The following is a 143709-nucleotide window of genomic DNA, read 5'->3' on the forward strand; positions in this document are numbered from 1 at the left end:
CTGGGCACACCTGTGCCAGGATCCCCAACAGCATTTTCTAGCTTTATTTTAAAAAACAAACAACAACAACAAACAAACAAGCAAATCCAGAATAACCACCAAAACCAAAGGCAAAAAATCTGAGTCCTTTTTTAAAGCATGACTTGCAGAGTACCAGTGTCTTAGTCTGCTCAGGCTGCTGTAACAGAACACCATAGACTAGGTGTCTTATAAACAATAGAAGTATTTCTCACAGTTCCGGAGACTGGGAAGTCCAAGATCAAGGTGCTGTCAGATTCAGTGTCTGGTAAGAGCCTACTTCCTAATTCATAGATGGCTATTTTCTCATTGTGGAAGAGACAATGGGGTCTCTTTTATAGAAGCACTAATCGCATTCATGAGGGCCCTCCACTTATGACCTAAGCACCTCCCAATAACCCTACCTCCAAATACCCAACACCCTCACATTAGAGATTAGGTTTCAATATATGAATTCTGGGGGAACAGAAACATTCAGTCTATAGAAACCAGTCTGCTTTTAAAGATTAGAAGCTTAGGAACTGTGTTCTTAGCCTCTGTCCCTGTTGTAAACCCAAGAGGGCGAGGCAGTAGAGGACCCTTATCCCAAGGCACCCACACCTTCATTTTGATTCTTGTTTTCTCAGTATCCAACCCTGCAGATGCTAGTAAGTTGAAGTGAATGAAAGGGAATCAGAGTTTCTGGCAGCTATTGTTTGATATATTTCAGGCATGATATCTAGCTAAATGAGGAGACACTTAGAAGGGACTATAAAGACCATGGTATTATAAAAATTTGGAAACAAGGTAGGACATTATATAAAACAAGGAGGGAGTGTTAGGCATGAAAAGCTGTGTATATTAGAGAATACATTTAGGTTTTGAGAGAGTTTCAGGAGAAAGTAAGGGGTTTCTTAAAGGGTTTTGCAAATCAGATTTCAAGCCATGAGCGGACAAGAACAGGGCAGAGTGAACTTCAAGAAAGAGGGTGTGAGGAATTCCCTGGTGGTCCAGGGATTAGTACTCAGTGTTTTCACAGCTGTGGCCCGGGTTCAATTCCCTGGTCGGGGAACTAAGATCCTGCAAGACTCCTGGCACGGCCAGAAGTAAATAAATAAATAAAAAGAAGGTGTAGTAAGATGAAGAGAAGAAGAGGCCAGGAAGGGCAGTAGATTCTGCATCTTCAAATTTTTTAAATTGGTCTTGATAGTGCATGGAGGCATAAATGCTTAAGGAAACTTTAAAGATGAAAGCAAGGATGGTGATTGCTTTGAGGTAGGATCAAGAAAGAAGGGAAACTTTATGCTTCCATTAAGGTTCCGACCTGGTAAAAGGTCAGTCTATGTGGAGAAATAAGACTGTATGGAATGGAAGGAAAGATTTGAGAGGTTAAGTTCATGGATTTGAAAAGACTCCAAATGGCTAGTGGTGTTTCGGATTAGTGTGTGTGTGTGTGTGTGTGTGTTTGGGGACAGGAGAAATGAGAATTAGGAAAGGTACTAGTTACTAGTCAGTAAACTAATTTTGAACGAAGAACAATAAAAGAAAAAAATTAAAAACAAAAAAGAAAAGTAAGAGATGTAAACACAATCTACCAGCTAATTCCAAAGGTTTAAGCAAAACAGAGAAAACAAAATCAACTGTCAAGAAAATAAACGTGTGGCACATCAAATTGAAAATACAGTAATAATGGAAAGGATTGAGCCCAACACTTGGAACTAAGAACATTAAGAATTGTCAGCCAGACAAGTGTGAATCAGTAGCAACCCTCAGAACATTGGAAAAGCAAGTAAACCTACCTCATTTATTCATCTGATTGAAGGGAGAGGAATTCTATGGACTGTAAAGCATTGCCAACATTTCTCTCAGAAAAGAATATCTCTCCTAATGTGAGAAACAAACAAACAAACAACTCCTAAATATTTGTCCCAATTATTCAACAAGAATTTATCAGGCAATATCATTATTATTTGCTGAGAAAGACAAAAAGGAAGCATTTGAACAGTACTTAATTTAAATAAGATAACATTCTCAAACTTAATTTTTTTATTGAATTATATTTGATTTACATTTTATGTAAGTTTCAGGTGTACAAGGTGATTCAAATATATCTATATATCTATGTACATACAGATATCTATCTTTTTCAGATTCTTTGCCATTATAAATTATTAAAAGACTCAAATTTTTTAAGCTGAGAAATCTGCAGTCAGTTTGTTTCCTCCATGAAGGTGGGAGAAGAAACTTAACAAACTATTTTAACAAAGAGAATCACACCTTTGGGACACATGGATGTGAATATAAATATTTCCAGGGCAAAGCATTGGCAAGGCAACTGTATTTGTAAATTAAAGGCATGGAGTTTTTGGGTGCACCTGATTTCTCAGTTCAACAAAGGAGAGAAGCGAGGGGGGTGGGGGGAAGGGCGGTAATCCCTGAGAGGCATTTTTACTTGTTCATGGACTCACCAAGGAAACTACAGGTAAAAGATGACCTTCCTCAAACAGCTTCCTGAAGTGTTTCTAAGTGAGGTGAAGAAAATTTGAAAAAGCCAGTACTACCCTCCAAAATGTGGCAGCCAGTGAGGGAAGGGAAAGTAAGGTGATAGGATGAGTAAGGAAAAGGGGAGAGCACCGACGCTGAGAACGGCGAAAAACCCCACCTGGAAGCTATCTATAATCAGGCGGCCAGCCACGAGGTTTCAACAAAAGCTCCCAAATGCCTACAATCATCGCTCTTGAGATGCGCCCTTCATTCCAGCAGTCACAAGTCGCTAAGAGATGGCAGAAAACAAAACAAAACGGACGGTAAGACCTGACCAAACCAAAAGAAAGGTCTTCCAGGGGCGGGCGAGCTCAACACAATGTAGAAGTTGGGCTGAGGGATTTTTATTAGGCACCGGGTCTGACCAAGTAGTTTAAGCACCGCCCCTTCCAGTTTGCTGAAAACGTGGGCGGGGCTTCGGGGCTGGAACCTCCCTGAAGAGACGCAGCTGGCGTGAGGGGTTCCCAACCAGGTCCGATATACCACTATATAAAACACCGCCTTTGCGAATTGGAGCATTGTATTTGATCGAATTGGTGAGATGTCTGGGCGCGGTAAGGGTGGGAAGGGCCTGGGGAAAGGAGGTGCCAAGCGCCACCGCAAGGTTCTTCGTGATAACATCCAGGGGATTACCAAGCCTGCTATCCGACGCCTAGCTCGGCGTGGCGGGGTGAAACGCATCTCCGGCCTCATCTATGAGGAAACCCGTGGGGTGCTGAAGGTGTTCCTGGAGAACGTGATCCGGGACGCTGTCACCTACACCGAGCATGCCAAGCGCAAGACTGTCACAGCTATGGACGTAGTCTACGCGCTCAAGCGCCAGGGACGCACTCTGTACGGCTTTGGCGGCTAGAGTTGTTCCAAGGCATCATAATGTCGCTTAAAGGCCCTTTTTAGGGCCACCCACGAAATCTATTAAAGAGCTGTAGGCATTAAGGCGCATTTGAAGTATTTTGGAGTAGTTGTGTTGGGTTGGTGGTTTGGGGGGGGGGCTGAAAGTTTGAAGTTTAAGTAACTTGCGTGTTGTCGCAGTCCCCAGACCCTCGTCAGCCTTTCCACCTGCAGTGGCAAATTCTCTGATAACTGCTGAGTTGCCAGTTTTTACAGAAGTTTAGTGTAAGCTGGGCTCATTTAACCTATGTCGACTGCGCTCGCACTCCCACGTCAAGGGCAAAGTAATGATACAGTATGACGAGTAATGCCTAAAATACTACTATATCTTTTTTGCAGAAAAAGTTGGCCGACCCTCGTTTTAATAAGCTGAGAGGTTCTTAAGCACGCTGAAGTTTGAGACCACTGGCATAGAACATGGCTGGATTTCGACTTTCAATGCCTCCATTTATCATAAGCTGGTTCCCTTTTATGTTATTCAGTAAACTATTTTTGTCAAGAACCCAATCATGACATCTTGTACTGTATTTAAAATAGTGCAAGGCACTTTGAGATTCTCTAGATAACACTTTAAGAATTTTGATGCATCCTGCAGTCTTAAAGCCAACAAGATATCTCCTCTGTATATTATCCTAATGACCGAAGTAGAAGCGGGAAAACGCTTCCTTTTCTTTGAGGAATAAGCCTAGAACCAATTCTGTGGGCGGGGAAGGACGGGACAGGCGAGGGAGGCATCAGTTTATTGTCCAATCAAGACGCGAGGGTCCCTATATATATTGGGACGACTGGTTCTCTTACTACTGTTAAAGTAATTCGCGCCGCTTATGCATGGCTCGCACTAAGCAGACCGCTCGCAAGTCCACTGGTGGCAAGGCGCCGCGCAAACAGCTGGCCACCAAGGCGGCCCGCAAGAGCGCGCCGGCCACGGGCGGTGTGAAGAAGCCGCACCGATACCGGCCCGGCACGGTGGCCCTGCGCGAGATCCGCCGCTACCAGAAGTCCACGGAGCTGCTGATCCGGAAGCTCCCGTTCCAGCGGTTGGTGCGCGAGATCGCGCAGGACTTCAAGACCGACCTGCGCTTCCAGAGCTCGGCCGTGATGGCGCTGCAGGAGGCGTGTGAGGCCTACCTGGTGGGGCTCTTCGAGGACACCAACCTGTGTGCCATCCACGCCAAGCGCGTCACCATCATGCCCAAGGACATCCAGCTCGCCCGCCGCATTCGGGGTGAAAGGGTTTAAAACTTACACCGCCTTCTATTAATATACCTCATCCGAAAAGGCTCTTTTCAGAGCCCCTCAACTGTCACCAAAAAGGAACTGTTCATTCTAGAGGATACGTTACCCCCAAAAGAAAAATGGCAGGAGGGTTTTGATGAAATATCTGTTGTGGGCTCAAATTGTTACTGTGCCACTTGAGTGCTGCATATTCGGAGATTAAGCTGCAGACGGAGGTTACTGTATTCTGTGCTAGTCAGCCTATTGAGCTGTTTCTGGGGAAGCGTACTTAAAGTGATAACAACCATTAAACCTTTGGCTACACGAAGCGACTGAAGAAAAACTGGCCCATACCTTGTGAAAGTTTATTGGTTTCTGTGGATAATTGTGTAACTGGCAAATGAAGGGTTTTTTTTGTTTGTTTGTTTTTTGTTTTTGCTAAGTACCCTAGCTCCTTGACTTCAGAAAATGCGCCTCTTGCCTTCCTGTTGCGGAAAGAAATGGTCGAGGTTCAAGCCTCACAGCTGCCAATTACTACTAGCTGTATAGTCTTTGCCAAATTACTCATCTTCTCTCTGGGACTCACCTAGAACAGCTGTAAAATGTAGCAGACGAATTAGTTTGTAGGGCATGCTTAGACTAGTTCCTGACACTTAAATGCTCAATGAATGTTAGCTCTTTTTATTTATTGTGCTCCTCTCCTGTAAAGCATGACTTCCCCCAACCTTCTCCCCCAATTTTCTGAAAGTTTTGTGATTGAAAAAGGGGGAAATACTTAGTTGGAACATTTTCTTGTTAAGATCTTTTCTTTAGATCTTTATTTGCATAGTCCTGAAAGAGGCAGGCCTGTAGCAACGCACCATGAACTGTGTCTGTGAGAAGGAATACAAAACAGCAAAAGAGCCAAATAGTAAGTATTTTAGGTTTTGCAGGCAACATATAGTCTGTCACAGTTTTTTTAAAATACAATTTAAAAATAGAAAAACTCAGTTCGACGGCCATACAAAAATAGGCCACTGTCTAGATTTGGCCATAGTAGGCTATAGTTTCAACTCCAGGAGCTCCTGAAGAGATGAAGTGTATTGGCCTACAGTTTTTCACAGGGGAGAATTGACTGTTGATTGCATGAGAGATCCTAATCATCACCCCATCCAGGCACAAAATCCTGTCCATGCCTCCCCCTCCCACCTCCCAATAAATAGCAAACTTCATCCTCCATTCCACTTCCTGGTCATTGCCTCAGTTCCCTTGGATGTTAATGTTTTCCTGAATTCTCTTAAACTTCTATAACCTCCAGTCCCTTAAGAGCCAGTCCACACTTATAGTCAGTGGCCAATTATTTCACTGGAAGATACAGGTCTATCTTCACTTAAACACACAAAAATATCCACAGTGATGTCCTACAAAAGAAGGTGTTTTGACCGTGTAATTTGTTAAATGTTGATGGAGGTAAGGACTTTGAGAGCATTGGGAAAAGCACCGTGAAAGAGGGACAAAGTCCCACGCCATCTAAACAGTTTGCGCTTTCGAGGGCTACTGGAAGACCTTGAATAATTTTTAGCAGGTTTCAGGGTTTTTTTCTAAAATACATTATCGGGGTTAAGCATTTTTCTTTGTTCTTATTTTATTGGATTCGCTTAGGAATTAAAGAAAGAAAGCATCTCAATCAAAAACAAACCAAATTTGTTTGAATGCAGGTCATTGGATCCTGTAGCCAAAGCAATTTCTATTCCTTCTGGAAGAAGTCACTTTGGCAACAGAACTTTTCCTAGCGGCAAAATCCCATTCTCTAAAGACAGTGGCACGTGGAAACTCCTTGGGAGGCAGAACCGGTTTTTAAAGTAAGATCTATATGGTTAATTTGGGGCTGTAGGCAACCAGCTGTCCTGCGCCTGTGTTACTTGCCGCAGTTTGAAACAAAGTTTATGGCAAAACCACGGAACCTAGTGTCTTTCCTCTTGCAAAAATCAAAGGCCGAACTTAGGGACAAAGCCTTTTAAAAAACGTTCACTTGGTACTTAGTAAAAATTTATTGCAACATGCAACTAACTAGCTCGATGCCTTACGCCCGATGCACACATATGAAAAGCTGAAGGGATTTTTAAAAATATCTTTCATTAATTGAGCGTGATTCATAAAAACACAAACAAGTATGTGAACATGGAGGCTGTTTTCCTCCTTTGGAGCTTCAAAGAGTCAAATTCTGTACCACTGTTTTTAGCATTTAATCAAATTTTGGGACTAACAAACACAATTTGGGAGTCCAACCACGAAAGCCGGCTGCCTGAGGGCGGTGGATCGGACGCTCCACCAATCACAGGGCAGCACCGGCTTATATAAGCCCCGGGCCCGAGCAAGGTAGCATTGCAAAACTTGCTGTTTGGGTTTTGAATCTCTCTTCTTCTAGCAGTTTCTCCCATCGCCATGTCGGAAACCGCTCCTGCTGAGACGGCTGCCCCGGCGCCGGTGGAGAAATCTCCTGCCAAGAAGAAGTCTACTAAGAAATCCGCGAGCGGTGGCGCGGCTAAGCGCAAGGCGACCGGGCCCCCAGTTTCCGAGCTGATCACAAAGGCTGTGGCTGCCTCCAAAGAGCGCAATGGCCTTTCTTTGGCAGCGCTCAAGAAGACGCTAGCAGCTGGCGGCTACGACGTGGAGAAGAACAACAGTCGAATCAAGCTGGGTCTCAAGAGCCTGGTGAGCAAGGGTACCCTTGTGCAGACCAAGGGCACGGGTGCTTCCGGCTCCTTTAAGCTCAATAGGAAGGCGCCCACCGGGGAAGCCAAGCCGAAGGCCAAGAAGGCGGGGGCTGCTAAAGCCAAAAAACCCGCGGGGGCCACCCCTAAGAAGCCCAAGAAGGCTGCGGGAGCGAAGAAGGCGGTGAAGAAAACTCCTAAGAAGGCGAAGAAGCCCGCAGCCGCTGGCGTCAAAAAGGTGGCCAAGAGTCCCAAGAAAACCAAAGCCGCGGCAAAGCCGAAGAAGGCTGCTAAGAGCCCCGCTAAGCCTAAGGCAGTGAAGCCAAAAGCGGCGAAACCCAAAGCTGCCAAGCCCAAGGCGGCAAAACCCAAAGCTGCAAAGGCAAAGAAGGCGGCTCCCAAAAAGAAGTAGAAAGTTGGCGCTTAAGAAGCAAACCCCAAAGGCTCTTTTCAGAGCCACCCAGAGATCTCTGAAAACAGCTGTGCACTGAGTAAGGTATATATTTTATTCTCGGCCGGTCGCCAAGAAAAATTGCCCTCTACTTCCACTAAATGTTTTCACCTTTCCTCCTGCTTGGAACTCAAAGCGAAAAACATGATATTCCTTTTAAAATACAACAAAGTTAGAAATTTGACCTGGATCCAGTAACCTGCAAAATTGTCCACAAACATCTTAAATGTGAGTTGCTGACCATTTTAAGATATTTTGGTTCCTGGGTGTTTCGCTACAAGGAACTTTTAAAAAGCCCGCGTCACGTTCAGATAGGTCAACTGTTTCTGTTCAAATGGTAGACGTTTTTATTCCGGTTTATGCCCCACCTAATTCACTGCACATTGTTTTAAGCTCAACAAAAGATTTCCTGGGCATCTATTTTAAATTTGATATTGCAGGAATCAAGTCACAGAGCTTAACTTTAGCACTGGCAGAGGCAGAGGTCGAGTAATTTTACATCTTGACACTGCACTTACTTCCTTACCAAAGCTCTTGATTTCTTCCTGACATTCCGAGGACATGACTAGGAGTCCGAAAAATGGCTCAAAGTTTGCTTGCCAAATTACTACATGAAGTAATTTCTTTTCCCCAGGCAATTATGACAATGGAATTAAGTGAAACTACTGTCCCAGCTCCTCCGCAGAAAAAGTAGGTGGCTCTGAAAAGAGCCTTTGGTTTCGAAGGCGTTGCTCTTGAGGCCTTACTTGCCCTTGGCCTTGTGGTGGCTCTCGGTCTTCTTGGGCAACAGCACGGCCTGGATGTTGGGCAGGACGCCGCCCTGAGCGATGGTGACTTTGCCTAGCAGCTTGTTGAGCTCCTCGTCGTTGCGGATGGCCAGCTGCAGGTGGCGCGGGATGATGCGCGTCTTCTTGTTGTCGCGGGCCGCGTTGCCCGCCAGCTCCAGGATCTCGGCCGTCAGGTACTCCAGCACTGCCGCCAGGTACACCGGCGCGCCGGCCCCGACCCGCTCGGCGTAGTTGCCCTTGCGGAGCAGGCGGTGCACTCGGCCCACGGGGAACTGGAGCCCGGCGCGAGAAGAGCGAGTCTTGGCCTTGGCACGAACTTTGCCTCCTTGCTTACCACGTCCAGACATAATGCAATATTTTAAAGCCTACACCAGCAGCAACTAAAGGGAAAGGAGAAAATCGCATATTTTATAGCTGCAGCTGGGCGCGAAAAAGAAGCTATTCCATTGGGTAAAGTAGTAATTCCGTTTTAAAAGAGACGTGTCGGTCCTTTAAATGCGCGTTCTGATTGGACAAGATTTTAATGACGTCATTACCAGTATTCGCCAATCAGACATAGAACTTTACTAAGTCTCATTTGAATATGCAGTTGTAAGTGAATCGGACTCGCCTCGCCCGTTGCTCACTCTTTGTTTCTCGAGGATTTTGTTAACGCCACTTCACCATGCCTGAGCTTGCTAAGTCCGCTCCTGCCCCGAAGAAAGGCTCCAAGAAGGCGGTGACCAAGGCTCAGAAGAAAGACGGCAAGAAGCGCAAGCGCAGCCGCAAGGAGAGCTACTCCGTGTACGTGTACAAAGTGCTGAAGCAGGTCCACCCGGACACCGGCATCTCGTCCAAGGCCATGGGTATCATGAACTCGTTCGTTAACGACATCTTCGAGCGCATTGCGGGCGAGGCGTCTCGCCTGGCTCATTACAACAAGCGCTCGACCATCACCTCCAGGGAGATCCAGACGGCCGTGCGCCTGCTGCTGCCCGGGGAGCTGGCCAAGCACGCCGTGTCTGAGGGCACCAAGGCTGTCACCAAGTACACCAGCTCCAAGTGAGCCACTGGCTGCAAAGCAGTTGATCAGGTTCCGTCATATCCAAAGGCTCTTTTCAGAGCCATCCACGCTTTCCAAAGAGAACTGGCACTTAGTTTAAACAGCTTTAGAGGTAGACAAAAGCAATATTAATCTGAAGCCTTTAGTAAATGCTGCTTAATTTGTGAAACAAATTATATTTTGGGTTTGTGGCATTTCAAATAAGATGATCTGATAACAAGTTGTACATGTTACAGCCATCACCCAAAACGAATTTTATTGTGCTTATTTCACTTACCGTCCAGCTCAGCTTTACTCTGAGGATCAATCTTTGAGTAAGTTAGTGGCTAGCGAATTTCAAATGCTCTTTTTTTTTTTTTTTTTTTGCGGTATGTGGGCCTCTCACTGTTGTGGCCTCTCCCGTTGCGGAGCACAGGCTCCGGACGCGCAGGCTCAGCGACCATGGCTCACGGGCCCAGCCGCTCCGCGGCATGTGGGATTCTCCCGGATCGGGGCACGAACCCGTGTCCCGTGCGTCGGCAGGCGGACTCTCAACCACTGCGCCACCAGGGAAGGGAAGGGAAGGGAAGGGAAGGGAGGCCCCCTCAAATGCTCTTTAACTGAACGTTTACTTATCTTACATCATTTTTCAGCAGTCGTACACTTGCCATTCCATGCCCTGACCCTCACCATGCTTTGTAAATATCACCCCAAAAAATGAATTAAAGGAAAACAAGCAGGTTGTGTCCCCTTTAGATTTTTCATGTAATTTGATCCTGCTGCATTCTTGAGTTTTAATGTGTCACCCCTTTTGGGAATGGCATTTCTGTTCACTATTATTTTTACATGGTCAAATTTTTTAATTGGGAAAAAGAATTTATAGAGTATCCGTTTCTTTTCTGAATCAGCTCCACATTTCATCTCACTCTGTTTTCTCTTTACCTTTTTTCCCCTTGTAATAAGGGAGAAACTCTAAATGAAAAGGCAGTCTTTGAGACCTGAAGGGTGGCATTTTTCTCCAAGGGGGAAGCGCAATCTCCCAGTGTTTAGGCCCGTATTTCAGAGCTAATTAGGCATTCTCAAGAATCAGTGTGGAAATATAAGTCCCAAGCATGCTACAGACTATCAGATATTAAGATAGTAAAAGCCAACATCTTTACTGTTTTTCTAGATATTATTCAATCTTTTCCCATTAAAGGACAGGAGGCCTTGGGCTTCTGGGAATAGAAAGCACAAAATTGGGGCTGAATTTATGAGCTCAGGAACAAAGGAGAGTTAAGCCAAAACTGTAGACAAAAGCCAGTGATTGCCTTCCCTGTAGCCTCAAAAAGTCACTAGAAACATGCAGAATATTTATGGAGTTTAATATTAGTTCATTTCTTTACTACATCAATTAACATTGAATATGAAATTAGAATTGTTATTGATGTAGTGAAGACATGACTAATATTAGGCCTAGAAAGATACAGTTATTTCCTGAAATGCACCATATAGCCGTTCTCCATTCTGCTTCTGTTAAGTCCCAGTTCCTCTACCATCTAAATCCTGTCTGTCCTGCAAAGCCAATCTCAAATCTAATCGCCTCTCTGATTATTCCAACTTGCATTGTTTTACCTTCTTGAAGTTTCTCCAGAGTTTTTTTCCTTTTTATTTCAACCTCTCCCACACACATACACCCTGTCTATATGCAAGCCGGGACCTCCCAGTCTTTCCTATATCTTTATGCCTTTATCTCCATTAGACCTAGGAAGTGTGATTTATTTCTAGAGTATTCTTTCAGTATTTAGCATTTTATTTTACAATATTTTTTTGAGGGGGGGTGGGCCGTGCCATGGCCTGTGGGATCTAGATATCCAACCACTACATTGGAAGCACAGAGTCTTAACCACTGGACCACCAGATAATTCCCTTATAATTCATTTTTAATCAACATTACCTGTGTCCACTGTTATGATTGGCCTATGGGACCTACACTTGAAATCAGGAGACCAATTCCTAAAACATTTGCCACTTATTTTAAGAGGCCAAGATTTTGGCTTCTCTGAAACACAGTTTCCCTATCAGTAAACTGGGCATAACAGCAATTCCTAGTCACATGACTATTGTGAGGATCAGTGAGGCTGCTTTGTGAATGTCTAAGAATTATTATGCACATATTTTGTATATATTAAAAAGGAATCTTATACATCTATTTGGCATTTGAAAGGCTTAAGGTCATCTTCATTTATCAAACTGAATCTCAAAGTTCAGCCCGTACAGTGTTTTCTAGTTCATTTTTTCTTTCAATAAATATTTGTTGAGCACATATTATGTCCCATAAACTCTTCTAGGTGCCAGAAATATATCAATCAATGAACTAAACAGAAAGGAAGTCATGCACACATAGAGTTTATTTTCTAATGTGGGAACAGACACGCACATAACAAAAACAACAACAAAAAAAGAGTGTCAGAAGATAATGAACATTAAACATTTGGGAGGAAAACAAAGCAGAAAAGAAGATAAAGAATGGTTTTGTATCTTCCATTTTAAATAACATAATCACAGACTGCTCATCAAGAAGGTGAAATTTTAACAAAGATGAAGAGACGAGGGAGTGGGGAAGATTCTTCTAGGCAGAAGGAAGCAGGAACAAGAGACCCCGAATGTATATGTGGGATAAGGGGGAAATACCCAGTGTTAGACAAGGGACAGCAGGTGGCCAATGTGACTGGGTCTGAGGTGGCAAAATAGCTGGAGGTGGGAAACGGTGCTGGGAACGGGGCCTTCCAGAATGTGTAGGACCGTATATGACAGTATAATGGCTTTGGATTTCATTCTTATGTTTCAAATTCTTAGTAGCTGCAGAAAGCTGTGGGTTTTGGGTGATCAGCTGCGACTCATTTTGACCCCTGATCCTGGACTTCAAAAGGACAATGGGCATGGTGCTCTGTGTGGAAGTGTCTTTACTTCTTTGCTGAAGCCTCTCAGAGAGGTTAGAGAGAAGGACTACCAGGCCAAGTCAGGGCATCAGGGACCCCGGAGAAGTACCAAACCCTTCCTTACAGATACAGGAACTCCAGGCCTTTTACTCCCAACAGTTACTTTTTGTTCCAGAATAGTCCTCTTCTCCAAAGCCTCCTGAACTGAGGAAATTCCTCTGGAAGAATCACTGATTTTGAATCTGTTTCCAGTTGGGGGTCACCAGGGACCACACAAACAAGAGCCACTGACAAATAAGGCTCTTTCAAACATCAAACCCATACCCATCATTTAATACATGTGTCCACTCCTGAATCTTAACCTTTCTCCAACTTCTTTAGTTTTTTCTGGCCTTATTTCCACCCTTGTCTCAAGCCAAGAGAGCAAAATCTCTCATATTTCTTCTCATGGTACATTATCCATGTAACTAGGTAATAATCAAAGGGCCACTCTCACTTTTACGTTCCTAGTTTCTCACTCCTCTTGTGTCCAGTGGTTCCCAATTTTAATCATGCATCAAACTTGCTGGTAGAACTTTGAAAAAATATATTACTTCAGAGCTTTGCCCCTAGAGATTCTGATTCAGTTTATCAGAGGAGGGGCCTGGACATCTGGGGTATTTGAAATTCCCCAGCTAATGCTGATGGCTATGAGGATTGAGAGGCACACTCTTCTGTACCAACTGTGGGAAGTAGCCTCTAAGATGGCACTCAGTGACCCCTACCTTCTAATACTGGTGCCCTTCCCACATTGCTCCAGCATTATGGTCAACAGGATATGACAGAAGTAATGGTATGTCACTTTCAAGATTCGATAAGAGACTTCCATCTTGATCACTCCCACTCTCTTGGATCACTTGACTTGTTCCAGAGGAAGGAAGCCAGTCCTTGTCTTGAGTAACCTTATAGAGATATCCACATGGTGAGGTACTGAGGCCTCCAGCCAACAGCATTATAAACAAGCTTTTCCTTGGACTTCAGAAGCTCCAGTCCCAGTCAAGTCTTTAGAATCTAAAGTTTAGATGACCTGATTGCAGCTTTGTGAGAGATCTTGAATCGGACTACCACCAAAGCTGCTCCCAGATTCCTGACCCTAAGAAACTCTATGAGGTAATAAATGTTTGCTGTTTTAAGCTGTTCAATTTTGGAATAATGTGTTACCCAACATATTTAGTTAATAAGATACCAACTGAAACCTTAATGATCCTTTCAAGGTCAAATCTTGTTATACCTCTTCCAAGAAACTTTCCCAGATCGCCACATTCCAGAATAATATTATTCCCTCCAAGTTCCTACAGCAGTTAATATTAAATACAGTTTGATGTAATAATAATAAATATTAATTATATTACATTTTATATATACAATTATATATAAGTAGTGTTATATTAATGCTATAATATATAATTTATATATTTATATAACTTATATAGATCTATAATTTATATAGAAGTATAAATATAACAATAGTGCCATTTTGCCATTTACTGGTTTATGACATTGCTTATTTTATTCAGTATTGTTCAAACTTCAGTTATTTGAGTTCCACTTTTATGATTTTTTTCTTTTTTCTGTATCAGGGTGCAATCTATACTATTGTTTACTTAATATTAAAAAAACAAAATTCTTTAGGGGAATTCCCTGGCAGTCCAGTGGTTAGGACTCTGCACTTGCACTGCTGTGGACCCAGGTTCGATCCCAGGTCGGGGAACTAAGATCCAAATTAATGCTTCCCCAGTTACTTAATCAGAAAGATTTAGAGAGAGTAGAAAAGAGAATGATATTTTCACTCTGTTTCAACATTTTAAACACCAAAGTCCACATACTACTTATGATAATTTTCCATGCCCCCAGTGATACCCAGTACAGACAGATCTGAGAAAATACTGGTTAATTAATGTACTATTTAATTGAGCCACTATTATATGTCTTACTCAGGAAATATAAAGCTATATGACCCAGGGAAGCTCACTTTGTGGTGGAACGTTTATTAAATTATACTTATTTTTATTTCTCATATTATTTAATAATTATTTTGTTGAAAGAAAAAAAATCTGTGTTAATGTGTTTTTCATAGTAACTTTTATTTGTGCACCTCACCTGGGTCCCAAGAACACACTTGGAAGCAGGGTACATCATCTCATAAAATCCTTCTAAGAAAACTGGGGCCTTATTATTATCTCCACTTTACAGGTAATCAGAAGAATCACAGTGTTAGGCTGCACCCTGTAGGCCTGCAAGTCCTGTAATTGCCCAGCCTCGAGACCAAAGAAAATGCCTGGAGACAGCAACAGAGACATCAATGGTTTATTGAACAGGGGATCTTACATGTCTGAAGCAAAGTTCTAGAGTGACTCCCCACTCCGTACCGACAGCAGACAGGACATGGCAGCAGTCTTCATGGTGGGGGTTGGGTGGGGGGTGTACCAGTGTACCAATTATAGGGGGAGCTGATGTCAGGTGGGCTCATCAGTTACCGCGGAAGCCAGCAGAGGAGGACATCCCTCACCGTCCCTTTGGTTAACAACCATCAAGGGGGCAGATATTTCCCTTTAATAACTCAGCATGCTAGAGCCGTTTTGTTCTAAGAATCAGAAAAATTTCTGGTTGGAGCAGGGGCAAGCACTTAAGCAGATACTGATAAGCTGTATGATTAAGAGGAAAGGTCAGTCCTGTGAGTAGGGTGAGGTGAAGCAGGGACTGTTCGATCAGGGGATGTACAGAGAGCAAGAGAACAGCCATCTTGTGTGCCCTGATCATACACACAGGCTCACTGAAGTAGTATCCAAGATAACCAGCTAACAAGCATTGGGCAGAACTTCAGTCACAAAAGGTTTTCCAGGGCCTATGTTCCTTCCACCTGTTTAGGCTGCTTTAGAGTAGGTTCTTTATTAATTCAGATGATCAGAATGACCTTCCTTTGGTGCTCTATTTGGTTTTGCTATTTTCAGCATTTTACTCCCGTTCATGTATTTCTCTTGCTTATCTCCAGTACATCTGGAAGTTCTTCATTTCGTTTGCTCTAATATTTTGTCATTTGAGGGATTATTGAATGTCAGAGTTTACGTCATGGTTCTTCACTCAAGGATCTGCCCTTAAGCAGTAAACTGTACGGCACTTACATCTTGCTTTTGGCATATAGGGGAAAAAAATCACAGTAGTTATTGGCTTTCATTTATTAAGTGTGTATTATCTTTGGATACTGTGCATTATCTAATTTATTTTTCCAATCTAATGAGGTAAGTGCTAGTGGTATCTTTGGTCTACAGCTAAAGAGACAGAGGATTGGGATTGTAACATTATAGTAACATATTGGCTGTTTTATTAGTTTGCTAAAGCTGTCATAATAAGGTACCTCAGTCTGGGTGGCTGAAAAAACAGAAATTTGTTTTCTCACTGTTCTGGAGTCTAGAAGTCTGAGATCAAGGTGCCAGCAGGGCTGTTTACTTCTGAGGGCTGTGAGGGAAGGATGGGTTCTAGGCCTCTCTCCTTAGCTTGTAGACGGCCATCTTTCCCCCTCTATCTTCACATGTGTTCCCTCTGTACTTGTCTATGTCCAAATCTCCTCTTCTTAAAAGGACACTAGTCATATTGGAGTAGGACTTACCCACTTTCCAAGGACCTCATTTTAATTTAATTACCTCTTTAAAGACTCTATCCCTAAATATGGTTACATTCTGAGGGTTTAGCGAGACGGGGGGAGGCGGATAAAATTCTCCCCATAATAGCTGCCTTCCTTTAAATAGAACAGCCAATAGAAATCAGGGGTGTATGACTACCTTCCCTGGACTAGGCCTAGTTTTGGTTCTTTGGAATGAGGAGGACAAAAGAAACTAAGAATAAGGATAGGTTAATATTTAAATGTCTACTTTAAAAATAACTACATTGTATCTACTGCAAATAATTAAACAGCATTCAGGTCTCATCCACAGTGATACTTTAGCCTTTCACTTGGGCAAACCTGGATTGCTGAGCCTCTGGGAGAATGAGTATAAAGGGTCTTCCCAGGGGGGGCTGCTGCTTCAGGGAGAGGTCTCTTCTTGTCTATTTCATTACTGCTTTCAAGGCAGAAATAATGGTCAGATAAGAGATATAACAACAACTCCATGTCTCACGTGGCGCAATTTCAGTGGGCAGGTTTCTCTCTGCTCCTTGGTGGCACATATTTCCAACAATTGAAATACAGTGTGTCTGTAAAGCATTGTGTGAGTATAAGTTGCAATTTTCAAACACTGTCTTCTGGAAAAGTTACAGACGGAGTTTAGTTTGTCTTAATTTCAGTACTATAACCAACAGGCAGACTTTGCTATACATGCTTGTTTCCCACAGGAAAGGCAAAAGTTGTTAATTGTACGATGATGATAGGGTAGAGCTATAGGACCCTCCAAAGAGAATTTGACCAGTATTCTCCAAGGAAAAAAAAAAAAAATTGACTTTTTTTTTCCTGTTCTTGGGAACAAGAGGGAGAAACTTTTTTTTTTTTCAAATAAAGAATGGCATCTTTTTCACTATTAAGACAGATATGAATGAGTCATCTCCATTTGTTTTGAAAGAATTTAGTTTGATGATAACAAAAGATTACAAAATCTATTATTTGTACACTGATGGCCACTACCATGAGGCTTATAAACTGATTCTGTCATTGATCCTCTAGCTATTTAGACAAAATACTCCCCTTCTCTGTGCATCAGTTTGTTCATCTAGAAAATAGGTATGGAATGAGAGTGGTCTTAAAGTTCTATTGCAGGCTATCATCTTCCTACATAGGATGGACTGAGGTCCAGGACACTGGAGCAGCAGGGCACGGTGAAGATTAATGGTATATATTCCTCTATATTTCTTAACTCCATCGTGGTTTGTGGTTTGTAGAGGTCTATGTTCCATGGTGTGGCCACTGTGAAAATTTAACACTAGGCTTGAAGTAAGCAATAGCTACAGTCTGATGTAGCCTAAGGAGATAAGCATCCCACCTTAAGAAGTCAGGATGTTGTTCAGGGATTTCCCTCCACCAAGATTTTGGTTCCAACAAAAATATATCAGAGGACTGTCAGGATGGCAGAAGCGGAGAATCCATAGTAGATGTCATTCTGAGTACTCTGATGAGGTTAATTGTTCTGATGACTTCAAAAGGATCCCTTCTCAAGCACGAAGTGATGGATGTAGCTCTGGAAAACAAGTCATAAGCGAAAGTTCAAGGAAAAAAAGATGTGACTGAAGAGATGGTAGCTTTGATAAAAATGTCCTTGACAGTGAGGTAAAGGTGTTTGAATGTTAAGCTCTTTGGTGTGGACACTGCAAAAAAATGGAGCCAGAATGAAATGTCTAAACTTCCAGAGATTTGACTCAAATATAACCTATACTTTTTAAGGTATATCCTATTACCATTTACTGATAAGGTATTGCAGTTAATCTCTGTGTGTTTAAATTTAGGGCTTCACAGACACTTCATAAAAGTTATTGATTTCTTCAAATTTATAAACCTGATTTCTTGAACCAACAATACAGTGTTTAGTCTCTTCCTCTAGTCCTGTGACTAGTATTTATTTACATTCAATTTACCATCTCACTTCTTTGATCATGAACAACTAACCCACTATGGCAACTGATGTGCTAACTTGAGCATCGTTAGCAAGAACTTGAGTTATCACTGGACCAGAGGGTATGCCTGCAGTGACCCATATCAATTTTACACAACTGCATTTTAAAGATTTTAAGGATTGGAAGTCCTAGAGTAATTTATGGGTTGACATTTAAAACAACATTTTAACAAATACTATACCTTGATCCCATGTCCAGTAATAATAGACTAGGCAACTCAGATAAACCCTGATGCTTAGAACAACTAGAAAACATCCGATTGAAGGGTCAGGCAGCTAGCAAGAAAATGAATTACAGAGCCAAGAATCAGGAAAAGAAGAAAGCCCAGGGTACTAGGCAGCTAGAAAATAAGAAAGGAAGAAAATCTCCATATACTATTGTGGAATGATCTTCAGGATATATATTTTAAAGGAAAAAAAACAGAAACAAAAAAAAACCCAAGGTAGAGAAAATTATGTGTAAGATGTTACTGTTTATCTAGTAGAGGGGTACTGGGACTTCCCTGGTGTCCTAGTGGTAAAGAATCTGCCTTCTAATGCAGAGGAAGCTGGTTCCATCCCTGGTCAAGGACCTAAAGATCCCACATGCCAAGGGGCAACTAAGCTGGCGCGCCACAACTACTGAGCTCGCACGCTTCAACTAGAGAGCCCGCGTGCCGCACACTACAGAGCCCACGTGCTCTGGAACCCGTGCCGCAACTACAGAGCCCACGCACCCTGGAGGCTGTGAGCCACAACTAGAGAGAGGAAACCTGCACACCACAACTAGAGAGAAGCCTGCACGCCGCAATGAAAGATCCCGCATGCCTCAGCGAAGATCCTGCATGCCACAACTAAAACCCAAGGCGGCCAAATAAATAAATAAATATTAAAAAAATATAATAAAGGGGAACTAAGAATACACAAATGTATGCTTATAATTAACAAACAAATAATGGGAAGTTAAATCACAACATTAAAAATTGTTACTTATAAGATGAGAGAGGCTATAGGCTAAAGGAGAAAGACCTCTTTGAGCATACCTTGATTTGACCTTGGAACTATGTTAAAATATTTTATGTAAGGATAAGGTTAAATTTTAAAAAGCCAAATCCCTAAACATAACAGCAAAATGAAGCAAATGGATCTGTGTATTCAGATGGTAGCATAAGTACACAGGAAATTATTTCCAACTAATTTGAAAAACAGTAAATCAAACAGTCCTAGTGTGACATAATTTATTAAGGCAGCAGTTCTCAAAGTTTTCGACCCATGCACGTTTTAAAAGTATTGAGGACCCAAAGAATTTGTGTTTCTGTAGGTTACTACTATTGATATTTACCTTATTAGAAGTTAAAACTGAAAGAATATTTGTTTTATTAATTCATTTAAAAATGACAATAAACCCTTTTCAACATACATATTTTATGAAGATAGTTATATTTTTCAAAATTAAAAAATTAGTAAGAAGATTAGCATTGTTCTATATTTTACAAGTATCTTTTAAATAAGTTTCAGGATAATTGTGAAAGTAATTTTAGCTTCACAGACCCATTAAAAGGATCTCGGGGACCCCCAGGGGTCCCCAGACCACATTTTGAGAATCACTGCCTTTAAGACAAAGAGAAAGCTAACATTTTATTTATTTATTTAGTAAGCACATTGTTGGTGGTAGTGTTGGGGATGGCTGTGGCAGAAGCTGGGACACAGGACAATTTGAGAATGCCTTGGGAATTAGTGTTTGGATTGATTTCCAACAATGGCAATCATTAAAATGCAATTTGCTCTCCTGAAATTTTATTGAACAAAGCATCAGCGAGTTTCTCAGGGAGCTCTTTTTTGAGACTTGATCCTACAGCATTGCAGGAGGTGGAGTTTCCCCTAATATAAGAACAACAGAACCTTAAGACTGTAAAGCCAGGCACTTTCTGGAGAAGAAGATGCTCGTCTCAGTGACATAGGGCACAAAGACTTTGGAAAAGATGAATAGTGCGACACACCAGGTAAACTTCTTATTCAGCTCATCATAGTATTTGTTCCAATTGCTTATTATCATGGATTCATGGCTTTTTATATGCTGAATGTATTCCAGTAAACAACTACAACTGTTCTGTTTGTTTAGTTTTAATTCTCAAGTTAGCACTATTTACACCGTGGGGATTCTTTCAGGCTTTCTTGGCACTCTCCTCATAACTGTCTTTACTGTTACTCCAAACATGGGAGCTCATCCTTGCTTTCAGTTAGCATGGTGTTCTAGACCCTTCAGAATTTCCTTTGTCTCAAAACTTGTAATCAGTTCCTCTTTAAGGAATTTAGTTTCTTGAATAGAGGTGGAAATCTCCATACCAGGGTTTATGTTAGACTGTTTTGCATGATGCACCTGGCTGCATCAGATGACTTTGAGAACACGATGATGACAGACTAAAAACCCTGTTTTTAAAGGCTAAGTGCCTGTTACTCTTTTCACAGAAAGTCCTTTATCTTGTCTCCAAATAAATTATTTTTTCAATCACTCACTTTTCTTCTTCAGCTGATAGCTTCACTCTTCTTTGCCATATAAAACATCACCTCACCAAGGTTCATTTACTAGAGTTTGGGCTGCCTATCTAAACAATGTGTTTAAAAAACAGTGCTATTAAAAATTTTATAAAACATACAATGGACTTTTATCCAGGTATATATTTCTAAGATACACATAATACATTAGTAAGTTTAATATTTCACTTTGAGCTTTTGGAAGAATTAATATAGTCCACAGCTCATAAACATGAGGATGCTCTTACTATGTTTTCTTTTTGCAATGCATTGTCCCAAATGATCCTCCCAGTCATTATCATCTGTACACCAGTTATTTTAAAAGAAAATGAAATTTTAATTTTTCCAACACTTTCCACTTTCTGATTATTCTATTAATTCCATTAAATATAATAAAAATATAATAGAAATTAAAACTTTATATACATGTATGCATGTATAAAGTGTATCCTGGCTAATGGAATCTATAGCTAAAAATCTCAAACGTTTGGCTCTATGCTCTCCATCTCACTGCTGTTCCGTACCAAGAGCCTAAGATAATCAGACACTAGACAGTCAGTGCTTTTATATTTTTTGTCACCCTCTTGGAGTAAGAGTGTTGGGAAAATTAAAATATAACATATTTTAGTAATGTGTGTATAAATAAAACATATTTTATGTGTATATTATATGTATATGCATAAATATATGTACATATACATACATGCACACACTCATATTATGGTATAATTATTTTAATTGCAGAAAGCATTGAATTTCAATTTCTTAAGATTTTTGGTCAAATACAGCTATTTGGCCAAATACAAATACATTAAAACATACAGAGTTATCTTAATATATCACTAGTTTATTTTCAAGATATCAGTTTAAAATGTTGGGGAAGAAGGAGTAAATTAAAACGAAGCTACAATCAAATTAATACAATCAAATTAATATCAAGAATTATTTTTTAGGGGCTTCCCTGGTGTCGCAGTGATTATCCGCCTGCCAATGCAGGGCACAGGGGGTCGAGCCCTGGTCCGGGAAGATCCCACACGCCGCGGAGCAACTAATTCCATGCACCACAACTACTGAGCCTGCGCTCTAGAGCCTGCGAGCCACAACTACTGAGCCCGCGTAACACAACTACTGAGGCCCGCGCGCCTAGAGCCATGCTCCGTAGCAGGAGAGGCCACCGCAGTGATAGGACGGTGCACCGCAGCAAGCTGTGGCCCACTCTGGCCGCAACTAGAGAAAGAACGCGCGCAGCAACAAAGACCCAAAACAGCCAAAAATAAATAAATACAATGAGCATCTGAGGTAGTATTTGTTCGTCTCATTCCACACATGAGGAAAATAAGGCAAAAAATAAAATTAAATTAACTTAGCAATGTTATGCACATAAAATTTCTTTAAAAAATTACTTTTTAAAAGTCCAATGTTACATTTATACAATGTCACATATCAAATTTGAGTGGGATATTTTTATACAATTCATATTCTCAAAACACTGTTCCACAGAACCAACTAGTAAAAGACACTGATATATTTGAGCAATATTTTAGGTGCAACTCCAGAGTCACATCACATATACATATTCCTAGTATTAAATGAGGTGTAACTTTATAGTTTTCTTTTTTTTTTCTTGGACATGTGCAAGGACTTTAGAAAGTTATCATCATTGAACATTTATCATTTTATGCATGAATGGGCCATGCCTACACTCTCAATTTTATATCCTGTATTATTTTCACAATTAAAGCAGACACGATATAAAAAGTCACTTTTAAGAATTAAAACATTAAAAAACCCCTAATTTATAAATGGATATTTTTCTTCATTCTAAGCACATGAGGAAATCCTCTGGGAAATATTTTGTCTCTATGTTTTATTATAACCTACATTAAAATGATTCTTTTTAATATGCCTAATATAAAGAGTCAGAAATTTGAAATTATAAATCACCTAGAAAAAATAATATAATACACTTTGCAAAGATGTAGGTCATACTTATTAATTCTGAATGTAAGCCCTTAAGCAAAGATTCAAAGTAGTTTCCCCATCGCAAGACTTCAGTCCTTAAGAGACTTTTCATGGCTAGTCACTCATTTGTCTTGGCATACTGCAAATTAAACATACTAGGTCACCTATGTATTTTCACATGCAATATGAACAAATGGTCATTTTTGCATCAAGTGGTCACTTTGTAGAATAACATACTTTTTTGGGGAAGCATTTCCATGCTGATTCCCTGTAAAGACTAAAATAGCTTTAAATATGCCATTCATTCCTAAGGGCCTAAAATGAAGAGATGGATTTTGGTTTCCCGAACTGAGGATAGGGGAACAGCTCTTCTCTATTTTTTAAAAATTTATTCCGATGAATAGAGAAAAGTAAATGCAAGTGACATGCAGAAAGAAAGAAAACATGGAGAGGATCCTCACAGTAAAGGCAGGAGTAGGACCTAATCCCTCCCATACAGAGGAATTTCACTCAGAGAAATTAGGGAGTGCAGAAAATGGCAGAGTTCTTCCAACAAAGCCGCGTGGCCCAGAAATCTCCCAATCGGGATAGACTCACGAGGGACACCGTTGGTAAACTTCAAACTGCGCGCCCAGCGTCTGGATTGGCTATCGATAAACGTGACACCTGGTTGATGTGTGCGATAATTTGAATTGGATTCTCACTTCTATTTGTTTTTCTTCTGCCTTTCTAAATTAATATTTGGCAAACCCAAACCCAGGGAAAGGGGAGGAGAGCCAGCACCCCTCCCCAAAGAAAACATAAGTGAATAAAACGATTTGTACCTTTCTTACTGTGTGCCAAGCAATTCATTAGTCAGGTATGTAAACGTTAAAATTAAAGATGGAGCGCTCAAGCCATTGTTAGCAAAATCTTTTGCCGGGTTCAAACTTAAAGGCGAGCGGATTTTCCTTTGGGACAAAGTGCATTTTGCCTTCTTCACTACGTTTGTCTGATAATGAACCTCACCCTTTTCGACATAAAAACATATAAAAATGTCTCGAGCATTGCTGCAGCACCACCTATATTGTAGTGGAAGTAATTTCTAACAAGATGAAAATGAAACGCGAACAGAAGGAAGACCAAATGAAGACCGAAAAGATGACCATCTGCAAACCAAAGAGAAGCCTCAGAATAAACTACCCCTGCTGACAGCAAATCTTGGCCCTCTAGCTTCCAGAACTGCGAGAAAATAAGTTTTTTAAAGACAAAAAAAAAAAAAAAAGGAATCGCGGAACTTGTTATACTTTAAACCAAATAAGAAACACCTGCTGCATAAAGTGAGTGCCACTTCTCTTCAGAAGATTGAGTGGCTCTGAAAAGAGCCTTTGGGGTGTGGGCCTAGCCTTACCGCTCGCTCCGCTGCGGCCTGGCTCATTTGGAGCTGGTGTACTTGGTGACGGCCTTGGTGCCCTCGGACACGGCGTGCTTGGCCAGCTCGCCGGGCAGCAGCAGGCGTACGGCCGTCTGGATCTCCCTGGAGGTGATGGTCGAGCGCTTGTTGTAATGCGCCAGGCGCGACGCCTCGCCCGCGATGCGCTCGAAGATGTCGTTAACGAACGAGTTCATGATACCCATGGCCTTGGACGAGATGCCGGTGTCCGGGTGGACCTGCTTCAGCACTTTGTACACGTACACGGAGTAGCTCTCCTTGCGGCTGCGCCTGCGCTTCTTGCCGTCCTTCTTCTGAGCCTTGGTCACCGCCTTCTTGGAGCCCTTCTTCGGGGCCGGAGCAGACTTCGAGGGTTCAGGCATGGTGCGGAGTTAACTGCCAGGCAGTTCAAAAATAACAGGAAGAATGAGAACCAGGCTGAGTCCTCCTCCTTCACAGCTTCTTAAACAAAGGAGGTAGTGAGTAAAGTCGAGCGTCTGATTGGTGGTGAATCCTGGAAACGGCACGTTACAGTTTTGTCCAATCAAAATAAGTGTATTTCAAACTCCGATTTCATTGGGTTAAGTAAAACTAGTTTTAGCCAATGGTACACCTTCATTTTCGCGCCCAGTGAAAACTATAAGTAGGGTAGCTCTCGCTGTATCTATTCAGACCTAACTCTTATTGGTGGGCTTTTACTTTCAGTATGTCTGGACGTGGCAAGCAAGGAGGCAAGGCTCGCGCCAAGGCCAAGACTCGCTCCTCGCGGGCCGGGCTCCAGTTCCCCGTGGGCCGAGTGCACCGCCTGCTCCGCAAGGGCAACTACTCCGAGCGGGTCGGGGCGGGCGCGCCGGTGTACCTGGCGGCGGTGCTGGAGTACCTGACGGCCGAGATCCTGGAGCTGGCGGGCAACGCGGCCCGCGACAACAAGAAGACGCGCATCATCCCGCGCCACCTGCAGCTGGCCATCCGCAACGACGAGGAGCTCAACAAGCTGCTGGGTAAAGTCACCATCGCGCAGGGCGGCGTCCTGCCCAACATCCAGGCGGTGCTGCTGCCCAAAAAGACCGAGAGCCACCACAAGGCCAAGGGCAAGTAGAAGTCCGTCGTTCTTTGCAACTCAAATCTTTCCAAACCAAAAGGCTCTTTTCAGAGCCACCCACCTTATCAATAAAAGGAGCTGTGCTTTCAAAGTCACATTGTTTTGGGAAGCAAGATGCTGTTGAATATTAATCCTATAACAAAGTTTGGCTAAGTCATTTACATCTAGGTTATTTTCTCCAAAGTACCTTAAATGCCTCCCCAAATGCAAAACATTTGCTTACATAATTTAGGTTAAACTTATGAGCAAAATTAACATCCCTGTGATTCCTCTACAGGGGCAAATGTCCATCTGAGACAAAAAGTTTAGCACCATACGACTTTGGCCTACCTTCCCTTCTAATTCAATTCAGTCTTACTGCCCACCACACACCCTCCTAAATGGGAATAGAGTAGTAATCCAGACAGGTAAATTACTTGTTTAAAAGTAACTTCAGGCAGAGAATACATTTCATAATGGACTGTTTACATCAGTGATGGTGAAGTAAAAGTGGTATGAAACTGCATTAGGAAGAGGGTGTGCCTTAACAAATAGGAAAGGTCGACATTGTAAATCACTTATCAGGTTCTTATAGTCCTAGGCCTGTCAATGATTTTTGCTTCCCCTTTCCCCCACCATCATCGCTCTCACCTTCTCTCAGATCACCAAGTCACCCTAGCTAGAGAGGGCCTTCAATTCCTCTCCACATCAGCTCATATGTAGTTTTCCTTATGAATACATTGTAATGAAAATGAATTTCTATGGCAGTCCTAGTCCATTGGAATAGGTTTTCTGAGTCTCCTGAAATATTTGTTTTAAACACACACACACACACACACACACACACACACACACACACACACACACACACACACACACACACACACACACACACACACACCCTGCGGTGGAAGCGCCTAGTTCTAACCACTGGACCGCCAGGGAATTCCCAGTATATCCTATATTTAAATCTGAACCGCAATCACATGTAAATAATATTCCTTGGAATAAAAGTGACCTCAGCAATCACAAACAGGACGTAAATGTTACCTTTTTTCCCTTTTCTTTTTGGCTTCATTATTTGATGTTGGAAGACCCGAATCCTGATTTCAGTGAATCTAATTATTCAATTTTTCCCTCTTAAAAACTCATCTGCGGGACTTCCCAGGTGGTCCAGTGGTAAAGAATCCGCCTTCCAATCCAGGGAGCGCAGGTTCGATCCCTGGTCAGGGAACTAAGATCCCACATGCCACATGCTGCTGGACAACTAAGCCTGCAACTAGAGAGAGAAAACCGGCACGCCACAACTAGAGAGAAGCCCGCGCACTGCAACGAAAGATCTCGAGCACCACAACTAAGACCCAACGCAGCCAAAAAATAAAAATAAATAAATAAATAAAATAAATTTAAAAAAGAAAGTCATCTGCATTACTTGCGTTTGTATATTTTAAACAACTATATCTCAGAAGTAGAACTGTCAAGTAGAGTAAGTGATACAGCTCCAAGGAAGGCCTATGAGTTCTTTAAATTTTTAATAATAAAATATGCTGTTGTTATCATTATTGACATTGATCATGCAATTACTAACACTTGCTTCATTGCATCATTATATTCCCCATGGCAAGAACCACCACATTGTTAAAATAATGCCTTTACAATTATTGATGTGGTTTTGATTGATAAAATCAATGAACCTATAATCAAATAGTTGATAAATGAATATACATTTTTGTTTTAAATAAAATATTCAAGTGTGACATGTCATTGCTTATAATTCCACGTGTTAACTGAGTTTTTTAAATTAATGGACTATTAACCCAATTTCATTGGATAAGGCACTTACTGTTCTTTACTATCTACATAATCAGAAAAAAAGTAAAACTTGTATTTAAAAATGGAGATAACAAAACTTTCCAAAAACCTTGCCAAAATAATTTAGATATTTCTAATTTCAATTAGATCCTGAAGAACTTTTTAGGACTCCATAGTTTATACTGTAAAGTTGTTTTCATAAGAGGTACAGTTCAATTTTAGTAGCACAAGATTTATGAAAGTATTATTTAAACTTTATTCCTGGAGTTGGTCTTCCCATTAATTTCCCTTTCTGCAGACTCTGGACTACCATGAAAGAACTTAACAGTATCTTCCCATATTAGATTTGTTGTATATTGTCGGGGAGCAAGGATTTTCCTCTACCCTTCTAAGGTTCTTTTAGCTGGTCTAATCATCAAATTGACATGAGATAGATTAACAGGAGAAAGTCGAACTTAATTCATACATACAGAAACCCCACATACATGAGAAGTTCAAAAACAGAAAGGTAAAATGAGGTATATATGCCATCCTGAGCTAAGGAATGGCTTAGTGCCTTCCAAGCACAGGAGGATAATTCACATGGACAATAAGAGGGAAATCAAATATTGGGTAATTAGTTTGCCCTGCCATGCAGCTGGCTCACTTAGATAAAATTTTTCTCCGATAATACTTCTCATAGTGGGAAAGACCCCCCAATTCAAATCCTTCTAAGTAGTTAAGGGAGGGGCAGAAATTTATCTGGAGATTGCAGGATCTCAATTGCCTTTACCTCAAAATAATCAATGTGCAAATGTGGAACATTTTGGGGAGCTCATTCTGAACACTTTTGGTATCTTATCCATTAGTGTACAAATTCCCTTAGAGTGGAGACTGGGTTTTATTCATATTTGCATATCCCCAGACCCTATTTCAATGACAAGCCCATAAAATATAGTCAAAAAATTCTGTTACTTTTATAATAATAAAAATCCTTATAAACTAAATAAGTGATATAAATAAAGGCAAAAAAGAAGTTGAAAGTTAAACAAGGATGAGATCACATGGAGGAAACTGTAGGGATTTTCAAATGAATAACTTCAAAGTAGCTAAACTGGAGGAAGGAGCCTAAAGATCAGAGGGGTCCAATGAGCAAAGACAAGTTGTAAAGAGTTACACTGCCTTTTCACTTCGTGATATTAATTTATCTGTAAAAAAATTGATCTGCATGACCTTATTAATTTGGTGTACCTCCTACTTCCTTCTCCATTCTAGCAACAGTCTCACATTTAAATAAATGCTACTGATGTTAATGACTATTAATTACCTGGTGGAATAATGAAGACACTGAGTGATTTTGGGGACCAGTAACTTGGAAGAAGGCAGGGACACTGGACAAGGGGCAGACATTAAGTACAGAGGATTAGGGAGCCTTCAACAATACGAATCTCTGAGGCTCCCAAACAATGCCTTTCCCCTAAGGTTGTTTTTTGTGGTTTTTATAAATTTCTCCTCTTCCAGACCTTTATCTATGCTTACTATTTCAGTTGTTTATATGAAAACATTAGTTTCACTGGTTCAGTGGCTGACACCTTCCTGTAATTAAAAAAAAAAACAAAAACAGACTAACAAGAGAAAAACAAAGTTTAATACAGTGTACGTCTCATGTATACATGGAATAAACAGAGGGGAACTGAGTAAAACTCCCAGAAGTGGCCCGAACCGCCACTTTAAATATCATCTTCAGCTAAAGACAAAAGACATGGATGTGTGTATGTGTGTGTGTGTGGGGGGGGGGTGTTGTAGGACGTGACCCGGAAGAGCACAGTAAACAAGGGGAGGCCGATTAAATCCTGCACCTTCTCCATTGTTAAGTTTCTTGTGAGTTATCTTTCTTTTCCTGGCGCATTGAGTGCGATACCCTTACAAATGGAGATTTCTCATGTAAATGTAAATTTCCCTTAAAAAGGGGTAAATTCTATTCTGTTTTTAGAGCTTCTCCTGTATCTGCTTTTTCTCAGAAACAATCCGCTCAAAATAATCCTTATGCTAAAGGATATTTGGGAGTGGCGTATTCTGCTCTCCTTCATTAGAAATGTCAGTATAGTATAAACCCAAGTAGAGTGAAGAAGTAAATTTTTCTTAAATGGAAAAAAATAATTTATTAAAAAAAACACTGGCTGGTAGGGAGTTGGTTAAAACTGTATTAAAGAGTATTCATAAGAATAACAAGCATACATAAAAAATGTATTTTCTCTTTAAATAAGGGAAATTGGTTAAAATGTAATCAAAGAGGTTCCAAAATGCCATTTGCGGCATTGCATACATTTTCTTTGAAAGAATATGTGCTTTTATCTGTTCACCAAAATATTGATACGAAATTAGCTACCAGCAATGATCTATGTGTGGTGAGATAACGAGTTTTGCCCTTTTCCACAATATTTATGTTTTGCGTTCGCATTCAAAAGCAATTGTTAAAGCCTTAAACACGGTAACAAAATAGTTACCACCGTGTGAAACACAATACAAAGGAACAAAAAAGGCTTTTTTTTTTTTTCCCCTGTGGTCAAATTCCCCTCCCCGCTCCCGGGGCGGGACTTCCCGCTACATTTCTTCAGGTTCTCAGTTCGGTCCGCCAACGGACGTATAAAAGCCTGCATCTGTGAGGCCTGGAAGTTAACCTTTGTTAAGCCTCCAGGTTAATCAGCATGTCTGGTCGCGGCAAAGGCGGTAAGGGCCTTGGAAAAGGGGGCGCCAAGCGTCATCGCAAAGTTCTGCGCGATAACATCCAGGGCATCACGAAGCCCGCTATTCGGCGTCTGGCCCGGCGTGGAGGTGTGAAGCGCATTTCTGGTCTTATCTACGAGGAGACTCGCGGGGTGCTAAAAGTGTTTCTGGAAAACGTAATCCGGGACGCTGTCACCTACACAGAGCACGCCAAGCGCAAGACTGTTACCGCCATGGACGTGGTCTACGCGCTCAAGCGCCAGGGACGCACCCTTTACGGCTTCGGCGGCTGAGTGTTCGCGCTCTTTGTTCAACAAAAGGCCCTTTTCAGGGCCCGCATCTTTTCATCTGAGGAGCTGTGATGCTGGTTTGTTTTGAGCTTGCTTTTCCACGCTTCACATTCTCTACACCCTTGGCTCTTCGCTTTTCTCCTTACCCTTAACTGTTTAGGAGCACAACTTACACCCTTTACTGTGAAAGTTCCTTTGCTCGAGCACAGAAAGCCTAGATGGTCATAAGCTGGAAGCAAACGGGTCACCCAAATACATATGACTTGAGAGTTTTACCAGAGTGGCATTTCTCTGTAGATGGAGTGCAAGCGAATGTTTAGAAAGGGATGGAAGAGAAGTGCACCTGGCTCCTCACTAATTCGTAGCATATTTAGTATACATAAGGCCTTAACGATTCGATCACAATAACCTAGCTCCATGTGTCCTCTGCTCAAGAAACAAACCCGTGGCTGTTAAATAGGCTTTAACACTCCAGTATGGAAGGCTGATAAAGGACAGGCTCACTGTAATATCTCAGAATAGTTGGTGAGGGTGGGATGTGATTAAAAGGCATTTCAACTAAATTATAAAAGAAACAAGGTCGCATTACAGAAATGCTCTCTACGGTGAAAAAAATACAGGGCAGCCCTCTAAGCTAGGAGAACTAAGTAAAATAAGATCCTTGGCAGAATTTTTCCTAACACATTAGGAAATCCAGACCTAACCTCAAAGGAGGCCTTAGTATCTTCCCACAGGTCTTAGAAGCTATAGGAAAAAACCCAAAGCCAAAGGTGAAAGCTTGACTAATGCAGAGACACAGACTAAAGGACAATTGCCCACATGTACAAAAAATGAGAAAACAATGACCAGATTTACATATTTTATAGCTGAAGTTAAAAATTCCCTTGCCTCACCAGTAGTTAATATTCATAATGTCAAGCGCTAAATACGCATCTAGCCAGTCTCCCAACTCAGGAATGTTTTCTCTTTGAAATACAATCAAGGAAGATAACACAATCTCTGTTCCGTAAAGAGACAGGCCTAACTTCCCTTACCACAAGATTCCATATTGCTAAGCCTACATAATGTTTGAATGGGTTGTACCCATTTAGCTGTATAAAAGAGATTTCTCTCTTTGCTTTGCCAATCCCTTTAGCAAATTGCCTGTGACGTGCTTCACATTCTGGTTTAATGCTTATGCAATAGTAAAACTTTTCTGTTCCTACTCCCTTTTTGGAGAGCTTTTCTGAATTGGGAGATTTTGCTTTTAATTATATTTCCCCAACATTTTCTGAGGGTCTATTACTATTTGTGGCTTTCCATTGATTTCTCGAATAATTTTGACAAAAGTCTCTCAGTTCTTTAAAAAAAAAAAAAAGAAAGAAAGAAAGAAAAGAAAAGAAATCCCTAAGCATTCTGTGCATAGTTTAAATGCTATCTTATACCCAATATTTTAGTATTTGGCTGTAGAAATCTCTTATTACATTCATAGCCTGATTTCTTTCTGATCTTACTTTTTCTAAGACCCCCAAATTTTGAATAATGAAGCCATTAAGGTATTATCTATTTATATCTAAATTATTTTTGTAGCTGTGACCACTAGGCCACACATAAGGTTTGTTCTCTCATTTATATTTGTAATGAAGCATATACAGTTGTGAGAATTGTTCTCTATATATTGTGCAATATTTGAAAAAAGAGGGCAAATCAAAAGAAGAAACTATACATCCCTAAGTTAACCAGATAAAATGTTATTGATATAAATGTTTAACTGTTATACTTTTTAAGTTGGGTAGACCATAATTATATGCATATAAAAGACACAAAAAACTGCCAACAGATTTTGTTCCTAGGTATAAATACCTTCTCATTTGGTGACAATAATAGCAAATACTTTATGGCATATATCAAAGGGCACTCGGAGGTATGTCAATGTCCTCACTATTCATAATACATACCTAAATTGGGGATTCTATCCTACTCCATACTGATAATGTTCATTAATATAATACATTGACCAGACGTTTTCTCTCTTATCATCAACAGATAGTTGCTGGTTTTCCATACAGTTATCTCTAAAGGCCTCTGCTACAAAACAGATCTGAAATTGAGTTTTCCAGAAGAAACTTCAAAAGAACTTTAATAAATAACTGTACCTGATACTGTCAGGCTTTACCACAGGTCTGATTTAAGATTTTGTAAGCCATATTAGAAGCAGGCTGCTTAACCCAAGATCAACAAAGCAATGATTAATCACTTTTTTTTTTGGCCACATGGTGTGAGGGGATTTTAGTTCCCCCACCAGGGATCTAACCTGTGACTCCTTCAGTGGAAGTGTGGAGGCCTAACCACTGGACAGCCAGGGAATTCCCAAGAATTAATCACTTTGGACTGAATGAACTGATTTGATTGTGGCTAAAGGTCCTTTACTAAAACCTTTTTATACTTTCAGTTGCTATATTTTTCAAGCTGACTCCTCAAATTTTAGAAAAATATTCCATTAAAATAACTTTTGATAAACAGTAATACTTAACAATGACTTTTGAAAATATAAAATATAGATTGATTGGCCCTGTCTACAAAACAGTACAGAAGAGTGATTGGATTTTATATAAAATCCTTTTTCATAGGAATGTGGTTATTAATATAGGCTTAGAACTAACCACTCATCTAAAACAAGTAAGCCTTCATCCTTTTTTCACAACTATGTCATATTAATAAAAAACAGACCAAGTTAAACAAAAGATAAAAATTTAAATACTCTATTATAAAATACCTATCTAAAGGTATGAACATACTTAATCAAATTCTTGGCTTCCTAAATATTATGAAATATGTATTTCTTATACTATTTGCAGAGATTTAATTCTGCTACAGAGAAACAAATGTGATGGATGAAACTCATAAGATGCACTAAATACTGTATAGAGAGGTAGTTAGAAAGTAGAGCACATGTGTGTTAAGTATAAGGAGAAAGGACCAGGAGATCTGCACGATCCTTGAGGCACTAGTTATACCTGATACACCTGGACACTAAATATGCCTGGGTTACATGAGGCACTAAATATTCCTGATACACAAAATATGTTTGGGATATGAGGTATCCATTCTGGCCCCCATGCGTCCTTTGCCCAAGATAACACAAATAAAACCCATGGCTATTTGGCAGGCAAATTGGTGAGCAACAGATGTGGCCAGGGGTAATGATCTCTCTTTGATAGATACTGACCAGGGTCTATCTGTGGACCTTCTTGCCCAAACCTGGACTCTGGGCTTCATAACCAAACCATCAGTAAGGAAGGTTGATGCAGCAGAAAGATATCTGAACATTGTGTAACCCATGATTCAGCTACTGTGGCCCATCTCCTTGAAACCTTATTTTAAGTCTTAACTTACCTCACATCTTTCCCCTTGTCTCTGGTTATGTGTTTAAATTGATTAAAAAAATCATGCATACCCAACATTTTGATTTAATTTGAGTCTTTTTATGCCATGGGAGAGCTTGCCTGGTAGTGTGTTTGGAGGCTACCAGGGCATCAAGGTACCTTCCCACAGGACAGTGGGGAGTCAAATGTGGAAGTAGGAAAAATATTAAGGAAACTGAAGCCAGTAACCTAGGGGAGGGAAGACGGTCCTCAAGCCAGGGTGGTAGCATAGTGGTACAGAGAATTGATGTTTCCATATATATTTTGAAGGCAAAATCAAGAGGATTTCTAGAAGAATTGAATAGACAAGAATGAAGTAATTATCAACTAAATGGGGGGAGTGTTTTAATGAAAGATTAGGAGAGGGGAATACCAAGTATTCTATTTTGGACATGTTAACTTTAAGATGTCAAACATCCATGTGAAGAAAAAATATAGGGAACTGTGGGGAATTCTCTGGCTGTCCAGTGGTTCAGACTCGGTGCTTTCACTGCTGAGGCCTGGGTTCAATCTCTAGTGGGGGAACTAAGGTACTGCAATCCACTCGCCCCCCACCCCAACACACACACAAAAAAAAAAAAAAAAAAAAAGAAAGAAAAGAAAAGAAAAGAAAAAGAGAAAGAAATTGGGTATATGTCTGTCTGGATTATAGGAGAGAAGCCTGGGTTGGCAATATAAAATTGGAAGTCATTACTGTACAGATGGTATTGAAAGTCTGAACTTGGTGAGATCTTCAAGCAAGTGAGTACAGAAAAAGTAGTAAAAACTTAGCCCTGTATCACCCAACATTAAGGGTCTGGGGAGAAGAGATGAGCTAGCAATAGATACAGAGCATCTGGTAAGAGAGACCCAAGTGAAGAAAGTATATCAAAGAGAAATTGTAGGGTCAATTATGTCAGTGTTTCCAATAGTTCAAATAAAATGAAGACTAATAATTGGCCATTGGATGTAGAAAAATGATTGTGTATTAGTTTATTTTCTGTCTTTCCCTAGTAAAAAGAGACTTTTTTTTTCCTTGCTGTATCACCAGTGCCAAGTACAATGCCTGAAGCACAGCAGTCATTAGTAATATTAATGAATAAATGAATTAATTAACTAACATTCCTGATGCTATCGACTGAGAGCTTTACTGTATACTCACTAAGTTAGAGTCCTGAACAAGCAATGAAACTGTGTTAAGTAATACATGCTGATTCTCAGGGTATTTAGTCACGATACTTTTTTCTATTTGTTAAGGTTTTATTGTAGACTATGCTGTGCTTTTTGTTTTTTGGTCTGCATTGGGTCTTTGTCGCTGCGCGTGGGGTTTCTTCAGTTGCGGCAAGCGGGGGAGCGGGGGCTACTCTCTGTTGTAGTACGTGGGCCTCCCATTGCGGCGCCTCCTGTTGTGGAATATGGGTTCCAGGCGCGTGGGCCTCAGTAGTTGCAGCATGCGGGTTCAGCCGTTGCAGCACGTGGGCCCTAGAGTGTGCGGGCTTCAGTAGTTGTGGTGCACGGGCTCAGCGGTTGTGGCTCTCGGGCTCCAGATTGCAGGGTCAGCAGCTGTGGCACACGGGCTTTGCCACTCTCCAGTATGTGGGATCCTCCCCGACCAGGGATGGAACTCATGTCCCCTGCATTGGCAGGCAGATCACCAACTACTGCACTACCAGGGAACTCCTATGGTTTCTTTTCTAAGGGTAGTTTTCCCAGTACAGCTGGAAAGGAAAGCCAAGAAGTTGTCCATGGTTTCTGATGTCTCGATTCTATAACCGCTGAACCTAGCAGATATTTATAGCAAGAACTTTTTATGCAACAAACTTTAATCCATTAACCACAGATAAAATAAGCCCATGAATTTTGAACTAAATCCTCTCTTGGGAGAAAGGTAAGGACTTGAATTCCTGGACAGGCCCTCTCATTGCAACAAAGGATGATTGATCCTTTGTCCCTTAATTTGGGTCTGAGCTTTGGGTCTGAGAGTTCCACAGCCTTTGAGAGCATTCTCTTAAAGTTGAAATTGATGAAAAGATGGTATTAAAACACTGAGATTTCCCCTTAGATTTGAAAAGGCCTGTGGGACCAGTAGAAGTGGGAAGTGCTAATGAGTTGTATTTGAGGTGACCCAATCCTACAGATTCTGATTAACTGGTCTAGGGAAAGACCAGTTATTATTTAAACAAACAACTTTTTCATAGTAATTCTTATGTGCCTTCACATAAGAGACAGATCTTTTGTCCACATGATGTCTGGGTTTCTCTTTGGCAGTTAAATTCTATGGCTATTCAGAAAAATGAGATGAGGTTGATAGAAAGTGAGAAAGAGAAATACAAATATCACAGCAAACCTATCCAGTTATGCTGTGATCATCCTCAGAAGGCTAAGGAAGGCTCCTCCTGCCTTTTATTTACCACCCAGAATGTGAGTACAAACTAACAGGTGTGACACTGTAGGAATAATCAAGATAATATCTCCAAGTGCAAAAACTGGTTCAAAAAACATATTGACTTTAGGGTATTTCCCATGGCCCCATAACAGACTAGAGAATCTCAGCTGGAATGTGGTTGTGCTGCAGTTAGGGATGAGGCATAAATGAGTAATAACTGCTTCACTTTGCACTTACTATTTGTCAGGCACTGGTACTTAAGCACTTTTCATTTATCAACTCATTAATCCTCAAAACAGTCCTTTGAGCGAGGTATCAATATCATTATCACACAGTTGTATAAATGGAGAAACTAAGGCCCAGAAAAGATGTGTAACTTAACCCGTTCTCGCCACAAGAGAATGGTGGTATAGGTTTAATCCCAAGCCATCTGCTTCTAATGATTATGCTTAAACGTTTCACCATCTTGCATCCCTTTGGTAGTAAAGTCACAAACAGGACATTTACATCTCCTAAAATATTTATTTTTATCTTTTACATCCTAAACAGAGATTATTTTTTATGTCCAAAATATATGTGGGTCTGCTTAGCGGTGCCAAATCGGACGATTTTTCACAAGTTGAAAACAAGTACATTTTTCATTAACATGCTTACATTAGTGAGAAAAGAATTAAGAAAAATATGTCTAAATAAAACATGTGCTCTCCATACGTGGACCAGGAATTTTGTACTTTTGCTTTATCTGAATCCATTACTATAACTGTCCCTCCCCAGTTCTTGTCACCAGTGACATTCACCATTTCACCAAATACATAAATTAAGACTTAATGAGCACTAATTATGAGCCTCGCCTTTTAAAATCAACCAAAAAACCCTTTACTCACTTGACTCTATGAGTGGACTAATTTAAGTTTAAAATGTTCTCCCTATCCTTTGTGGTAAATAAGTGATCCTGACTATCCCTCCAGGCACATAGAACATGCCTGCGAGCTTGATTTGACAAGATAGTTATTACCTTTAGAGGGGCAGAGATGTCACTAACTAACCTTAAAGACGAATTCTTTTTCTATAAAACACTTTCCCAGTTTGGGATCTGAATACACTTTTTCCAAGTTACACTGCCAGACTCCAGATTGTGTGTGACTTCTTGCCAGTGGTACAGTGTATTAACTGATACAAAGTTACCCCACTTTTAATAGATGGTTAAACTATAAAAATTACTTTGTAAAAGAAAAAGTTACATAGTAGCGAACGTAGGCATCTGCAAGAACTTTCCTCACTACCTCCTTTAGCAAACCACACAACTAAATAAAGACCCCGTACCAATTCAGCGTGAATATATCCTTAGGTAAAGAATTGACTGAATAGCGGTCCTAACGACCCCTGCTGTACCTAGGCAGGATTGGGAACACACGCGTCCCAGAGTAAGCACAAAAGAATTTCGCAGACCAAAGTACAATAATTAAATACTTTTTAACATCTCTAAGCAATGAAAAAATAAGAGAATCACAGCTCTTTACAAGCGAAAAGTAGGAAGCCCTGAAAAGGGCCTTTTGTTAACGGAACAGACACAAAACCGAACAATCAGCCGCCAAAGCCATAAAGGGTGCGTCCCTGGCGCTTGAGCGCGTAGACCACGTCCATGGCGGTGACGGTCTTGCGCTTGGCGTGCTCAGTGTAAGTGACAGCGTCCCGAATCACGTTCTCCAGGAACACCTTCAGCACCCCGCGAGTCTCCTCGTAGATGAGGCCAGATATACGCTTCACGCCACCACGCCGAGCCAAACGCCGAATAGCAGGCTTGGTGATGCCCTGGATGTTATCGCGCAGCACCTTGCGGTGGCGCTTGGCGCCCCCTTTTCCGAGACCCTTCCCGCCTTTCCCACGACCCGACATGAGGACCACTTAAGAAGCTCAACAAAGCTTAGCTTCCAAGGCTCGCAGATGCAAGCTTTTCTAGTCCGTTGGCGGACCGAACTGAGAACCTGAAGGCGGGAAGTCCCTCCCTAAGGGGGGAGGGGAATTTGACCCCCCCCCCCCAAAATGGAAAAGAGGCCTTCTCTGTTCCTTTGTACTGTTTCACGCTGTGGTAACTTTTTTGTTACCATGTTTTAAGGCTTTAACAATTGCTTTTGAATGCGAACGCAAAACATTAGTGTTGTGGAAAAGGGCAAAACTCTTTATCTCACCACACAGAGATCACTGCTGGTAGCTGATTTGGTATTTTGTTGAATAGATAAAAGCCCGTATTCTTTCAAAGAAAATGTATGCAATGCTGCATATGCCCTTTTAAAACCTCTTTACACTGGTGTATTTAACTCAATTTCCGTTGAGTTTTTAATAACAAGTTATTAATGTCTGCTTATTATTCCTTCCCATGAATTCTCCATAGCACAGTTTTAAACAATTCTCTAGCAATTCCTTAATCAGCCAGATTTTTAAAATAATTCTTTCCTCCACCAATGAAATGCGTTTAACATCACACTTGGAGCTATTACTAAAATTCTATTGTGTTCTATATACTATGGTTTCCAAAATCTATTTGTTACGTTCAGAATTAATTTGAGGATAGATGTGTTTTTTTGTCTTTGGTTGATCAAGTGGTCAGCAAGCAAGATTTATGGATTTATTTGCCAGTGATAAAGTACCCTCTTTAATTTCTGTAATGTACTGGGGACACTAGTTCTTCCTATTGTGTTTCCATTAAAATGTTTTAAACATTGTAACTTGTTTCAAGAAAAAAGAAAACGCCTTTGGGTTTTTTGGAGGCACCAGGCTTTCCTGCCAACATAAGAAAGGTATAATCATTTCAAAGAGAACTGAAGAGGTGAAGGAAAAATTTTTAAATTTCCAATTCTTTTCTCTTACAAGAGAAAGGACTCAGGTTTATTTTTCAAACTGCTCTTGTTTATTCCATGACTAAAAGCCATCTAATCCCTTTAACAATGTTTATCATTTTACAGTTACGTATGGGAGGTGGTGGAGCAAGGTGGGGTACTCATTGAAAGGAGAGGGAACTAGGTGAGAAACTAGAAAATGGAACAATCTGCATTATGCTGTCTCATAACTCTTAAGTCATCAAGTCCTGTCAGCACTCGATCTTAAAATTACCCTAGCTTCCAACTATTAAGGTTGAGATTTTAATAATGCATAAGGTTGTGGGCCCGTTGTAGCTTAGGGAGGAAGCACTCAGACACGCTGGCTGCGAATTCGGCCTCCTTGTCAACTAATACCTTCGACTTCTGAATCCTCCTTGGATTCCTTACTTCAATTTCATAGGCAGTAAGTAGCTAGCTAAGTAGCTTATTGGATAGGACCCAGAAACTAGGTAGCTTATCGGGATAGGATCGAGACAAGATTAAAGAAAACCCCAGGAGTTATTGCGATGCTCTGGCTACTTGCAGTGTAATGAGTTATCTTCAAATACTTCTGCAAACCGAAGGATACATGCATTATTATTTCTTCACTAAGTACACGAAATCTATTTATGATAGTGAAAGGTAACTGTAACGAACATGCAAAAATGTATGAGAATCAAGGCTCCCCCCAAAACGTACAAACTTTTAATCTAAAGCTATACCTACACATTCAAGAAAGCATGAAACATTTCAAAACAGACCTAACAACGGACAAGCTCTTTTTCGGAAAGTGTAGGTGGCTCTGAAAAGAGCCATTGGGTGTGAGAAAGTCTGATCAATCGCTCTGCAATCAGTGACTCACTTGGAGCTGGTGTACTTGGTGACAGCCTTGGTGCCCTCAGACACGGCGTGCTTGGCCAGCTCGCCGGGCAGCAGCAGGCGAACGGCCGTCTGGATCTCCCTGGAGGTGATGGTCGAGCGCTTGTTGTAATGCGCCAAGCGCGACGCCTCGCCCGCGATGCGCTCGAAAATGTCGTTAACGAACGAATTCATGATGCCCATGGCTTTAGACGAGATACCAGTGTCCGGGTGGACCTGCTTCAGCACCTTGTACACGTACACCGAGTAGCTTTCTTTGCGGCTGCGCTTGCGCTTTTTACCATCTTTTTTCTGGGCCTTGGTCACCGCCTTCTTGGAGCCCTTCTTCGGGGCAGGAGCGGACTTGGCAGGCTCAGGCATGGCGAAGAACTGCGATACAAAGTATAAACGAAGGATCAGGAAAACAACAGGTACCTCTTTAATAACAAGGGCTTATGCAAATGAGGTTCGGTAAAGGTTTCTAGTGATTGGTGATTATTCTCCAGTGAAGTCATAGCTCAGTTTTGCCCAATCAAGGTAGGCATCCTGCATAGTCGCGTTTCCATTGGCCTAAATGAAAGTAAAATGTTAGCCAATCGTACAGCTTCCTTTTCGCGCCTAGCAGGGCCTATAAAATATGCGCTTTTAAGTTTTTGCTTGTTGTCTTTGATAGCGGTTGTTGATCCCGAACCATGTCCGGGCGAGGCAAACAAGGCGGCAAGGCTCGCGCCAAGGCTAAGACTCGGTCTTCGCGGGCCGGCCTCCAGTTTCCCGTGGGCCGAGTGCACCGCCTGCTCCGCAAGGGCAACTACGCCGAGCGGGTCGGGGCCGGCGCGCCGGTGTACCTGGCGGCGGTGCTGGAGTACCTGACGGCCGAGATCCTGGAGCTGGCGGGCAACGCGGCCCGCGACAACAAGAAGACGCGCATCATCCCGCGCCACCTGCAGCTGGCCATCCGCAACGATGAGGAGCTCAATAAGCTGCTGGGTAAAGTCACCATCGCTCAGGGCGGCGTCTTGCCCAACATCCAGGCCGTGTTGCTGCCCAAGAAGACTGAGAGCCACCATAAGGCCAAGTAGGGATCAAGTTTGGAAGCAACAAAAGGCTCTTTTCAGAGCCACTTCTATCATCATAAAAAAGGTGACACGACTTGGTACATTTTAAATTTGTTCTGTGAAGTACAGGACTGATACTCTCCAGTTAGGCTTCAGTCCTAGGGTATCCTCATCTCTCCTGTTACACATTTCTGAGTTGCTATTTAGGAGTCGTCAACAAAGTTGACATTTGTGTTAGACTAATTTCAGTCACTGAAGCTACAAGGTTATTGACATATCTATCGAGGTCCATATGTGGGAGTTAGGCAAGTGGCATAAGTGAGTTTTTATGAAGCCAAAACATCTGTTGGAGGGGCCCTGAAGTGTTTTTTTGTGAATGATACACAAACTCATTGGGGGTGTCAGTAGAAAGAGTAAATCCTGCATCTTAAAAAATTTGCTTTTAAAGAGTTGTTTTAAAACGCTTACGATACCAGTCGTTATTTAGGCTGGGAAAACTAAGTAGATATACAAATAGAACAATCCAAGCTTAACTGTAGCAACGATGGTGCTGGATGCTATTGATTCCAAGAGCACTAATGATTAAGACTTACAGTTTGAAAAAAAAAGATGAATTCTGAAAAAACCAAAGGCCATTTTCAGAATAATGAAGTAAAAGATTCTGCTATGTTCGTATTTCTGATTAGGCATAGCAAGGTCCTTTAATTCTATGCTTTAGTAAAGATTTGGAACATGTATGCCACGTGGCAGTTTTGCCATTTCAAGAAATGCAGGCACATCTGTTTCCTCTTTTATTAAATTCTAATGCACTTGTTTTCAACAAATATCACACACTTGGGTACCATGCATTAAGGATACAATGTTAATGAGACACCGCCGGTCCTAAAGAAAATCTAATGGGGAGAAACAAAAGTAAATAAAGAACAATGTAGCAAAGATAAGTAAGCTCAGAATATAAGGGGAGCATAGAGGAGTAAGATCTGTGAGAAGTAACACTTGGTCTGAGGGTTAAAGGAAGTCGGGAAATAGAGGAAAGTGTAGGGATTCCAGCAGAAAATGAGCGTCACCAAATTCATGGCTTGTGGTATGTGCAGGCAAATGACAAAAAGTTCGATACTGGCAAATAAGGCAGAGTGGTCACAAGAGAGGAAGAGCCAGAGGGATCTCTAGGCCAGTCCTTTGGTTTCAAATGCTTTATATATACTAATGACTTCCAAATCTTTATGTCCATCCCAGACTTATCTCAAGTTCAGACATACACATACATCTACTTTCTGATATTCTTGTAGATCTCCGGGAAATTCAAAATGTATATCCCAGACTGAACATCAATGATCATCACTACTTTCCCAGTGAATCTTATCTTAGTACTTGGCATCACCATCTTACCCATTAGCATGAGCCAAAATGGTCTGCTGTCTGAGTATTCATTTTTGTGAGCCATTACTATAGCAAAACTCCAAGTTCCTTGTATGGAATGATGAAATTATGTTGAAATCCCAGAAAAGCTTAGGCAGAACGAAAACTGACAACCGGAATTCAGCACATAGAGTTTAGAGACATGGAATATTTGTATCCACATAATTAGAAATGCACACATAACTAGGACTGCTCATTTCCCCTGAATAAATCTTCAAATAATGAGAACTGAAAGATTACTTGGGGAAGCAATATACTGACTGCATATATCCAGGGGAGGGTGCCCTACCCAGCCAGCAGAAAGGGCCATCTCTGTTGTGGGCCCTTCTTGACTTAATATCTTCAGTTCCCCAAGCCAGAAGGCCCTGTTTACTCAAGAATACCAATCTGATTAGAAATTGGCCTTAGATGTGCCCGGGGCGGGGGTGGGGGACGACTGCTTCCCATCAAATCTTTTTTCCCATAGGAAGGCTGATTCCTGGGAGGGGACACTCAATTACTTTTTGCTTAAGGTGTTAATCCAAGTAGAAAGCATTAGATCACTTTAACTTGGTAGAATATTAGCATCACCCTAAATCCCATGTAGAAATCATAGGTCCTACATTTCACAAGCCCCCTCAGAAAAGGAATGGGCATGATGACATCTGACAGTCTAATCGTAGCAGTAGTGTGTTTTCTAACTAAAAGAGAAATTAGGAATGTAAGGAAGATCTAACCACTTGTTTTACTAAGTTGGGAGATGGAAATAACACAAACACCTAGTACTTAGAAAATCACAATATATTAAGTTAACCTGTCTCCCACAAGCAAAGCTAATATCAGTAACTAGCAGGGAAACAGTCCTTTTTCAGTGTGCATGTGGGCGGCTCTGAAAAGAGCCTTTTGGGGTGGATGGGAGACCTTCAGGCTCACGCCCTCTCCCCGCGGATGCGGCGGGCAAGCTGGATGTCCTTGGGCATGATGGTGACGCGCTTGGCGTGGATGGCACACAGGTTGGTGTCCTCGAAGAGCCCCACCAGGTAGGCCTCACACGCCTCCTGCAGCGCCATCACGGCCGAGCTCTGGAAGCGCAGGTCGGTCTTGAAGTCCTGCGCGATCTCGCGCACCAACCGCTGAAACGGGAGCTTGCGGATCAGCAGCTCCGTGGACTTCTGGTAGCGGCGGATCTCGCGCAGGGCCACCGTGCCGGGCCGGTAGCGGTGCGGCTTCTTCACACCGCCCGTGGCCGGCGCGCTCTTCCGGGCCGCCTTGGTGGCCAACTGTTTGCGCGGCGCCTTGCCACCAGTGGACTTGCGAGCGGTCTGCTTAGTGCGAGCCATGGCTAGATGGTTCAGCTAGCACAAAGGCGACGCCTAGCCACTTATTTATAGCGAGAGTCACAAGCTGATTGGACGAAAGGAGACCAGGACTATCCAACCGGTAACCGGACTGGTTAGGACTCGAAAATTTTATTTGTTGTTCTCCCAGTCCTCCGATATCGTCAGTTATTTGTGACCTCAATTTTTTTTCATTTTTCCTGTAAAGTTGTTTGCTCTGTAACAGCAATTTCCATAGAAATAAGTACAAGCTACATAAGAAACAGAAACTTTTCTAGCAACATTAGAACAAAATAAAAACAGAAGAAATTATTTTTAATAGTATTCTGTTTAACCCCAGATATCTAAAATATTCATTTCAACATGTAATCAATATAATTGTTAGATATTTCACATTTTTTTTTATTTTGCACTGTTTGAAATACAGTGTGTATATTACGTGTCCACTACTTTGTTCAAACTAGCCACGTATCCAGTGATCAGTGGCCACAATTGGTTAATAGCAGCGCTGTACCATCACCCCTCAGCTTTCCTTCAAACACGAATTTTAAGAACTTTTAAATTTTTTTCAGTAAGTACAATCTGATTTGCATGTGAGGAATTAAAGGGTTAATAACTTCATAGGGAAACTCATCCTTACATGAACTTCTTTTCATTGTTAGTTAATATAAAACAAATCCATTGCAGCACGACAACAAGAAGACAACAAGAAGGAATTACATTTTAGGAATGTAATTCCTTTGTTTTTAAAGAATCTAATTCCCCACCAGTAACCTATGTTTACCGCAAGCTACACACCCCTTGAGTTTGCATCTACAGCCAATAATTCCTTAGCAACTGGCAGAACCTTAGGAGAGCCTCCTTGCCTGGCGTCTGATACATCTGATCCCCCCCCCTTCCCCCAGGGCCTAGAAATTACCAAGGCAAGCTTTTTTTTTTTAAGGAAAAAATGATCTAATCCCATCAGTACAGGGTCTTTTAACAATAAAAAGACTAAGAAAACGGCATTTAAAAACTAGAACTTAGCATTTTTATCCTGAAACGAATGATCATCGACTTATATAGACACCTGTTTGTATGGATGTGTGCAAGGGAGCTTGGAAAATACTTGAGAACCCAATAATAAACAATGAGTATAATCGCCAGGCACCTCAGCTAACTTTTCCAGTAAGAAGCCTGAGTATTTAAATTTTCCTTAATCAGCAATGTAAAAGGTAATGTACACTGATGTGAAATTAGGTCTTTCTCAGAAGTCTTACGGCTCCAAAAACAGCATTTGACCTAAGATACAGGTTTGGTTTGATCCCTGAATACTCAGATGTCTAGAACCCAGAAAACAAAAATTTCTTAAAACTGCCACAAAAAGGCACATTGACCTTCCACCAGAAGTTTGTGCTTTCCAGAGGTTCATGATGGGTAGAGGTGAAGGTACAATACTTAAGAATGACTCACTCCACATAACCTCTCAAATTTGCCAATGCTGATGAATCAAAATTTATAGGTTATTTCACACTTTAACATGGAGTGGAAATCAGTTCCTAACACAAGTTTTGAGGTTGGTATAATTCACCTATAATGGTCCTAAGTATTATCTAGAGTATAAGCTTTATAAACCTAGTGCTCAGTTCTTCCCAGAAAACTGTAGGTGGCTCTGAAAAGAGCCTTTGGTTTGATTGAGAAACTCGAGCTGCATTAAACTAATCCAGACTTCTATTTGCCTTTGGCCTTGTGGTGGCTCTCAGTCTTCTTGGGCAGCAGCACAGCCTGGATGTTGGGCAGGACCCCACCCTGCGCAATGGTGACTTTACCCAGCAGCTTGTTGAGCTCCTCGTCATTGCGGATGGCCAGCTGCAGGTGGCGCGGGATGATGCGCGTCTTCTTGTTGTCGCGGGCCGCGTTGCCCGCCAGCTCCAGGATCTCGGCCGTCAGGTACTCCAGCACCGCCGCCAGGTACACCGGCGCGCCGGCCCCGACCCGCTCGGCGTAGTTGCCCTTGCGGAGCAGGCGGTGCACTCGGCCCACGGGAAACTGGAGGCCGGCCCGCGAAGACCGAGTCTTAGCCTTGGCGCGAGCCTTGCCGCCTTGTTTGCCTCGCCCGGACATGGTTCGGGATCAACAACCGCTATCAAAGACAACAAGCAAAAACTTAAAAGCGCATATTTTATAGGCCCTGCTAGGCGCGAAAAGGAAGCTGTACGATTGGCTAACATTTTACTTTCATTTAGGCCAATGGAAACGCGACTATGCAGGATGCCTACCTTGATTGGGCAAAACTGAGCTATGACGTCACTGGAGGAAATCACCAATCACCAGAAACTTTAATCTCACCTCATTTGCATAAGCCCTTGTTGTTAAAGAAGTGCCTTTTATTTTCCTGGTCTTTTGTTTCATTTTGACTGTAGTATTTCAGCATGCCTGAGCCTGCCAAGTCCTCTCCTGCCCCGAAGAAGGGCTCCAAAAAGGCGGTGACTAAGGCACAGAAGGGCGGCAAGAAGCGCAAACGCCGCCGCAAGGAGAGCTACTCCGTGTACGTGTACAAGGTGCTGAAGCAGGTCCATCCGGACACTGGCATGTCGTCCAAGGCCGTGGGCATCATGAATTCGTTCGCTAACGACATCTTCGAGCGCATCACGGGCGAGGCGTCGCGCTTGGCGCATTGCGCTCGACCATCAGCTCCAGGGAGATCCAGACGGCCGTTCGCCTGCTGCTGCCTGGAGAGCTGGCCAAGCACGCCATGTCTGAGGGTACCAAGGCTGTCACCAAGTATACCAGCTCCAAGTAAATGTGTTTATAGGCGTTGCCAAACCCAAAGGCTCTTTTCAGAGCTACTTAACACTTCTCAAGAGAGCTGGGGCACCTTGCCTGTCATTTCCGTGCGGGGGGGTGGAGGTGGCGGGGAGAGAGGAGGAGGAGGTGTCTTTGCTGAATTTGGGTAATATTTGAAGAGGTGACGTTTAACCCAAATTTGGTGTTAATCTGACAAATGTTCAGACAAGTAAGTGCATTTTTGCGAGCACTTCTGGTGTCAACACTACGTTTTTTGATTCATCTAGCCCGTCTCTCCAGGTTTTGACTGGACAGACAGTACCTGAAAACCTCGAGAACAACAATGACAACGCCAGGGAAATCCAGGACGTCACAGTTAGGAAGCCCCAGATTAAAATGTTTACAGTTTAGCACATTCTATAAGTACGCCTGGGAGCCTGTAAGCATTGTGAATGGAAGCCATTTTTACGTGTACAGGAACTCCAGAACCATTCACTGCATAGCCCTTTTTCTCGTATCACTTTGCAGCAGACCACGATGCCGTACACTAGTGCAGGAACTAAGGAACAAGACGTCAGCTACAATATGTGATCTGAACAGTTAACTCCTTAAAAGAAAAGATAGGTACCCCTGAAAAGAGCTTTTACAGTTGAAAACAGCAATACAAGATACAATGCAGTCAGCCGCCAAAGCCATAGTGGGTGTGTCCCTGGAGCTTGAGAGAACAAAGTCTACAGCAGTGATCGTCTTGCGCTTGGCACGCTGGGTGTAGGTTATGGGGTCATAGTCACATTTCATAGCAAGACCTTCAGCAGCCCGCGGGTCTCTGTAGACGAGACCGGAGATGCACTTGACTCCACCGCTGCAGGCCAGGCGCCGGATGGCGGGCCTGGTGATACCCTGGATGTTGGCACACACGGCCTTACCGTGGCTCTTAGCACCACCATTAACCCTAGCCCCTCCCCGCCTTGCCGCGGCCTTGCCATGTTGAGAGTACAGATACACCGAAATTCTAAAGTCAACAGTGGAAAAAAGGTGTACTCAAGGCGGGGGTGGGGTGGGGGGCAGCCGTTTATTTGAATTTTTCAGACCAAATTGAAAGCTAGAGAAACTCGCGAGGGAAAGACTCGCATTTCTCGTTCCGCCCCCTTCCTTGTTCCAAACAAAGGCGGAGGAGGAAGTACCCTCTTCTCCCGAAGTAGCTGAGTTCATCTTGGATAAGGTAAGGCCTAAGGGGCGGTGCCCTTGGAGGGGAGAAAAGGTGCTGTGGACACAGAGATGTATTTTAGGTACGAAAAAGAGATTAACCAGAGAATGCGGAATGTGCTGGATGGCCTAGGGGCAGGGATGGATGGAGGCTCTTTTTAATTGTGCCCGTTTTAAGCACTTTGAATTTTGAACCATATGTACACATTGTCCATAAATAAACAAACAAAACACACGTAAGGTAATAAATGCTTCAGTAGAGATGTGCATGGAAAGTCCAAGGAGCACAGAATAAATAATATTACCAATAGAGGAGGGTGGTGTACAAAACAGCATTCTGGGCACTTGAAGTAAGAAAGTGGATATCACATTCAAGGCATCGGAAATGGTTAGTGGGACTAAAGTCTACAGGAGTGGGCTTCTCAAAACGATGACAGGATTTCAGTATAAAACCACTAGGTATGGACCATGAAACGTTTATCAGATAAGATTCTGAAATATTCACGATTCAAGATGCCAATTTAGCGTTGTATGGTTATTTAAATGAAGCAGACTCTCACATTACTTGTTAAATTAATCTAGCAGTCATAGGAGTTTCTTTGTTCCTCTGAGCATGAAGGAGAAAAAGAAAGTACCACTGGTCCGTTTTGGAACTAGTAGTCCTCTTTTTAACCAGCTAAGAAGAGATGTCAAATACAACATGGTTACCTTTGCAGCCAGCCAGGGGATCAGAATTGCAAACTGCATAGATCTATATCTAAGGAATATGCAACAATGTCTAATGTTTGGACTTCCTAGGAGATCTCTTACAAATCAAGTGAGACTCCCACATTTTTATTAACTGAGAACAGACAACTCGGTGGTAGTTTTGAATACCGGCAGAGAATTCCATATTGGACAGGAGAAAGAGAATCTGACAACTCTTTAGATCACATTCTTTTGACTACTTTTATGAAGGAGGATTGGAACTGTAATTTCAGGGGAGAGGAACATCTTGCTTTTTTGAGAATCATTAATTATAGACTTTCATTTTTAAGGTTAGGTTCTGAAATTTAAGTAGTTAATATTATAAGAAAGAGCAGGCCTGAGTTCATATTTTACATGAAAAATAGAAAAAAGACTGCAGAGGATTTTATCCTTCAAAAGGGCTTTATCTTCCACCATCCGGGAAGTCCTCTCTACTGTACAGATTTGCTTATTGTCAATAATAAGGGTATTCTTTGTTTTTTGTTATTTTCATATGTTTAGTAGGTACATTCCTCACCTTCGTTCATGCAAGTTTTTTAATAAATTTGTTTTCTATAACCTCATACTCTTCTATGAGGACCTACTATTTAGTCTGTCTCAGCAGGTTTATAAAACAGAAGTTGTAACAGAGATGCGATAATCCATAGAGCTTAAGGAGGGCCTGCTTTCCTTAAGGAGAAACCTGACTTTCTCCCCTAGCCTGTCTTCCTCTGCAGTGTTTCTATAAGCCTTAGTTGTTATAAACTGGAAGTAGCAATGGAATGCTTCAAGCTGGGACTTTATTAGGATTCTTACATCTGAGGAATATATTCACGATAACAACACTCACAAGAGATATTCATCAAACTAGAATTCACTATATTAGTTGTAATGAGAAGTATGCCTGGCCTGACTGACCAATTTATTGGTCATATATTGCTTTAGTAAGTCAAGAAAGTAAATGAAGTAGCCTGATTCCTAAGAAACATTTTCATAAATCTTTAACAGCACTATAGCTTCTCTCTCTTTATTCTTGGTATAATTGTATCTTAAACAGTCACACTTGCAATCTAGCATGAATTAATTGTCTCCCTGGAGGATTTTGAGGTAGAGGTCACCAACAATCCTCACACCTCACCTTTCCTTTGCTCAGATTCTAGCATTCCGTCTCAACTCCGGTGCACATATCTGTCATTAAATTGTTGGAATTTCACTTTTATATCATTTTACATTTGACTGCATGATTTCTTAATATCTGAGAAACATTAGAGATTAGGAAGTGCTTTCAAAGAACCTCATCCATCTATTCCTGCTCCTGTTATGACCAGCTTCTATTTCTGTACCCTTTCTTCAACTTCTGGGAAAGAACCCCACGTAAGGTTTATAAAACTGAATTCCCAGATGAGAGCCCCCAAAGATGCACTTGCGTATGGGAGAGGTTAGCACCCTTCAGGCTCTCAAATGTGTTGATTTAGAATCTCAATATCTGTGTGTACAAAAAAGGACTACAGACTTAGGTACGCGGGTCTCTCACCGTTGTGGCCTCTTCTGTTGCAGAGCACAGGCTCCGGACGCGCAGGTTCAGCGCCCATCGCTCAACGGGCCCAGCCGCTCCGCGGGATGTGGGATCTTCCCGGACCGGGCACGAACCCGTGTACCCTGCATCGGCAGGCGGACTCTTAACCATCTGCGCCACCAGGGAAGCCCCAAGCTTAGAATTTTAAAACAAAACTTTGTCATTTATAGAACTGTGCTGCAGGAAGAAAGGGAAAGGGGTGAAAAGGAGACCTGCAAACTTAACCAAGCAGATGAGTCCAGCCTCTCGTTAGTGGCCCCCAGGTTTTCCTCTCCCTCTCCATGCAATGAAGGTAGGAGTTAGAACTCTTAGATACCAATACCATGGTTCCTTGGCACAACAAGACAAAACAAAACAAAATACCAGAAAATGGATGATCTGAGGTCACCGAGGGGTGACTTCACTACCACAAAGAGGCAAATGCCATTCTGGTCACTGTGCGATCACAGACAAGTCAGTGAAACTCATTGTACCAGTTTCCTTATCCGCAAAACAGGGGTAGAAAGCCAGCCCAGTTTCATCAAAAAGTTGTTTGGATCGAATAAGACAATATATGTATCAGTGAAATAATTAAGCATCATGCAATAAGGGAAGAAGTATTATACAGAAAGTATTGCCAATTCCAGTTATAAATCAGGCATATCATTGTAGAGCCAAGGATTTTATGTGACCCAATCAGCCAGCAAAAGGGAAATTAATTTATTTCATCATCAAGTATTTGTTAAGCACCTATGATTATGTGACAAGCACTATGCTAGTATGGAGGATACACAGTGAAAAAAAAGCCTGTGAAAGTTCCTGCTCTTGTGGCACTTTGAGGGGAGGGGTAAGCTAGGCAATAAAAAAATAAATTAATAAAATTCTTAATGTATCAGCTCCTTAGTGTGTGATTTGGATAAAAATAAAGCAGGAAAGGGGATAGGAAGTTGGGGATCTCAGTTTTAAGGAGGGTGTGCAGACAAGGCGTCGTGGAGGAGTCATTGGCATAAAGTGCTGAGTCACTACCTGGGGGAATCTGTTCCAGGCAAAAGGAACAAGTAACCAAGTCAGGTACTTAGTGTGTTCTGGGAACTGCAAGAGGCCGTTGTGGCTGGGGAAAGGGAGCTATGGGGTGAGCAGTTTTGAGCTTCTTGTGTCTTTTTCTCTTAGTCCAACTTAATTTCTGCACAGAGTCTTGACAGCCTGCATGTTTTCTAAATAGCTGCTGAAAAAAATGCCCTGCAAAGCAAGACGAGATGGCGCCACCTCTGCTAGGCTCTAGATCCAGGAAAGCAAACAGTATTATTGCAAAACCATCCCGAAAGAGGTGAATTCCAACAAAGGAGTCTTGTTCTCAGCCATACCCCAGCACCAAGCGCAGAGCCTGGAATGTACACTCAGTGAATGACGCCCCAACAAATGTTTTTTTACAGCTTAGTATAATAACCGTACATAGCACTTAGATGGTGTCTTTAGGGGAGTTTTCTTATCTCTAATCATCCCACTCTCACAAAACCCCACACAAGCCCAACAATTTTGTAAACAATCATCATTTTTGAAAACATATGACAAACTTAAATAGCCCCATAAGAAGACACTGACGTTCACTAAAGCATTATTTATAGTGGCAAAAAATTGGGGACAGTCCTACTGGGTAAAACTAAGGGAGTAGATCGGGAAAATTCCTGTTTCTAGAGTTGTTCAGGTTACTGTTACTGCATAAGAAGCAGCCCAAGCTCGGTGGCACAAAACATTTTATTATGTTCGTGGATTCTGTGGTCAGGAATTGGGGCAGAGCGCGGCAGGAAGGGCTGTCTGCTCCAAGACGTCTGGGGCCCCAGGTGGAGGATCACTGACTTGTGATTCTTGGGACAGCCGCTGAGGGCTGGAATCGTCTGGAAGCATCTTCACTCACATGTCTGGCAATTGACACTGGCTGTGGGCTGGGACTGTCTGCCAGAGCACTTTTATGTGGTCTGGCTTCCTAACTGTGTGGTGGTCCAGAATGCTCAGACTTCTCATATATTCCAAAAGTTAGTCTCCTAGGACACTCAACCAGGAGCTGTGACTTCCCATCTCAGGAGAAAAGTCAAAATCCTAACCAGGTCCCACAAAGCATTGCCAGTGTTCACCCTTAGGAAAGGTCCCTGAAAACCCAGATGAAAATGTCGTTTTACAGAAGTTGTGCAGTCCTCACGATAATTCTTGGGTATAGGACTGTCCTGAGCACAGCTGGACTTCCAGCATCTCTGGCCCTGTTCCGTCAACGCCAGTTGTGCTCTGAGCCATTGAGACACCCAAAACACCCACACGTTTTCAAAATGCCCCTCCAGGGGGCGGTACAGGTTTGTTGGTGGGGTGGGGGGAACACGTTGTTTAAAATTCACTAGTTGGGATCCGGTGCCTAAAAGATGGATATTTGTCACAAGAGATACCCTTCCAAAAGGGTTCCTCGTGGGCCCCATGGTGTAATGGTTAGCACTCTGGACTTTGAATCCAGCGATCCGAGTTCAAATCTCGGTGGGACCTTAACGACTGTTCCAGTTTTCATTTTATTTCTGCAATCTCGTCCCTTAAAACCAGCATTTCCCCCTGTAATCCAGCCCACCACACGTCAGTCATAATGAGCAATAGTACCTTGGTCAAGCTTCGGAAATCGGAGCCCACCGGCTGCTGGAGCGAAGCTGTATGCAGAAATCAGCGCCGCGGGGAGCAGCCGCCAATCCTGTAACCTGTGCCCAGGTCCGGGTGCGGAGGGGCTGTCTCTCGACTGTCTCGCCTGGCTTTATTCCTAGAAAGGAATCTATGTACGCATGCAAACGGACTTTCTGTTTTTAAAAGAATGGCCACATTACCCTAAAACTGGAAAAGGAAGTCTAAACTGAGACGTGATAAATATCTGATTGGAAGCTGCTTTCCCTCGCGGCTTTGCTCTTCACTGAGCTTTCTCAGAGGGTGGCATCCGAGCCCACACAGGCAGAGCACGATGGGTTAGCAGTCCCGGGCCTTAACCACTTTCAGGCCACCTCGTCCCATCTTAGCTGCAAATTCCTTAGATTCTTTCTTAGACTTATGTTAGTAATACTTCTGCACTTCGATTAAGTTGATCCGTGTGGCGCAGTTCTTCAAACTGCAGGTCGCAACCCATGAGGGAGCAGCCCTTGTTGTCACCTTTGAGAATCCTAAGACAGGACAAGTTCTTTCCACTTTGCTCGGGCAGCTTTCCACATTTTAATGATTGCTGCCCTAACCTGCCCACATCTCCAACCTCATTTGTCACCGTTCCTATCACACACTTAACCTCCAAATTAGCTTCTAGTCACAAATCACGATAAAATTATTTCTATTCTTCCTTTTTTTTTTCCTCTCCACATTTAAGATGCTAAGTGCTCTAATGGGTGAAGTAGACAACATGCAAGAAAAGATGGGCGATGTAAGCAGAGAGATGGAAATTCTAAGAAAGAATCATAAAGAAATGCTAGAGATCAAAAACACTGTAACAGAAATGAAGAATGCCTTTGATGGGCTTACTGGTGGACGGGACACAGCTGAGAAAAGGATCACTGAGCTTGAGAATATCTCTACAGAAACATCCAAAACTGAAAAGCAAAAAAACAAAAAGAAGAAAAAAAAAAGAGAGAGAGAGAGAACTGAATACCCAAGAACTGTGACAACTACAAAAGGCATAACATATGTGTAATGGAAATTTCAGAAGGAGAAAAAAAGAAACAGAAAAAATGTTTGAAACAATGACTGAAAATTTCCCCAAATTAATGCCAGACACCAAACCACGGACCCAGGAACCTCAGAGAACACCAAGATAAATGCCAAAAAAATTATACGTAGGCATATCATTTTCAAACTACAGAAAAACAAACATAAAGAAAAAAATCTTGAAAGTTGATAGAGGAAAAACAATTACCTACAGAGGAGCAAAGATAAGAATTACATCAACTTCTCCTCAGAACACATGTAAGCAAGAAGAGAGTAGAGTGAAATATTTAAAGCGTGGAGAGAAAAAAAAAATCTAGAATTCTGCACCCTGTGAAATTATCCCTCAAAAGCGAAGAGGAAATAAAGAATTACACAAACAAAATCTGAGAATTTGTTGCCAGTGGACCTGCCTTGCAAGAAATGTTAAAAGAAGTTCTTTAGAGAGAAGAAAATGACATAGGTCAGAAACTTGGGTCTACATAAAGAAAGAGCATCAGAGAAAGAATAAGTAAAGATAAAATAAAAACTTTTATTTTTCTTATTCTAAATTGATCTGACTGATAACGGTTTGTTCAAAATAATAATACCAACATGTGTGATTGTATATATAGATGTAGATATAGGTATGAATAACTGAATCACTTTGCTGTACAGTTGAAACTAACACAGCCTTGTAAATCAACTATACTTCAATTTTTTAAAAAGGCACAATCCATTAAAGAAAGAATTAAAGCTGAACTTCATTAACATTTAAGAACTTCTGCTCTGTGAAAGACACTTTGAGGAGAACGAAAAGACAAGACAGACGGAGAGAAAATATTTGCAAATGACACATCTAATAAAGGACTGTTACCCCAAATGTGTTAAAAGTCAACGAGACAACAACCCAATTATAGTTTATGGCGAGTAATTTTCTACCTCCTGTTTTTTTGTTTTTCTGCAAGATGCCTCAAACAGCAGCCATCAAGATTCAACATCTGAGGCTTCAGTCACGTTTAAATCTGAATTGTTAAGCAGTGAAGAGTTTGCCTTTACCTTATAAAACCGTGCAGAGAAAGGCCTACGCTAGGATTCGAACCCAGGATCTTTTGTTTACTAGACAGGCGCTTATAACCAACTAAGCCACGAAGCCACCACTCCTCAAAGATACTGAGCATCTTATTTTACAAAATGTCATATTTTAATCTGCAAATTTTTTTTTTTATTATTATTTCAGCAGTTTCTTTGGGATTTAACTAGAAGGTGTACCTGGGCAGGAATCTCCTCTTCTAGGAATGGAACCTTGATCTGGCCAGAGATAAAACTCAGAACTGGACAGCCAAAGGACTTGAGGGGGCCGTTTCTTGTACATGAATTCATCAGGCAAAGAGAAAGATCTGGGTGTGGACCCAGTCAATCCAAACATTCCCAATAAGGATTGGGCTTCTTCATCAACTTGAGCAGTTGTCCTTGGACCTTCTTTGCTTGTCTGGTACAGCTGACACAACTCTTTCATTGTGGGGTTACCTGAGGGACATTCACACATTAGGTGTTCAGTATTAATTAGTTATATTCCAACCTTGCTTCAGGATTTCATTTCAGCTCTGTCTCCTCCAGATACACCAAAATTCCTATTTGGGAGTTTCTTTCATGTATTCTTAAATTCCCATGACAACTTTCAGCACTCTTAACTCAGTGTTGCCAGAAGACAATTGATGTTAGAATCACTTGGGAATGCTTGGTAAAATTAAGAGTCTTGGGATCTATCTACCCTATATCTCTTTAGTAAAGGATCCATTGCAAGAGGGGTTCTGAAATCTGCATTTGTAATAAGTCTCCCGGGGGATACTTTTGGCCGAAAAGATTGGATTCGCCATTGTAACAATCGCTGGCTTTTCTGGAAGCCCTTGGAGTTCTGGTGCGGTGTCTTCCTGTCTGTAGCCCATACCTAGCTCAATGTGTTTCTTTTGTGGACATATTGGGCTGTCAGTTAACGCATTTTGTCATTAAAATCAAAGTCACAAATTGAACTGCGTCTGTGTCCACTAGGGATTTCCAAATGTAACCCCAAGGTGAGCTCGTTTTAATATAATGTCTTTGGGGCCCCAACCTTTCACCTCCAATGCTTCGCTGGGTGTGGGGTGGGGGCTTGAATTCAGCAGGCAAAACGATGATCTCTTAAGGAAAAATTGGGACAGCGCCTTTGGTAAAGTCGAGGTAGTAGGTGGCGTTAATGCGGTGGTTTCTATTGCTCTCTGCTCCCCTCCTCCCACTCGTCTTCTCTTTTTCGTACTGAGTAAAGAAAAACATTTCTCTGGAACTTGAGGTGATCTAGTGAGAGAGGATCGGAAAAAGTGGGCGGTTTCTGAAAGCACAGGGAGCTTGCTGTGTTTTCTCTGTAATAATCCTCCTCTTATTTTGATGCAACTCCACAAGACCAGAAATAATTCAGTATTTCCTTAAATGCGCACCACAAATACATTGCTTTTCATTAAAAACTAATTGCAAGAGTAGAAGGCTCAGCAACCGGGATGGCCGAGTGGTTAAGGCGTTGGACTTAAGATCCAATGGGCTAGTGCCCGCGTGGGTTCGAACCCCACTCTCGGTAGGTTGAGTTTTGATCCCCAGAATCTTTCCGGAAAGGAATACAGGCCTTTGGAAATATACGTGATTGATTACATGTCTATTTTTCTATCCTTTTGTGAAAACACTACTTTGCTTTTTGTCTTCAAGCCTAAAGAAATTGCTTCAGTAGGCAGCATTAAGTGTGTGGATTATATTCCCCTCGTTTTATCAGATTGCCAACATAAGAAAAACCACCCAAATCAAGTCTGCCTAAAGAGATTTCAATACTCCAGCCCTTTGAGTTCTAAGAGGAATGGAACTTTGGACCCATTTTTCTTCAGGCAACAGTAAAGAAGCTCTCTGTAGCCCCCAGGATGTGAGTAGGGGGATTCTCATTGTTTCCAAATGGTTGTACTCAGAAAGCCCAACTCAACTCTGCCTGGGCTGCCCCTCCAACTCTGGAAAATATTGATTCCTCGCCAGCAGAATACGAGTTTTTTATTTTGTTTTCCCAGTTTAAAATGTAAAAGTGGTCCCTTAGTGGAGTTTGTTTGTTTTTTTTTGTTTTTTTTTTTTTGCATTTGTCTTGTAGTGTTATCGAACATCTTTTATGTTTAAAAGCCACCTGTATTTCCCTTTCTGTGAACTGCTTTTTAATATTCTTTACTCGTTTTTCTACTTAATTGTTAGGTCTTTCTCTTCGGATTTTTAGGAGCTCTTTAAATGAGTTGATTAAGTCACGTTTTGATGTGTCACAAGTAGTCAGGTTGCTATTTGCCTTTGCACTTTGTGGCAAATTTGGACATGTAGACTTTGAACTATGCAGGTGAAATTATCAGTCTTTTCTTCCGGTTTTATGTCGGACTTGGATATGCCTTTTCCCACTACAGGATCAGCAAGGGTAATAAAAGAACTCTATGATTTCTTCTAGAGTGTCCATTATTTCTTTTTATATTTAGATCTTTGATATATTCGATTTTTTCTGTGTCTTAACATGTGAGGTATAGATCCAACTCTACTTTATTTCCAGAGGATTACCAGTAATCCCAACACCATTACTGAATATCCATATTCTCTCCACTGATTGAAATGCCAGCATATTAAATTCTGTTCTCTTTAAAATTCAGAGGACCAGAGGCCTGGCATCTTTTAAGACGATTTGAAAGAACGTGGATTTTGAAACTCAACCATCATATATTCTAATTCTGGCTTTCCCACTGACTCTCTGAGCCTTGATTTCTTCATTTGTTAAATGGGGATAATCATCCCTACTTCATGGAAGGTAGTTGTAAGAATGAAAAGATCACATATTAAGAAGGGCTGGCAGACTAAGAAGGGCTCTTTGCCACTCTGCAGGTTAGCCCCCTTTCCCCTTAGAAGAAACTCACACCCTTCCTTTATAGTAGTCCTTAAAAGAAACCCAGAAATCAGATAAAAATCATCCTGATAGTTAAGTTCCTTATGTTTTGATATCACAACACCTAGATTCCGCATTTGAAAGTTCTCCGATCCCAGTGGCAGTTCAGTGGGTCATTTTCATGAGCTGCCTGGGGTTTCAAGTCTGAGCCACCAGCTTCGCGTTTGCTCCTGGCCATGCTGGGAAGAAGGAAGGAAGCTCCTCCTGAGAACTTTTATCTGAATAAGCTGGTTTGAGAAAGGCTAAGTTTCTGTGGAGAGGCAAGATTCATCTCTACCAAAGGTGACTTTTCTAATCTTTGTTTCTTTCCCTTGGATGGGGTAGACAGAGGATGAGTGGAGGGTTTGTTTTTTTCTGAAATGAGACTCCAGGGAACAAAGATTTTACCTTTATTGAAACTTTCTAAAGAGAAAACACAGCAGTCTCTTAGTGACTGGTTAGCAAAGTTGTTTAGAGTGTAATGCTGATGATACCAATGTCCGGGTTCCATCCCTACAGAGGTTAAATTATGTCATTTTGCTTCACAAGAGACTCAAATGCAGATCTAAAAGTACCATCCCACTCCCATCTCTGCCACAGGGAAGATCTGAACTTGTTGTATCTTAGATTATTAAATTCTTCCATTCATGGGTGCTGCAGGCAATTTCTACTCAACTCTAGCATCTATTGTTGTTTCTTGAGGTAGGCAGAATTCTATGGTGGCCCCAAGATGCCCTCCCCCTTGTGCACAAGTCCTGCACAACCCCTTGTACTGGGAATTTGATTAGGGTATGCTATATAGCACAGTTGACTTTAAGAAAGGAAGATTATCAGGAGTGAGCCTGATCTAATTAGATGAGCCCTTAAAAGGGACTGGGCTCTTCCTAGAGTCAGATTGTGTGAGAGGAACTGAGGGATTTGAAGTGAGGGGTCCCTGTTGCTGGCTCTGAAGATGGAGGGGCCGACGGAATGCAGGCGGCCTGTGGAAGCTGAGAGCACCCAGCTGGCAGCAAGGGAACGGGGATTCTACCATAACCTTGAGAGCTTGGACTGCATTTCCGTGAATGATTTTAGCCTCGTTAGATCCTGAGCAGAGAACTCAGCTACCCAGTGCCCACATTTCTTACCTATAGGACTCTGAGTAGATAAATGGGCATTGTTTTGTTAATCTGTAATAATGGATTATGCAGCAACAGAAAACTAACAGATTTCTAAAGCAACTAATGTAAAATGTGAAGATGGAAGTGTGATAGCAGAAAATTGAGCTGTGTCTGGTAGAATGTCAAGTGCCTCTGGGGGCCACTCTCCATCTTTGCTTTCCCTGTCCCTTTCTTGGGGACAGGGAGAGCAAAGATGCTACTGACTCTCTTGAGTGACCCTCACACACTTCCTCCCTATGGATACCTGGAAACCAGTATTTATATTTTAGATTAATATAAGCATGTTTCCTAAGTGTTATATATGTTATCTATTGTAGATATTAATTTCACATCTAACACATAACGTAACAATAACTACCATCTGATCCCTTAAACTACTTGTTTTGCAGCATACATCTTGACATTAAGTATGCAGCACTGGGCTGGGGACGACTAAGTCCCTACCCTCCCAGGCTTCTGGACAGAGGAAGAGACCTGACAATGGTGACTCTAAGAGGTATCTCTTAGTATCCTTTAGTTTTAAAACTAGAATATGTATATCCCTGGGAATAAATGGACACAGACAGTTTTAAGGGAATCATTTTCCTGACCTTGGACACCCATGTGGACTGAGTGAGCTGCCTGAAAACTTTCTGCTTTCCCACCTCCTTTTGTCACAACTCTTCTCCCACAAGGAAAAAGGAGATAACTCTCAACCATCCCATATCTTACCCTTCATTATTTCCCCAAGACACAAAGCCTCCTCGAAGCATCTGACAAAATGACTCTAAAGAATGGTGTCAGAAAGTGAATGTCTTTAAAGACTGGTTAGCAAAATTATTTTGCAACTCAGGTGGCTTCTTACTGTATTTGCTTTTAAACATGAAAGAGGGTCTAACCCAGTTGTCAATAATCGATAAACAGAAATTTTTAATGGGGACTTCCTTGGCGGCCCAGTGGCTAAGACTCCGTGCTTCGAGTACAAGGGGTGCACGTTCAGGTTCAATCCCTGGTCGGAGAACTAAGATCCCACATGTCGCACTGCACGGCCAAAAATAAAAAATTTTAACGACAATATGGTTTTAGCATGTAATACAGGGGTTAGAAAAATTAGAATCGCATTCCTATTTCAAAACTCCTTTAATTCCTATCTACTTATTTAACTCATATCTGTAATAATGAAATAGACATAAAATTGATGTTGAAACTGTTTCAGTTTTGCAACAAGGACTATTCATCCATGGATACACAAATTAATTAGAAAATATTAGTCCCATCCATCTCATTATGAGTTTTCAATTCAATTTTAGTTTGTATGTCTATAACTTATCAAAACATACACTCACAGTGATTTGATCTAATAAAAATTGCAATAACTTCATGCAGAAAACAAATTGTTAACTCAAAGCTATATAGTCACCGGAAATTTTTTCTTAAATTAAGTTCAATGTTTATACTTTTTTGTTGCAGAAAGCACAACAGAGTAGATCAAAAACAGCCATGTTACAATAGAATGTATTTTTGTAGGGTAGGGGAATGAAAATACGAGTTCAAATACAAAAGAGAGGATGTAAAATTTCAAATGTTAGAGAAAACTTATTTTTTTAAATAGATGATGGTCCATTTAAAAAATAATCACTATGGTATTTAGATTCATTTAGAAGAGTGATGGAACACATTTTGAAATGTCACAATTTACAATGTACTGGAAATCAGATTCTTTACAACTGTTAAAACTTATGTGAAATTTTTAGATGTTGATCTAAAAATGTGCAGGGGCGTACATAATTTTTCAGAAGAGTATGCTTTCAAAGTTTGAAGACTACTACTTTAGAGCAGGAGTTCTTAACATGTGAGTAACATAGTGGCTACAAACACAGACTTAGGAGTCAGTCTTGCTGGTTGTGTGACATTGGGCAAGTGACTTAAATTCAGCTCAGTCTACTTATCTGTAAAATGGGGACGGCAACAATACCCTATCTACAGAGATAAAGTTGTCAAACTTCAGCATACATCAGAATCGCTTGGAGGGTTTGTTAAAACACAGACTGCTGGGCCCCACTCCCAGAGATTCTGCTTCAGGAGGTCTGAGGTCAGGCCCCCAAATCTGCATTTCTAACAAGTTTCCAGGTGATGCTAATGCTGCTGGCTCAGGGACCACACTTTGAGAACCTTTGGTCTATCTCATAAAGTCATTCATTGTGAGGATTAAAAACATTAGTACATAAACATTCTTAGAACTTCACTGGCCCACAACAGGTGCTAATACATATTAGCCAATCAGTGAGGACTGGATTCACTGCAAAAGAAAATTCTACTCCAGTGGGTTGAACAGAAAGGCGTTAGTATATGTCAGTTAGCAAGAGGTCCTGAGGTCAATCATCCAGGGCTGGCACCACTGTTCAAGAATGTCATGAAGTTCCCAGGCTCCCTCTGTCTTCTTTGCTCAATTGTCTTTGTTCCGTGGCTTTTATCATCACAGACCTATAATAGTTGCTGTTCCTCCAGGAATCTTGTCTGAATTCCAGACAGGGAGAGAGAAGAGCAAAGGATATAGGGTAAAGAGTTGATGGAGCATGCCAGCCAAGTCACAGCCCCTCCCTTTATATTTTATTTTTTTAGAGAAGTCACTCGTATTTTAAAAATGTTTCCAGAAGTCCCCCACGAGCGACTTTCACTTGAATCTCAGTGGTCAGACCCAGCTCACGTCCCACCCCAACTACAAGAGAGAAGGAAGGGAAGGATTTTGGCGCTCTAGCTACCATGGTGGAGGAAATCAAAGGAGAAAGGAGTTTAGGATAAATAACATACAGCATCTGCCTAAAGGGTTTCCATGAACACACAGAAACTCATGCAAAACATCAAATGTATGTGTATTTTTTTGAGGAGTCAGTCCACAGCTTTCATTAGATTTTTAAAGATCAAAAAAATATGGCTCTCAAGCCCACATTTCTTGACTCAAGCATCCAAATATTTTAACAAAAAGGATGTCTACTCCTCTGCATGCTCCATCTCAGCCATCACATGAAATCATAAAACCTGAGAGCATGGAAGCCTCTTAATTGCTCTCTCTCTTCCTTTTTTAAGAGATTCTACTGAACTTGTAAATGCTGCTTATGTTATTTAAATACCTGTTTATAAGTAGTCCTACAGGGTAGTTCTTGCGGTGTGCCTGTGGTTTAATGTGACCTCCCAAATAGATCATATACTTCTTTAAAAAAGACTTCTTCATGTATTTTCTTCCTGTTTCATTTATATAAAGTTGGGGAACAAGGAGCATTAACTTAAGAATTAAGTTCTTCTGTCCTGAATTTCAGGCTGGCATTAATAACTGGAGATTTAGGTTCCCTGACAGAAGAAACTGGATGACTATTTCAAGAAGACAGGCAGGACTGGATTTATTTCTTTTCTAACTGTTTAAAACACTGAAGTCTGTACTTTGGGCACCTCTGCTTTAACTATCAAAACAGAGCAGCAGCTGGCAAATTTATTTGCGGTTGCCATAAAACCATATTAAATGTTATTATGAATGGTTTCCTTAAGGAATATGGATTCCTGGTGTCAAATGAGATGTGAACTCTGGTCGGATATTTATTAGGTATTATGGGTTGAGTTGTATTCCCCCCAAATTCAAACATTTAGGTTCTATCCCTCAGTACCTCAGAATGTGACCCTTATTTGGAGACAGGGTCTTTAAAGAAATAAAATGAGGAAAAGTTAAAGTGAGGTCATTAGGGTGGGCCCTAATCTGACTGGTGTCTTTATAAAAAGAGGAAAGATGAACACAGTGACACACACAGAGGGAAGACAATGTGAAGAGACATAGAGAAAGGATGGCTATCTACAGGCGTAGAAAGGCCTGAAACAGATCTTTCCCTCACAGCCCTTCAGAGGGAATCAACCCTGCTGACACTTTGATTTTGGACTTCCAGACTCCAGAATTGTGAGACAATGTATTTCTGTTGGTTGAGCCATCCAGGTGTGGTACTTTGTTACCACAGCCCTAGCAGACTAGTACAGCAAGCATTCTCTGATGCTGTACAAAAATCTTCTCTTATTCCTCACATTCAAAGACCACTTCCTTCTTTCTCCATGCAAGGACACTATTATATAAAGGCTGAGCTGTGGCCGAAAATTTGCCCATGCTTTTCATACTTACAAACACTTTCCTAAATATATGGCCCCTCTGATGTCAGAAAGAATGTCCCAAGTTTTAGCTTAACACAGAGTGTGAGCAAAAGTGTTGTGGGCAACTTTCATTCTGTCATGTTGCTTAAAAGGAAGTTGCTTGGTCACAATATTTTCCTTCCCTTCCCTATAGGCTGTGATTTGGTTTTGCCCATGTGGACAAGGATAGTGCTCTGGAGATCGCAGAGCAGCAAGAAAAGCACAGGCCACTGGAGAACTTTTTGGAGAAGAGCTTCCAGAAATTTCTGGCTTGCCTTTCAGGACATTCACATGATAAATAAATTTTCTATCCTACTTAAACCACTGTTACTTGTTCTTTGGGGTTCTAATCATATAAACAACCGAACAAATACATGAAAAAAAAAAAAGAGAATAAAGGGTTGTTAACTGAGGAGGTGGCTAAAGTTTATACACACTTACCAATTTTATTTCAAGAGTCTCTTAACTGATTTTACTGTTTGGTGTCTTGCACCTGTCTAACACATTCTCCACATTCTGCCTATAAAGTAATCTTTCTAAGATACAGATCTGGTTATGCTACTTCTCATTTAAAACTACTGCCTAGAGTTGTACTGTCCAATATGGTGGCCACTAGCCATATGGAGCTAATAAAATGAATAAACATTCAATAAAATAAATTCAATAGCACTAGCCACATTTCAAGCGTCCAATAGCCACAGGTAGCCAGTGACTACCATGGTGGACAACACCGATGTAGGACATTTCCACCATTATGCAAAGTTCTCTTGGACAGCACTGGGCTACAAGATGCATGTCTAAGTCTCCTACATGATCTATAAAGCTCTTTCTCCCCAGACTTACCTGCTGTTGCTATACACGTTACCAGAGGTCAGCAGGCTGTTTCTCAGATCTGCACTGTTTACCATCCTGCTGCCTGGGAATTCTGTCTTCACCTTGTCCATCTGGAAAACAAGAATTGATGTTTTAAGTGTTACCTTCTCTACACACATATACTAAAAAAAAAAAAAAAAAAAAAAAAAAAGAGCCAGAAGAATTGAACATGATTCAAGACTTATTTCTGAGCATATCTTCTCTTTTATCTACCATCCCTGCAAACAATAGCAGATGAAGGAGGTTCTTCAATTAAAAAAAAAAAAAACCTTGATTAGAAAATGGAAAAAGAACTTGAACATGTCACCAAAGAAGATATATACAAATGGCCAACAAGCACCGGAAAAGATGCTCAACGTCGCTAATCATTAGGCATGTGCAAATCAAACCCACAACGATACTACCACCTCACACCCATGAGGACGGCTGCTATCGAAAAACTCGGAAAATAACAAGTGTTGGCAAGGAGGAGAATAAATTGGAATCCTTGCATACTGTTGGTGGAACTGTCAAATGGAGCAGCGGCTATGGAAAACAGTATGAAGGTTTCTCAAAAAATTAAAAATAGAATTATATGATCCAGCCATTCCACTTGTGGGTACATACCCCAAAGAATTGAAAGCAGGGTCTTGTAGAAATATTTGTACACCCATGTGCAATAGCAGCATTATTCACAATCCAAAAGGTGGAAGCAATCCAAGTGCCCATCAGTGAATAAATGGATATACAAAATGTGGTATATACATACAATAGAATAATATTCAGCCTTAGAAAGAAAAGAAATTCTGACACATGCCACCACAAGGATGAAACCTGAGGGCAAATACATCCTCAACCATATCTTCAAACGCCCCTGATTCTTACACTAAGCAATCATCTTGCTTTTCTTTCTTTCTGTTGAAGAAATATCTGCTTAAACATAGAAAAATATTGCTGAGTGCCTCAGATTAGACGGCATAAAATGAGAACTGTCTTCTTCTACTCAGTCTTTGTCTTATCCAAGTGTTGGACTCAGTACCCTGCTGATAAATTTCATTCGGAGAACCTCTACACACAAATTAAGTGCTAGTTAGGCCCCAAGGCTTCGTGCTCCGACTAGACAGTGTCAGAAGAACGGTTTCTGCCCAGAAGAGTAAAGAGTGAGATGCACTTCTTGGATCTGAGAGCAGCCCAGTGATTACTGTCACCCGCTGCAAACTAGCACTACCTAGGAAATTTAAAAGCTCTCTAGGTGGTTCTAAAGTGAAGGCAGGCTGGCTGTGTGGAGAGGTACTGTCTGATGACGAACACCCCCCCCCTTTACCATGACACAGCTCATATTTACTTGATACCCAGACTCATCAAACTGCACTCAACACAGTCGCAACATTTCTGCCTTGCGGGTAACAGTCTTCCACCAAGTATTATTACCCAGAGCATGTGGACTCTCCAGCACCTGTCGCTCAAGAGCCTGAATGCCTCCCTGCATGCGTCCGCCCCTCACAACCACACCCATAAATAGTGACTCGTTACCTATTACCATCCGCAAGGCCAGGCCGCTTCCGGATGGACCTTATTGATGGCGAGTGTGCAGGCCTGTGCCATCTGCTCTCTGGCCAGAGGCGTCTCTGCAGAGTCGTCGACTCCGCTCAGCTCCCAAATCCGCGGAGGCTGTGTTGGGGTCCGGGGGCGACGCGCCGGAGCTTACTTGTCTTCATCCCGCGCCCGCCCCGACACCTCCTGATTTTTGCAATCTGCTGCTTCTGAGCAAGAATGTGCGCCATGGAGGCCAACTTTGGTCCCCGACTTAGGCCTCTCGACATTTGCCCAAGTCCCACCTTTGTCAGGTTGGAGGCTCCGAAGCCGAGCCCTTCTCAAGCCGCCTGGAAGCACCAGGCGGTGCTGCCTGGGCACGAGATTCAGAGCGTTCGTTCCAGAGACCGCGGAGGCCCACTCCCCGGAAAAGAAAACGGCGAACTCTTCCGCCCTGGGGTTGAATAAAGGATGGCTTACGTCCACTGACGTTATTTCCAGGTCTGCTCTAGGAACCTGGGAGGTTTCTGCGTCTCTGTGGTTATTTCTAGCTGTTAAAGCTTCACGTGCCTTTAACTCGGTCCCAGGCCCTGCCTTCTAAATGTGCTGGGAAGGTTTGACAGAGAAATTATTTGGGAAAACTTCAAAAGTATATATGCAAAGATAGAATAGTACAATGAATTCGATGTTTGTATCTCACACCTTCAACAATTATCAACTCACGGCAATCTTATTAACATATAACCCAATCCTCATTCCTCCAGACACATTGTTTGAAGTAAATCTCAGACACGTGTCATTGATAAATTTAACACAGTCTAGGCTAAGATGAAACGAGTTAGACACTTGCCTCGGGCACAAAATTTAAGAGGCTGCCAAAAAGCTTAGCAATAGAGACAAATAATATTTTAAAGCAATATTTTTAAATGAAAATTAATGTAAAAAATCCATAATGAGTACAGTATGTCAAATAGAAAATCAGTATTACTAATTTTTCCTTCTGCTTAGCTCCTATATGACTGACACAAGACTGAAACTAAAGTATCTCTAAAAGATAAGGATGCTTTTGAAAAACATAATCACAATATCCTTATCACATCTAAAAATAATAAAAATAAGATCAAGTATCGAATCATTGTTCAAATTTCACCAGCTTTATATATTTTGTAAATATATTCTGTAACATATATTATAAAAATCATACATATGTACAAGATATATATATATATCATATCTATGTGTTTTACAAACAATTCATTGGACATATATGTCTCAAGTTTTTGAATCTATAGTTTCTCTCTTTCTCCTTTTCATGTAGAAACCTGAGGTTTTGTTTCCCAGGGACTTTTAAGAATGCACACATCAGAAAACTCAAGTCACTCACTCCAGTGTAGGGGAGGGAAAATAATCTTTTCCTCTACCCTTCGAAATTCTCAGCTAGGTCCCCTGCAACAAAAGACAGATTAAGAGGAGAAAAATATACAAATGTCTTTAAGTTTTTGTGATATGGGGGCCCTCATAAGGAAATGAAGACCCAAAGAAGCAGTTAAGAGTTGATGCATATATACTGAATCAGAAAAAGAGTAGTAACATTATGAAACCATGACAAGGCAAAGGGGCTTGGGCTAGGATAGTTAATTGGGTGAACTGACTAGGGAGATAAGGGTTAATTTGTAAAGATTTCCCTCAGCCTCAACTTTCCATCCTTAATAATAGAAATGTTACTTTTCTCTGAGTATAAGGAAGACATCTTTCACATGGAAATTTTATCTCCTACTTTAAAGAAAAAGAAGGAAAATTAGAGTGTTCTTCTTATAGCTGCTATTTTTCAACTGCCTTTAGCTCAAAATAATCCTTATGCCAAAATGGCATATTTGGGGCCGACATACTCTTCCATCCTTCACCAGCTTCAGTCTATTTCCTAATGGCAAAGCCCACAGATCAGCAAACCTACCTCACAAAAGCAGACTTTGCAGATGGACGACCTGGAACTAGAGATTGTTCCAAGACTTATATGAGCAGGGAAAGCCAGAGTACTAGATCCTTTCCCTTACCAGCTTTCTTCAGCCACACTGGCCATCTGTCCCTACAGCATTGCAAGGTCACTTGGTTTTAGGGCCTTTGGAGTTGTTTTGCCTCAAATCATTCATGGCTGACTTTTTTCACATTCCCTTATCAGCTTGAAAGTGACCTCTGCAGGGTGCCCTTCCCTGGCCACCCCATCTAAAACAGCTTTCCACCCAGTCTTCTCCATCATACCACCCTGTCTTATGTTCTCATAAGTATAGTACACCTAACACTATTCAGAATTATCTTGATCCTTCATTTGTTTACTTGTTTGTCTCTCCCACTAGAACGAAAGCTCCATAAAAGCAAACTCTTTGCCTATTTTGTGCACAGATTGGAAACCTGTTGAGGTCACAGGTGAGTAACAAGGAGGGGCTGGAGGGAGAGCTCTCTTAGCTAAAAGACATCTCTTAAATAAAAGATATCTCTTAGATAAAAGTATCTAAGGTCCATATGTTATCAATTCCATAGACATAGATCAGCTGAAGCATTATGTTATCATCAAAGGTTTGGCGACAAACTTCCATCAGGCCTGGTCTGGAAAAGCTGTCTTGGGAAAGCTGATATCTGGGTATGAAGTTTATGTGAATGAAAGAGTAGGACAGTAGGAAAGAGGTAGGAATGTGAAGGTCTCTCAGATAGTGGTAATGGTGGGTAATGGTACTACGATGGAGTAGTGGGGCAAAAAGAAAATCAAGGAATGTGGACAAGGATAGAGATATAAAAAGAGAAACAAGGATCATAATCAGTGGAATGGGTAAAGAGAAAAGATTATCATGGCTGTGGGATAGCACAAGAAAGAAAAGAGAGAAACCTGGTGTCTGTCAATCAGATAGATGAGTAAAACGATCAAGGTCCACGAAGGAGTAGGATCTGTAGGCTGATCTATGATGGGTAAGCCTCACTGTGCAAAAGCCAGCTAAAAAGTCAGAAGTCATTTACAGTGTTCCCAATGTCAAGGCCTTCTCTTACACTCCATCAATTGCCTAAACTCTTTTAAGTTTTACTTTACCTCAAATATGGACCACAGCTTTTTTAAATGGATTTTTTGGCCTTTATTTCCCACCATTTATCTTTACCACAACTGCAGCAGACAATGTTGCTAGCTAATCAGTGTTCTGAGTTTCAGAAATAGGATCCACTCTAATTAGGTAAAATTAAAAGGGATTTCTTATGAGTTTACAGAGTTTCTTGGAGACCAGAATCAAGTGTGGATACTACACGGTCGGAAGCACCCGGCCATGAAAATGCTTCGGTAGAAATCTTACTGCTGCCACTTCTGGTTCCACAAAACCCTAGACAGTAGCTGCAGGTAAACTAAAATATCCCAACAACCATGCACGTGTGAAAGGATTTCAATCTAAAATTGAACCAGAGGATATGAAATAGAGAATCTCACACATGCACCCGCAGAAGAATGGAAGGTGAGAACTGAGGGACTGATTTCCCCTAAATGCCTGTTTTACAGAAGACAGAAACTTATCTCCTGATCCATGGATAGCCACTAATCTGGCTGGGCTTCCCCCGCTTTACACTCCTTGCCCGTAAATACAGCCACCCCAAACCCTCAACAGACCCACCCTTGGCTTGCTACATGATGCGTTTCTTGAGTTGCAATTCCTCTGCTATTCCCAAATAAACTCAATTTCTGGTCCTTTTAACTTGCCTCAGTTTACCTCTTTATTTAGACTGGCATATGCCAGAAGAGCTATCCAAGCTTTATCTCACAGTATTCATTTCTCCAAAGTCTCGCACGAGTACGTCTGCTCAGCCAAAGCTACGTGACACAGGGAATCCTAGTGACAAGGAGGTCTGAGAAATGTAGCTTTTAGTGCTGCAGGCCCAGTGTATCGGAGGCACACTACAACGGGGTGGCAGAGGTGTAGAAGCCAGTCTATACTACTGGTCACGGTTGCTACCTGGTATCCATTTCACCCTTTTTCTTTCTTAATATAATTTTGATTTTGTTCAGATATGCACTACTCATGCACATAAACTGGATAACTCAGGAGATTCTACCCCCATTTTAAGTTCCAGGGGCAATTCATGATTAGTCTATGATAAATATGTATGTCCTGTGCCTTTATAGGCGATTGATTTACAAATTTAGGTTTAAACCAATGAGCAAAAGTGTTCCCCTGATGGCTATTATCAGTTCAGAGGTAGGGAATGGATCTAAATTGTCATAATCAAACTTTCATGATTGTAAGAAGTTATGATGTCCTTTTGAATCATGAGCAAAGAAAACTGTCCCAGGTTACCACGGGGGCATCAAAGGTATGGCCTGTACAGGACTCGAACCCGCGACCTTGGCGTTATTAGCACCATGCTCTAACCAACTGAGCTAACAGGCCACCATGTGCCCCATTTGTCTTCGTTAATATTTTTAACAGCGTTGACTTCGTGGAATTTCTTTACCACTAACAGGAATTTCATCAGTCGTATTTCCACCGGGCCCACTTTTCGTTAAAAGAGAAAGTAAAGAAGAAAGCTCTGTCTTGGTCAAGAATGAACCTTGTCTTTCAGGACATCCTTTCTTGGACCCAATGCAAATTCTTTTGTAACAAGTACAAAAACCACTTGTAATGAAAATGGCAAATTGAAACATTCGATTGTAAGGACTTTGATGTATTTGCATCTTGGAGACCACAGTAAAGGATGATAAGAGATGGGAAAAGAGTCTTCCAACCTGCAGACTCTTTGGGAATGAGAAGAATGAGTGGTTGGAAGGAATAATAAGAGCAGTATTTTTAAAGAACGACTAATTTAAAGCAATCCATCCATCCATCCCTGAGCAAAAATTAAAAGCTTCCTTCCACAAGGAAATACTGGAAATGTAATGCTTGTGATAAACAAAAGGCATATGACCTTGATACTGAGGCTGAGCTAGGAAAAAACTCATCGTGAAAAAGCTCTAAAATGAACCCAGGAAATAGTAATGAACAAAACTTTGTATGAACAAACTAGGAACTAGATCTGAGGTGAGAAAAGTCAGCTGATTCTTAGGACAGATAGAAAAGAACATACATTGAATTTGGGAATGAATGTAGTGTTGTGAGAATAAAATAGACCTGCTTTTTAAGGTTGATCCCAGAATTGCTATGCTATACTGTAGTTCTGGTTTTTCAATATTTACTATTTAGACATATGTACCAGGCACTATTTATGTGTTTCAAATGAATTAACATATTTAAATATAACAACTAACTTATGAGGTGGTTATTATAACCACGCTCATTTTACAAATAACCAAGGACAGAATTTAGAGTCAGCATTCTCATCATTTAGCTCTAGAGAACTTCCTTTTAACTAAGTCACTAAGCTGCTTCTTAAAATCATGTTCATCATTTTGTTGCTGGATTACTATATTCTGAGGACCCTCCTATTCAAATAACCAAATTCATAGCATCTTGATTTATACCCCAGGGTATTAATTGCTTCAATTTTCAATTAATATTAATCTCACCACTAATATTGAATATGTAACATGGACCTGAAAACTCCTATCCCAGATAAGGAACTCTGAGCATCAGCCATGTGCACTGCATTATTATGGCAGGGTACTTCTTTCTAGGAATTTTACTCTTTTATTTAGTAATTCACTTCCTCTTCTTGGTTCCCCAATAAGGAAAGGAGGTATATTGAGAGCAAACACCCTAGAGGTTGATTGATTTTTTCTCCCTCTTTGTTTTTCTCTGAAGTTTTTTTTCTTTTTATATTATACGATTATTTATAAGGGTTCATTGTAGAAAATTTAGAAGGTGTGGCTAAACAAAAAGAAGAAAATAAATATGGTCCATAAATTCCACCATCTGGAGGGAATTACCATTCAACACATTTGTTGAATGTCCTTTAATATATGTGTGTACACATTCTCGTTGAGTTTACACTTTTAAGGTTCTAAATATATATATATATATATATATAAAATGTCAGACTTACAGAAGAAGTGCAAAAATAATACAGATAACCCCTATATACTCCATATCCATTCTCAGCAATTGTTAACACATTTTCTACATTTGTTTGGTTTTTTGTTCTCTCTTCATATGTACTCATTTTTCCCCCTCAACCATTTGAGAGTTAGTTGCAGTGTATTTTTTTTAAGAGATCGTATTCGTGCGCACACATTTTTTTGTACTCTAATTTGTCGATTAGCTATATTTCCTTCATATCTTTTCATGAAGGACAATAATTGCCATACTGAAAAGTGAGAGAGAGAAATCAATAAATATTTGTTGAAATTATACCTAATTTTATTTGATTATTGAGCAGCTTGGGAGCCCATATTCAAACCTCTTTGAACATTATATGGCTTAAGAAAGTGCATTATTTCACATTATAAGAGAAAATTACGGATATCATCTCCATCAACTCCTTCCTTGGGTTGGAAAAGCCTACACTTCGTACAATGGTTAAGAAGTTTGCAGAGTCAGTCAACTTCTGACTGGCAGGACCAACTCATTTTAAAATAAACTGACCAGACAGTGTACAAAGTTGAAAGTGCAATTTGGGACATCCAATATATACTAAGAGAAAAATGCAAATGCAAAACAGTGAATAAATAATTATGCTATCTTTCGTGTGGAAAAACAAGAAAAAGTAACAATCAATATACATTTTACTTGTATATGCATAAAGAAAACCAATAAGGATAAATGAAAATTTAAGGACAGACTTTCCCTATGCGAGGTGATGGTGAAAAGTGGGCTGGTGGAGGATAAGAATGGAAGCGAAACTTTCCAATGTATCTATTTTTAGTTTCTCCTTTTTTAAACATGTGAATATCTTATTTATGCAAGAAAAACAAAATTAAAAATGTTTAAAGTTATGTATACCTTTTATGTTGGTATAAATGTGCAGAGTGTCTAAAATAAAGATCTTTTGTCCTTTTTTCTACTTAAGTTTTGGACAATTTTTCTTTCTATTTTTAAATCTTGTTTTCTCTTCGACGGAACTGGGGAGTACAGAATGACCCAGAGGGAGCAACATAAAGAATGGGTGGTTTTACAATTTGTTCTCGGAGGAAGCAATCAAATAACCCAGTTTTTTCTCCAAGAAATAGTTTCCTTGCAGGGAAAAAAACAAAACAAAATGAAATAAACAAAGAATGGCCCTCTGTTGTACCTTTTACCTACAGGTTTCTGCTACTGTTGTGCTTTGTGAGTTGGAGAAGAGCCTGGAGCCTAGAAAAGGTACCAGGCCTTGTGGGGGGCGGGGGGGGGGTCTGTTTACTCCGCCCAAGCAAGCTTCTAGAACCCCCTAGCAAGGAAGTTAGAAGGAAATGTGATAGTCCTACTACGCTCAGAGACTCTTCCTCTGTGCAGTTCGGACGCCAGGTACAGAACTCTAGCGTTCTAGGGTAGGTTTACTCTTTTGGGAGACAGAAAAGGTCAAAGCGGCTTGGCCCGTGCGGGAAGCGTTATTAGCACCACCCTCTAACCATCTGAGCTAACCGGCCGGAACAAGGTTAGCATTCTTCAAATTACCAACGATACTTAAACAGCATTGTCTTGCAGTTTACACTGGAAAGACAGAGTTGCTTCTTTGGCCGGGGAAATGGATGAGGAGGGAAGAAAAAGCTTCTTATTCTGTCTCAAGGAAGTGTCCTTCTTCCGGGAAAACTTAATCTTTCTCAAACATCGGATTCTGGCCCGAAAAGACTCAGGCCAACGTCCCCAGGCAGGGCCTCCTGAGACCGCGACGGGTGGATCACGGAACTGACCATTGAGCCGCCACAGACCTCGAAGGACTCGGCTCCTGCGCGCGGGATCCAGATCCCTCTCTGCTCCTGGAGACCACTTCAGGCAGGTCAGCTCCTCTTGGAAGCCTCGGGACCCGGGAACCTGCACCCTGTGGCCGCCTGGCCCCGGGGTCCTTCCGCGGTCACCGCGACCCTGAGTCCTCAGCTGTGCTTTCGGGCCTCCCTCTCCGCGCGGAGGAGTCACGGCCTTGGTGCTGCAGTGCTGGTCATCGAACACTTGAGTGGCTGGGGTCCGCGGGAGGGAAAGAACCTTGCGGATGGCTTCTCAAGAGCATCTGACCGGCCATGTCCTTGGGTAGAACCAAAGACAAGGGATGTCGAAGCCAGGACGTGTCGGGGGTCAGGTCAGTTATCTGGACCTGAGAGGAACGTTGGGATCTGAAAGGGAAGGAGGAGCCGAGGCCCCAGTTGGGCAACTCAGTGGAAAGAGGCGGGAAACCTCCTTCGAGAGGCATAACTGAGAAATGCACCCTTTCCAGGCCGAAGTGCACCCTGATCCACCTGCGGACAGGTGTCAACCCAGGGAAGGGCCAGTAGAGCAGCTAATTCCTGAGTCACCCTCTGCTCTCTTTGCTGGGTTCTACTTCTTCCCTCCTTCCCACCACGCCTGTTTCTGTTAAGTTCGGGGTAGTAGTATTTTTCAGAAGTTAACTGACCTGTGTACATTGTAAAGAGCCTTCTTTATGCTCTCTCCCGCCATTTATAAGTACATGTGTGCATATATATCTATATATATTACATAGTTTCCTTTTGGATATGCACTGCTAGTATATAAAGTGTTTAGTATTTGGTATTCACGGGTTTTTTTTCCCCCTAGAAATGAGAATCATATCCTTTGACTAGCTAAATTTGCCATTTATTTTCTAACTTTCCATTTCAATCCTTTGCTTTTAATATCATAAATGTAAATGATTCTTCTGGTTCTTTAGCACCTTTCACTAAATTTGTACATCTTCCAAATCAACTTGCAGGTGTCTTCATTTGTTTTGTTCTGTGGTGAAAGTTTTGAAAGTTTGTAGAGCAGAATATTATTAGTAGTATCTATCATTCTTGTTTTACTAGGGTACTTGGTATGGTTAAGTGATTTTTGAAAATCTGGGCCACATTCAGACTTACTTTGATAGTAGGCCACAGTCACTTGCTTTTGGTCATAGGTCAGTTCCCTGGAAAATAGACATTGAGGTGGAGATTTGTGTGCAGGAGTTTTATTGGGAGCACTCTTAGAATCAACAGCAGTGAGAGGGTGAGGGAAGTAGGATTTCTAAGAGGCAGAAGTTGAACTTGCTGTTGTAACAGCGGCCTCAGCTGATCTCACTGGGATATCTGAACCTGAAATGGCCCTTCAGTAATGTTCTGAACTGAGGCTGGATTTGAGCTACACCCAGGGGCAGGTATAACTTTGTGCAAGGTGCCTCTTTTCCCTTGAGGGCAGTGCCCAGAGACCAACCCAGTAGTAAGCGATCAGAAGTCAACATTCCTGAAGTGGAGAAATAAGTGCTGCCATCCCGAGGATGATTTGACAGGTGCAACAAACACAGTTCTTTCAGCAACCATGTGTCAGACATGTGCTAATCTTTGACCAGTAACGCCTCAACACACTAACAGAGAAGAAAGCAGGTGTGGTTTAAACAAAATGCTGGTTAGTAGAAAGCCATTTCATTTTTTCTCTTGGGACAAAAGTCTTTGACCCCTGTTGCCAGAGTTTACAGTCTAGTGAATCTAGTGGTGTCCACGCTGGAACAATTTCCCAGGAGGAGATAGTCATCTTAATCTAGTCCCTGTATTTATTCTTCCAAACGAATATGTTTTCCTTGGTTTTGACTGAGACAAGGTGTCTATATATATATATATATATATATATATATATATATATATATATATATATATATATATTTTAATCACCTGGTAAACCAGTTACTAAGCTCATTAGAGCAGAGATGTGTAAAATTGTTTTCAAATGATATGTAACCAAATAACACAGTGAGACAGACTCTGTGGCTTAGCTGGTTAAAGTGCCTGTTTAGTAAACAGGATAATCCTGGGTTCATAATCCCAGCGGGGTCTACTCTTACCCTACTGAGCAACGTGGTAGAGAAGTATTTTTCTCTGGGTGAGTAGAAACCAACTTGAATTGACACCGGATGAATCTTCCAATACTCCAGGACTTAAGCTTTGCTTGGGAAAAATGGGGTACTTGTAGAAGAGGACAGAGGTAGAAGGTGGAATAATATCCAGAGAAGCATTCCCGATACACATACCAAGGGTAATTGAAGGACTCTGAATATTTGTCCGAATCATGATATTAGCAGTGGATAGGTAGCCTAGCCTAGCAGAGGTTTGCCTCTTTATCCAACTGTTTGAATCAAGTGATGGAGATTCAACAGCTTTAAATACATGCCCTTTCAGATATCCTTTGGATTTGCCTGATTACTGAGAGGTTTAATTATTTTTTCAACCTCAAACACACTTGGAATAGAGTTTGCACTCAATTTTTTTTTTACAATGAACCATTAAATGGCTAATGGCTTTTCTAATTTCAAGGTCATAAGTAGAAGTATTTACCAAGTACCTTTGAGGGACAATGGATAGTGCACTGAAGACAGAGACCCATGGTCAATGGGGGTGAGTTTAAATCCTCTACCATTGAATCGTTCTTGCTACTCACCATTTCTCCTAGTAAACCTGCAATTTTCCCTTGCATTTTTGCTCTTACCTCTACTCTAAAGGAAGAATAGAGGAAGGTAGGGGGAAAAAATTAAAGAAAGGGCTAAAAAAACCCTAATTTAAACTTTATATTGAGTACTGTAATAGCTGTTTCTACTTTTTAAGTGATTCTGGACTCTAGGACATCACTGAAATTTTTGAAAAGAGAAGAATATGATGTCATCTTAAGAGAAAAATGGTTAGTGACAAAACATATAAAGCATCTAACAAGAGTTTGGAGACAAATGAAAAAAGCATTTTGAGGTCTGAAGCCTTAGACTCTTTTCTAGACAGATTTTTACATAAAAGTTCTGAAAAACACATCAAATCCTAAAAACAAATGTGTTTCTGTGTTATCTGCAGTTTCTTTTGGCATTCTAAGATATACCTTAAAATAATTTGTCAGACTCTACAAATGCTCAATCCCCCATACTTAGAAATGTGCACAGAATTCTACAAGCAATGATTGCACCCTAAGTACCTTCTTGCTTCTCACTGTCATGGGCCAACAGATTAATTACACCTTTGTTGAGCATCAGGTATGCAAATGTGTCAGAAGACTGACATTTTAAAGAACCCCTTAAAATGGAATTGAATCTAATCAGTAATATTCTGTACCTCCAGAAATGTTGACTACTTAATAGTACTAAATGATAAAACTATTTTTATTCTATAAAACAGCTTTAAACAAATCATGGACATTCACAATCATGTCTTTGTTAAAGGGACTTCTCTCTAACTGAAATGCTATTTCATTCTTGACCTAAACAATTCTTCATTCAAACTTCCTCCCCCATTAAATGTGTCCTGGCTTGGGATCCTCAAATGGACAGCTCCTCTTTTTTGCTCTCAGTGTAGGCCTGACGTTGTCTTAGGCCAGCTGTGTGGTTCTTTCTTCTTCATGGCCAGGTATTCATTTCTCGTGTTGGGCACTGGATAAAGTTTGGTGAACCGATTCAAATGGAAAGTCCCTTAAAAAGGTGGAAGGTAAGGCACGGTGATGATGGAAAATGTTGGGGGGAGAGAAATGATTAAGAAGTGTTTCCACTTGGCGCCCACACAGTTAGGTGTGTGAAGTGAATATGATAACGACTACACTATGGAAAACTACTTCCAAACATTGTTACTCTGCAGACTCAACTGAGATCTTCTGGATTCAACTGTCCTTGTTTCCTGTTACCATACTTTCTTCTCTGTGTCTACAATTCCACATAAGCAGCACACCAAACTTAGGAGTCTTGAACATCCACAGATTGTTAAGTTTAAAGTTCTCTGAACCTTGCACCTAAACCACGATCACACATGGAAAAATCGAAAGCACTCGGCACTCTCCAGGGCTGACATTTACATCTCGTCTCCATTGTGGAGTCTCTGGAGCTGATCTTTCCTTGGCTGCCTGCCTGGAGCTGAGCTTTCAAAATATCCATGTCTGAAAGAGGTCTCTCCCTAATATCAAACTCATATTTCCATTGCCACCTGCATTTCACATGAGTACCACTTGCACAGTACACCATGAGCTCAACTGATCATCAATCCCACTGGAAATCTGTGGTAAAACTTGACTCCTCCCACTGCCTTACCTGACCAATCAAATTATCTCAAAGTCTTCCTGATTTTACCTTCAGCATATGTGAGATGTCCTTCCCTTCTGTTCATCTGTTGGTTCCTATTTGGATCTTCAATATCTCTCCTTCACCACAATCTACAACAGCCTCTTCCTGTTCTCTCTGTCTCCAAGACTGGCCATCTAAAGCCATTCTCAACACAGCAAAAATCTCTGGCTTAAAATACAAAACATAATTTCCTCCTTAAAATTTCCCCATCTTAAACCTTTCTTCTTTTTCTAATATATGCATTTTAGCCTATATATCTCCCTCTAAGCACTGCTTAGTTGCATGTTGTATTTTCATTCTTTCAGTTCAAAGTATTTTCTAGTTTCCATTGTACTTATACTTCATTTAGGAGTGTAATGCTTGTTTCCCAGTATTAGAATTTTCTAATTATCTTTTTGTTATTGACTTCTAGTTTAATTCTGTTATTGTCAGAAAACATTTAAAAAATTGTTTTAGTCCTTTAAAATTTATTGAGACTTGTTTGATGGCACTTGTTTGTTTTGGTGAATTTTTAATATGCACTTGAAAATAATGTGAATTCTGCAGTAGTTGGGTGTAGTCTGAATGTCTGTTAGGTCAAGTTGATTGGTTACTAGCTATGGTTCGTCTTCTCTATCCCTACTTATTTCCCCTTTTCTGTCAGTTTCTCATCAGCTGCTCCAAGTGGTCTTTAAAATCACCAACCATGATTGTGCTTATTGTAGTTCTTGTTTTAGTTTTCTCAGTTTTGCTTCATATAAGAATTGATATGTCTTCTTGCTGAATTGATCATTTTATCATTATGAAATGTTCCTCTTTATCTTTAGTATGACTTTTTACTTTGATGTCTACTCTGTCTCGTATTGTATACACACACCAGCTTTCTAATGGTTGATGTTTTCATAGTTTATCTTTCCCCGTCACTTTACTTTCAGTCTTTTGTCTTATTTTTCAAGTGTATGTCTTGTAAGCAGAACACAGAGGGCTCCTGTTTTTCTTTGTTTTGTTTTACTATTTAGCCTGCCAATTTCTGCCTTTTAATTGTTTATTCCACTTACATTAAATGCAATTATTTATATTTGGGTTTAAGTTGGTCATCATAATTTTTTTCCATTTGTCCTACTTGTGCTCTGTTTCTCCTTTTCTACCTTTCTTTGAATTAATATTTGTTATTCCATTTAATCTTTGTTTAACCTCACATGTAGTATTGTTTCTCTCCAGCTTCTTTTAAGATGTTTTTATCTTTGTTTTTCAAGAATTTCAACATAATTTGGCTAGTTATAGTTTTCTTTATGTTTATCCTGGTTGTTATTTGCTGAACTTATTGAATCAATGAGTTGTTGTCACATTTTTTCCCCATTGAGCTATAAGTACCCTTAAGATTAGAGCATTTTAATGTATGTAAACTACACTTTGATTAAAAAAAAAAAACCTTCAATGATAACGTCTATACTCCAAGAACTAAAGGGCAGTCTCCAATCTCTCATCATATTCAGATTGAAATCTACCTTCCCCTCTTTGGAAGGCACATCCCTCTTCCCTCTGATCTGGCTCATATATTTCCATTTAAGTCTCATTTCTTTCCATGCCTTGCTTCAAATTCTTTGATTCCCACCCCCGCTCCACTCCACGAACTATTCCCACATCATTCAGTTCCCAGTAACAAAATTCCCTTTCTTCCTCTCTACAACCATCATACTTCTTTTCATCTATGAAGTCAGATTTGGTGTCATTTTCTCTGGGAAGCCTTCAAGGGCATTCTAGTTTTTTGGCTGTTCGAACAGGTTTCTTCTGAACATTGTGGTAGATATATTTGGTAAACGCATTTCTATTCATGTATAATATTGTTGATTTCAAAAAAAAATGGAAAAATTTGAGATCTAGGGCATCAAGGAATATCTTCATCTATTTTCCGTGTGTCCGGTTTCCGTAGTGTAGTGGTTATCACGTGCGCCTACCACGCTGAAAGATCCCCGGTTCGAAACCAGGCGAAAACAGGTCTGGCTTTTCCTTCTCTGATTTCTGAATTGTTTCCCATTTCGGCACAAAACCTGTGCTTCCTTTTCGTGGTGCCAGACTTCAAAACATACACAGACATTTGCGCTTCTTTTTTTTTTTTTCATTTGCGCTTCTTTTGAGGTCCAGGGGTTTAAAATGAAAAGCCGTACCGACGCCACCGGCGCTGAAGCCCGGGTCTCCCCGCCTCCCCTCCCGCGCAGGTCGCGGGCCGCTCTTTCTCCTCCTGCACTCGGCGTCCTCCCGCTGGAAGGGCCTAGAGGCCGGAATGGTGTCAACCCGAGGAGACACCCGCTTCACAAGACCCCGCCTGCGCTGCGCGGGAGACACTGGCTCCCTTGGACGTGTGGGTTTTCTGCGAAGTGACTTTCTCCTGAACTTCAGAGGAAGAAAAGTGCTCCACTTCGAAACTGAGCAGCGACCGCAAACTGTCCAGTTATGCTTATTCCTATTGGTACCATCCAGTAGTTCCAAAACTCATCAGGCGTAGATGGGGAAGAAGAGTTGTGGGGAGGAGTAGGGGTGGGGGTTTGAGTAAGAGAAGACCCCTGCCCTCAAGAACCCCCTGGGTATCTGTCCTGGAGAAAGGCGACTCTTCCCTGCATTTTCGGGACCGCCCCTTCCCCTCCGTTCCCACCACCCCAGGAAGATCCTCTGGGTCTGCTTCTCGGCGGGGCTTGATGTTGGGCTATTCAACTCCAGGGGGTGTCCCCCCGCAGGGGGAAATGCCGGATCCGCCCCCTCCCCCCACGCCACCCCCAGGCTCAGGGAGGCCTCGGGGCCCTCGCTTGTCGTTGATTCCTTTTCTTCAGCGGAATCAACGCAACGTTTTCCTAAAACTCAGCATCTGGCATTCATCTCAGGTGGAGACCGTCCCGGATGAAAGGAAGGATCCTGACCATTTCTGAAATCAGTTCGGTATTCGGGCAGTTTGAGGGATTTCCCGGAAATAAGAAAGGGTTGAGAAGTTTGGTGACTTGTTTGTGTATATTTCATGATATATTTGCTAAAAACCATTAAGGAGGACAGTTTTTCTTTTGGAATGGACATAACACAGGAAGGAGGGTGCTTCCGCTTTCCTGACCCACCTTCAGGGAAATTATTTCGTCTTGCAAGCGTTCAACTCAGTTAACATCCGTGCCTGCACGAAGTGACCACACGGGGGCGACAGAGACTGGGATCTCCGAATGGGAAGCAGGGGCTCCGAATTTGCCCCTAACAGCCTCTTGGAGGGTTCTCACGATCCTTGAGGTGAATTCTTTCAAACTTATTGGGGGAATTTAACTGGGTTTTCCTTAGAGGTTAAGTCACACCAGATCTCATATTCTGGATATTTTGTCTAGATAAAGGCAAGAGGAGGCAGAAACAAGCATTTTAAGAGTCTGAACCACACTACACGTTGTAGATGTCATATTATACAACACATTACGTATAACTGCTCCAAATACCAACTCTTAAACACTTCTCCACCCTCATGTCACAGCTCACTGTCTCTTTCAGTCTGTATTCCATACTCATGGGCCTTCAGGTAATCCGTCTCTTTGCACATGATGTCTCCTCTAGTTGAAGAGCTTTGTGCTTGCCTCCTTGCTTAGTTATCTCTTGCTCGTGCTTAGATCTCAGCTGGGTTATTACTTTCTCAGGGAAGACTTCCTTAAAATCCCTAAGTGAACGTCCTGTATTACTCATAGTATCATGTATTCTCTTTCCCAGCACATTTTACATTTATCAGTGTGATAACTTTCTTAATGTCTGTTTCTCTCACTGGAATGTAGTAAATTGCATGAGGGTAAGAGCAGCGTCTAGTTTTGCTCATCAATGAATCCACACTGCCTTGCATATACCTGATACAAAATAGACACTCAGTAGATACTGGTGTTAAGATTGAACCCTTACCATGATTCTCTGAGGAAGGTATTCTTTTCCTAATTTCACTGCAAGACTCAGTATCTCAGTAATTTGAGATACTGAGTCTTGCAGTGATCGCCTATCTGGCCTAAGTGTGGATCTAGTGTGTGTGTTATGACTCAAACATGAAATACGCCTGGCTCCACATTACCTGTTCATTCCTTAATATCCTATTGGAAGTGGGTGTATTTTCTTCAAAGTTGCAAAGCTCTGATCTTTGCACCTGCCATGGGTAAGGGAGGAAAACCTTTTTCCCAACCCTCTTATGTCTGTAGCTGGGACCTATGAATTAAACTGACAAAGGACAGATTACTTAGAGAAAACATTTACAAATTTTATTGATGTTAATATTTTAATTTTAATTTTACATGCACAGAGACTTCACAGAAAAGAAGTGAAAACCCAAAGAAGCAGTTGGACTCAAAAGATTTTATACTGTTTTAACAAAGGGCAATAAATTATAGAGCAGTAGAGACAGAGAAAAGAGGGATTTGGGCTTCCAAAGGCAGTAATCTGGGAAGGTAAATACATAGGGAAACTAATAGAAGATAAGGGTTATTTTAGCAAGGTTGTTTGTGCAGAGTCATCTTGGTGTTGACTTTCCATCTCTGGTGATAAGGGTTGTTCTCCTCCTTCTGGTACAGGAGATGGGGAGGGGAACATCTTCACAAAGGGAAATGTACGCCCTGCTTTTAGGCAGAGAGGAAGAGGGCTGAGAGGCCTTCCTGCGTTTGCTTTTTCTCCATTGCCTTCAAAACCATCCTTATGCCAAAGTGGCATATTTTGGGGTAGCATATTCTGATTCCCTCCCCATGTTATGTTGTTGAAACTAAAAATGGGAAAGAAAGAGCTAGAACAGTAGTAATAGCTACCATTTGTTACCAGCTACTAAATCAAGTAGTTATTGATTTTTCATATATAAACTAACAAGCAAGCCTAAGGGGGTAGGTGCAGTTGTTACTGACAATCATTTACTTGTTTTATAGATGCAGACACGGAGGAGTGCTCAAGATCACCAAGTTGTAAAACTTGGAGCCAGTATTTGCATCCATGAGTGACTGGGGCTAAAGTGTTCCACATTATTGCAGTTTTCTAGAAGAAGGGTGGGCCTACAGAAAGACATGGATATTAAGATGGTGATACTGAGCATAGAATATGAAAGCGATTTTACCAGATTAGGGAGAAGGCAGAGAAAGCCAGATATGAAGAGTCTCAGAGGACATGGAGCGTAACCAGAGATAACTGTCACAAATATTATGCTTGTTGTTGGTATTGTTCCCCTGGAGGAAATAGGGAAATGAATATTTCAGAACAAAAGGAGACTTGAATTTTTTCATTTAAGCGAATGGGTATGAACAATGGTCCTGATGTTGAGGCAGTGTTCCCTAAGACACAGGATATAGATTGCTGCCTTTGAATGTGAGCATCAGAAAAGTTCTAGTCAAATACATGGTTCTTGTGGAGGAAGCAGTTTGTTTTGAACCATCCCAACCTCTGTAGTTCTTCCTCTTTCCCCAAGTCAGCCAACACTGCTTCCCTATCCTCCCCCCTCAACTTCATCCCTAACCCTTAAGGCATCTCTGGAAGAGCAGAAAGATCTTTAGGAAGGAAGTCTGAATGCTGGGTTTTAGTCTTGGTTTTATTACGTTGTGATCCTGGGAAACTTAATAACCTCTCTGCATCTCATTTCCTCATCTGCAAAATGGGATATTAAAACCCATTTCATTCATTTTCAGCAAATATTTATTGAATGTCATCCATTCAATAAATGTACCAGACATTCCTCAAGGTACTGGGAGTCTAGCAGTAAACAGACAAAAATCTCTGCCCTCACTGGAGTTTGCACTCTCATAGAGGAGACAGAAAATACACAAAATAAACAAGCTAGTTTTAAAGTGTGTCAAATGATCATAAGTGATATGGAAAAAAATAAAGAACGGGGAGGAGAAGCATCGGAATGAAGGGAGTTTATACTTATGGCCGTGTTTCACTGATAAGGTGATATTTGAGAAAAGACCTGAAGTAGATAAGGGGCTGAGTCATACACATATCAAAGCAAGAGTATTACCAGCAGGGGGAACAGTCAGTGCAAAGGCCCTGAAACAGCAATGTGCCTGATACATACAATGTAAAACAAGAGGGTCAGTAGTAACGGCAGCAGAGTAGGCAAGAAGAAGTACAACCAGAGAAATGAGATCACAGACAATCCAGTAGGCCCAGTGAGGACTTTGGCATTTACTCTGATGAAATGAGGAGTTTCCGGTTCAGTTTTGAGCAAAGCTGTGCCATAAAGTGTCTTAGGTTCACAAAGATCTCTCAGACTGCTTTTCATAGAATGTTTTGTAGGCATGAAAAACGTGGAAGAAGGGAAACCTGTTAAGAGATTTGTGCAATATTCCATGTTAGAGATGAAGGTTTCTTGGAGCAGGGCTGTAGCAGCTGGGGTGGTGAGAAGTTTTTCAGATCTAGATACATTTTATAAGTAGAACAAGACAATTCCCCCACATCCGTGGAATGAAAGAAAAATTGGAGTATTAAAAAATGTTGCCAAGATTTTTTTTTTGCCTAAATATCTGAAAAGTCGAAATCGCCACTGAGTGAAATAAGCAAGCCTGGAGTTGGAGAAGTTTTTCTTGGGGACACTTAGAAGTCCATGATCTTATCTCTTCTTCCACCTTGCATGGAAACAATGCATACTTGTCTTTAGTCTGATGAAGGAAATGCTTTCTGGTGAGCTGTGATGGCCGAGTGGTTAAGGCGTTGGACTCGAAATCCAATGGGGGTTCCCTGCGCAGGTTCAAATCCTGCTCACAGCGTCCTCGTTTTCGATGTGGCTTCGGTAAAATTGACTGCTGTGCCAACTCGCCTCACAGAAATCCCTCAGGCTGCAGCTCCGATTTAGAACCCAAGATTTTAAAGAGGTTTAAAGACCGTGGGCGGCTGCCAGATTTCAATCCCTTTCATTGTTCGGTGAGCCTCCTGAGCCCAGCCTCCCCACTGTCCTCACTGGGTTTAGAGCGCGCTCAAAAGTACTGGCTACGATGAAATGAAGTTGTTAAATCTGTTAAGAGAGATTACAGCAGCAAACTGTACAGAGGAGACGTTGCAATTTGGGAAAATCGTTCCTCTTTGTGATTGTAGAGAGCCGATGATAAAGAACGCTTCTTTAAAACATTCCCAGGCAGCAATCTTCAGTGTCTGTCCTGATGTCAGCGGCTGCTGGTGAGAGCCATAAAAATTTAAGATAATATTCCATCATATTTGCTACGCGCTCTTTAAGACAAGCGTTTTATACAAACGAGGAAATTGAGGCACAGAGAGGATATATTACATTTTAACTTCTGACTTTGCCTTGAATTTCAAAAACTTGGTCTCCTTCTTAACGTACTAAACCACTCGTAAAGCACTTTTTGCATTTTCAGCTATTTTGCCTATTTTGAACAGCTAAGTACATTTTTAAGCCAATTCTATTCTGGTTTCTAAGTTTATTTGTCAAATGAGATTCTTAAAATGTATATTTCTGTTGAATTCTTGTCTCCTTATTGCATTTTGAGGGCAGATGAATATTCTGAGGGGAAAAAAAAGGAATGAAGAGCTCAAAACTAGGCAGTAATATAAGCTGGGTAAGAAAGGATGTGAAATAGAGTGAGGAAAAGTGAATAGATGACTGAGTTCATAGAGATTTGTTCAAGCAACGAGAGCTGCTGCATACTAAGCACCAAACAAGTTTTCAACGCATAGTGAGAGAATAAGTGAAGATTAACCATTGTTTTCAAAGAAATCATTTTATGTAAATCTATGTTATGCAACCAAAGCACAAAAGAAATCATGCTTTCCCAAAGTCCATAAAGTCTCTGGTTTTAACCTCTTACTCAATTAAAAAAAAAAGCAATCAATCTTTCGGCTGGCATAAACTGTGGATAGTAATGAAGATATGAACATGAAAATGCTCATCCAGCAGGGGCCAGTGGCGCAATGGATAACGCGTCTGACTACGGATCAGAAGATTCTAGGTTCGACTCCTGGCTGGCTCGATAAGCTCGGTTTTTACTTCATCTTCCTAGGTACTTTTTTCAAAAAGATACTGAAACAATTTTTAAAGTTTTTCGAATGTATTTTCGTGGAAGTAATCCTTCACCTTCTGTCAGTTGAGTCTGAAAGAGACTTCAGAAGCATCAGAGGACCATCCTGAAAATGTTCTTCCTTTCATCACTTCTTGAACTTGAGAAAAGATATTGGCTGAAAAAGACCACTGGAAGGGAGGGTTTTAAGTCAAAGAAACTTAAAAACAATAAACGAAAAAAACTTTCCTGGCAGTATCTTCTCCATCAATATTTTTTCCCATTGGGAAGAGTCCTCACTCACAGAGGACTACCCTGCACAGCTCTTTCCTCGCATGGCTACTAGCAAAAAGAAAAGGGACATCTCCTGGGGAAAGGTTGAGTCAAGAAGGGTTCGGCTGCTGGGGACGCGGGATGCGAGAGGCTCCTTGCCTCACTCAGTTGGGCGCATTAGGCTCCAGTTCTGAAGCCCGGCGGATGCCCCTCTTCCTCCTCCCTCACCAGCCGTAACTGACCATCTTCTGGAAGTAGGCAGGAGCTGGGAAACCGGACCTCAGTGGACAGAAGAACCAAGAGGAGTGCCCTCCCCGTTATTTTTTTTAAAGTAAACACCCCAGGAGAAGATGAGCGTGTAAGGAAGACGTGGGAAGGCAGCTTTGGAGCGGCCCCTCCAAAGAACAGACCTGCCTCTTTTCTCTGTGTGGAGACAGAACAGAGAGGCTGGGAGGAGATCACTGCCAAGGCGGGAGGGTGAGTGGGGGGTGGGGAGGATTTCTCAAACTAAACCAAAAGAGCATCTTAACATGTGGCTCGATTTCCGCAGGTGTAGCTTGTATCCTCGCTCTGCACCGCAGGTAAATTTATCGAAGTTGCCAACGTGAGCTCTGAGGAGCCCTTGAGGCTGAAACGAAAGGAACCACCAAGCGCGCTGCCTCCGGGGGCTCAAGTCTGTTGGGCTGTGAACGGATTGAAAGGAGAACTGGCGTCTTACAGCTTCGTATCCCGTTCCCAGCTCTTTACTGCTAAAGGGAGAGAAGATCTTCCGTGAAAGCCAAGTGGCAACCTCACGTGGAGCGGGCATTTACCTTGGAAACTGCCTGGGATAAGGAAAGAGAACGAAGCACAGACGTTACGGGGACACACCCCGCGTCTTGCTGCTACTAGGACCACGCTCTAAACAACTCAGTCACTGGCCACCCTGAGCTTGCTTCCTTTTCTCTATTGAAACTCGTTTAAAGCGCCAAAATAATACTGTCTCCTGAAGGTTCACAAAAACTAAGCAGGCACATTTCGTAACTCTTTTTAACCTTAATCCTTCCCTAAAACACAACAGTCTCGTTCCCACACTACTCCTTCAACTTTCTTCAATAAACTTGAACTTTTAAAGTTACTTTTACTTTGAAAAACTACAACAACCAAGGCGAAACCAAAATACATAGCCTTCGTGTTTCACAAAGAAGACAATATCTGAACTTCCGGTTCTGAGCAGCAGCGTTTCGAAGTTAATAGGTACTTTGGATTCTAAGTGCCTACTCGGCAGGCACCAGAAAGTCAAAACCACACCTCTACTGGCCGCCTCGGGAATCAAACCCGCGCCCTTGATGTTATTAGCACCACGATCTAACCAACTGAACTAACCTGCTACTCTGAAAGTTACTCTCTTTTAAGAAAGTAAATTCGTTTACATTTTTTTGTGTTTGAAAAATAAAAGGAACTTCTTTTCCCCCGCTCCCTCAAACTACATTCGTAGACTTTCATGAGGAAACTACACTATTTCAATTCTTCTTATTTGAACTAGAAAATCCACGGAGAAATTTTCGTGCAGAGGCTGTCTAGTTTATTTGTGGAGAAAGCACTGTTATGAGATTTTCAATCGTGAATGAAGGGAGCCTCCGGTTTTTAGAAGCATGTCCCTGCTGGATCACAAATTGCAAACGTCTCTTTAATGACTTGCAACTTAGTGACCTAAGTTTTTCAAGTCGGTATTAAAATTTTCACCCAACTGTGCATTCTCTGTATCACTCAACTTGCATTTTGAGAAGCAGGGGATCTAAGCACTAGGTCGGAGAGGATAGAACAAGTGAGATGTGCTCTTTGGTCCTTGGTGAGGCTATAGTTTTTAACATTTGAAGTTGAAGGAATCTCCTGCAGCCTCGGGAAATGTCCCTTTCCATTTCCTGAGGTTGTATCATTTCTACTTTTCGAACTTTCATGCTGACTGACCCCTAGTTAAATTTTCAATGAATACATTAATTTAAAGCTAAATGAATCAGCAAGTGATGATTTTGTTGATTTTTAGGCCGACGCTGTCAAGAGAGGTGTGGGTTTCTAGTGGTAAATATTCAGCCGTTACTGGCTCAAGTTCCACCAGAGTCTTCTAAGTTTTATTCCTCTAGTCTTCAAGAGCTCTTGTCTTGGGTTTCAAGAGCTAAGACTTCCAGGTGCTCAAAAATCACAGAAAAGACATCTATCTGACACCTCTTCTGCAGTCACATGTCCTCTGTACGTGTCAAAATCAGCCACATTCTGGCTTTTGAAGATCCTTGTACATCCCACTGTTTGTGTATAGATCCCTGATGTTCACATAGAAAGCCTTCGCAAAGGAATGAGCTTGTTTTAGTAATTTGAACACCGAAAGAGTTACTGTAAATAAGTGGAGAATGGAAAGTGCTTATGCCCTGCTTCTTACAGATGCCTTTAATAACATCTAGGTGCAAACTAAATAAAGCACTAAGTTTTGTGGGGTACTTTTGAGGTTTTTTTTGTTTTTTTTCTTTACCGCAAGGAATTACTTGAAGCTGTGGAAGAATTTATGCTTATGGGCATAGAATTGCATTTTGCCATGGAAATTAAGGGTAAATGTATGTAACCCCTCACTGTATAAATGGCACTACGGACAATATATTTGAAGGTGATGGACACTTGGTATTGAGTCAGTATCTCCTTAGTTCACACTTACAAAAGGATGACAAACAACTGCCGAAACCCGGGATTGAACCAGGGACCTCTAGATCTTCAGTCTAACGCTCTCCCAACTGAGCTATTTCAGCCACCCCCTAACTAGCTTTCTCTCAACTACTCCCTTTAAATAGTCTTTTCTTAACAACCTCTTTCATTTCAGAAAGAAAAAAGAAAAAATTTTGCCTTGTTTCCTGAAAATATAACGTATTTCCCCTTTCAAAAATAATTGTGCCAACAAAAACTCAGGCAATGGGGAAACATACTCAAAGTTTCCTGAGTATGATAGGAAGAACAAAAAAACAGTGATAAAAGAAAATTTATGTATTGTTCTTAAGGATACGAATTGGATAGCTATAGGGGTGTGGTGATTCAGAGCTTCCCGTTGGAATGGTAAGCTTCCTAGATACATAAGACAACATCATTTGAGATCGTTTCTAGCTTGACGCTTAAATATCTTTTACTCTTTCAGTTGTTTTTTATTCCTTTCTATTCTATTAAGGTATAAGTTATATACAGTAAAGCACCCACATCTTAAGTGTACAGAGTGTTGATTTTTACAAGATTACACCCCTTTGTCACCATGCACGCTCCCTCCTGCTCCCTCCGATTTGATACCCCCCCCCCCGAAGTAAGCCACTGTTCTGAACTCTTTCACTATATCTACTGTCATTTGTTTTTAAACTTCTGCATTGAATCCGGTAGACTCCGCATTCTTATGTCTGGCTTCTTTCACTCAATATTGTCTTTGAGATTCATCTATGTTTTCTAAAGTAGTTAAAAGCAGTTTGTTCCTATTTATCGACTTCCATTTTATGGATGTACTACAATTTACTTACCCATTCTAAAGTCGATGGACATTTGGTTTTCAATGTAGGGTTATTATAAAAAGCACTGAACCTTCTTGTGCATGGTTTTAGGTGAACATAATCACTGATTTATTAGATAGATACATAGATACATAGGTGGAATTGCTGGTCTATAGGATATATGTATGTTTAACTTTATTAGGTGCTGCTAAACTGTTTTCCAAAATGCTCGTACCAGTTCTCACTACTGAAAACAATGTATGAGGCTTCTGGTTGCTTCACAGCCTAGCCTCTACTGGGTATTGTCATTTTAATTTTAGCTACTCAGGCCAGGATGTAGTGATAGGTCTTTGTGATTTTGACTTGCATTTTTGATGACAATGATATTTTGCATCTTCCCATATGCTTTTCCCCATTTAAAAAATTGAGTTGATTGCCAGTTTCTAAAAAATTGATTTGTAGTTCATTATGTATTGTGAATACAAGTCCTTTGTCAGATATATGTGTTGCAAATATCTTCTAATTTGTGGCGCACCTTTAGTTCTCCTAATTTTGTATTTTGAACTTTTCAGTTTTAATGAAGTCCAATTGGACTTTTAATCAAGTCCAATCTTTACAGTTACTGCTTTTTTGCATCCTAGTTCAGAAATATTTGCCTACGCTAAAGTCATGAAGCTATTCTATGTTTTCTTCTAGAAGTTTAAGTATTTTACTTTTAACATTTAAGTTTATATTCCATTTTCAATGTATATATGGTGTGAGATAAGGATTGAAATCATTTTCTTTACTATATGATTTCAATTGACCCAGCATTATTTATTGAAAAGTCAATCTTTTCCCCACTGAATTGCAGTGTCTCCTTGTCATCAAACAGGGAACTGCATATGTGGTTTTTTTTACCCCCATGCTCTCTTATTCTGTCCCATTGGTATATGTCTGTCTTTACACCAATATTACAGTGTCTTAATTTTTCTAACTTAAAAATAAGTAATAACATATAATAATATAGGGGTTCAGTTTTGTTTTTCTCACTTTGGATTGCCATAGCTATTCTGGATTTGTAAAAAATTATTATTTCAATATAAATGTTAGAATCAACTGTCAATTTCCACCTCCCACTCTCCCCCAAAATCCTGCTAGCAGTTTTTTGTTTGTTTTTGTTTTTTGGCGATGCATAAAATCTATAAGTAGGTTTGGGGAGAATTAATATTTTAGCAAGATTGGATTTTCCTGGACAGGACCATGGTAGATTCCTCCATTCAAGTCTTTAATTTCTCTCAACAATGTTTGGAAGTTTTCAGTGTTGAAGTGTTGTTTTAAAAGATCAACTGCTCTGCATTTGATATTTAACAATGCTATTTTAGATGGCATTTCTTCTTAAATTTCATTTTCTAACTGCGTATTGTTAGTATAGAGACGTGCCATTTATTTTTGTGTATCAACTTTATATACAGTAAATTTGCTAGATTTACTTATTAATGATAATCGTTAGTGGATCATTTGGATTTGTATGTATGCTATCATGTCAGTGTGATCAATGCTGGGTTTACTTCTTTCTAGTCTTTATACTTTTTTTCCCCCCTTACCTGCTGTTTAGAACATCCAGTACATTACTAAATAGAGGTTACTATGGTGGACACTCCTGTCTTATTCCTAATCTCAAAGAAAGCTTTCAATATTTCACCATTGCATAAGGTTAGTTGTAGGGTTTTCTTTTCCCCTGAATACTCTTTTATATTAAAGAAGATACCTTTATTCCTAGTTTGTATGAATTGTAATTATGAATGGGGATTGAACCTTATTAAATGATTTTTCTGCATCTATTGAGATATACATATAATTTTTTTCCTTTAAAATTTAGTGTGGTAATGTATATTGTTTTTTACAGGCTAAACCAAATATTCTTAAATTTACAGAATGAGTTCCATGTGGTCATAATAGATTATTCTTTTAATATGTTGCTGGATTCAATTTACCAATATTTAGAATTTTTCATTTATTTCCCGGAGATATATTGACCTGAAATTTTCCAGTTTTATAATGTCTTAGTCAAGTTTTGATATCAGGATCATCTAACTTCATCAGGTAAGCTGAGAAGCTTTCCTTTTATATTATCTGGAAGAATTTGTGTACAATTTGTATTATTTCTTTCTTAAATATTTGGAAGAATTCACCAGTGAGCTATATTGACCTAAAGTTTAATTTGTAGGAAAATTTCATATTAGAGATTCTATTTCTCTGATTGATATAGGACAGATCAGATTTTCTATTTCTTCTTGTGTCAGCTATGGCAAATTGCATTTTTCCCTCTGTGAGAAATCGTTTCATCTAAATCGTTAACTTCATTGGCAAAAAATGTTAATATTTTTGCTTTGTTGATTTTTTTCTATTGTGTGTTAGCTTTCATTTCAATGGATTCCTCCTCTTATTTTTAGCATCTTCTTCATTTTACTTTCTTAGAGTTAATTTGCTCTTGTTTATCTAGCTTCTTTTGATGAAAGCTTAAATATTTGATTTTCAACTTTTCTTTTTAACATATACATTTAAAGACATGAATTTGCCTCTCAACACTGCTCTAATTACACCTCAGCACTTTTAATATGTCATATTTTCATTATCATTCAATTCTACCTATTTTATATTTTCCATTTGATTCCTTATTTGGCCCCAGTGTTATTTAGAAATGTGTTCTTTGCTTAATTTCCAAATAGTGGGAGATTTTCTAGATACAGTCATTGATTTATAATTTAATTCCACTGTGATGTGAGAGTATATACTACATAACTTAAGTCTTTGGAGATTTTGTTCATGGCTCTTTATATGGTCTATTTTGATGTATGTTCCATGTACATTTGAAAGTAATATGCATTCTAACACTGTTCTATATATTGTTTTAGATATGTTAATTTGGTGAGGTTGGCTAATCGTGCAGTTTAAGTTTTCACATCTTTACTATGTCTAGTTTGTTCTTGTTCCTTGAATTTCCTGAGCATTTTTTGTTTGTTTGTTTGTTTTACCCTGACAGATGTTTGTCTCTTTAGCTGTGGAAGACTGTAGGAGATGACATGCTGGCCATCAGATATTTTGAGTTTTTAGTCTCCTATCTCCTACAGCTTCAAATCTAGCAAACATCTTGAAAGGGAGAGCAGCTGTGTGTACAAGATAGAGGCCTGTCTCTAGCTGGACTTTCTGTTTTAAACAGTATGATTATGGAAGATTTTACTCTGTCCTTAGAAGCCTTTGGCCAAACTCCCCAAGTATGCTTGTATAGTCCCCCAATCTATCAACTGTCTCATTAAGGAAACTAATCATATTTGGGGCTCCTGTAGTTTCTAAATTGTCATGTCAGCTCCCTTAACCAACCAAATCATTTCGGGCTTCTCTTTCCTCCAGAACAGTCCTTTTACAAGCTAATCTCAGTATGTTACAAAACAAAAGAAAAACATCCAGTTAATATAAGCTCACCACAGAAGGGTTTACCATTCTCTGAAACTCCAATTCATACAGTCTTCATTGTTTCCATAACACTCCCATGTTTTACAAATATGATGTTTGTAATTGTGATTCATCTCACCTTCTTTCTTGTTGTAGTGGGAGTTTTAGGATTTCGTGTCCTACATAATTTTTCTCAGAGGCAGAAGTTAAGTTCAAATTTCATATTAAGGGGCTTGAACTTAGGACCTCATCTTAAAAGAATTAAAGCTTTACCCAGCATACTACCCACGTTAGCCATAACAAAGACACAGTCTTTGTCTTTATCAAGAAGAAAGAGCTCGGATACTTGATGTGGACATTATTAGAACCCACTGATACTAATAAAATTATTTCTTACACCATTTTACATAGAAAAGTGCTATCATAACTATTTGAAAATGGAAATAAAATATTTAGAAATGTTTAGTTGTTGTAATTAAAGCCTAATTAACTGAGCACCATGAATAATGAGAAATCCCGAAGTCAGTACCTACTGCACCATTAACAACAATAACATTCTAATCTATAAATAGGAGTCATTTTATATATATATATATATATATAATATTATATATAATATATATTGTATATAATTGCAAAGACAACACATGGGAAATGTCCACAAGGGAAATTCATTCATTAGAGACTCAGTGTCCAGATATTTATTGGTAGCTGCCTAGCATGTACCAGAACTCTCAGAAAGAAAGAGTTCAGGATAAACCATATTGTTTGCAGTTTAGGCAGAGTGAGCCACTTGTGTCATTTAAGAAATGGTGGGAACTATTTCAAAATCTTAGTTTCCAGATGCCAGCTAAGGGCCCATCTTGCAAGATGATCTTTCTAAGAATAGCAATCTCAGGCTTCTATGTTAACCCTTTTCTGTACAATCCCCTTAAAAGTAACTAGACCCAGAGATAAATATTTTCTATTCATCTGATTGAGATTTCCGAGCAATTTCCAATGTAAATAAATTCACCTGTAACTCGTCTACTATTCCCTATAAAAATCTAAGGCAAACCACTTTGCAGAGACACTGATCTTTGAATCTGGAGTTCTCTCCTGAATGCAATAGCCTGAATAAAATAAATCTCATTTCTTATTATTATCATTTATTATTATTTGGGTTTTGTCTTTGACAGTTTGTTGCCATGAGTCATAGCCCACCTCAGACACCCATCTTTTCCATCCAGGCACCGAGTCCTCGCATGCCTGCTGTGGCTCTTTCCTGACTGGCAATTTGGAGATCCCTCAGTGAGTCCAGCTCCTGGGCCCTGTGCTCCAGACATGTGTCAGTTGTAGCATGGTAAGGATTTGATTTTGTTTCCTTGTTTGAGCACTATTTTGGTTTGGTTTTGTTGCCAGTTTTTGTTTACCTTTGGCATTTGGGGTTAAACTATAAAATCCACCCCTCAACCCTCACCATTACATGCTTTTGCATTATGATAACAATTCAGTTCATTACCTCCTAAAATGGCAGTATTTAACTACTAGGACACTCTTTTTATTATGTCTTGATTACTTAAGGTAACAAAGTCTTTCCACTTTCGAAACAGCTAAGGTTATTTATAATTACATTACCTCCTATGTTTACTTTTTTAACTAGACTCTATTCTTTAGAGAATTTTTAGGTTTACATAAAAACTGAGCAGAAAATACAGAGACTTCCTATATACCATCTTTTCCCCACTTCGGAGTTTCCCTGATTATTAACATCTTGCATTAGTGTGATACATTTGTTACAATGGATGAACCAATACTGGTACATTATTATTAGCTAAAGTCTATAGCTTACTGTAGGGTTTGCTCTCTGTGTTGTATAGTTCTATGGATTTTGACTAATGCATAATGTCATGTATCCATCACTATAATGTCATGCAGAATAGTTTCACTGCCCTAAAAATCTCCTGTGCTCCATTTATTCATCCCTCACACAAACCACCAACCCCTGGCAACCATCAACCTTTTTCACTGTCTCTATAGCCTTTTCCAGAATGTTCAATAGTTGGAATCATACAGTATGTAGCTTTTTCAGACTGACTTCTTTCACTTAGCTATACACATATAATGTTCCTCCATGTCTTTTGCATGGTTTGATAGCTCATTTCTTTATCGTGCTGAATAATATTTTATTGTATGGGTGTACCACCGTTTATTCATTCACTTAACAAAGGACATCTTGGTTGCTTCCACATTTTGACAATTATGAATAAGGCTGCTATAAACGTCTGTGTGCAGATATTTGTGTGGACATAGGTTTTCAATGCATTTGGGTAATTACAAAGGTGTGCAATTGTTGGATCATCTGGAAAGACAATGTTTAGTTTTGTCAGAAACTGTCAAACTGTCTTCCAAAGTGGTTGTGCCATTTTGCATTCCCATCAACAATGAGTGAGTCTCTGTCTCCACATCCTCAAGAGCATTTGATGTTGTCAGTCTTCTGGGTTTTAGCCTACTAAAAGGTATGTAGTGATATCTCGTTGTATTAATCTACAAATCCTTAAATATATATATTCAACATCTTTTCATACGTTTACTTGCCACCTGTAGTTCTTCTTTGATCAAATGTCTATTCAGATCTTTTGTCCATTTAAAAATTGGGTTGTTTACCTATTGCTAAGGTTTAAGAGTTCTTTGCGTATTGTGGATATTGGTCCTTTATCAGATATGTGTTTTGCAAATATCTTCTCCAGTCTGTGGTTTATCTTTTCATTCTCTTTGCATGGGTTTTCACAGAGCAGAAGATTTTAATTTTAATGGAGTCCAATTTATCACTTTTTTTCCTTCACCGATCACACTCTTGGTGTAGCATCTAAAAATGTCATTGCCATGGGAGTTCCCTGGTTGTCTAGTGGTTAAGATTCAGCATTTCCACTGCCCTGGCCCAGGTTTAATCCCTGGTTAGGGAACTGAGATCCCGTAAGCCCTGCAGATGGCAAAAAGTCATCACCAAGCCCTAGGTCTGCTAGATTTTCTCCTATGTTATCTAGAGAAGTTTTACATTTTACATTTAGGTCTGGTCTATCATCTACTTGAACTAATTTTTGTGACATAGGATCTGTGTCTAGACTGTTTTCTGTTTTGTTTTGTTTTGGCATGTGGATGTCTAGCTGTTCCTGAATCATCTGTTGAAAAGACTGTCCTTTCTCTATTAAGTTGTCTTTGCTCCTTTGTCAAAGATCAGTTGACTATATTGGTTTAGATCTATATCTGGGCTCTCTATTCTGTTTCATTGATCTATTTGTTTATTCTTTCACCAGTACCATATTGTCTTGATCACTGTAGTTTTATAACTAATCTTGAAGTTGGATAATGTCAGACCTCCAACCTTGTTCTTCAGCGTCCTGTCGGCTATTCTGGATCTTTTGTCTTTCCATATATACTTTAGAATCAGTTTATCAATACACATAAAGTAACTTGCTGGGATTTTAACTGTATCTTTTGAAGAATTAGCTCATTCAGTCTAAGTAATCAAATTTGTGGGCATAAATAATAATATGTAATATTCCTTTATTATCTAGTATTCGTGGCCCCTCTTTCACTTCTGATATTAGTAATTTTGTGTTCTTTTTTTTCTTTGTTAACCTGGCTAAAGGTTTATCAATTTTATTGATCTTTTCACAGAACCAGCTTTTGGTTTTGTTGATTTTTTTAATCAATTTCTTGTTTTCAATTTGATCGATTTCAGTTCTAAAGTTCAATTTTTACAGTCATTTCTTTTCTTCTTCTTACCCTGGATTTATTTTGCTCTTCTTTTCTAGTTTCCTCTGGTGGAAGCTTATTGATTTTAGATCTTTCTTTTTTTTTTTTTTCTCATATATGCATTCATTGTCTATTTTCCTTTAAACACTACTTTCTCTACATCCCACAACTTTGGATAAGTTGTATTCTAATTTTTATTAGTTCAAAATATTTTGGAGAAACACAGTTCAACCAAAAGACAGAAGGAATATATAAAGGTAAAATCAAATATTTTATTTTTATTTTTAAAATCAATCTAACAGATAACAGTTTGCTAAAAATAATAGCAACAATGTATTCACTGATTATAACTTATAGATAATTGAAATGAATAACAACAGTGTTATAATTGATGGGAGGAAGGAATTGGGAAAATTCTGTTATGAGGTATTTGCACTACACATGAAGTTGTGTAGTGTTATTTGAAAGAGTATTTAGATTAGTTATAAATATAAATTGTGAGCTCCCCTTGTTTCTGGTGGTTTGCTGGCAATCTTTCGTGTTCCTTGGCTTGTGAATGCAGTACTCCAATCTCTGCCTTTCTCTTCACAAGGCATTCTCCCTGTGTTCATGTCTGCTTCCAAATTTCCCCTTTTTATAAGGAGATGTCATATTGGTTTTATTGGATTAGGATTCCCCTCCTCTCCAGTATAAGTTCATCCTAACTTAATTAATTTGCATTTATCCGCATTACATCTGCAATTATCTTATTTCCAAATAAGCCCACATTCTGAAATACTGGAGGTTAGGGATTCAACATATGAATTTGGAGCAGAGGAAACACAACTCAACTGATAACAATGTAGTTGTAACTTGTCTTTTTATTCACTCTGATAGTCATTGTTCTTTATTAGTGTATTTAGAACATTTATATTTAATGTGATTATTGCTATTGTTGGATTAATATCTACCATATTTGTAACTACTTTCTATTCATTTTCCTATTCTTTGTTTTATTCTTTGTCTTCCACTCTGTTTCTGCCTTCTCTGGGTTTAATTGAGCATTTTATAGATTCTTTTTTCTCTCCTCTTAGCATATCAATTAGAGTTTCTGTACTGGATACTCCAACTAGTACTGGCTCCAGCTGTGAGCTTTTGCTCCTGGACTTCTACCCCCTGGTTACTGTGATTCATGGGATCTGCCTCTCTCTCCAGTTTTTTTTGTCAGCAGGTTTCCCTGTGACTCAATTCTCTGATATATCTAAGAAGCGTTGTTAGTTTTGAATTTTTCTTAGCTTTCCTGTTGTTGTGAGGTAGGGAGTGATGACTTCCAAACTTTTGACAATTGGGGTAGAAACTTGAAGTCCTCTATGTCTACTTTTAAAATCTTATTGTTACTTTGATTAACTAGGCAGCCAAGTATTGTTTTCCAGTAATATGTGATCCTGTTTAATTAGGTGTTTGAAATATCTGACAACTTTTGACTTTTTTCTTCCTCAAATCAAGTCCTAATGTACATCATTTGCAGTTAAAACTGGCTTTGAGATTTCCCAGAAGGCCCTAGAAAAAGAGGTAAAAAGAGAGGTGCTAGAAAGAGTTTAATTTACTTGATATATTACAATTGATGAGTTGCATGGGAAGCGTTGTCAAATTGGAAGAGGTATTTAGCTCTCTACTTGGAGTTAGTCAAACAGCAAAGTCCCCTTGACTGTCCTCACTTCTGACACTATTTGCAAGTTTGCGGGGGGGTTCCCAGAAACACCTTTGGGTTTGATAATTCACTAGAAGAAGTCACAGAACTCACCAAAAGCTATTATGCTCTCTGGTTATGACTTATTACAGAGAAAGGATACAAATTAAAATCAGCCAAAAGGAGAGACATATAGTGTAGATTCTGGCAGGGTTCTAAATATAAGACTTTCCTTGTCCTCAGGATGAGTTACCCTCCTGACGTCGATGTGTGACAATACACACAGACTATTGCTAGCTCAGGAATATCACCCAACCTTCCTTGTCCAGAATTTTTATTGGAGTTTCATTACATATGCATGAGTGATTGACTACCCACATGCTTGAACTCACTCGCTAGGCTGACTGATACTGAGTGAACCGAAGCCCTCGCTGTAAATCACCTGGTTGCTCTTTCTGACATGGCTACAGAGAATGACCAACCCCACCACCCCCTGCACCCCAAATACACTACTATTAGATGTGATATAGATTACCTCCCAAAAGCTGAGAGCAAAGGCCAGACCTCTCTTTGGGTGTGGCCAAATTTTTCTCTACGTGGGAAGGGATGGGCTCCTCCCCAGACCCTCACCTAGAATGGTATCTGGCAAAGAGAGTGAGAATAATTCTAGTTTTCCAAGAAACTAATAACATAAATGAATAGCCTGTACTGAGGGGAACTGGTTGGCTGGGGATAGGAATAGGGAGGGCCATTATACATAAAATATTTTGAACCATATGAATATATTATGTATACAAAAAATTTGAAAATTAACAAAGTAGTTATATGAAATATAATTTGGACATGCCAAAGACACAAAGTAGGCCATATTTATGTTATAGATAAAATCACTTGGAGACCCTTTAAGGATACAAATCTTTTCAGCTTGCATCAGCAACGGAAACAGAAACTGGGGAGAAATAAATAGTAAAGAAACCCAAAAGGTCAAAATGGTAAGAAAAGTTTCTTGTTCCACTATTATATAAGATGCTATAATTCTATAGTCTAAAAAATTATTGGAGTATTCTTATATGAACAGGAAAATTTCTTAAGCAGAATATTTAACTCTTTTTCATAATAGTATGAGATCTACAGTAATTATTTACCCTACGATGGGGTTAAAACAAACTCATTTCGAATTCTAATTATTAGCCAAACATATATATTAGTCTTTTATTTGGCAGAAGCATATATCAACTCTAGAAAAACCTTGAGTAACAGTGTTCAAAATGTCCAATATTTTCATCTGGAACAACCAAAAAGAAACACTTTTTTTTTCCTTCTCATCATTCCCATCCAAACCACCTTACTTTTTCCTTCTTCTTTTCCTATCCTCCTCTTCTATCCAAAGTTCTGACTTTATTCCACTGTACAGTTTTGATACTGGACTACTTAATTGAAAAAAAAATTTTTTAAATAAAGTCATGGCAATTGTCCTTGATAAGCAAACTAGTAGGAAGACAGTTGTATGTGTAAATACATCATTTTTACAATGAGATAAATGTGAATTTAATATTACAAATTATCTATTAGTAAGGAGAAATAAATTATCAGATTTTTTTCTGGGCCATGAAGTATGAGTAGGCATCTGTCACATGGACAAGAGGAAGATGAGCATTATCTGTGGAGAAAAGAGCTGAAGAGGTCTTTTTTATTTGCACTGGCAAATCTCTTTTCTGACCTCAGATCTTTACATTCCTTTAGTGAAAGAAACTGCAGGACAAAACAAAACTCTCTTGCTAATGTTGCTCATTTCCCAGAGCTGAAATTTAACCTTTATTTTGCCAAAATGAATAAATTAAATCAATACAATAAACGTTCACCCTAAGCAGTGAGAATGGGGTAAGACAAAGTAGTGCTGTAAAGGAAGCAGAGACCTCCACGAAACCACAGGCGGAAAAAGTATGTGAGAGTTACAATCTCTTCAGTCAGCAGCTGAGCTGGGTGCTAAATAAACAAGCAATGAAGATGCGGTCCCTGTCTCCCCCAAGGAGCTTATGACCCAATAAATGAGAGTGAATTAAGATAAGACTGAACTAATACATCAAGTGCCTGGCACAGCATATGTAGCTCACAGGAGAGCGTCAGATCCAAACCGTGGAGGTGGAGCTCTCATCACACCCTGAGGACAGACGAGTGATCTCCAATGGAAGAAGTAGAAGCAAATGAAAAGTAGGAGCAAAGAAGTTTCAGGGCAGAAGAGGAGTATTTGCCAAGGTACAGAGGCCTTCGGGAACATGGACTGTGAGCACAGAAATATTGAGAGATATTAAGGAGGTAAGATAGAATTGAGAAGACTCAGTAACAGGTAAATACGGGGAGTGTGGAGAAGCCGGGAATCAAAAATGTTTCTCTGCCACAGAGATCAGCAGAGTGTTAAACTAAGTAAAAGAAATCTAACACAAATGGCTACAAACGGTATCATTTTATTTACATGAGATTCCAGAAAAGGACATATTATAACGATAGAAAGCAGATCAGTGGTGGCCAGAGGCAGGAGTGTAGGGAGATGATGGACTACCAAAGAGCAGGAGGAAACTTTTTAGGGGAAAGTGCTGTTCTCCATGTTAAATGCAGTGCTATGTGTACAATGGTATATAACTACTGTGGTAGGCAAATGAGGGTTCCCCAAAAGATGTCCACACCATAGTCCCCAGAACCTGTGAATGTGCTTCCTTACATGGCAAAAGGGTCTTTGCAGATGTGATTAAGGTAAGGATCTTAAAACAAGGAGGTTACCCCGGATTATCCAAGTGGGCTTGATATAATCATAGGGTCCTTAACGATAGGAGAGAGAGGCATAAGAAGATGAGAGTCAGAGAAGACGTGACAGCGGAAGCAGAGATCGATCAGAGTGATGCAATTGCTGGCTTTGAAGATGAAGGGGGCCCATGGCCAAGGAATGTGGGCAGCCTCTAGAAGCTAGAAAAAGCAAGAAAAGAATTCTCTGCGAGAATTTCCAGAAGGAACACAGACCTGCCAACAGCTTGATTTTAGTCCAGTGAGAGCCATTTCGGACTTCTGACCTACAGAACTGCAAGACAATAATTTTGTGCTAAGCCACTAAGTTTGTGCTAGTTTGTTACAGCGACAATAGGAAATAATACAATTATCAAAATTAATCAAACTGTACACTTAAAATGGGTGAAGCTTATTGTACAGACATGTCTTACTAAAAAGGAAATGTTAGAGAACTGTATCTCTGTTTTCTGTTTTGAACAGCTCCGCAGAAGCTGGTGTGACCAGAGTCATTACAGAGTTCTAAAATCAAGCCATGGAAACCAGGGACAACCCCAGCCCTTGACTGGACTGAGATTCCTACAGGAAACATGAATAGCCCCTGGAGACATCTTTGTGCCTCTGGCAACTTTACTTTCACACTGTTTCCTCAAACGTCATTTGGTCACTGTCTTAACTAGTATTATAAAATATCATGTCATGCATTAGCTTTTAAGAATCATTGAAGAGGTTTTTCCGTTTAAACATTCAGTAAGTCCCTTACATACAAACGAGTTCCCTTGGGAGAGTGCATCTGTAAGTCCAATTTGTTCCGAGGTCCAACAAAGTTAGCCTAGGTACCCAACTAACACAATCAGCTACATAATACTGTACTGTAATAGGTTTATAATACTTTTCACACAAATAATACATTAAAAACAAACACAAAAATAAAAAAAATTTAACCTTACAGTACAGTACCTTGAAAAGTACAGTAGTACAGTCCAACAGCTGGCATTGAGTGCACAGGCAAGAAGACTTATGAATGGAGGAGGGAGAGGAGGTGGGAGATGGTAGAGCTGAAGGATCGTCAGCAATAGGAGATGGAGGGCAAGGTGCAATTTCACTAATGCCTGACGTTGGTGGCACAGGTTGTGGTTCCTTGCTGGATTCAATTCTATCTACCCTCTTGAAAAAAACGATCCAGTGATGTCTGGGTCGTAGCTCTTTTTTGCTCGTCGTAGATGACATGGTAGCACTGGATTGCATTCTGAACGGCTGCCGCAACCTTCGTGCACCGTTCTACCTTCAGATCCCCTACCTCAGAACTAACAGTGCCTCCTCAAAGAAAGAAAATCCCCTTGCTATTGCCTGCATCGTGAATCTCTTTGGTTCTTCAGTTACTTCTTTCTCTTGTCTCTCTTCGTCCTTTCTCTGAGCCTCCAATTCCTGGTGCTTCTTAGCAGTACCATCTACATCACCACTGCCTTTATGCTTGCCTCCAGACATCCTGGGCTTGAAATAAAGATACTGTACTATGTACTCTATAGAGTACTGTACAGTAAAGTACACAAAAACACACCCACTTGTAGCGGATGCACGCACATGACAAGGTACGCCAGACACGTGAACTAACTTACGTGGTTGGACGTGCAAACACACATCCACATCTTTGAAAGCTCGCAACTTGAAGGTTCGTACGTAGGGGACTTACTGGAGCGACCTCTGTTCCTTGTTCTTCTCTAAGTATGCTCATGGGGCCATTCCCACGTCTAGGCTTTTGCATTTGTTCTTTTGCATTTGTTCTTACCTCTGCCTCCACCTCTTTCAACCTATATATCCAAGACTTTCTGCCTTATTTCCTTCAGGTTTCTGCTCAAATGTCACTTGCTTAGAGAGGCCTTCTCTAACAACCTCACCTCATATAGCACTCCCAGCATAATCCCTGGTATCCCTGATCCCTCTTATACTATTTTTGTTTTTCTCTATAAAACATATCATCACTTTGTCTAACTATATATTTATGTTTAATCGTTCATTGTTTATTTCTCTCTACTAGAACTTAGATTCCAGAGAGCAGAGGCTTGATTTTTTGAATTTTACTGCAGTAATCTCAGCACCTAGAGTGGATCTGGCAAAAAGCAGGCATCAGGTATTTGTTGAATGACTGCCTTTGAGATACAGTGCACAGGAGAGGGAGTGGATTTGAAGCTGATGATTATCCCACGTGTTGATGTAACAGACCTGCGTGAATTTCTGGACAAAAACGTCCTATAGGCAGTAGGATGCATAAGTCTGGATTCAAATGCGAGGACTGGATGGGAAAGAAATCTTACAATCATCAGTATTTAGAGAGATGTTGTAATCAAGGGAATGAATATAATACAAAGAATGTATATATCATTAGATGAGAAAAAAGCTGAGATAGAACTGTGGGATACAGCCATATGTAAGAGACAGAAGAGAAGGGGGGCCCTGTGAGACAATGAAATCCAGGAGAAACTGGTTAAAAGCAGAGCAACATTCAATCATTTATTTCAGACACAGCGTCAGGATGAATGTCGTTTTTCCAAACCAGGCCGTTTATTTTCTGATGAAATTAGGAAGAGATACATACATAGCCACCTATGTTTCATTGCTGGGGGAAATTATTTTCTGTTCCCCAGTCCGGTGTATGTAAAGTAGGCGGTGGAGCCTGACTCAAAGCACATTTATATTTCAAAGGTGGAGTTCAGCAACGTCACTGCACATCTTGTGGAACTCAAAGCTAAGATGCCTGACAGCAGCTTCCGCAAATCCGTGAGCCCCGGTGACAGCTGCACGAAATTGCAGAGCACGAGACCCAGGTTTTCCTCCTCCTTACTCAGTCGCCAAGGATCTGAGAAATGGTTTTTTAAAAGGAGCGAGGAAAGGGTGAGGGAGACTCATCTGAGGCTGTACAACCTGACTTTAAATTCTCCTGATTGAGGAGAATCGAATTTGCTTGAACATGTTCAATTTGCCTCCTTTTGGCTTGTGATTTCTTCCTATGTTTGAAAAATGACCAAACATCCTCCTTAATCATGGAATATCTGCATTCTCACCATGGAAAATGTAATAACCTCTTCTTAGCTTTTTCTTTAAAGAAGAGGGACAGAAAGCAGTAGAATGAAAAGAGACTGAAATCTTAAAGGGCAGAAAACATGCTCCAGGTGAGGCTCGAACTCACAACCTCGGCATCACCCGCACATATACTGCTGTATAAGTACCGCGCGCTAACCGATTGCGCCACTGGAGCATGCTTTCTTCGCATTCTCGGTGCGCACTCTACAGAGTCAGGAGCGACGGGAGCGTTCGGTCCCCGAGACAAGCTGGAGCTGGAGCGCGTGGCACTGCCAGGGACCCTTTTCACCCCTACCCTCCTCCACGGCGGCTACCCTGGCGAATAAAACACGCTTTGTTCGAGACGCTTTCATCTTTCGCGGAAGCGTGTATGTGATCCTTCCTCTACGCCAGCGGAAATCAGCATTTCCCCGGGACCCGGGGGTGCTCCTTTTAGAAGCCCCGAGAGAAGGCTGAGGAGAAAGAGCGAGCGGACTCTGGCTCTTCCTCGCCTTGACCCCAAGAAGGGAACGATATCCATGGAAGACAAGGGCTATTTGGCTGAGGCAGAGCATCACCGCGCACCCCCTGGCTGGTCCGTGATGCTTCCTACCAGATGGAGGACGCCGAGAAGCCGAGACAGCCCAGCCCTCGCTCCGCGAGTCTCCCAGCACCCGCCGCGCTCCTGGAGGGACTACCCGCCTCGCTGTCCAGCACCTCCAGGCTGCGCCGCCCGGTTCCTCCAAATCCTCCCTGAGCCTGCATGAAAACCGCATTCGAAGTCATACAGCCAGCTCGTCCGGCATCTTTTGCGGGAAAAGCCAGAGTGGTAACCGCTCCTTTGTGACGCGTGTTACAGAAATCAAGGCGGTGTCCACCACCCCTAATCCCACCCTGCTCCTCCACCTCTTTTGACCTTCTTTAGAGGTTCATTGCAGATAGTTTGCTTCTGCGATCTAATGCCCACCCAGTATCCTCGTTTCCTGCCTGGGGCATCTAATTATAAAGGCTAATTTTGTTTATTTGTGTGTTTGCTTGCTTGTTTTTGGCGTGGGGAAATCGCAGCTGTCACATACACACGGGATATGAAGGTTTTTGGCTTTTATGGAATAATTCCTGTCAGAGAAAAGGAGATTGTGTAAAGAAAGGAATAGTCTATTCCTGACCACAGAGTACTTAACAAACAGGACAGAGAGTAATAGAGCAGTGAGCAAATTTCTCCATACAGACGCATGAAGGTATGTGAGGGCAGAAGTGTTTCCACATCTCGGTGTCTATTGCATTACTGAATTGGGATCTTTACATACACCTTAAAGTGAGGAGCAGTGAGAAGCGATACAGACTCTTTAGTAATGACCATCTCACCACACGATCTCCTCCTACATTCCCACCACACAGTCCTAGAGAGAGACCGAGATATGCCTGAACCTCTAGAGGTCATTCCATCTAAATAACAATAGCAGCCACTAGTTGGATCGAGCTTATCATGGGCCAGACACTGTTCTAACTGATTTATATAAACCTCATAAGAGCACTCATGGTGCTGTGTTCCAAGTCTGGATCTAGGTAAGAAGAACCAGTATCTAGGGAATTACTGTTCTGAAGAGATGAAAACTTATAAGACTCACAGTATGTCACCGGATATTAAACTGACTTTCATTAATACAACATAAGCATTATAATGGAGAAAAATGTTGATAGAAAGCTAAGTGCATTTAATTGTTAATGTTAACACACACACACACACACACACATACACACACATTCTGATCTCTGCCTATTCTTCCATGGAAGGCCAGCCTGTATGGACTACAGCATGGGCTCCCCTGCCCTGTGACTTCAGCTTTGAGTTTCATTTGTGGGAGCACTAGCAGGAAACCAGAATGAGAGAAGACAGAGAGGTTGGAGTATTTATTTCTCTGGATCCCTTTCTCTGGGTCAACTTGGTCTAGTTCATCAAAGTGGACATTTCCTTCAAGCTCCAGATAAATACCAGAAGTGAAATTGCTGGATCATATGGTAGTTCTATTTTTAATTTTTAAAGAAGCCTCCATGCTGTTTTCCATAGTGACTACACCAATTTACATTTCCACCAAGAGTGCAGAAGGGTGCCCTTTTTTTCACATCTTCAGCAACATTTGTAATTTCTTGTCTTTTTGATAATAGCTCCATCTTTTAATTGGGGTATTTAGACCATTAATATTCAGAGTGATTATTGATATAGTTAGATTAATATTTACAAATTCATTATTGCTTTCTATTTGTTGCCCTTGTTCTTTTTTCCTACGTTTGTCATATTACACTTTTTCTGACTTTTGAGGTTTGAATTGAGCATTTATATGATTCTATTTTCTCTCCTGTCTTAGCACATCAGTTATACTTCTTTTACTTTTTTTAGTGGTTGCCCTAGAATTTGCAATATACATTTGCAGCTAATCCAAGTCTACTTTCAAATAACAGTATACCACATCATGAATAGTGTGAGTGCCTTATAATAACAAAATAATCCCAATTCGTCTCTCCTGTACCTTGTATCATTGCTGTCATTCATGTCACATACATGTAAACATACATAAGCAAATATATATACATATACATATGATATGCAAATAAGCATACATGAGCAAATACTTTGTTTACACTATTATTTTGAACAAACTGTTATATGGCAGATCAATTAAGAATAAGAAAAATACAGGGTTTTATTTTACCTTCATGTATTCCTTCTTCAGTGCTCTTTCTTTGTCTAGGTAGACCTGAGTTTCTGACCTGTATTTTTTCCTTCTCTCTTAAGAAGTTCTTTTAGCATTTTTTTTTGCAAGGCAAGTCTACTAGCAACAAATCCCCTAAATTTTTGTTGGTCTTTCTTTTTTTTTTTTTTTTTTTCAATTTATTGGCTGTATTGTGTCTTCGTTGCTGCATGCAAGTTTCTCTAGTTGTGGCGAGCGCGGGCTACTCTTCACTGTGGTGCGCGGGCTTCTCGTTGTGGTGGCTTCTCTTGCTGTGGAGCATGGGCTCTAGGCATGCGGGTTTCAGTAGTTGTGGCACGTGGGCTCAGTAGTTGTGGCTCGCGGGCTCTAGAGCACCGGGTCAGTAGTTGTGGCTCACGGGCTTAGTTGCTCTGCAGCACGTGGGATCTTCCCGGACCAGGGCTCAAACCTGTGTCGCCTGCATGGGCAGGCAGATTCTTAACCACTGCCCCATCAGGGAAACCCGGAAGTCTTTCTTTCTTGCTTGCTTCTGAAGGATAATTTTGCAGGGTACAGAATTCTGGGTTGGTGGGTTTTTTTCTCTCAACACTTTATATATTTCACTTCACTCTCTTCTTGCTTACATGGTTTCTGAGGAGAAGTTGGATGTAATTCTTATCTCTGTTCCTCTATGGGTAAGGTGTTTTATCCTCTGGCTTCTTTCAGGACTTTTTCTTTATCTTTGATTTTCTGTAGTTTAAAAATGATATACCTACTTGTAGTCTCCTTGTTATGCATACTTCTTGGTGTTCTCTGAGCTTCCTCAACCTGTGGTTTGGTGTCTGACATTAATTTTAGGGAAAGCCTCAGTCATTATTGTTGCAAACATTTCTTCTCTTTCTTTTTCTCTTCTCTTTCTGGTATTGCCATTACCTATATGTTACACATTTTGTAGTTGTCCTACAGTCCTTGAATACGCTGTTCTGTTTTATTCAGCCTTTATTCTCTTTGCTCTTTCAGTTTTTGGGTTTCTATTGATATATCCTCTAGCTCAGAGATTCTTTCCTCAGCTGTGTGCAGTCTACTTAAAAGCCATCAAAGGCATTCTATATTTCCATTATAGTGTTTTTTGGTCTCTAGCATTTCTCTTCTTCCTTCCTCCCTCCCTCCCTCCCTTTCTCTCTCTCTTTCTCTTTCTTTCTTTCTTTCTTTTTCTTTCTTTCTTTCAATTTCCATCTCTTTTCTTACATTGTCCTTCTGTTCTTGCATGCTGTTTACTTTATGAATTAGCCCCCTTAGAATATTAATCACAGTTGTTTTGCATTCCTGGTCTGATCATTCCAACATCCTTGCTATGATGCTTGCTCTGTCTTTTCAAGTGTCTTTTTTTTGTTTTTGGATTTTGCCTTCTGGTATGCCTTGTAATTTTTTCTTGATAGCCAGACATAATATGCTGAGTAAAAGGGACTGCTGTAAATAGACCTTTAGTAATGTGGTGGTGAGGTGTGGGGGGCAGGGAAGTGTTCTATAGTCATATGATTAGGTCATTGACCTTTTAGTGAGTCTATTCATCTGGACTCTGAACTTCACAAAATTTCTGTTTTTTTCTCCCCCCACCCCCTTAGATGAGATAGGATGATTAGACTGGGCTGGCATTGGGTATTTTCCTTCTCCCATATAGAAGGCTAGAACTGACTGAAATAGAGTATTTCCCCTCCCCCAAGTCAATATGGCTCTGCTAATACCCCATCAGGTTAGGCTCTGGTTAACTAGTTTCTCCCGAGAGCAGGCCTTTTATAGATGGACAGAGTCTTCTGGTGTATTTCAAAATAGTTCTTCTTTTTTTTTTCCTCTGCTAGTATTATGAAAAACTTTTTCTCCAATATTTATTGTGAGAACTTGGTTGAACTCCTGGTGGTAAATCTCACAATATTGTTAGGGCCCCCCTGTGACTGAGTTCTCCTGGAGTTTTTAACTCTCAGAGTTGTCCACATTGAGCCTCCAGAAATTCATAAATTCATAAATTCCTAATTACAGTTTAGTGCTCGTTCCCCGGCAGTTTCTGGTCATGGGTCTCTTCTTGGTAGGTTTGTGACTCGTAATTACCAGTTTGTCTCTCCAATCTTGCCAGTAGGGGTTTGCCCTCTATTCTCCTCTCTCTTAAGGATTCAAGAAGAGTTGTTGGCTTTTAGTCTGTTCAGCTTTTTAACTGTTGCTAGGACAGGGCAGAGACTTCCAAGCTCTTTACCTGAGGAACTGGAAACCATGTGTTGCGTTTTTTAAATTACTGAATACGGTGCCACATAATTAACAGCTTTTTACCAGTGTGTGCCAAAATCAAGGTCCCTGAAGTTCAGTGGATAAACTGCAAATATTATAGATATTAACACTGTAAAGTTATTACAAAGGTGGTTTTAATTTTCCGTATTATTTCCTTTAACACCAGGCTAAATAATTTCCTGATAATGTCATCTGTCTACAGAGTACATGCAGGTTTGGAAATGTGGCATTCACTCATTCATTTTTAAAAAATGTGTTCACACATATTTGAATGCCAACTTGCTGTGGTGATACAGCTCTAAACAAGGCTTGGTTTCTACTATCAATAAGTGTCACATTAGAAGAAAAAGAGAAAAAATACATCAATTATTTACTAGATATTATTCAATATATGCTATAATAAAGGTGTACAAATGGTGCTATGAAAAGACACCTCTCACCTAGATTGAAGGTAAAGTGGTATATGAGCTGAATTCTGAAAGATGAGTAGGACTTAGCTAGAAGAAGGGATGGAGGCATATTTCGAGCAGAGAGAGTGGTATTCATGAAGCTATGAAAAGCATAAAAAACTCTGAAGACTGAGGAACAACCAGAGTCCTCAGTTGCAAGAAACAGACAGCTACTCTGGTTGATTTTAATAAAAATGAATCATCTGTGCCTGTCCTGCATCTTTAGCAATTTACAATAAAATTTTCAAACATGGTACAATATAAAGTGTGTTGGATTGTTTCAAGAATCCAAAGTACTTTTTGAGGAATGTATCTGTGACTTTTGGGTATTATTATATTATTAATTATTTAATACAAATGTGGTATATGGAAATTCCATCATTTTAATCTTTGATATAGATTCTTGATTTTAGCAATTTATGTTAGCCATTCAGAAGTGATCAGGGGTTTGCTTTTGCAGACAGCTAATTCCAATAATGAGATCATAAATTGAGACCGGGAAGATTAGTTGCTTCCTACTTAGGTAGAATCTTCACCAGCACTGTGTTACTTTCTTTGTTCTTCTCTATGAACTGACCTTAGTTCCTTGGCTTTCAGGTAACTTTTATGCCTCCTAAGGTGTTTGCAAACTCACCACACTCTGGTTACATTTCTTCCGCTCGGCTTAATTCAACAAACAGTTACTGAGCACACACTAGGTTCCACACTCTGCAAGGCTCTGAGATACAATGTCAAACAGGATATGACTCCTGCCTTCAGGGGAGCTTAAAGTCCATTAGGTAAGTATGATAAAATCGATAATTACAATATCTCTTTAGGCCTATAGCACCGAAGTTAGTCAGGACTCTACGTTGCAATTTATTGAATCCCAATAAAAATTACTGATAGTTCATCAGCTGGCTTATATTGGTATTAATTGTATTGGTGGCACTTCGAGTGAGGTTTTCGTACCTGAATTTCAGATATTATCAAGAATTCAGATGGCACAGCAGCTTTATTTCTGTTATGTAATTCCTTTTGTACTTGAAAAGGTCCATTTTTAGTTCTAGGTTTTGGTGTCAAGGATAACCGAAACTCACCCCTTAGAAATACATCTCTTAATTAAAGTCTGCGCGGGATGGAAAACGGGCGTTTTTAAGGCCCCAGTGAGATTCGAACTCACGACCCCTGGTTTACGAGACCAGTGCTCTAACCCCTGAGCTACGGAGCCTAGCTTGATAACCTTTTTACTCCTTGTCCTAAAGCAGATTATAGACTAAAATCTTTAGATTTTTGTGGTTTTGTTCTCTTTTGATTGGTTTCTAGAAAATTTGACGCTCTGCCCTCATCCCCTTTTCGATTTTCTGGGCTGTGGTCAAACAAATTCCCTCACTCTCCGATAGTTTTAACATCCCATTCGATTCGCTTTTGTCAAAGGAAGTACAAGACCCTTAAATCACCTCTCAGAGTTTTGTTTGAATCCGGAGCAGCCGACGGTCAGAGGTTGCACGTTGACGAGAGTGGGGAATAAACAGCTTGCCCATTTGCCACGATGCGGAGGTTGGGGTGAGAACTACTGGGCCACTTGATTTTAGTTACAGCCACGCCCGCTGCTCTGCAGTAGCTTTCGCACCGATTGAAGGCCAGATATTCCAGACTTCAGTTCTTAGAGCCTTGGGGGAAAGCAGGCAAGATCTGTCTCAAACTCCCCGATATCACCTGTCAGAAGAGAGACTGAGGGGTGAGGGTAATGATGAGGCCAGCAGGAGGAAGGAAATGGAGCGACCTCCCGGGAACAGAAGCCGAGGAGAGGCTCTGCCTTCTGTAACCTAGTCCTTGAGGCTGGAATACGTTTTGGAGCCTCAATCCGGGGCGTAAAGAAAGGGCCATGTTTCTCCTCCACCGCGCGTCGCTGAAATCCAAATAGAAAAATTCTGTCCAAAGGAGCTGTGGCAAAGATACCAGAAAATTGTTAATTTCTACCCGGGTAAAGGGGCTGTGAGGGTCACACACACACAAAAAAAATCTGTATAGCGACTCAGCTCGCACAAGCAACAACCATAATGTACAGAGAGCTGGTAAAGAAGAAAACTCAACCACAAATCCTAGGTCTCCTGTCCCAAGTCAGAGGCCCTGTGCACCTGAAACAAAGCAAGGACTGTTTTCTTGTCTACTTTCAGGATTTGATAGCTGGCTAATAAAGAAACAATGGCTCTTAATTACAAACAAAAAGCAAACCAAAACACCTCGACTACTGACAAATACAAGTAACATTAAAACAACTCAGCAAAATAAGATTTATTGGTGGAGAAGTGGGGAATCCAGTCTCTGTGCATCTGTCCCAACCCGGAATACAGTTCTCCCATAATCCAGAGGAGAGGCTGCAGTCTCTGAAAAGCCAGCCAGCCAGCCAGCTCTCTAAAAGGTCTCCCAGGGTAAAAAATAACACACTCCACCTCCCACTCACCAAAGTCATATACAGGCAAAACAATTCCCCTGTGACCTGGAGTGTCATAAATGCAAATAATAGGGAAACGCAGTAAAAAAAAGAAATGGGCGTATTAAAGAAGTTGAAATTGAGGGGAGTGAAAGAAATGTGAGGTCAATTTTATCACTACTACTCATCAGCGGCTTCCTAAACTTCTCTGGACTCAAGGTCTGCCTCCTGCTTTCCGGAGGAGCCAGTTTGTTCAGATTCTCCAAAATCCTAAACTTGCCTGTGCAGAAGGGCCTGTCTCCGGAAGCTCCACCTCATCTCCTGAGTATCAGAGAAGAAGGGGATGCAGGCTCAAGAGAGATCATAAAGTCCCAACAAACCTGTGATTTGCAGTTTTCTCAGATTTCATCCTGTATTTAGGTATAGTGTTCACCTCTGGTTTTCTTGCACCTAAAGAAATGTATAACCTCAATGAAATATGGCGAGACGGGCAACAGGAAGAAACTGTCCTCAGGACTTTTCAGTAACATTCTCCTCAAGGTCTTTCCAGTTTCTGTCTGCTGCCTGGGCCCAAAGTCACATGCTTTAGGGTTTGTTCCCATTTTCAGGTAACAAAATGTCCATTACCCAGTACTCATCATGAATTTATTGTCTCTCAGTCCCAAATTCACCCTTTTTGCCTGCCTTGTGGAAATGGATATGAGTCCTTTAAATAGTTCTGAAGCTCTGCAGGTAGAGGATGGTGGAGAATCATTGCAGGAGGAAGGGGGTTTTGCATCCTGGTTTCCACGCACTACTTGGACTGCTGCTTCCCCAGGACCTTGCTCCTACACCAGGCATGGCTTTCCTCTGCTTCAGGATCCAGCAGCAGCCAGCAGCCACCACTTGCCCTGGCCAGCGTCCCCCTTGAGTGTTTTATAGTGGAGTGCTCTCAGTGAGAGACCTCTCCAAGAAGAGCTTTCCAAGAAACGCTGGAAGATGGATCTCCAGCCAGTTCCAAGGGCACATTTCAAGCAAGTTCTGCTGGTACAACCCGAGAGCAATTTCTCCGCTCTTCAGTGAGCCATGTCTGTGCCTTCCCCATCGAGGTCTGGATCTTAGCTAGGGATGGGGTGAAGGGTAGAGGGCTCTTCCTTCTGTGCTTTGGCTCAGCTGTAGGTGAGGGGCACTTCCTAGGCTGTTTTCAGCCCTAAGGGTAGTGACTGGTCCTTATATTTGCTATTCCTTTATTCATCAGTGTTGTCTTTACTTTTTTACTAGCCAATTCCTTGTTTCTCCAACCCCTTCTTTAGGTAATAATTCTCTATATTAAGCTCTCCCTGTTCATTATAAGAGAAATACTTTCTGGAGATGTAATGTACAACATGACAACTGTAATTAACAACACTGGATTGTATATTTGAAAGTTGCTACGAGAGTAGATCTTAAAAGTTCTCATCACAAGGAAAAAACGTTGTAACTGTGTGAGCTGAGAGTTGTTAACTAAACTTATTATGGTATCATTTTGCAATATATACATATGTCAAATCATTATGTTGTACACCTTAAACTTACACAATGTTATATGTCAAATATATCTCAATAAAACCAAAAAATAAATAAATAAACAACTTTTCCTGCCAAGTTTATTTGCTCCTCTCTCCTCATTGGACCAAGACTGATCCATAACTAACTATTGCCATGTAACAAATCATACTAAAACTTAAACGGCTTAATTTATCACCTGTCATTTATTCATTCTCACAGATTTGTTGGTTTTCACAGAGTTTGGGCAGAGCACAATGAGGACGGCTTGCCTCTGCTCCGTGATTTCTGGAAACTCAAGTGGAAGACTCTAAGACCGGGGGCAGGAAATCATCTGAAGGATGGGTTACTCAAATGTATGGCAGCTGCTGAGACCTCAGTTATTTTCCATGTGGTCCCTCCCTGTGGCTTAGTTTGGGCTTCCTCACAGTGTGGTGGCTGGGTTCTGGGGACAGATGTCTTGAGAGAAAACTATTGGAAGCTTCTATCACCTTTTATGACCTAGCTTTGGAAGTCATAGAGTATCTCTTCCATCGTAGTCACAGGCCTATCCAGATTCAAGGGGAGGGAACAGAGACCCCCCCCCCAAACTCTGGAAGGAAATGTGTCAAAATTGCATTCAAAGAAAAACACATGGCATGAGATACAGCTGTATGGCCATCTTTGGAAAATACAATCTACTACAGGTTTTTTATGACTGAACTCTAACCACTTAGAAGCCTCTATCTCCTCAGATTTCATTTATCCAATGTCCCCTGGACTTGCAATGAAAATTTTGAGACATTAAAATAAATTAATATTAATATTAAACAGGCGCCTAGGAAACATACTACCCAGCAGTTCATGGAATATTGACTGTGCTGGGCCCTGCAAAAATCAGTCTATAAAAAAAATTGAATTATGGCATATTTCAGTTGCAATTTCATGTTCACATTATATTTTGATAATATCCATTTTCAAGTATCCCAAATATTTTAAACCTGTATTCAGACGTTTTCATCTACAAAAAATATATATAAATAGACTTCAAGAGTGTATAGGAATATACCTATGCTTCAAGGTATAGGAAGCATTAGTGCAAAAATCAACATATGTATATATTAAAATATAAACTGTCAATTTTGCATACTTTGTAATTGTACTGTTAGTATAGTGAAAAAATAGTCACAATAAAAAGACTAAAATCTACAAACAATAAACTTATTTTTTTAAAAGAGATGTTTCCCATTTAGTTTTAGAGTAATAGATGAGGTAATTACAAATTGAAAAGTGATAGCTCTCAAATTTAAGTGTCCCATAGATTTAGATTTTACAGCCTAATTATAGAAACTTGGTGATACTCCTAGTTATCGGAATTTTAAATTTCTTCTCTCCTTTAATCCTAGAATAATCATTGCAACAAAGATATTTCTTCTCTTTTTTTTTCTTTTTGTTCCCCCCACCCCCGCTTTGGCTATTTCATTTTCAGTCACTTAAACATATTTTTTTTCAGTCATAAAAGGTAAACATTATGTTTCAGAATAGCTGCGGTCACCCAAGATGGGTAATATTTACTGGAAGGCATCTGAGAGCTCTAGAGAGATGAAAGGCAGGATTATTACTGTAGAGCACAAGCGACCCTGAAGGTCAGAAGATGGTGATGGGTGGAATGAATGATGTAAGTATGGCTTCAGGAGATAAAATCACAGTTTGGATGGGTTGAGAACAAGGGGACTGACCCTCTCTTGTCCAGAGCAGTGGAGTTGACCATTTATTCACTTAAAGTTTCCACCGATCCTGGGGCAGCATAGAACTGGACCTGCTGGATAAAGGTTTGAATCACAAAGAACACAGAGACCTGGGGTCCAGATCACATGTGGGGGTCGGGGCCATAGGAGGAGATTTGTGTGAGGCGCGGGACCCTGGTCTGGCGGGCGGCGGAGCGGAAAGCAGGAGACTGGGCTGGGAGTACTGGGGAAGGGGGAGGGGCGAGGAGGGAGTGTCGCTCAGTACCCTGCCACCCCGTCTCCAAGGCAGAAAGAATTATTCAGGTCCTCACTAACGCTCGTACTCTCCTACCTCTCTCTGTTTCTCAGTCTCTGAACTCAGGACTAGTCTGACAAATTTTCAGAAGCTTCTTTCTGGGACGCAGCGAGGCGCTAACCTCTCAGAGTCTACAGTATAACACTTTCAAAGAAACTAACGTGTCAGGATGGCCGAGTGGTCTAAGGCGCCAGACTCAAGCATTTGCTTTTCATCGTTGGGGCTTCTGGTCTCCGAATGGAGGCGTGGGTTCAAATCCCACTTCTGACACATTCCTGTTTTGTTCCACTTGCCACGTTCAGGTCAAAAGTTTCACCTTGGATAGCTCATAATAACTCAACCCTCAACACCGCAAATATTTCCCACCCTGAAGGACACTCGAAAATGAGAATTCCCCAGTTTGAGAATCTTAGGATACTTTCAGAGCTATATGGAGGCAACCTCCAGCGCTGCCTTCTGTGAGATTCCTCTTCCCATTAAAAAAATACCATAACAACTTGTGGTCTTTTCCTTAGTGGATCAACTGACCAGTCATCCACACTTGGATCTTGGGTTTTTACTGTGGGAAGAATTACTGAAACCTTCACTGCTTTTCTGCACACAGAAAGGAATCTGTTATAAAGTTCTAACAAAAAGTTTCCTTTGTCACCTTCTTATATCACCTCTAAAATCTAAGAGGGAAAGTCCCTCAAGATTATGACACTGCCGAAAACATTTTTTGGTTATCAATAGCCAAAAAATGCTCATACTGTTAAAATTAAGTAAATTGATAGCTCATTTTGAGATTTCTTTTCAGAATGATGTGATCTAGATGTCTTTCATTTTATAAAGTAAAAAATGCCTTCTATGAAGTTCTACATAGGCTAAGTAAGATCTTGGTCTTAAAATTAAGATCTTAGACTTCTGCAGCTTTGACATTAAATGAGTTTTTCTTCCTGTATAGCTTTTAAATCACTACACAGCAATTTTTCTCCTAGAAATGTATCTCAGTGAAATTCCAGCTCAGCTCCATACTTGGCCTTACCTAGTGTAGCATTTTGCAGTACCAGATTGTTAGAGGCAACCTAGATGTCCATCAGGTGTACAGCAGTGGCCACCCATGAATTTCATACTATGTAGTAGCTGCACATAGAAGCAGATGTAAATGTAGCAAGACAATAGATTTTTCAAAGTGCGTTGAGTAAAAGAAAAAATATCAGGATGAACAGTGCCAGTGAAAATTAAAATCACACAAAGCAACAGCATTTTTTTTAGGGTAGTTTCTTTTCTAAAGAACATTAAAAACTTTAGAGAGGATCTATATGTTGGGGGGAGAGGAAAGGGATGGATACAGGCCATGAAACAAAGTAGAACTGAAAATGACCTTTCATGGACCAATAACACAAATGAGCCCTGGACAACCAAGTGTGATTAACTTACCTTTTGAACCCAAAGCCTCTCTTTCCCTTCCATCATTAAATTCCACTTTTTTACACTCTACAGATTCCTAAGCACGCACCACTCTTTTCTGCTCTGCATTTCCCCTGCAATCATGAAATTCTAAATTATTTTTCTCCATTCTCCTTTTCATCTTTTTCAACCATTGTTTAGAGTTGGGACTGTTTATTTTCCTGTTACTGGCTTTATTTTCTATTTCAAAGCATTCCTACTGTATTTTGGACTAGACAGAGAAACCTAAAAAGTATTGATAAAATAAAAATAATTTTACAATGTTTACTTCTCTTTATAAGGTACCCAACACCTGCTCAAGATGCTGAGTACTGAGCTCTGAGGATCCTTCTAGCCAGGAAATTGTTACAGAGCTTGATTTAAAAAAAAAAAATAGCTTAGGAGACAATGTTCTGAGTACTTGCCACTTTCCCCAACGTGTCATTTCTTAATTAACTTGGGAGATGGTAAAATAGGTATTGTGATGTTGTTTTTAAATGCAAAAGGCAAAACCAGAAACTGTATATACTTTCTCCTTTTATATCTTTCTCATTAATACAAAAATACAAAGGCTACAAATTGATTTTAACAATTGTATGATTGTTTCCATTTTGTTTCTTTCAATTCCTCTCTATGGGGAAAAGCTGTGAATTTTCCAGTAATTTCCCCACTGGAAAAGTCTAGGACTTTGCGTGGGAGACCCTTAAGCTGAGCTACCACTAAAGAAAGTCTGGGTCCTTCTGGCTGGTGTGGTCTTGCAGGAGACTGGCCTTTGATTTGCCAACAGCGAGGCAGACAGTGTAACGTTTTCCTCCTGCGCACAGCAAGTGGGTCTCTCCGGGAAAGGGAAATCTTCCTGGTTACTTTGTATTTTTGTTTTGTTTTGTTTGTTTTTGAGTCAAGTTCCTGGGTTTCGTTAAGATCAACAGGCTGACATAACAAGGCACGACCTTCTGCTGGAAATCCACTGCCGGCTTCTCTCGGGAAGAGAGGGTCATCATCGGTGGCGCTAAGATTTTTAAAATGTGCCCAATTAGCTGTGGGAATACTCCAGGTTCCCTAATTGGGAATTTTCATTTGTCATAAGCTTGACTGGAGGTTCGAGAGATGCTGGTGGAGGGGTGTCTTTAGAGGCAGAAAGGGCCGAACTACGGAAAAAGCGAGGATGATGCTCAAGTGCCGGGGGAACCAAGGTGGGAGGGCAAGAGTGAGATTTTTAAAAGGTTGAAAGGTGAGTGTGCCTGCCGGGAACAAAACTGAAGGCTGTCAGAAGTGGGATTCGAACCCACGCCTCCGTGTGGAGACCAGAAGCCCCAAGAGAGGAAAGACACAATGCTTGAGTCTGGCGCCTTAGACCACTCGGCCATCCTGACACGACAGCAAAAGGACCTCAGCGGTAATGATTCTGTCCATGATTGAAGACTGTTCCATCCAGGACGGAGAGGAACCAGTCATTTTTAGAAATTACAGGAGCAAACCAAACACTATCTGCAAAACCGAAAGACAGGAAAGGAGGAGTTTTACGGTGAAGACGTGCGCTGGGCGAGAGAACTGATGCTGCTCTGAAAACCCGGAGCCCACATCACCTATTTTGAGTCTCTTTCTCCCACTCCACCCCTGCTGAGCACGGTTACAAGACCGACCTTAAGGAGTAGGGGACCTGGGATATAGATTTTATCGGCCCATGTTGCAACTACCGGCTTTCAGGAGCTTTCCCCGCTGCTCACAGTATCTCACACTATTTTATCTTAAGTTTTTATTGGTGGAGACTGGGCCTGTGAGTGGGACTTAAAGATTCCCTGTACAGTAGTATTTCCAGCACCTTAACCGTTCCTGCAAGGGTCCACTCCCTTCTCCTCTCTCCTCTTCTCTCCTCCCTTTTCTTCCGTTGCCATTTTTCTCTCCAACTTATCTTCCCTCTTCCTTTCTTTCCACCAGCGTGAAAGAAGGGATGTGAAGTGAACAGGCAGGACGGGTTTATTATAGGACACATAATAAGAGAAATATAGAGCATGGAGGACTCAAATTAGGTCTTGGTCTTGGTTTAAAATCTCTACTGAGTTTTAAAAAATGTTTTTGTTGTTGTTAAAATCCCTCCTGCTTTGGTTAACGAGAGAGGTTCATCCAATATTTTCTTTCCATTCTGTCCCATAGTAGCCTTTAGTTAGTCTCCTAAATTAATAACCTTCAGAAACGTTTCATTTCCTACAGAAAACAACCCAAACACATATGTATGAACTGGCAAAACAGCTATTGAAAGATCCAATTTTGTGTGCACAATGATCACGGGTGAGTTGTTTTCTTTTGCTTCATTTTTGGTCTTCATGCAGAGAACCTAAAATACAGTTTTAAAGGCAATGCAGGAAGAGTAGAAAACATGAGGATCTTGAATCAGATGTGTATGTTTGAATTCAAGCTTCATCACTTACAAAACTGTGGTGTGTGATATTTTATATTATTGAGACCATCTGTGAACACTTCCTTCATCTGTAAATTTAGAGGGAAATCCCTACCTCAAGATTCTTGAGGGATTAAAAAGAATTTACGTAGGTACTTTCCCCAGCAAGCCATGTGACGAGGAGCAGTCACTGAAGAGACCATTCACCCTTGAGGTTCTATTTACAACCTCTGGCATTTATACAGTTTTGCGACAACCCAAATTCCCTGCTCCATTTCCTTTTCTAAACTATGGTGTCCTACCTTCCAAACACTTAGAAAATGTGCTCTGGGTTCTCCTTTTCTGCCAATTAATAATCTTTCAAACGTAACAGCTCCCCCTTTCCCTTGGTCATGTGCTCTGTCATTCATTCCTCGACATTCCAGTCAGGAGTTCTCTCTCCCTCTTTTGAACCCCCCAAACATATTGGTGTTATCATTCAATGAAAAGCTGAAAACTTGACTTTCAAACAAATATAATATGAACACAGTGTCGAAGATTTCATATATCTCACTAATCAATGAGTAAGCTGTTAAAACTGCTTCAAAGGAGAATATGAAGAACAGACAACAATCTGAAAGGATGAAATAAATGTGCTAACAGATGCAAAATTGGTTAATATTCTGTAGGGCAATAAAACTTAAGATTGGACTTATTTCTTCTATTGGGTAAAATTGTATCTCAACTGAGCAAAATCCTTTGCATTGATGTAAACAAGAACCATTTGCATTATTATCAACTTCTGTGAGTTAACTTCTCCCACCATAGAGCTCCAGAATAGCCTAGTAAATAGAAAGTCAGTCAGAGATGCACACCCCTATAAAATCAGATAATTCCTATGTGGTCAACTAGACTAATGCCCAGTACTTCACTAACACAAAGACCCAGTAAATTCTGTTGTTCATTTTAAAATCTTGGACACATTTTCCTGACACATATGACAATTTATATAAGTAGTCTAACAGTAAGCTAATTAGGAGAGTGTTAGTGGAAATGGAGACATGTTTGATCAGGTCCCTGAGTTCTGACTCTTGTCTTAGTTTACCTATTCGTAAAACTGAGGGGGTATATATTTAATTACAATGCTGTAGTCAGGTGGAACATTTTAAAATCTTTTATACTTTCCTTAGTTTACATGCTTTCTAATGGACTCTTGTGTTTCCAAGATGAATAAAAACAAATGTATTATCCTGCTTTTGTTTTCAATCTTTCTTCTATCCCTCCCCACTTGATTATTTAAAATATCAGGTGTATGTAGCGTGAAAGGAATTCAAAATCAGCAGGGTCTCCAGAAGGCAAGTGAATTTTGTTTCCCATGCCCAATACAATGTGCAGCTCAATTGAAATGGTCAAAATCTGGCAAACCAGAGAAATAAAGACTCCACATTAGAGATTCCACAGTTTGATTACCTCCATATTAATCCCTTCTGGGAACTTTTTGAAGCTTTCACTTGTAAGGATGTCTCTTAGGGGAAAGAGCAATAAAAATACATTTTCCACAAACTGTATGTGTGCACTTGAAAGAGGTTGTTTTAAGAGCTCCTGAACAGAGACTGGGACAGCTTAGGCCATAAAGAAGATAGTCTGTGATGGCAGTTATTTGCACAAAGTCATGGAATTTTCTCATAAGCTAGAAATAAATGGAATAAAGACTTCTGCAACTGAGTTCCACTTACTCAAAATAAGTTAGAAATTGGCTTGAAAAGAGAACAGTTTCTGAAATAAACATATAATGTGGAATTAGTATCTGCAAGTCTAAGTTATATTACTTGAAGCATCTTGGAACAGTAGTCTTTTTTTTTTAAGTTTTGTAGGTCAGTGTTTCTCTCATTTTAATGAGCTTACAAATCACCTTGGGATCAGGTTAAATGCAGATTCTTATTCAGTACATTTAACATATGAAAGAATCACCTGGAGCAATTGTTAAAGCGCAGATGCCTGGGCTCCACCCCCAGAGATATAGTCAACCCTCCCGTATCCTTAGGTTCTGAAATCCTTGAATTCAAACAACGGCGGTTCAAAAATATTAGGAAAAAATTTCCAGAAAGTTCCAGAAAGCAAATTTTAAATTTGCCATGCACCAGCAGCTATTTACGTAGCATTTACATTGTATTAGGTATTATAAGTAATCGAGAGATGATTTAAAGTGTACGGGAGGATGAGTGTAGGTTATATGCAAATAAAGTCATCCCTCAGTATCCTTGGGGGATTGGTTCCAGGACCCCTAAGGATACCAAAATCCGAGGATGCTTACATTCCTTATATAAAACGGCACAGTATTTGCATATACACACCCTTCCATATATTAATACTTCAAATTATCTCTAGATTGCTCATAATACCTAATACAATGTAAATGTGTGTAAATAGTTGTAAATACAATGTAAATGCTATGTAAATAGTTACCAGCACTTGGCAAATTTCAATTTTGCTTTTTGGAACTTTCTGAAATTTTTTTTCAAATATTTTCGATCAGAATTTGGTGGAATTTGCAAATGTGAATGCAGGGATATGGAGAGCTGACTGTACTATGCAGAAACAATTTCCCTTCTCTTCTAGGTTTTTTGGCTGGTCTAGTAACTAAAGTGACATAGAAAAGGTTAACAGGAGAAAAGCTGATTTAATTTCATACATACAGGATCCCCAAAGATATGAGGCTAGGCGGCAAATTGAGGTTTATGCCATCCTGAGCTCAGGAATGGGATAGGGGCCTGAGGCTTCAAAGGGGAGGTGGGTAGTTCACAGGAGGATAAGAAGAGGAGGAGTTTGGTAATTAGAAATTTGCCCTGCCATGCAGATAGGTCTTTCAGATAGAAAAGTTACATCTGGTAATAGTTTTTTGTTGTTGTTTTTGTTGTTTTATTTGTTTGTTTGTTTTTTCTGGTATAGGCTCCCTATCAAAATTCTTTTGGGTAGTTATGGGAGAGGTAAAAAAAATTTTTTCCTGAGTCAGCTGGGTCTTGATTGTCTTCAGCTCAAAATAATTCACATGCCAAAAAGGCATATTTTGGGGTGGCATATTCTGCTTCCTTTCAACATCTAACTTTAGAGAGATTACATTTTTTCTCTTTTAATAGACATGGTGCTATCTTTTCATGCTAACAGGAAGACTACCCATCATGTGATATCTTAACTCCAGAATCTACAGACTAAATATAAACAATCACTGGCTGATTCTCCAGTCAAGGAGCAACTTCTAATCCTGTTTTCTCTATTTCTTGTTTGGAACTTTAAATCTCCTTTTTCATGCTTATTTACTAGTCTTTCATATTTTTCTTCTATTAATCTCTGTTTTATTGACTCAGGAATATTCACTTATATTTTTTCTACTTTTACTTTCTTCATTTGTATCTAATTTTTTATTTATCCCCATCCTTTGAATGTTGAATGATGTGTGATTTTTTAAATTAGTTATCTATTTTATACATATTAGTGTATATATGTCAATCCCAGTCTCCCAGTTTATCCCACCACCACCCCTCCCACAAAGTGCAATATTTTTAATGAAAAGTTCTTGATTTTAATATAGTCACAGTTGTCATCTTTGTCTTTATAGTTGGATTTTCCCCTTTTAATGAAAAGTTCTTTTCTACCTTTAGTTCCTAAAGATATGCTTCACTGGTATCCTTTAAATGTTTTTACTTTGTCTCCTCCTTGGAAACACTTCAAGGTCAATTCAGTACAATTCAATCCAGATGACCACATTAAAAAAAATCTGCTGAGGGCATACTACAGGGGAGAGGCTAAGCAGCATTAAGCAGTGGGATTTCAAAATGAAGGTTTGAAACCATATACAAGCCCCTGTGCTCTTGTCCTTTGAGGTTAAAGGCTTTTTGCTTTAGCATCCCAGGCCTCCTCTGAGTCTCAAAATGTTGACTCAAGAGTTAACGATTAGGAACTGTGAAGACATAGACACAAAGAATAGCTGTTGGTCCAGGAAACTAGTAACAATTTAGACTATAAGCCAGCCATATAGCAGAGTCACTGAACTCCCAGCTCCCTGGAAGATAGATGTAAAGGTCGGACACACATTACTAACTTTCTACAGGAAGCAGACGCCCACCAGATGAAAACTGCTGACCACAAGCATGGAGACCCCAGACTGGCTGAACCCAGAAGATGCGTGGTGCTCAAAATTTCACCTTGATGCCAACCAATCTGAGAATTGTGCACAAGCTCATCACACACCCTGGAGCCCCTCCCTCACACTGCCTTTAAAAGCCTGTGCCTTTTAAAACCATATTAAGATGTTTTTTTTTTTTTTTTTTTTTTTTTTTTTGTGGTACGCGGGCCTCTCACTGTTGTGGCCTCTCCCGTTGCGGAGCACAGGCTCCGGATGCGCAGGCTCAGCGGCCATGGCTCACGGGCCCAGCCGCTCCGCGGCATGTGGGATCTTCCCGGACCGGGGCACGAACCCATGTCTCCTGCATCGGCAGGCAGGCTCTCAACCACTGCGCCACCAGGGAAGCCCAAAGATGGTTTTTTAAGGGCACTTGTCCACCATCTTCTTGGTTAACTGGATTTCTCTTTTTTCTTCTTTGCTGTTGTTGTTGAGTTTTCTCAAATAAAGTCACTCTTCTTGTCTCAACACCTCGTCACTCAATTTATTGGCCTGTCCTGTGGGGAGTAGCTGATCCTGCATTCTTCTCATGAAGACATCAGGCTCCCTCTTTGAGAATTCAGGCCTGACTTTTCAAAGGTGATAGTAAGATAGTAAAGAAGCTGGGGGGAAGGGGGTGGGGTTTGCAGGAAAGAGAACCAGACTCTATGGAAATTTGGGGAGCAGGACCAGCTACATAATTTACAGGACCCAGTGAATAATGAAAATGAGGGCCCTTTGTTCAAAAATCAGGAAGAAAGTGCTGTTAAAATCATGAAAATATACCCATATGAGTCTGGGTTAAGGGCTCACGCCCACCAAAACTCCCATCCAACTTAGCCTCGCACTGTCAGGCTGCCAGCCTGGGGCAGGGACAACAGGCACTGTGCCACACCCGAGAGGCACCAGGGTTATGCTGCTTAACCACCTCTTCCCTAGACCTCCCAGGGGGCTTCCTGCTGAGGCAGGTGTGGGAGGGGGGTGGAGAAGGATAGTAGGGCAGGTTGCCAGCTGAAGGGTACATTGGCCACTGAAAACTCATCTCTGGGTGGCGGGACCTGTGAGAGCCAAGGCTTCAACGAAAGCCCCACAACTGCACACGTTCCATGTCCTATTGGACCTCATGAAACGTGTGTAAAGGTAAAACTATTAAGAATTTCTAGAGAGCAGTTGCAGAGCATTAAACCCCAAGAGCAGGACCCTTCTGAGTGTGGGTTTGGGGGCAGTGAGCTGCATGACTGCATAGGTCTCAGGCCCATGAATCTGGCCCATTTAGGGAGCATAAATCATATTCAGAATCTTGTGGGAGGGATACTGGCTTGGTCCCTCTGGTGATGAAATATCATCTGCAGCTCCTCTAGCCGCTCCAACCTGTAGCTGAACTGTGACTGCAATATGGGCCTTTCAAATAAGAACTTTAAGCAGATGAATAGAAATGGAAAGATAAATGTGAAGCTAAAGATGAGGCAATAAGGAATGAACAATATAAATGAAATATGTGTGGTATATGCCCTAGAATCCAAAGCTACATAAATGCCCCCCAAAAGGGTGTGACCCTCAAGGACTCAGGTTACTTTGCTGGAATAAGAACATTTGCATTGAGCTTTTGGAGAGATTTACAGAAGGCCACTAATAATGCCAAGGCCTGGACCCCAACCATACCTCATCGAATTTCCAAACCTTCCTTCCAAGGTTTTCCTGGAAAAGCACTCAGGACTAAAAGTTACTGGCTTACAAGACCATGGGCCAATGATTCTCTTTTTGAAGGTGGTAGTTTTATTCTGTTAATGTAGCTGGGGAGGTTACTGGGGATGAAAATATCTGAGGAAATGATGATTCCATGGCTTCTGTCTCAGGAGATTAAGACAAAGTCTGTGGCTTCTGTAGCTGAGAAAATGAAAAAAAGTAGAATCGGAGCCCTGCAGAATTCAGAGGGGAATTGAGAAGGAAAGAACAGCTCAGAAAAGGAATCAATGAATCATCTCCTGAGGTAGACTTATGCAGCAAAAATCACCCTCTGGATTTTGCATATTGGTGGCTAGGTTCATCTCAAGAAACTCGAGTTCTCTCTGCCCTTGGAAAATGATCATTTCTGGTTTCTAAGGAGATTGGAGTATTGATAACCTGTCTTTGTAAAAATCCACTTAAAAGTTCCACCTCCTCAGTAGCACCTTCGATGTCCAACACTTATTTAAAAAATATATTAGAGCAATCCAAATCATACAGAAGAATGTGGCATATAACCATGAAAATAAAACGGGAGAAGCCTGGTTTTGAATAAGCAGGCAGCAGGTGGCCGTGGACTGAGGTGCGAACAAAGAATCCATCTAGGGTAGATCACCTTGGGCTTCACGTCTCCCTCAGCTCTGCGAGTGACAATTCTCGGAAGTATTTGCTTTTTCTTTTCTTCCGCCACGTCTTCAGTTTCTCCAGGGGCGCGATCGTACAGGGCCCCCGCCCTGTCCTCGGCCTTGCCATTGAGGGGGAGGAGCCAAGGCGTCCCAACTTCAGAGTCCGGGAGTGAGCTGTGGGAGGCGCGGGGGAAAAAAGTCTGAGTTCTAAATTCATCCCTAGAAATCGGTGTAGGAGACCCTAACGGGTTGAATACCAAGTTCCTGAGAAAGGGTTTCAGAGCTTCGGTTTTTGAGTAAATTGCAAAAGTGCAGAAGCCTTAGAGATTTGCTCGTAGGCAGCAATCTTGAGAAGGAAATGTGGGGCCGACTCAGAACGAAAGAAGGAAGTTAGTGGGAAAGGGGAGAGGGAAGAATCGACAGGCTTGAGCGTCTATCAGTCTGTATACAAATTGATAAAGTACAAGAAAGGACTCAAAAGTGGGAAGCAGAGTGGCGCAGCGGAAGCGTGCTGGGCCCATAACCCAGAGGTCGATGGATCGAAACCATCCTCTGCTAGGGTTCTGTTTTTCCGATGTTGGACCAACACACGTTATTCTCTTCCTCAAACTCCAAGGTTCCCACAAGAACACCAGGCAGAGGCAGCTAAATTCAAACACTCATGACAGTCACACTACCGATTTACACTTCTTGTTTTCTTTTGGATCTTAATGGAAATTGAGCTCTGTCAAAAATGTGTCTTTATCAATGTTTATAAAGCTCGCGACATATCGGGAAACAATGCAACATCTTAATTATCGTCTGTGTGCAGTGACTCTGTCACTGCATTTTTGCCTATGCAGACGTGTTAACAAGCCTTGAAAAGGAGCAGGACGCTGCGGTCTTCCCCGCCCCTCCCCATGCCCCGCGCCTGCCTTTTATCCGTAGAAAAGCTAGCCAAAGAATAAGTATAATCAGAGAAGTGAGAAAATGCAGAAGCAAAGGAAAGCAGTCAAAGAGGACAAAATAATAATAGTTTTAGTCATTAAGCAAAGTCAATGCCCTTTAGTTCCTCCTCAAGGGCTACAGGTAATATTCTGAGCCACATCCTGTGAGCTGTCTTGTAGATACTGAAATTCCCTCCAGGTGGAAGAAGTTAGCTACCTGATGACCAGACTGTAGCCACGACCTAAGCTGCCACAATTCTGAGAACAGACATCAAAGAAATGGGAAAAAATCGGCCTTGGAACTAAAGATTGGCTGTACTCAAAACAATCAAGATGACACTGATCAGACCAACCACGACCAATTTCAAGATGACTGTCAGAGCTAACAGTGCTATTTCTGCATGTAGGGCCCTCCCTCTGCCTATCCACCCCTGAAACCCCCCTTTAAAGGCTCTTGGCCGCTGATTGTCAGTGGGGTCAGTCGGCCTTTGGACAGGAGTCCGCCCTCTCCCCTGGTTGCTGGCCTCCGAAATAAAGCAAACTTTCTTTTTCACCAACCTTGCCTCTCAAGTATTAGAGCAGCGGGCAGCCGGACCCCACTTTCGGTAACAGTCTCATGCCGTGACAGAGGCAGAGAATGCTGTTCCACCTGCCTGGTCCTTCCTGTCTTTAAAGAGAGTGGAGCTCAAGATAAAATGTGGAGTTGAAAAGTAAAGGAATAGGACAGGGACAAATGTGGCCCTGGCAAGAGGGAGGTTGGAGAGAGGAAGAGAAGAGTAGAGGGGAAAGGAGACTGGGGAGGGGGTGAAGAAAAGGAGTGTGAAGGAAAGGTGCGGAAAGGTGGGCGTGCTGAAAAAGTGAGATGTAAGAAAATTTTGAGGAAGTGGGTTTTCAGGGAGCTCTTTTCCTGGACGGAAGCACCACTTCGAAGGGGGCGTTAGGTTGTTTCTTGCTCTGGTGTTAAAATACCAGGAGACCCCAACTCTGAAAGAAAACACTGGAGGAAACAAAGGGAAATAAACCTCCTCCTTGTGACATAACCTTCATTCTTTACCCAATTTTTGATTTTCCTGAATTTCTTCCCACCTACTGAAGTCATTGCTGGTGAAGGAGCCTGCGCGCCCGCTCTAAAGCCGCCTCTGATGAGTGGGCGCGACCTCAAAGGGCTCTGTCTGCAATCATTAACTGCAGGAATATTCCCTCCCCAACGGATCCCACCCTACTCTCAGCACGACTTTCCCCCTGCAATAAGTGCCACACAATAATTGTCTGTGCAACGAAGAAATAGTTTGGGGGTTAAATGGAATCTTCAATACAATCAAGCCAGTTGCAGCGCTGGGTCGGGGGTATGCGATCAACGCCCCTGGCAGAAACCAAGTGATTTCCGAAATCATGAGCATCACTAGCACCCCTCGGTGTTCTTGGTCATTCTGTATAATGAGCTGAGGGATAGTTATCAGAGCCTGGATAGCTCAGCCGGTAGAGCATCAGACTTTTAATCTGAGGGTCCAGGGTTCAAGTCCCTGTTCAGGCGGAGTAAATTTCTTTTCCATTTCACTTAAATTTAGGTAACAGAGCCCATTTAGGAATGCCTCTGAAAGTGGGGAAAACTTAACAGCCAAATCAGGCAAAGGCACTGACCTAAAATAGTTTACCTTCTAGTTTTTCATTAATTTTCCTTTCCCAAATATTCACAGAAACACTTCCCCAAGTTTCTAAGAGGAATCGGAAAAGGGCATCATATAAAAATAATAAACCAGTAATAGATTTATTGAGAAGTAAGCCATTTTAAAGTTCCCTTAAAATGATTCATTAATCTGGGAGTGGAGGGGAGCAATTTGGATGGACCTGACTAGATGTGATGGTATTGGGAGTGGGATCTTTGAGAGGTGATTAGGTCATGAGTTAATCCCTCCTAAATAGAAATAGTGCCCTCTCAAAGGAGACCCCAGAGAGTTCTCTCTCCCTTCTGCCATGTGAGGCAACAGTGAGAAGACAGTGGTCCATGAACCAGGAAGCTCTCACCAGACAATCAAAGAACATGAACCATGAAGATTTGTCTTTTAGGCATTTGATGCCTGTCTTTCTTTAGAGAATCTCTTTTGTTTCTTTAGTCTGAACAATAATAACATAAGATTGTATACTCTTCCTCCCCACCTCCCTTCCCTCTCATCACAACCAGTTTTAATCAGTACCTTTACAGCTATTAATGTATACTTTGGTGCAGTTAACTATGTTTATGCATATAACACTTCATCCTTCATTCTTAATTTTAGTGGGTTAAATAGTGTCAGCTGGAATTTGTGTCTTTCTAGAACCTCTGAATGTGACCTTACTTGGAAATAAGTTTTTGCAGGTGTAATTCGTTAAATTAAGATGAGGTCATACTGGGTTAGGGTGGGACCTAAATTCAATGACTGGTATTCTTATAAGAAAGGTCACAGACACAGAGAGAAAGAAGAAAGTCATAAGAGGATGGAGGCAAAGATTGGAATGATAGAGCTACAGACAAAAAAAAAAAATAAAGGATTTCTGGGATCCACCAGAAGCTAGGAAGAGGCAAGGAAGGAATTCTCCAGAAAACCTTCAGAAAGAGCATGGCCCTGCCAACATCTCAATTTTGGACTCCTAGTATTCAGAACTGAGAGAGAGTAAATTTCGGTTGTTTTTAAGCCAACCAGTTTGTGATAATTTGTTCTGGCAGCCCTAGAAAACTTACTGTTTTTCTCTCTGTGTAGCACATTCGTTTTAGATATCCAAGTTGTCTCCAATTCTCTGCTGCCTGGAATTGCTACAATGACTCTCCTCTGCAAAGCCACCTATGGAACTGAGCTGGAATTTTACTGAGGACTATTCCTAACAGTGGAATTTCTACTACCAAGAGGCTACACAAAAATAAACATGCATTTAATGTCAACCCTGAAAAATCTAAGACCTAGATTTTAAGACTAAGCCCTTACCTTTATTCCACATAGAAATTCACACATCTATATATGATCTTATCATGACAAAGTGAAACAGAGGAAATACATCTAAATCACACTGGTGTGAAAAAAAGTCCCAGGGGAAGGTGACCCTTGAGGTAAATCTAAAATAAGGAAAAAGCTTGAGGTGAAGAAGAAAGGAAGCTATTTGGAGCAGAGGAAGATTTTTGTTTGTTTGCTTTAAAGTTTAATGCCTATTAACGAACATTTCTTTGCTATTAATGATAAAACTATAGCAATGTTGCAATACTTTGTGGGGCCGTCTTCAGATTTAGATAAGTGGGGAATTCCTTTTTATAGATTCTTATAACAGATTCTTATTGTAAAGATTGGTGAAACTCCCAGGAATTCACTGCCCAGAAAGAGTTCAGGACACAAGGCATAAATGTCTCTTCAGTTGAGACTCTTTTGAATCAACGGTTACATCTTCCTCGTTAGCACAGTGGTGAGTATCCCTTTCTGTCACACAGGAGGCCAGGGTTCAATTACCCTGCCGAGAGGCGATGTTCCCAGTCTTTAACTGCACAGAAAGGGAATCTTGCTGCTTTGTTTCTCTCTTTTTGTTGTTTTGTTTTATGTCGAATTCCTGCGTGTTGGTTTATCAATGCGTCCACCAAGCAAGCAAAGGCCTACAGATGGAAATCCACAGCCGCCTTCTCTCTGGAAGAAGTTACCCTCAGTGCGGAAGTTCAAAATGTGCCCATTTGGCTCTGGAAATATTCCAGGATCTTGCAGTGGGAATTTTCATTTGTTGAAATGAGGTGATGGAGATGTTGCTTGTGCAGGAACTGCCCTTGGAAATCTCTCAATGGTCCCCAAATTTTGATGCACATTAGATTAACCTGGGTGTTTTTAAAATGTCTGGGGGTGGGAGCCAGGCTTCAGTAGGTTTTTAAAATCCCCACCTAGGTGATTTCAATATGCCTCAAAGTTTGGGAGCCGCTGGCCATTTCTCTGTCATTAGTTACTCTGACAATGTTACTAACATATTTAATTTTTTATTGTATTTAATATAAAATTTAAACTATTTGTAAAGCATTAGAAAAAAACAAACCCACTAGTGATCTAACATAGATGATATTGTTATATTGTTGTTGCCCATTATGTAGCAACAACAGAAGTAACTTTGTGTTTCTCCTCCAAATCATGTAGTCACCACAGAGTGTCAACGTGTGCAGCGGGGATAGTATGTTTCAATTCATGTAAAAATATGGACATTTGAGCTGACATTTGAGCTTTCATAACTCTAATTTGCTAAAGTAGTTTAATTTTAATATGTAAAAATAGAAACCTATTGTGTTGGTTAAAAAAAAAAGCCTGATAATGTTGTCATTATTAGGTGCTAGCTAACATAAGTTATACAGTACACCTAAACATATACAGTGTGCTGGTTTCTTTTATACTTGGATGTTTTGAAATTTGGACATATACAACCTGTAAAAATTGCTGAACTTGTAGTTTAAAATTTCAAAGTCTACTGATTCTTGATGTTTATACAATTACATTTACTAATATACTTAACTGTAAAATTCTTATTTGGAAATAATTTCAAACTTACAAGAGGTTGCAAAAATAAAAATACCAGAGGGAACACCCTTTACCAAGATTCACTTTTTCTTAATATTTTACCCCATTTGTTTTTATTATTTTCTCTATGTATATCATATTTTTCTGAGTCATTTAAAGTACATTACATAAACCTTCCCCCTTTTCTCCAAAATACATCAACGTGCGTTGCCTAAAAAAGAAGAAAACACACGGGAACCAGCGCCTGAACAGGGACTTGAACCCTGGACCCTCAGATTAAAAGTCTGATGCTCTGCTAACTGAACTATCCAGGCCCTTATCATAAACTTTAATTTGTGCTATAAATAACCAAATTCCATTAGCCCAGGAAGAGCTGGAGTAATCCATGGCTTCAGAAAAACCAGGGTCTTCCAAGTGTGGCTCGACCACTTGAGTCATTTACTCACCAAGCAGACCATTTAACCTCTGCACTGTACGTTCAAGTACACTTTTTAATTGCTGGGAGAATGAAGGTTATTCCCAGAGTCAATTATTGCCAAAGGGGGTTCACAGATCTGGGCAGAAGGACCCTCGGAGACCGTATTTACTTCTCAGATATGTTTGAAAAGAAGATGCACAGGCTCCCTCACCAACCTGTGGGGGAACCCGGAGGAGATGACCATTTTTAGGAATGACTGGAGTAACTGAGGAGAATCTTCCAAAGAATGAAAAGATGGGGAGAAATGAGGTTCATAACCTGGACCTAATGCAGGAGAATCAAATCTGGTTGTACCCTTTGGTATTTTCCCCTCAGTTTCAGAAATGGGATGTCTGGGTTCTGCAGGGCTAGGGGGAAAAAATCCAAGACGTCCTCTAATTTTCTCCTCCACATTTTATCTAGAGGCCCACTCCTCCAAAGACAGGAATGACTTGGCAGTTAAGGAAATAGTGCTCTTGTTTCATTCAGTGTTTATTGGTTCATGAGACAGTTTTTGAGCACCCGAAGAGAGATCACGGGGACAAACATCCCAAAGCATAGGTGGCAGAAGAGGAAGATAGGAAGTGCTTAGTTTCATGAGGACTGCCTAACCCAGGACTACTGATTTTTGAATCAGTAATCCTTCTATTATTTAAGGCATTATTTATTGTGTTTTCTATACATGAAGCCAAATGCAATCTTGACCAAATATGAAGAAAATAAAGCATAAAACTCATACATTACCTATAATACTAACCATTATGAAATAATGTGTGTGAAAATGTCATTTTATTATATAAGTTACACACAGAATTTCAGAAATTAAATATAATGTGACAATTATATACCTGGGGAATAACATTTAGATATTACTAAATATGGATCAGAGGTCATTTTGACTCGACCAAAAAAATACAAACCATCACACCTGCAGAATATTTTTCCCCCCAATGTCCAAGTAATGTATAAAATAAACATCCTCTCTATATCTCTGAGCTTCATGCAATTTTAGGTACTTTTTCTGACTCTCAAGGTCATTGATAAGATAAAAATCAGATGACGAAGAAAGAATAGGATGAGAGCTCCGGTGAGGCCTAGGGATGGAGGAGTGGGCAGGAAGGGATGATAATCTTGATTTGGGAAAGGATGGAGACAGGTTAAGCAATGAGATTATATGTTGCACAATTTCTCTGCCAGATAGATAGGTTTCTTTGCCTTTACTCAAAAATGTCGGGCCTCATCCCATTTTGTCAACTTTGCCCTTGCTATTCCCTCTACCTGCAAATATCTACCCCAGATATTCACATGAGTCAGTCCTTTTATTCATTCAGGTCTTTGTGTAAATGCCACCTTCTCAATGAGACCGTCAGTAATAACACTATTTAACAATGTCAAAAATCTCCCTCACATCCTGTATCTCTTCCTTGCTTAATGTTTCTTTATGGCTTTTACCACCATCTAGCTTTCTGTATATATTAATTTTGAGACAGGGAAAAGCAGTCCTGGACATCCAGGACCTGACCTGGCATTTACAGCTATGTCTTGATGTTTTCTTGTTGAATATAAACAATTTCCCAGAACATCAATATCAGACAAGAACTCTCTAGTAAATTAAGACAGAAACAAGACAACTCCATAATAGTGCCTGAACACAAATGAAAACATGAACATTGTCCAAGCCACAGAATACCAAACATTTCCCTCTCCCACTTCATATAAACGACTGCTGCTTCTTTACTAATTCCAGCTCTATTTTTACTCTAGTTTGCCCTCCCTTTAGATAAGATTTAAGATATCCAACCATAGAATTACCCCCACCTCCTGATGGTATACAAACCACTGCAAAGCCATACTTCCTTAAACCCTCCCCCAAATCACCTAACCAAAGCCCAAATCCTATAATCAGTTCTTTCTAACACTCTTTGACTGAGACACTCCACTGTTTCCCTGGTGTGCATTCTCTCTTGCTGCAATAGTTAGTAAAACCAACTTTTTCAGTTGCAGGTGTGTCACTGGCAGACTTTGGCAAGAGTGTGTTTTGGGACTCATTAGCTTGGGGTACTGTCTGCCCCCAGCCCCCAACTGCTCCGTTTCTGTATCCTCGGACCCAGCTACAGAATCTGAGTATACATTAAATAAATATTGTTAAATAAATAAATAAGTAAGTTGAGTCAGCTTTATCCATAAGAAAGCAAAAAGTCACATTCTTGGGAAGGGAAGGTCAAGAAAGCAGCAAATAATATTTTAGGTGCTCAGTCAGACAAAAAATTACAGACAGGTAAACAACAAAAGTAAAATCAACTCCCCTTTGGCCATTGTCCATATACAAAGTAGACTGCAATAACTGATTTACACTTGGTGTCTGCAACGCTGGGAGCCCTAACCATAGGAAATGGAAGCAAGGACAGTAGGAACTAGCTTGACACAAAATGAAGAATAAACAACAGAGTAAAAACCTCTCACCTTTACCACTGGGGGATGGGGGGCTGGGGTGGAGAGAGAGAGAAACTATTTGTTACTCGGTAAGGGCCATCAACCCTTTTAACTCGTGTATCTATTATCCTGTATCACATAATACATCGCATCCCCTTTCCCTAGGCCATTGGGAGGAAATTAATGGGAGAAAAGAAATGAGGGAGACAAAAGCCAGTGAAGAGAAAATATGGAAGGAGAAGTGAAGATTATGGGGAGAAACACTTGAAGAGTGTGCAATATGCCCGCCTCGTACTCTTAGACGGACAGTTCTAATGTTTAAATAGGTTTATTATTTTTTTAAAATAGGTTTATTAAAGGAGAGTTTTAGCCCTTCTCACGGGCTCTCTCCTTGCCTATGTTACTTTTTATTTTATTGTGGGAATGAGAGAGCATGAACACTGCGGGAAGCAGGCTGTAGCGGTCTTCGAAACCAGCGCTAACTCTGTTCTGTGGGCTTTTCTATGATTTGTGAAATTCCCACACCATGGGGACCGTCGTGGGCCGTGGCCTGGCGGGCTTTGGGAGGCAGGCGGCGCGGTGCGGGAGGGGTAAGGGGACGTGTGGTGGGAGCGGCTTATCAATATCCCCGGCTCCCGGGCTCCGGGGCTGACTTAACTTTGTGCCATAGCAACAGCCTCCAGCTTCTATCAAAATTTGTCTTTTTGCCTCTTCCGTTTTGCGATCGGTTCAGAGCTTGTGTTTCACCCCACGTATTCTGGATATAATACGAATTTCATTGGTTGTTAATCACAGCATCAGATTATACCACACTTAAAAGCGAATACGTCAGGATGGCCGAGTGGTCTAAGGCGCCAGACTCAAGTTTCTACTTCCCGAGCTCGCAGTTTCTGGTCTGTGATTGGAGGCGTGGTTTCGAATCCCACTTCTGAGATGGGGTTGTTCTGTTCTTATGACGCCCAAATTCTGCAACTTCTGTGAGTAAATCACAACTACCTTCGTAGGAGGCGTTGCCAAATCTTACCCAATACCATCCATATTTCACCCTTCTTAGACCAGTGCGATTTAGATGTCTGTTCCCTCATCACCCACGCCTTCCTTCTCTCCTTTCCTTTTCTTTCTTTCAATAAAAATTGCATGTTTATGAATATCTATGGAATAATACTAATATATCAGTATTAAAATGCAGGTCTTAAAATATATTTGAGGTGATGGTTGTAAGTTCCTATATTCAGTATTTTAACTGCTCTGTAAGGATAAATTTTGAATATTCCACAGCTCTCCTGCATGTCCTTCCCTCTCCACTGTCCTCAACTGACTCTTTTTTTCTTCTCCTTCCTCTTTCCTTTCTTGCATACCTTCTCCCATCACGTCTCTTTGCTAGTCTAAGGGTATGGGCTGTGAAATGAAGAGGTTGGTATATTCTATGGCATAAGGTAAGAGAGGTGTGAGAGGCAGGAGGAGTAGAACAGTGATTCTCAACCAGGAGTAATTTTAAAATCAAGTTGTTTTTATAGACAGAAGGAAAGAAAGAGAAAGAAAAAAAAACTTGCCCAGGTCCCATTGCCCCTAAGGGTGGCTCTACCTAACAGAACCTAAATTATTTGTTAAATATATGTTTTATTACTTTGATTTTTTGTGTATGGTAAATCCAGCAATTCAGATGTTGAATCTTCTTTACTTTTCTTTTTACATATCATTTTCTACCTAATCCTTTTTGTTTGTTTTTGTTGTTCTCTTCTGATATCCTCTATATTGTTTGCTGTTTTTCTCATTGTCAATTCTCTTTTGTGCTTGTGCCATATATATATATATATATATATATATATATATATATATATATATATAGTGTGTGTGTGTGTTTGTGTGTGTGTGTGTGTCTCTTCACCCTACTGCATGCTGATATAGCCCTTGGACCTGGCCTGTATGGGTTTTCGAGCTCTTTGGTTTCCAGCTGGTTTAGGTCAGTGGGAGTCCCAGGAGGAGATATGAGTGGCAGGTATTTACTTCTTGTCTCTCTCCCTGCAGGTCACCAGATGAGCTGCATTCCTTGACTGGAGGCCACATCTCAAGGTAGCCCTCTCTACAAGGCTCTCTTCTTCTGAGTTCAAGTAATTACACTCTCTCCATGCCTCCTCAGGTATAGGAGTAATAATACCCCTACTATTACTTGTGCTGGAGAACTACACTCTCTCTGGTGGTTTTTCTCTAATTGTATACATCTTTATAAATAGTCCTTATATTAAAAATAAAAATGAGTGCTTTCTGAATGTCTCAGTATAAATTCCTCTAGCATGCGTATGCTTTAAAAGGTTCAATATTACTAGAAGTCTTATTGTGAAATACATAAGTCTTCTGTCCCCTAATTCCTCAAATTATCTTGTCTAGATGCCACCAAAATTAACATTTTAACTGTTTACTTCTTGGATTTACAGATCTCTATTTTCCTAAATAATATGTATAATTGCTATTATTGATTAATCAATTAAGATATTATCCACTTACTTTCCATCATGTTAATTAGTTAACTGTTTTACACCACCATCACCCACTACTCCTTATCCTTCCAAAATAATTATGTTTCAGCTTTTGTTTTATTCAACATTTATTGTTTATGTCATTTTCCTATGAAAGTATTATACACAGCATTGTTGTGCGCTATGATTGTGTTTCCATTCTTTACTGGATGCTAATAATTGCCTAAAAAGGCAAACTTTAAAAAGAAAAACTTTAATGTGCCTAAGTTCCTTCGCATTTATTGGTAATTGCTAACTCTTCCTTAACTGCCAAATAGCTTTTAGTAGAGCTTTCCACAAGATCAATCAAATCAGGTAATATATCAGTTCAAATATTTTTCTTGAAGCTATTTTTCCAGTTGACCTCTACTTGCTTGCAGTCTGAACTGGTTGCTCTGTGGACCTGCTGCACAGCTGTCATCTGAATCTTCTCTTTGCTCACCTGTTTATAATCTATTTTTTGTTCGTTTAATTGCTCTACTGTTTTAGTGGAGAGTGTTCTCAAGGGTTTTTTGTTTTTATTTTTTTAGGTTATAAAAATAACTCAAAGTTTGAGGTAATGGTGAAGAGAGCCTTCAATATGCTTATCTGTTATGTTAGACTTTCCCAACTTACATCGATTGCCCCATACATAGATTCTTAGTATTTTTACCTTTCATTTTTGAAAGTCTGTTTTTTTCAGTCCTGCCAACAGGGTAAAGCCCTAACTGGCAGAGATCTGAGAGTAAGGTAAAGAAAAAGAGCTAGGCATTTCGGCCTTCAGCGTTCCTATACACCAAAATGCTTAACCTCTCCTGTTCTCACTATGGTACTCAGATCCTCATCTGTAACAGTCTACCCCCATTCTTTATTTTCCTTGAAGAATAAATTTCCAGATTTTTTCCTGGGTGGTGGAAGGCCAGTCAGTATGTATAAGTGCAGAGAATTTAGGAATCTAATTGCTTCTCAAGTTTTAGACAATCTGCTTTCAGTTTCCCTTTAGCCTCCAGTACATAGTGCTCTCAGTTCCAGAGCTTTTTGAAGAACCTTTGGTATAAATCAGCTTGTTTCTGTGAAGTCTATTACTATTTGTCCACCTGTTTTTCGGCTTTAATGTTTCTTGCTTTTCACTTCTTTTGTGTTCTTCCCATAGTTGTGCTTTAAAAAATCTTTTTACTATAGTATCAGTGAGTTTTCGGAGGACATACAATAAAATATGTAATTTCTATCTCAATAATATCTTAATTTAATATGGATAATGTTTGTTATAGAAACTCTTTGGAGTTTCTATATCTTTGGACCCAGAAAATGACCCATGCACACATCCGTTTCTACTTCTGCCTTATTACTTCATTCTTATTAGTAACAATACAATCTGTCTATCCACTGACCCAATTTTGGGTGCTTAAAAGTTCTTATTCAGAAGTCCTGGGCTCTAGTAACAGCTCTACTTACAATATGTAGCCACTCCAAGGAATGAGAATGACACTTTCAACTTCGAGAGTGACAGAATCTACTTTTCCTCCCATAGGATTTCAAGTATAATTTAAGCCCCAACAATTCTCCCTGATATCTGGCTTTCTGATTCTTTCTCTTCTCCTGCTATCATGTATATACACACAAAAGATGGGTAGGATATATAATTTTTTCATCAAATCACTGTTGACACACGTGGGAATGCTTATGAAGAAGCTCCTCAATTGTAAACACCAGAAAGTAGAAATATCGGCAGTGCGAAATGTAGGGACCTGGTAATCGCTGACTGTGGAGAAAACGTTCAATTAATACAGGAATGGACCGACTATTGGCAAGGGCATCCACTTGGTGACAAAACATCCTCGACTCTGGCGGGACTCGAACCCGCAACCTTTGAATACCTTAAGCTTCTACTCTAGAAGTCCAATGCGCTATCCATTGCGCCACAGAGCCCGACAGCACATGGGTCTTGGCTGGCTACCAAAGACTGTTGATTATTTATTTGCCTATCAATAAATACAATTAGTGGAGATTTAATCTGTTCCAGTCACCGTGAAAGTTCAAGAAACACAAAAACAAATAAGACAGTGCAAGGGACACGCAATGCCCAACATGGGGGGATTTCTGAGCCTTTCAGTGACTAATGTCATTCGTTGCCATGAAATAAAAATAGTTTGTCCAGTTTCATTTGGTCTCTCCAAGTCCACTCTCGGGACGGTTGGCTTCGCAGAAATGGAATTTGAGGAACTTCCAGCAAATGACGTTGGGAGATATTGTAAATATGTGGCCAGCCCCACCACTCCCTTTCCTCTAACTCCAGTCTGGAGTTCTCTCTTTCGATCTGGGGGCCCTTCTTGTTCGTACTTGTGTTCTTTTTGAAAAAGATGAGTTCGTATGTTGTTTTGCCAATGGGCTCACGGAGCAACGCAATCCCAAAGGAGAGGACTACCGTTTTTAAATGCGTCCAGGGAGCTTTGGAAAGATCGCAGGTTTTCTAACTCGGGAATTTTCTTTTGGTGACTCTTTGCGCTGAGATCAAAAGACGCCTTTTTATTCGCTGCCGCTTTTCTGTGAGACCGTATGGTCCAGTCGCCCTGGCTCATTTAGCGACCGTCGGTCACGTGGGTTGATGTCTTTGAGGACAGAAAGGGATGAATTACAGATGAGGTCATTAAGGGTGAAACTCAAGTGCGGGAGAGTCCAAGGTTTGTTGACCCGGAGCAGGCGAGTGGTTGTGATCTGAGAAACTGGAGGAGGGTTGTGGAAGGAAGAGAAGAAAGCTCAGGCCATTTCATTTCAGAAATGAAAATAATTAATTCTGAAAATTACAAGACAAAATGCGATCTCTGAACCGACTGTCTGCAAAAACGCAAAGCAGAAGAAGGACGTGTTACACCAGAGCTTAAATTTGAGTTGAGTGAAAAAGTTCTTGCAGCCCTAGAGCCTAGGAGCCTGGGTATTGAGAGCCTGTGCGTTCACACCCGCAGCCCACTCCCGCATCCTCTCCTCCGGGCCGTGGTTGCTCTCCCAATGCTCGGCTTCTTCCCAGGACCACGCCGCGCATCATTCCCTTAGCTCCTCAGCTCCTTCCGGCAGCCTAAGGACTGGGGAGGTGGGAGGTAGATCTGGTCAAGCTTCCTTGACCACAGAGTTTATACTCCAGCCTCTTGTCTTTGAGGACATGTCGGTTCAAGTCCAAGTTTCGGGAACTGAGGAGACGCGGGCCGGAGCTGAGTGTAACCTCCAGGCAGCCTCAGACTTGGAAATGCTAGTGGGAGAAGGACCTGGAATGAACGGCACTCGAAAGAATCTGGGTCGTCTGCGTTTGCTTTCACAGCTAACCGGTAACTGACTTGGATAACAGTAAACTGGGTTGCCCTTCCCCTGGCCCAACGGACTATTCGAAGTCTCACGTGGGGGGAATGCTGGCTGAGAGTCGGTGGGGAGCTGACCAGCTCCCTTCCTTACTGAAAAAGGACGGCTCGGGGACGGTCTCCAACCCGGTCAGAAAAATTTCACTTCTCTGCTCCTTAGTGAAGCACGCGAGAACGTACCGAAAAGGGAAGTCCGCGGCCACAGAAGAAAAGGCACAATCCCAGAGAGCAAGTTTTCCAAAGAGCCGGCCTTAGCTACATTCTGTCGCGCACAAAGCTCAAAGGACAGGTAGAAACATGTAAATAAAGCTATACAAAATTCAGTTTTATTATAAATAGGGTTGATTCTGGGTTTAGAGATTATGTGGTTCATGAGAGGAGGATTTTGAGTCAGCTTCCTGTTACTGGGTATGGCAGGGACAGTTAATTTAGACTTCCAATCCCCATTCTGGGAATCGGCTAGGACACAAACAAGTAAATACCAACACATTTTCAGATTACAAGGGAAAAGTTTTCTCAAGTCCATATCTCCCAAACTCTCATTCATAGTTAAATTTCACCAGCTTCTCTTTTCCTCTGGTGTAACATGAGTAATTATTCCCTTCTTTATAATCTCACAAGATGTAATTTGTTCCTGAAACTATGGAAATACACTTACCAAATACAGTCATTTCAGCTAATTTTAAGCTTGATAACACTTGAATCAGTGATTCGTTTTGTAAAACACTGTTCTAGGGAATTAATATTAACTGAAGAAAAACACTTGGTGCACAAACACAATGATGGTATTTTTAAAAAATTGATTACAGTAGCACAGCAGAAATTACATAGCTGTCCAACAAAGGGGAATATTTCATTAATTCCTACTTCATCTGAATAATGGAACATTACAAAGCCACTAAAATATCATTTAGAAAGCTCCTGAAAAAATATTGATATAATATTCAATTAAATTGACATTTGGGAGCTGACCTGGTACTATCAGCTAGGACTTGATGTTCTTTTGTTGAACAGAAACAATTTCACAGAACACCAATGTCAGACAAGGCCATTCTATGACCATGGTTGATCAAGACAAAATTAAGATCACTTTGTAATCATGTCTGAACATGAACACAAACATGAAACACACACACACACACACACACTTGCACAAAAGCATTGTTCAAGCCACAAAAATGACCCCAAACCTCCTTATCTTGGTAAATACACATGCCAGAAAATGACTATGGTTTTCTGCCAATCATAGTTTTAGCATTGCTCTATTCTTCCTTCCTTCAGGATAGGATTTTAAATCCTAATCCTAAATTTAAACTATTTAATCACAGAATCACCCCTTACTTCCAGACAGAGTTTAATCTAAAACAAAGTCCTGATTCTTTAACTCTTTTCCCAAATCGCCCAACACAAGACTAAATTCTTTAAGTACTTTTTAGTACTCTTTTACTAGGATGTACCCATACTTCCCCACTGTGTTCTCAATTGCTACAAGGAGTCCGTCCTATGCCCAACTTGTTCAACTGCATATGTATTCCTGGTGGTTTCTATCTGGAAGATATTGGCACAATTCATATCCTGTATGACTTCAACTATCCACATTTTTCTGCATTCAAAATACTGAGGGAGAGATAAACCAAAGTGCTGCTATTGCTGGTTTCTCTCCCCCCACCACCCCCAGTGTGTTAGTCATCATTACCCAAGTTTTCTCAAGAAGGAGAAATTTATTTTACTTGGCACAAGAAAGATGAATTCTCTAAACGTAGACTCAAGGACTTTGAGGTTACTGAATGTTACCTCATAGTCTTTGGTTTGAGCAACTGTCTTTTTCAATGCCCCTCACAATCACGTGGGCCTTGAGTTTGTTTCTTGAATAATTGATGCTAGTTAGAAGTTTGTAGAATCCATGGAGGTGTCTCTCCCCGCACCACCTGCTAATATTTAATTAGACTTTTAAAATTATTTTGTATGCATACGTTGATAAACTAACCTTTTATGGGCTTTTATTTTCATAACAAAAAAAATTGTAACTTAAAAAAAATGTTTTAGGAACCCTCATGACACAGGGCTGCCCCCAAAACACTCCTACAGGGACAGAAGATAAAGATTTTAAATATATTTGGCAATCTCTTAATACAAATGGTTGGGAATTTTCCAAAAATTGCCAATGGAAAAACACAATAGAAATGCTCTGAATCTATAAGCACACAGAGTGAGTGATGCACTTGCTTTTCATGACTAGATTTCTTCTGTTAGTCATGGCATTATTGATCTTTTCTGGATACAGACAAAAGTAAATTATTTGATACTTAATTAGATCTACCCCTCCCATAAGGCTTTCTCAGTGATATCTGAGTTGAATAGAATTCTATTTAAATAATACTTTGTTACTTCTGGTTAAATATAATGTATTAAATCCAAGCAATTACCTACGAGCTTTCTCAAGATACATCGTATTTATCAGCTGTGTCACCTCTTAACCATTAACAGTTCGTTGGTCATAAAATGGGGACCTATATATGCATCTTGGGATCCAGCATCTGCATTTAACCATTCTATTCTGAATCATTTCTGCAGAGCATCTGGAAATTCTGCTGAAGGAACCAGTGAGTTACAAATGTGAAAAGGAGAACGGGAAACGTGCAGTGTGAGTTACATTTAGAGAAAACGAGCCCTTGCATTGCCCCCCAAAAACTGAACCACGTAATCCATTTTTTAGAAAGCAGCTATGATCTCACAGAAAATGAAACTCATGGACCGGCAATGCCTCTTCTTAACGTGCCTGGAAAGTGAAAGCGTATTTGCATCTGCAAAGCACTTTCCCAAACACAGTGAGATTAATACTTTGGGCCTAAATTAGGAGCCTAGGAACAACGAGTGAGGAAATCCAGAAGAGATTTTCAACGTCGTTTTTCTCTCCTCCCACCTTAGACACAAATCAGCGGGAGCATTTCCTTCCCTGAAACCCGTTGAGCACAGTATCATTCATCGAGCAGGCTAGAAGTTCTAGCAGAAGGGTTGGTCCCACCACGTCTAAAAGTAGGATTACGCTGATTTCACCTCGGTGCTGAGTAAATTTGGTTCCTGTTTCGGAGACCCAGCACCCGGCATGAACCCAACTCATCCGCGAGGGAGGCAGGCGCTAGTTGGTGAACTGACCTGAACTTTGAACAAAGATACTTGTACAGCGAGTACTCTCATCCCAGTTCTCCTAAATGTTGGGGCTGACGGAGAGAGTTTGACTTCCCTCCCCAAGCTTTCATTCACCCGAGTGTTTTTGCCCAACTCGCTGCACACACTTTTATCTACACAGGAGTCTTATCTTTATACCTACCACATATCGTTTTATAATGAGACCCCTCATTTTCTGCATAAGTAGCCGTGGCCGAGAGGTTAAGGCGATGGACTAGAAATCCATTGGGGTTTCCCGGCGCAGGTTCGAATCCTACCGACTAGGATCGAAATTTTAACCTACGGGGAGTGCGCCTGCCCCAGCCTGGCAAAAACGTGCTTCGGCGAAAAACAAACACAACAAATTACTCCTTCAAAATGTTTGCCCTAGTAGACCCTGAGTAATTCCCTGCTCCCATCCTTGTACAAGGCTCAAGGGTGTATGAGTTTTCTCTCCCCAAAACCCTCCCTAAAGAGACATGTTGGTGAAAGTGTTAAGCTATTTCTATTTTATTAAAAATTTTGTCATAGAGTAATATTGGCTTTTTGAAATTATACGCATATATTCGTGTAACCACTACCATAATCAGGATACAGAACAGTTCCATCAATCCATAAACCTCCCTTGTGTTATCCCTTTATAGTCACCTCTTAATCCCGTACGTACATAACAGTTGGACAACCAGATACGTTTTCTGTTGCTTTGTTTGACTTTTTTTGAGAATGTTATGGAAACTGAATCATACAAAATGTAAGATTAGCTTTTTTGAGATTAGCTTCTTCCACTTAAGATAGAACATGCCTTGAGATTTATGCAAGTTGTTGCATATATCAAAATTTTGTACCTCTTTGTTGTTGAATAGAATTCCATTGTGCGGGTGTATCACAGTTTATTTCTTCACCTATCCATTGAAGGACTTATGGGTTGTTTCCAGTTTTTGGCAATTGTGGGGAAAAAAGCTATTAACATTAGCGTATGTACATTTTCATTTTTCTTGGATAGATTCCTAGAAGTGCAATTGCTGGGGTACATGGCAATTGTATAACTTTATAAGAAATTGTCAAACTGTTTTCCAGAGTGGCTGTACTTTTCTTTATTATCACCAATGAATGAGATTTCTAGTTGCTCCTCATCCTCACCAGCCACTGATGTTGTTTGTATCTTTAATTTTAACCATTTAAATAGGTGTGTAATGATACCTCATTGTTATTTTAATTTGCATTTCCTAATGGTTAATGATGCTGAACATCCTTTTGGGTGTTATTTGCCACCTTCATACTCCTTTTGGTGAAGTGTTAACTAACCTTA

The 143709-nt window shown here is 40.7% G+C and overlaps 13 protein-coding genes, 1 long non-coding RNA gene and 1 pseudogene across 15 annotated transcripts; 8 read left to right on the plus strand and 7 right to left on the minus strand.

Annotated features, from left to right (window-relative positions):
* Positions 1-3082: 3082 nt before the first annotated feature.
* On the plus strand, positions 3083-3394 carry LOC308623914 (histone H4; the record flags this gene model as incomplete). The annotated part of the gene is made up of 1 exon (XM_081246692.1): positions 3083-3394. The coding sequence occupies one exon, from the start codon at positions 3083-3085 to the stop codon at positions 3392-3394; it is 312 nt and encodes a 103-aa protein (XP_081102818.1).
* Positions 3395-4260: 866 nt separating this feature from the next.
* Positions 4261-4671, plus strand: LOC308624321 (histone H3.1-like; the record flags this gene model as incomplete). The annotated part of the gene is made up of 1 exon (XM_081247408.1): positions 4261-4671. The coding sequence occupies one exon, from the start codon at positions 4261-4263 to the stop codon at positions 4669-4671; it is 411 nt and encodes a 136-aa protein (XP_081103534.1).
* A 2287-nt stretch (positions 4672-6958) lies between these two features.
* On the plus strand, positions 6959-7774 carry H1-5 (H1.5 linker histone, cluster member). The gene has a single exon (XM_081245690.1). The coding sequence runs from the start codon at positions 7072-7074 to the stop codon at positions 7750-7752; it is 681 nt and encodes a 226-aa protein (XP_081101816.1). The 5' UTR covers positions 6959-7071; the 3' UTR covers positions 7753-7774.
* Positions 7775-8457: 683 nt separating this feature from the next.
* LOC308623391 (histone H2A type 1-like) lies at positions 8458-8957 on the minus strand. Its single transcript, XM_081245691.1, has one exon. It carries the CDS (start codon positions 8924-8926, stop codon positions 8534-8536), a length of 393 nt encoding a protein of 130 aa, XP_081101817.1. The 5' UTR covers positions 8927-8957; the 3' UTR covers positions 8458-8533.
* A 265-nt stretch (positions 8958-9222) lies between these two features.
* On the plus strand, positions 9223-10756 carry LOC308623392 (histone H2B type 1-L). Its single transcript, XM_081245692.1, has one exon. It carries the CDS (start codon positions 9244-9246, stop codon positions 9622-9624), a length of 381 nt encoding a protein of 126 aa, XP_081101818.1. The 5' UTR covers positions 9223-9243; the 3' UTR covers positions 9625-10756.
* Positions 10757-14853: 4097 nt separating this feature from the next.
* On the minus strand, positions 14854-24495 carry LOC308624240 (histone H2B type 1-N). The gene is made up of 2 exons (XM_081247332.1): positions 24024-24495; positions 14854-17725 (listed from the first exon to the last, which is right to left on the minus strand). The coding sequence occupies exon 1, from the start codon at positions 24425-24427 to the stop codon at positions 24047-24049; it is 381 nt and encodes a 126-aa protein (XP_081103458.1). The 5' UTR covers positions 24428-24495; the 3' UTR covers positions 14854-17725; positions 24024-24046.
* A 255-nt stretch (positions 24496-24750) lies between these two features.
* On the plus strand, positions 24751-25143 carry LOC308623800 (histone H2A type 1-D; the record flags this gene model as incomplete). The annotated part of the gene is made up of 1 exon (XM_081246495.1): positions 24751-25143. One exon carries the CDS (start codon positions 24751-24753, stop codon positions 25141-25143), a length of 393 nt encoding a protein of 130 aa, XP_081102621.1.
* Positions 25144-29624: 4481 nt separating this feature from the next.
* On the plus strand, positions 29625-29936 carry LOC308623915 (histone H4; the record flags this gene model as incomplete). Its single annotated transcript, XM_081246693.1, has 1 exon — positions 29625-29936. One exon carries the CDS (start codon positions 29625-29627, stop codon positions 29934-29936), a length of 312 nt encoding a protein of 103 aa, XP_081102819.1.
* Positions 29937-37286: 7350 nt separating this feature from the next.
* H4C11 (H4 clustered histone 11) lies at positions 37287-37616 on the minus strand (the record flags this gene model as incomplete). Its single annotated transcript, XM_081246241.1, has 1 exon — positions 37287-37616. The coding sequence occupies exon 1, from the start codon at positions 37596-37598 to the stop codon at positions 37287-37289; it is 312 nt and encodes a 103-aa protein (XP_081102367.1). The 5' UTR covers positions 37599-37616.
* A 1802-nt stretch (positions 37617-39418) lies between these two features.
* On the minus strand, positions 39419-39799 carry LOC308624107 (histone H2B type 1-C/E/F/G/I; the record flags this gene model as incomplete). The annotated part of the gene is made up of 1 exon (XM_081247045.1): positions 39419-39799. One exon carries the CDS (start codon positions 39797-39799, stop codon positions 39419-39421), a length of 381 nt encoding a protein of 126 aa, XP_081103171.1.
* A 311-nt stretch (positions 39800-40110) lies between these two features.
* LOC308623676 (histone H2A type 1-H) lies at positions 40111-40497 on the plus strand (the record flags this gene model as incomplete). Its single annotated transcript, XM_081246277.1, has 1 exon — positions 40111-40497. One exon carries the CDS (start codon positions 40111-40113, stop codon positions 40495-40497), a length of 387 nt encoding a protein of 128 aa, XP_081102403.1.
* Positions 40498-40507: 10 nt separating this feature from the next.
* On the plus strand, positions 40508-45990 carry LOC308623677 (histone H2B type 1-C/E/F/G/I-like; annotated as a pseudogene). The gene is made up of 2 exons: positions 40508-40558; positions 45611-45990. The product of its transcript is annotated as a histone H2B type 1-C/E/F/G/I-like (transcript).
* On the minus strand, positions 42801-43211 carry H3C10 (H3 clustered histone 10; the record flags this gene model as incomplete). The annotated part of the gene is made up of 1 exon (XM_081245541.1): positions 42801-43211. The coding sequence occupies one exon, from the start codon at positions 43209-43211 to the stop codon at positions 42801-42803; it is 411 nt and encodes a 136-aa protein (XP_081101667.1).
* LOC308623628 (histone H2A type 1) lies at positions 44754-45311 on the minus strand (the record flags this gene model as incomplete). Its single annotated transcript, XM_081246226.1, has 1 exon — positions 44754-45311. The coding sequence occupies one exon, from the start codon at positions 45309-45311 to the stop codon at positions 44919-44921; it is 393 nt and encodes a 130-aa protein (XP_081102352.1). The 3' UTR covers positions 44754-44918.
* A 13391-nt stretch (positions 45991-59381) lies between the features above and the next one.
* On the minus strand, positions 59382-65233 carry LOC308623604. Its single transcript, XR_014016854.1, has 3 exons — positions 64807-65233; positions 63265-63365; positions 59382-60771 (listed from the first exon to the last, which is right to left on the minus strand). It is a non-coding gene; the product is annotated as an uncharacterized lncRNA (long non-coding RNA).
* Between the last annotated feature and the right edge of the window lie 78476 nt (positions 65234-143709).

The sequence above is a fragment of the Mesoplodon bidens genome, assembly GCF_964165515.1.
Source record: "Mesoplodon bidens genome assembly, chromosome: 10".
Classification (NCBI taxonomy): domain Eukaryota; kingdom Metazoa; phylum Chordata; class Mammalia; order Artiodactyla; family Ziphiidae; genus Mesoplodon; species Mesoplodon bidens.

Coding starts and splice junctions, on each gene's coding strand:
- LOC308623391 (XM_081245691.1), bottom strand. CDS start 8,926: ATGTCTGGACGTGGTAAGCAAGGAGGCAAAGTTCGTGCCAAGGCCAAG.
- LOC308623392 (XM_081245692.1), top strand. CDS start 9,244: ATGCCTGAGCTTGCTAAGTCCGCTCCTGCCCCGAAGAAAGGCTCCAAG.
- LOC308624240 (XM_081247332.1), bottom strand. CDS start 24,427: ATGCCTGAACCCTCGAAGTCTGCTCCGGCCCCGAAGAAGGGCTCCAAG.
- H1-5 (XM_081245690.1), top strand. CDS start 7,072: ATGTCGGAAACCGCTCCTGCTGAGACGGCTGCCCCGGCGCCGGTGGAG.